General features: G+C 42.1%; 1 protein-coding gene across 2 annotated transcripts; it reads right to left on the minus strand.

The window, feature by feature from the left end:
• Positions 1-9,924: 9,924 nt before the first annotated feature.
• SLC1A1 (solute carrier family 1 member 1) lies at positions 9,925-105,667 on the minus strand. 2 transcript variants are annotated; one of them, XM_055294324.2, is made up of 12 exons: positions 105,115-105,667; positions 52,706-52,846; positions 35,596-35,688; positions 33,223-33,337; positions 31,589-31,631; positions 29,929-30,027; positions 25,289-25,473; positions 23,669-23,776; positions 21,566-21,688; positions 20,926-21,120; positions 14,250-14,384; positions 9,925-12,079 (listed from the first exon to the last, which is right to left on the minus strand). In XM_055294324.2, exons 1-12 carry the CDS (start codon positions 105,203-105,205, stop codon positions 11,833-11,835), a joined length of 1,575 nt encoding a protein of 524 aa, XP_055150299.1. In that variant the 5' UTR covers positions 105,206-105,667; the 3' UTR covers positions 9,925-11,832. The 2 variants fall into 2 exon arrangements, with proteins under 2 accessions (XP_055150299.1, XP_063465267.1); XM_063609197.1 differs by lacking the exon at positions 105,115-105,667 and adding an exon at positions 72,930-74,161.
• Positions 105,668-144,179: the final 38,512 nt, after the last annotated feature.

Below are 144,179 nucleotides of genomic sequence, written 5' to 3' on the forward strand. Positions count from 1 at the left end.
TTATGTATAATATGGAGGTAATAATAGTATCTATCTAATAATGTTATTGTTGGTAGATAATACATTTAAAGTACATTAAATCAGTACCTGGTACAAAATGAGCACTCAGTGAGCATTAGCTATTCTTATTCTCATCTCATTTAATTTTTTGAGGAAAGCATTCCTCCCTCCATTTCTTGCTAAGGACACTGAGGCTCAGAAAAGCAACTGTCGGAGCCAATTTGCAAACCCTGCTGTGTCTTGTTTCCAAATCTCAGGTTCTCTGTACCACTTCCTGTCACCCCTTGGTTGCCACCTGGTTGGCCCTGAGGCATCACAGATAATTCAACTTAAAGGCTTTGAAAAACATGAACTCAGAACATTTCAGAATAACAGAGCAACAAAGGTCTCTTGACAGAAGTTGGAACAATTAACCACTTCTTATTTAGGCCAACAAGAGAGGCTTTCTGCTCTTATTTCCTGTCATTGGAATGTTATGTTTGTAAACAGCATTTTTAGGATGTCCCCTCCTCCCCACCACCCCCAAATAAACTTTCCTGTTCCTTTTTCTTCAGGAACTGACACTCACTGAAATTGGAATTTTGAACTGAGGTAAACATCATATTTGTTTTATTGGGATGACTTCCAGGAACAGGCGGTAGGCAGTGGCAGTAGGTGTTATTGCTGGAAGTGTTGCATTCACGGTGGGAACTCTTCATTATGAAAGCTCGTTTGTTGTTGCTTAAGGGATAGGATGACGTCCTTTGTTCACTGGGTCTCCTCCCAGCCCCGCAGTTAACAAAATTGATCCCACAACCTTGCATGGACCCACTGAACTTGTGTTTGTTAAACTCCTTCTATGTGCTCAGTATTGCGCAGGACGCTGTGGGGTAGGGAGGGGTCACACTAAGGGGTGTAAAATTCAATGCGTGCCCTCTTGAAGTTTCCAGACTTACTGGGGCAATGAGACGTTAAATGAGGGATTTCAAGTGTGATTCCCAAAAGGCGTTGCAAACTCGGATGTCTTTAGGACCAGGCAGGATTTGTGACTGTCAGAAGCAGTTGAGTTTGAAATAATGGTGAGTCATGGGAGCTGGAGTGAAGTGGAGCATGTAACACCCCACCCTCCCCCAAGGTGTTCATCTTGAAATTCAAATCTAAACCAGCCAAAGGCTCTGTGGCCCACATAAAGCTGGTCTGAAGCTGGGTCTTGCCCAAAGCCACCAGTTTTGACTCCTGTTTAGTGGTATAAAATAATGATATTGATTTACAGCGAGGTTTGTGGAACTCAATTTCATTACTTTATAATCGTCTCATATTGATTAACTTAATAATAGAAGGCAGTATCTGATTATGTACCAAGATACTGTTGCTTCTGTATGTTTCAGGAGGTTAGAAACAGTGGGGTATTGGGATTGGAGGTCCAGAACTTATTTTCAGCATTTGAAAAATAGGCAGACCACGTAGAGAAGAGATTTGGGAGAGTGAGGCAATTGGGAAGAGTATAACGAAGCATATGTATATGGAGAAGGGGAAATGTCCTCTGGGGTATCTTCTGAAGTGCCCTAAATATTCAGGCGAGTATTTTCAACTTGTGCTGTAGACAATAAGAAGCCATTAGAGTTTTGGAGCCAGAAAGCAAAGTATTAATCTGATGATCTTGTGCAGGATGGTTTGGGAGTAGGTAGAGGCTGGCGGTGGGGAGACTCTGACAAAACCTTTGAAGAAGTCTGAAAATTAGGGCAATAGAACCTGAACTGAGTAGGAGAGTCACAGAAAAGAGAAGGGCTGATTAGACATCAGGGCTGGGAAGACATCATGAGGCAACTTATTTTAGGGGTGCTTAAAAACCTGTGGGTGTATGGGGGAGGTACCTGGCCCTTTTAAGGAAGAAGTGGTTAAGTCCAGTGGCCTGGGCTTGTTACAAAGTGAAGGTGAACTACTTAGTCAGCAGAATGAGGTATTGACGGGGAGAATAATTGCCCTGCAGAAATAAGGACACAGTGTCCTTCATTTTGTGGATTCGTGTTCTTCATGATGTGTGAGGCAAGATGAACTTAAGGACCAAGAGAACAAAATAGGAGCTCAAATGAAATCCTTTAGGGACTTTTGTTCTTGTGATCTCTTTTTGGCCAGGGAGATAGAATAGGGAACACTCAGAATTAGTAGGGGTCAGGGTGGGTGTTTCAGAAGTAATGGAGGCCTTGTCTGGGATTTTGTTTAGTATTTTTTTAATCCCTCTGAATCTTGTTCTTATCGTGAAGACCTTATGGTTGTAAATAGAATTTAGAGGATTATCAAAATACAAGTTGTTTATTCAAGAATTACGTGGGAAGAGAAAATGCAGCAGTACACCATGTTCAGTGATTCATGTCTGGACAGAGGCTAAATCTTGGGTCACTCGCTTCACAAAGAGGCACCACTGTTCACTCAGCGGCTCCCACCTGAATCCCAGAGCAGAGGGATTCAAATAAACAGACCAACCTCCATAGACCTGCCTTGCAACCTCAAACCTCCTGGGGTCAAAAGCAAGAAGAAATGTTTATGATCCTAGATTGTCGGGGAAATAATGGTGATTTTTAAAAACACAATTCCCCGCTGGGCGCAGTGGCTCACGCCTGTAATCCCAGCGCTTTGGGAGGCTGAGGCAGGCAGATCATGAGTTCAGGAGATCGAGACCATCCTGGCTAACACAGTGGAACCCCGTCTCTACTAAAAAATACAAAAAAAGTTAGCTAGGCGTGCTGGCGGGCGCCTGTAGTCCCAGCTACTCGGGAGGCTGAGGCAGGAGAATGGCGTGAACCCGGGAGGCAGAGCTTGCAGTGAGCCGAGTTCGCTCCACTGCACTCCAGCCCGGGTGACAGAGCGAGACTCCGTCTCAAAAAACAAAACAAAACCAAAACAAAAACCACAATTCCCAATCTGGGAAAGAGAGACTACAGAAAAGATTGATGAGCTTGATTTTGGATAAGTTCAGTTTAAAAAGCTGGTGGAAAGGCCAACAGGAAGTGGTCAGTAGAAGTTGGAGGTGGGGATCTGAGGTTTGGCTTGGAGATAAGGGCAGGAGGAACCAAGGGCAGCTGTAGGTTTTGTGGATACACATTTTTGTTAATCATCTGCATAGAGATGGTAGTTGAATCCATAATATTGGAGGAGTATCTGGTGGAGAGAGAAAGACCAGAAGGATGTGAGCTTGTTCATTTATTCCACAAATATTTGAGGGGACCCTGTGTGTGTGGCACAGCCAGAGATGAGACCCACAGTAAGGGAGCAGCAGGAGGAGGAGATTACAAAGGTGGTGGGAGAGTGGTAGAAAACGGTCAGGCGGGGCAGAACCTGGTAATGTCTTGGAAGCCAAGGAAAAATAACTTAGTGGAATATAAAGCTAATCAACAGTGACAAATGTTGCAGAAGAGTAAAAATTGACGACTGAGAAAGTGCCTTTTGGATTCCATGAGCAGGGCATTGATGACCTCGGAGTTTCAGGAGTGTTGTGGCAGCCCAACTGTAGGGGATTCGGTGTTTGTGAGTGGGGAGGAAATGGAGTCACAGCATAAAGAACAAAAAGCAGCCCCCAAAATTTGGCAAGAAAAGGAAAAGAGAAATAGTGTTCCAGTTTTTATTTTGACAACTCCCCATCCCTGGTTTTGGAAAAGAAGGATTTTGGGGAGAGTTAGGGTTTGAGTGAAAGATTTATAGGTGATATGAGGGAGGGATACACTGATGTTGTATACCATAAAGGAGGTGAGGCTGGGCAGCTAGATGAGGTGGGAGATAATCTAGACATATTTAAAATTAATTTTTGCTAGAATGGGAAAATAGCAATTTGAAGGAGCAAATTTGGTTGTATCAAATAAAATGTCATGATTAGAAAAGATAAACAGCTTATAAAGAGGTGACGATTGGATACTGTCATGCATTTCCTCTTACTTTTTAGGCATTTTGAAGCACTATATCTTAATAGTTAGGAAAAGACTTGGAATCATGGGAGTCCCAGCTCTGTCAACTTGGGCAAATTACTTAACCTCCCTAAGCCACAGTTTCCTCAACTTGGGAAACAGACGGTAATATGACCTGCCTAATAGAAGTGTTAAGAAGAATGCATGAGACTATGCATGTGAAATATTTAGTACAATCTCAGTACATAGTTGGCACTTGGTATTAGCAGTGATTCTTTTTTTCTTAAACCACTTTATTCAGGTATGGTTGGCATACTAAAGGTGTACGTATTTAGCATGTACAACTTGGTGAGCTGTGAAACCATCACCAAAGTATATGCCAGAAACCTATCCGTCATCTCCAAAAGTTTCCTCTCACCTTCTTTATTTATTAATTATTTTGGGGGATATGATAAGAGCACAACGTAAGAGCTGCTATATTAGCAAATTTGTAAGTATGCAATGCAGTATTAACTATAGCTACTGTGCTATGCAGTACATCTAGCCAATGATTCTCATCTGCTTTGAACATTTTGGACCACCCCAGACTTGAGTTATAATTAATATTCTAGCACTCCTGGCACTCTCTGCCTTTTAATGCCTGGTGAAGAACAGTGACACTGCAGCCAAATGCCTGAGCCATCTATTTGTTGTGTGGTCTTTGGGGAAGTTGCTTAATGTTTTGTGCTAGTTTCTTCATTGTGGAAAGGGGATAATAATAGTACCCACTTTGTGCTGCTGTTATGAAATTAAATGAGTTCATATTTAAGTGGTAAGAGCACTGCTTGCCACACAGTAATTGCAATGCCAACGTTTGCTGAGTAAATAAAAATGTTTTTCCTCTGTGATTTTTTTTTTTTTTTTTGAGATGGAGTCTCTCTCTGTCACCCAGGCTGGAGTGCAGTGGCATGATCTCAGCTCACTGCAAACTCCACCTCCAGGGTTCAAGCCATTCTCCTGCCTCAGCCTCCCGAGTAGCTGGGACTACAGGCGTGTGCCACTACACCTGGCTAATTTTTGTATTTTTAGTAGAGACGGGGTTTCATCATGTTGGCCAGGCTGGTCTCGAACTCCTGACCTCAGGTGATCCACCAGCCTCGGCCTCCCAAAGTGCTGGGATTATAGGTGTGAGCCACTGTGCTCGGCTTGTTGTTGCTGTTTTTCCTTCTGGGCTCAGGACATCCCACTTGCTTGGGCACTCATCCTGGCAGGGAGGCTCAGGGGATACCTGCAGCTGTTAGGTCAACACCTTAAAAGAAACTGGACCTTGATTTGCCTTGGAGTGTCATCTCTAGGAAAGGTAATGATGCCCAAGAATAGGGTAGGTGACTGTCTGCCTGGATTGATATAGAAGCAAACATTTTCATAGTGTCGAGAAAAGCAGACTAAATATCCTTGCAGGCTGAGTCGGCCTTGTTTGCGTGTCTCATTTTTTCATCAACTGCAATGGCGTGTTTTTCTAACTTAACTGGCCCCTTCTGATGGAGCAGAGAGCCTTGGGTTTGTGATTCATGTGAAGTTGACGCATTCTTTCTACCTTAACCTTTCTGGCTAAATTAGGAGATGGGAGAATTAGCTCCAAAGTACCTGAGAGGTAAAGCTAACTTGGCACGCTGGGAAGACAGAAGCAGGTGTTGAGGATGGATCAACCAGTGTCCCTCTATCGCCGACTGGTATTGCCTTCTTTTATCACATGAATTTTTACAGTAGCACTTCTCTGACCTCCATCAGACCTGCCTAGTTTCCTAAAGACCCGGACAGGATAACCTCAGATTCATTTTGGAGAACCTTTATAATTTTTTTTAATCCCTTGGCTCAGAAAAGCCTTTTGGCTGGCCCTTTGTTATTCTTGCCAAGCTAAGCTAATAACCTTGGAAACACAACACAAGGGCTCTTTAAATAAAAGTTATGTTTGAATGCTTGGAGGAGGATCAAAGTCATCTTTAAAATGTGCATGCCTTGGGCTCTTTGTGAAGGCATGCTCAGAAACTGCAAGGAGTAGTACCTTTTCTCCAGCAACTGCCCTTCCAGGATGACTGAAGTCATTTCAATCTGCCTTACCTTCACCTTGGAAAAGGTACCTTTCCGCGGGGCGCAGACAAAGGCAAAGCAAATCCTGGCCGGTGTTAGATCTCCAGACTCCTCACACCTTCCCCTGCAGCCAGACCCTTGACCCTGAAATGCTCAGATGATGCAACTCTGCATCGCATTCCCTCAAGTGCCCCGAAGCGAAAGAAGATGATGCGACATTGTGCTAACACTTGGTAATGGCTTTCCTGAGTTATGGAGGAACGGCAGCTACCAGAGCCTGCAGTCTGTCAGGAAAAGGCAGCTTCTTGGAGGGAAAATGGGGGACAGGCATCTAGACAGTACTGCTCAGTTTAGTTGATTCTGCATTTAGTTCCAGGGTTATTTGCTTCCCTCCATTTTTTGATAAACAGTACTTTTGGAGGCAAGTTTCTCTCTAGGTAATATCCTGGAGTTGTCCCCACGGGGCCAGAGCTTCCCAGCTGCAGGCTGCTGGGGCCTTCTAGAAACCAGTGGAACCTCCCTAGAAGAGGCAATGGCATTCCTTTCTCATTTTCTCCAACCAGAATAATCAAAGGAATGTAAATGTTTATCTTGTCTTTTGGGGGTTTGCTCATAACTGTTTTGAACTTGGTGATACCTTAGAAGTGGCAGGCCAAGCGGAGATTTGTAGATGAAACCATAAGTGTCACCCTAATTCTAGAGAGACACCTTCCAAATCACACATGACAGTGGTTTGCCCTAGTAAGGGAAGAAATGGGACATCAATTGTGTGGTTAGATCTCACTGCTTGCTTAGGAGTTTTGTGGCACTGTGCATGCAGCCTAGGCCATTGAGAAATGTCCCGATCATTTCCATCCCTGATGGATAACTTTATACACTTAGGTACACTCACCCAATTCCATATACAGGTCAATATTTTGTTCCCAGCCAGGCACGGTGGCTCACGCCTGTAATCCCAGCACTTTGGGAGGCCGAGGCTGGCAGATCACCTGAGGTCAGGAGTTTGAGACCAGCCAGGCCAACATGGTGAAACCTGTCTGTACCAAAAATAGAAAAATTAGCTGGGCATGGTGATGCACACCTGTAATCCCAGTTACTTGGGAGGCTGAGGTGGGAGAATCACTTGAACTAGGAGGCGGAGTTTGCGGTGAACCAAGATCGCGCCACTGCACTCCAGCCTCGGTGACAGAGTGAGACTCCTTCTCAAAATATATAGATATATAGTTCCCAAAGCTAGTTTAACAAGGCCTGCTTCTTCTTCTTTATATTATCTGACTTTCACTCTAAAAGTCTAGGATTGCAGAGAGGTACACTCCCTCCCACAGGGTATATTAAAAAGCCCCAGGTGGGGCCCTGTTTCCATCAGGTGGGGAGACAGTTTTTGAAGAGTCACACAAGATTTATAGGCTGATTGCAAAAGTGAACTTCATGCTGTACTCTCATTTTCAGGATGTTTGAAGGGGTGTTATGTGAAGGTACATCTCAGCTTCACACAGCCCCAGCATCTCAAACCCCTCTCTGTGTTTCAGGGCATAAGAAAGGACTGCAAACACTTATTTTTGTTTACCTCCTACTTGACACTTTATAGAAAAAATTGTTTGATATTCTTTAGATTAAAATGTCCCATTTCTGGAAGGGTTTCCCCTTTATAGAGTGGGGGCTGTTTACAAAGTCTCACTAGGTTGGATATACTGTTTGCTCTGATAACCCAGCCAGCACCAAGTGGTAGGAGCTTCATTCCTTCATCACATCAGGGACACAGATCCTAAAACACTGGAATGGCAATTGCATCCCTATGGATTACCCCATGTTAATAAATCAGTGAGGGAGAAGGGTATAGTTTTTTCCCAGAAGCAGGGGTGGGGAGCCGGGCGCGGTGGCTCACGCTTGTAATCCCAGCACTTTGGGAGGCCGAGGCGGGCGGATCACGAGGTCAGGAGATCGAGACCATGGTGAAACCCCGTCTCTACTAAAAATACAAAAAAATTAGCCGGGCGTGGTGGCGGGCGCCTGTAGTCCCAGCTACTCGGAGAGGCTGAGGCAGGAGAATGGCGTGAACCCGGGAGGCGGAGCTTGCAGTGAGCCGAGATTGCGCCACTGCACTCCAGCCTGGGCGACAGAACGAGACTCCGTCTCAAAAAAAAAAAAAAAAAAAACAAAGCAGGGGTGGGGAGAAGAGGCACTAGCATTCATTAGACATAGTCTGTAACAGAGTCTTTGCTACATACATCACATGCATTTTCTCACTGACCACTGAAAGCAGTCCCGTGAGGAAATAATTTTTATTCCTATTTCATGGAAGAGGAAACCAAGTCTTAGGTTGTTGGCAAGGGACACAAAGCTGGTAAGGAATCAGAGCTGTGTGCCCACTCATTGTGTTCCATAGTCCCTTGCTGGGCAGTTGGGGAATACAGAATATCAATCCTGTTGCATAGAAGCTTCTAGCAGCCTCCCAAGGCTGCTAGACCATTTCCTGTCTCCTGTTCCAGGAGGGAAGATTCTTGAGTCCCTGCAAAGCAAACACTGCAGCTGGCCTACTGCCCGAGTATAAGCCAAGCACACTTCCCGTGGCTCTTCTAAGAATCAGGGTGTGCTTTAATAAAGGGCCTTGTACCCACTGGACTAATAAAGATTTGCTGGAAGAATAAAGTCATTCGTCAGCTGATAACACCATTTCTCTATTCATGAGTAAACTTTAGGCAAAATCAAAGTCACATGGAGACCCAGAGGCACCAGCTCTTCCAAACAAATGTCTTTTTCTAAGGAGTTGTGTTGTTGAGTATTTTCTCCCATGTTGTACACAAAGGAAACTACCCAGTATTCCTTTGGCCAGGTAGTGATAGGCATTTTTATGAGGAGATAAGATCCTCTCCGTGGGAAACAGGGAGCTGTTCATTCCTTTGTTGTCTATCACAGCAAGTGAGTCCATCGCCCCCTGCAGAATCCCCTCATGACTGAGGTATTTCAGGCAGGACTGTACCATCCCATCAGAGATCACTCTGAACACAGCCATTTGTAGCTTGTAATCTTACTTTAGAGGGCAGGATTGTTCCTGTAGTGAAACCAAGCCACCACCATATTGAGAGGTAAGGCTTTTTTTTTTTTTTAATATAAGGTTTCTGTCACTCAGACTGGAGTGCAGTGGTGCTATCACAGCTCACTGCAGCCTCAACTTCCCCAGGGTCAGGTGATCCTCCCACCTAAGCCTGCTGAGTAGCTGGGACTACAGGCACACACCATCACTCCTGGCTAATTTTTGTATATTTTTGTAGAGACGGGGTCTTTCTGTGTTGTCCAGGCTGGTCTCGAATTCCTGGCTTCAAGTGATCTGCCTGCCTCGGTCTCCCAAAGTGCTGGGATTATAGGGGTGAGCCACTGCGTCTGGTCGACCATCTCTTACTAAAGTAACTTCTAACAAAATTCTACTTTCATGTCCGCCACAAAATATGCATGCAGCTGTTCATAATGGCACTGTATTTCTGCCTTGTAATCCCACTGGCTAACATGAACAATCAGATTATTTTTCCTCAAGCCTCGCTTTTTCATTCTTGGGGTGTAAAGTTTTGAAAACAATAATCCAGCTAGGCACAATGGCTCATGCCTGTAATTCCAGCACTTTGTGGGGGTGAGGCAGGGGAATCACGGAGTTCAAGACAAGTATGGGCAGCATACTGAGACCCTGTTTCTACAAAAAATAGAAAAATTAGCTAGAATGATGGTGTGTGCCTGTAGTTCCACCTACTCAGGAGGCTGAGCTGGGAGGATTGCTTGAGCCCGGTAGGAGGAGGCTACAGTGACCTGAGATCATGCCACTGCACTCCAACCTGGGTGACAGAGCGAGATTATGTCTCAAAAAAAAAAAAAAAGAAAGAAAAAGAAAACCGTGTAAAATCTGATTCAACTGACCACATCTCTGCCTTCCCACACCCATCCAAGTAAGATAAAACAACAGAAAACAAGAAGAAAAAGGCAGGGGGAAAGAATGAGGGAAGTGTTTATTGAGACTGAAATGGAACATTGTTCTCTTTTATGAGTTAACAGCAGTGTGTTAAGAGGCTGGTTACAAACTGACTCCAAAATGATAACTCGCAGCTCATGAGCAGTTCTGCCAACTAGTGCCACTAATTGGGGCAACCTAGTAAGGGGTAGAACCATTTAGCCCAAGAGAAATTACTGATTCAATTTCATTTATATTTAGGTTTATTTCCTATAAACAATAGCAATATTTGCATTTTAAAATTCACATTGAATCATTATTTACTATTTATGATGTTTACATAAGAGTTCAGTATCATTATGTTGTAGATTTCAGATGTAGTTGGTCAATACTGAGCACTTATTTACTCTTCTGCTATCTTTGGCACAATTTCTCATTTCTTAAACATGAAAGCACAGGTTTAAGTTGGCTACAGAATACTGCAGAAACATGACTATTTTGGATTTCAGTGTAAGTCCAAGTTTATGTTAAGCATTATTTACAAGACGAGAACTGAAGTACAGACTATAATAAACTATCTTCATAAATTAGCAGAATGACAAGCAGAGGATGTAATGAATAGGGCCAAGATTACTAGTTAGAACAGTCCTCCTGAAGGAGGAGACAAGAGTCATAGAATGGAACTATTTCCTCCGAACCGCTGATACCAGTTTATGTCGTGGGATTTACTCTGCAACAGCCCAGGTTAGGGGCAGCTCTTTCTCTGCAACGTGGCTTGTTCAACCCATGGAATCTTTATTAAAATACAACTTAGTTGGTAGCTTGCCACCGTTATTTGGGCCCTGATAACAGAAGTGCAAGGATGGCAAAGTACTGGCCTCTTTAAGTATGAATGAACTTGGAAGAATAAAGCCTTCCAGTTGGATGAAAGCACATCCAGCCTTTTGTGAGTGACAGCTTTGTATATAATCTTATGCAGAGCTGATAGGGATTCCCTCCAGGCAGCGCAAATCTGGAAGTTGTAAATGAATGGCTATGCCACCTTGGAGTATCACCATAATACATCTCTGCTTTAGAGCTGATATACAGATGTGAAACGATTGAACAACATGATTTCTCATTCTAGTGCTCCTGAGAAAGGAATTCTGATAAGCCCCAAAGCAGACCTGGGTTGGAACTGTGGTTATTATTCAAGTACAAGGAGAACTCTTTATTTCACATTGACGGTTCAATTCTGACCTCTGTCTGGCAAATTATATGAAAATAATAAATATATACATATATATATATACAGCGCTACGCTGAACACTGGGTTAACAGTTACCAGCGTCCCAATACAGTACATTGAAAAAAGAATCCTTCTCCCTTTCTTGCAAACCCTATGCCCATCTTTAAACTGTTATTGCAGAACTATGCTGGTCTGTTTTCTTTGAAATTGGCTGGAGATAAGTTAAAAATTGACATTTTGGCACATTAACTGGGGAAAGGTGGTTTAGATGCATTATAATTTATAAAAAAGTGACAGGTCAAAGGAAATCCATGCCAATAGAAAGCATGAGTAAAAATTTGTAACCAATGACAGAATATTTTTTTAAAAACCCAAAACACTTGTCTATGCATGAGAAAGCATTTTCTCTTTCATATCCATTACCTAATTCTAACAGTTATTACTTTATGTACTTCCAAACTTTGTCTCTTATAGAATTTCTAAAACCCAGATAATAGAACTTTCCTTTAAATTGATTTCCCTTCATCTTACCCCACACCCAAATCCCAAAACCCGGAGCACAAAGGCTGTGAATCCAAATATAGAAAATAATCTAGACGTCTGTATATCAAATCATATGTACACTTGACCATTAGTGTTTCTCTTTTCCTTAACCAGTGTTTGAGATGACTCTCATGGAAACGTCCTTCCTTGTTTCCAGTTATCTGCAGCCAGGGGCCCTAGAACTGTGAGGTCTGGGTGAATGAGATGGTGTCAGACTTGTCCACTGCAAAGCCTCCATTGACATAAGACTTCTTGGTGTCTGAGTCTTCATTGTCAAGGATTGTGGATTCCAAGGCAAAGGGATTCACAATGTTGACTTCAGATGAAACATCCATCTGCTCCAGCTCCTTCTTGGAGAGCTTTTCCACGATGCCCGTCCCAAAAGCATCGCCAAGGACGTTGACCATGGTCCTGAACCGGTCCCTGGTGAGAGACGGGAGGAGTCAGACAGGAGGCCCAGATTTCATTTTCCTTCATCATTGGAGAGATGCAAGGACCTGACATGTTCATTTTAGATTTAAATAAAAGCAGAAAGTGCTGTCCTCATGGCTGACTGACTGAAGGCTCCTCACAGGCCTGGGGTTGTTCATAAAGGCACAGCATGAGCTCCCCCAAAGTAGCAATGACTCCCCTAAGTCTCCCTAAATTCCCTCCTCTTCTCCCAAAGAAACATGAATAGAGTCGTTCCAGATATTTTTGGGGGGACTGAGGGAGGTTCAGAATTCAGTAAGTTTTTCAGCCCTAACCTCTGTCTTGTGGTTTTCTAGATTCAATGCAAATGCCATTGTGGGCTCTCTTTGGGCAAAGGTCAAACTTGGGTGACCTTTCGGCAAAGGTCAAACTTGGCAAAGAGAACTTGGGTGTTTTGTGGGTGGAGTATGTACCATGTGCATGTGGGCTATGTGTGTGTTTGTTCAGGTCCATGGTGTACTTGTTTATTTACCAATCTAGGTCACTCTACTTATGAGCAAACCAGGAGGCATGGCGCAGAGAATGGGGTCAGAAAACACAGGTCAGCCCAGGAATGGATTTCTCCGTGAGCCACCCTCATCCAGTCTTAACTTCCAGAGAGCCTGGGGAAGAGACCGGTGGCAGGAAGACAGGTAGAGAAGGTAGAGAAGGCACACTGCAGAGGAGAGGATCCATTTTGATACTGGCACTTTGTTGATAGGAACTGCATGCAGGGGGAATCTTGTGAAAACTACACCTGCAGAACAGAAAAGGCTGACAATGCTTACACATGGCCACCCTGGATGCCCTTCTGTTATTTAGAACAAGTCCAGCGATTGAACTGGCCCTAGTGTCTTTTTATCCCATACCTCCAATTTGACCTTTGACTCATCTGGGTGTCCTGGCAGGGAAGGTAACTGGTTCTAGGAAGACGCAGGGAAAGGAGAAAAATGCAAATCCACCAGCATCACTAGAAAAAACCAAATCTTGCCTCAATGATAGGATATCTTTGCAAGAAGGGTGCCACCTCATTTGGGCCTATAGCCCAGTTAGCTACTGAGGGGCCACCCCATGGCACAGCTTCCAAGCCAGGTGCAGGGGCTTTTGCCATCTGAAATGTGAATCTGTGTTTTCAAGCCCACATAGGATGTCTCTGCTTCCCTTTCCATCTCATCTGTCACCTGCAAACTACAGTACATAGCACTGGACTCCCCAGTGAGCCTGAGCTGGTTCTAAGCAAAGGCTCCATGTGGAGCAATACTTACCTGCAATGCCAGGGGACAGAGCCAGACCTAGATGCTGTAAGACCCATGCACAGAAGTGGGCATCAAGGGTAAAGCTAGGAGCCAGGCTGGTTCTAACTTTAACCTTGAGGGTCACTGAAGGTACTTTCTTACCCAGATGTTCTCCTGTATTCCGTGTGTGTGTGTGTGTGTGTGTGTGTGTGAGAGAGAGAGAGAGAGAAGTGTTGATTGGGGCCTGAATGGTCCAACTCATTCTAATCATAGCAATAAAACTTGCCATTTACTGAGCACGTATGGGCTGCCAGACACTGTTCTAGACACTCGACTCACATGAGCTCACTCAATCTTTAAAACAACCCATGAGACAGGCAGATTTTTTCCCATCTCACAGATTATGCAACTGGGCCTCAGGTTAACGAACTTGCTCGAGGTCAAGAAGCTGGTAAGACGCAGGATGGAAATTCAAACCCAAGTGCTTGTGCCACTGTCCCTGATGGTTCCGAAGATGCTTAGGAAGATGGACTGATTTTGAACTAGGCGGTTCTGAGCCTATGATGCTGAACCACAGCTGGGATAGGTCAGGACGGCCCAGGGGCCCTGCCTGGCTTCTCACCTTGTTGTTCTGTGTTTATCTGTGTCCCACACCCAGCTCCTAACCTTGAGCATTACCAGGTATAATGAGCTAATGGAGCTCACTGGCTTTTTAAAATCACTGCTCCACGTTATGAGGAGTTAATTTTTAAGCATGTTATCAGATGGCCTGGTCAGAGGAAAATTAAAGCAGCAACAGGTGGCTCATTAGGCAATCTGAGGAGAGAATGATGACAGACTGCAGTGCCCGCGAGGCTGGGAAGCCCGCCTGCACATCCAGCTAAGGCAGTGCATTTATTCCAACTCACAGGAGCCAGTCGACAGCGATGATCAGGGTGACATCCTCGGCGGGCAGGCCCACGGCACTCAGCACAATCACCATGGTCACCAGGCCAGCCTGGGGCACGCCGGCAGCTCCGATGCTGGCAGATGTGGCCGTGATACTGCAGAAACATACCAGCAGGAAAGGAGTTAGACACTTACCTCTCCCGTTAAAGCCCTGGCCTGAAATGGTTAGTCCCCCCTAGTTCCGATGGCTATTACTGCTGTGTCCCTAAATTGGGCAGTTAGAATCTGTGACTTGCTGAGCCCCAGCTCTGCCTCATTACAGGATTAGAGCTGTGGGGGAGGGGGACTGGGAGGGGTATGATGCCATCTCCTTGCAGAGGGAGATATGGCACATCACTCTAATGCAAGGAAGAACTGCATAAGTGGCACCAAAAAATGAGCAAGAGAGATATTCAAGAGGAAAGCAGGAGTTTACTAAATGCGGTGTTGATAAGAGGCTTTATGTACTCATCTATGTATACATACACTCATCCTAAATAAGTGCCAGGTACCTCTGCACCTGCCTTCCTACTCCCTTCTTCCCTCTACTCACCACCCAATAATTTACTGAGCACCTAATATATGGCAGGAATTTAAGTTGCCCTGAGAGATGGACAGAGGGATAGTTGTAGGGGCAGATGGGCAAGGGCATTTCAGGTGAAGGCAAAGGAATGGGACAGTGGTTAAGCAGGCTTTATGCACTCTCTTGACATCACAGGACTCTTTACCTCTGGGAACTGCTCTTTAGGGCACTGAATTGAGAAATAGCTGATCCTGTCCAAGGTACAAGCATTTACTCCTGACTGCTCCTTTTTGCCAGTAGATGCACTTTGTAGGAAAGAAAGCACTGAAATCCGGGAGAGGCAGCCAGGTGAACTTTATTACCAGGTATTTAAAAAGATCCCTCTTGGTAAGATCAGGTGAGCCAGTAGGGATTTTTTTCTTTGTAATGTGCAGTCTCTTTATCAGCAACATCTTCCTTATTTTAATTGGATCATTCTGAAGGAAACAAGGGTTCACCATGCCCTGAAAAATCCCTTGACTTGGATAAGCTTGAGGCCACACCCACGATGCTTTCTGAAGACAAGTCCTTGCCCTTGGGCCAAGGCCTGAACTGCTGCCCAGGTGCCACTGCGTTGAAAGGTGAAAATGTAAAAATTGCCAATTTAAACTGGAAGAATCCCTGATTCTATCCACACATTCATATTCTTTGGGGCCAAAAAAGCCAGAGTTCTTAGGAAGCTGATTCTACTGCCCATTCATCTGCCTACCGAGGTGTTGCAGAAAGCATTTGAGGGTACAGTCAAGCACAGGCCAGAGTTTTTTGACAAGTGTGTTTTTTTTTTTTTTTTTTTTTTTTTGAGACGGAGTCTTGCTCTGTCACCCAGGCTGGAGTGCAGTGGCGCAATCTCGGCTCACTGCAAGCTCCGCCTCCCGGGTTCACGCCATTCTCCTGCCTCAGCCTCTCCGAGTAGCTGGGACTACAGGCGCCCGCCACCACGCACGGCTAATTTTTTTTTTTGTATTTTTAGTAGAGACGGGGTTTCACCGTGGTCTTGATCTCCTGACCTCGTGATCCGCCCGCCTCGGCCTCCCAAAGTGCTGGGATTACAAGCGTGAGCCACCGCGCCCGGCCTGACAAGTGTATTTTCATTCAGTGGTTTTGACCACCAAATTATAGTAAATTAGAGATTTCCAGGGGCTGTACCAATTACTCTAAAGGTTTCTGGCCTCTATAACCCTTTGGATCTCTTCTGACCTAAGTACTCTTTGGAAAGCCCAAGTTTATTTTAATGCTGCTTGAAAAAAATTTAAATGGAATGTATCAACAGGTTTTCTTTGTCAGAAGTGATTTGTGTCCATGCTAGCTGATCCCTCTTGGAAACCCTGACGTGTCACAGTAATCCATGTCTCTATAGCCTGAAGCTGGGCTTGAAACTCAAAATTCATTTAGTCAAAGAAAACTCTGTCCTTGAGCCTTGACCTTGCTTGCTAGACTACGGCTGTTTGACTGGCATTGGTCTGGAACTCAGAACTATGAACCTTCAGATAGGAGAAAATAATATGAAAACCTATTCCTGCTGCTTGAACATATTCTACTTTGAGTTAGAGGATTTCCACAGAAGAAAACATAAATATCAGTGGTACAAAGTTCTTTCCTCACACTGAGGCCTAGTTTTAGGACCGGCCATTGGACTTGGCTCTCTAAACGGGTTGAAGGATGGGTTGTGACTTGGAGGGAACACAGGTTTTAGTGTCAGACACACCTGGGTGATGTACTTTGGGCTCTACTGTTTTACTGATGGCATTTCTTTAGGCAAGTTACTTCTCTGAATCTCAATTCCTTGCCTGTAAGATGGGGACAGTATGTCTACTGCAAGCTGCTGGGAAGATTAAATGAGGTTAATACACGTAAGGCATCTGGGATAGCACTTGCATAGTAGATGCTTAAAAACATGCCATTTCCACATGTAAACCTGCATGTTCTGCACATGTATCCCAGAGCTTAAACTAAAATAAAACAAAAACAAAGAAAAAGATTAAAAACGTGCCATTTCTGCTGCTACTTCGGCAACAACAGCAGTTACTGCTAATGCTTCCTCTATTGCTACTGTTGCTGCCGCCACTGGTATTATTACTACTGCTACTGCAGCACCAAAACAACAGCTATCACAACAACAACTACTACTACTATTACTACTGCTACTTTTTTTTCTCTCAGCTCTTTCTAGGCCCCAAATCCTATAATTATCTTTCTTCTTTATTTTACACACACACACACACACACACACGTTTTTTTTTTTCCAGAGACAAGGTCTCACCCTGTTGCCCAGGCTGGAGTACAGTGGCATGATCACAGCTCACTGCAGCCTCCACATATTGGGCTCAAGCGATCTTCTCGCCTCAGCCTCCTGAGCAGCTGGGACCACAGGTGCTCTCCACAACACCTGGCTAATTTTTGTATTTTTTGTAGAGACAGGGCTTCGTCTTGTTGCTCAGGCTGGTCTTGAACTGCTGGGCTAAAGTGATCTGCCCGCCTTGGTCTATTAAAGTGCTGGTATTACAGGTGTGAGCCTCTGTGCCCTGCTGTATAATTAGCTTTACTTTTCTGTCTTTTTCTTTTCTTTCTTTCTTTCTTTCTTTCTTTCTTTCTTTCTTTCTCTTTCTTTCTTCTTCTTTTTTGAGATGGGATCTCACTCTGTTGCATAGGCTAGAGTGCAGTGGCGTCATCTCAGTTCACTGCAACCTCTGCCTCCTGGGCTCAAGCAATCCGCCCACTTCAGCCTCCTGACTAGCTGGGACTACAGGCACATGCCACCATGCCTGCTAATTTTTCTTTTTTAGAATATTTTTGGTAAACATGGGTTTTTGCCATTCTGCCCAGGCTGGTCTCGAACTCCTAGACTCAAGTGATTCACCCGCTTAGGTCTCCCAAAGTGCTGGGATTACAGGTGTGAGCCACCGCTTCTGGCCCTAATTATTTTTACAAGACATTTTATCCTTTTTTCTTTTTTCCCATTTTGACACATTCTCACACCAATTTTCAATCGATTGTAATCTTTGAGTATTATGATAAAGCCACAGAAGGGTATGTTTTGGGTAGATGGTACCTATGTTTCTTTGACGTCCAGTCCACAGCAATATACTTTGGGCCTAAAAATCTCTTTAACCATTAGTCACATGAACTATAATGGTAACTGTCAAGTAAAACCAACTTTTATTATTTTCCATGTGGAGCCAGTGAGGATTTTTAATTTTAAGCCAATGATTACTTTGGGCCTCACAATTGTTATTGGTTCTGGGCCAGTAGTTATCAGCAAATCTGATTTAAGAATATACCAGAGAGTAGTGGGAGAGGCTTTAATATGAATTGACTATTTAGCCTCTAGGCCCAGAGTTCATTCCTCTGGCAGTGAGGTTAAAAAAAATGATTAGAAAGATCTAGAAAACTTATAACCAAAAAAGAGGGAGGGATTTCATCATAAAGTGACAAATACACGAAAGCATTGGCACCTCATAAACCACTCCTTGGAAATCAGTTCAGTGAAGACTGGGTTCCACAGGCCAGGGTGAGGGAAGTGGGAAAAAACTCTTGGAAATGTAAAAGTAACAACTGTTGGAAGCACAGGGGTGGTTGTGGAGCAGAAACTTTCTCAGGCATGATTCAAGGTTTCAATTTTGACATACTCTCTGCTGTTATAATTACAGGACTTTACTCAATCTCTTTGGCACAGGCTTCTTTAGCCGCTAACACTTTTTATAGATTACACGGCACTGGGATAGTTCCCCAGCTGGTGTGCCAAATGGTGTATTTTGCACTTGTCTTCAGCCAACAGAAATACTCTGCGATTTAGGGTTGGGGAGGATTTAAAAAATTGCATTGTATTAGAATATTGTTAGTTGACAAACTCTGATTTTATCCCTAGAATTTACGTTTAGGCTGGGACACAAGAATGAATTAACTCTAAAAAGTTCAGATTCAACCTTGAGCAGGCCTAGGGACCAGTTTAGTGTTAAACTTCCATTCTAATCTCAACAAAAGTCTTCAGTTTAACTCTAATCCCAGCCTATCACTCTAACATAGTGCTGTCCAAAAGAACTTTCTGCAATGATGAAACGATTCTCTGTCTGTAGTATCCAATTCAGTGGGCCACATGGCTAGCGGTTACCATATTGAATAGTGCTGTCCTAGAGAAACAAATCTGGCAAAATCCACTAATGACAGTTCTACCATCTACTTGGGCAGACAATTTCTATCCTCATTTCGTTAGAATTCTCTGCAGCTTCTGACTCTGTGGACCATTTCACCCTTGAAAATCTCTCTTTTCTGGGTTTCCATGATACCAAGGTTTACTGGCTTCCCTCCCATCTCTCTGTCCTCCTCCCTCTCCCTCTTGGGTTTTCCCTTCTCTACCTGCTTCTAGTATTAGGATTTTCCACGCCTCAGTCCTTAATCTCCTTCTCTTCTCTGCAAACTCTCCCTACGTCATGTCATCCATTTTTAACATTCACTGGGTGCTCACTTCATAGGCACAGTTATAAACATTTTATATGCATCTTACTTAATTGCCACTACTCGAATAAGTTGTAGGTACTATTATTCATTTTACAGATGAGAAAACAGAAGCTTAAAAATTCAAGTCACTTGCCCAAGATCACAGCTAATCATGATGTAGCTGCAATTTCAATATAAGCAATAACTTGTGACTTACACATTTGAAGACCATCATTAAGCCCATGTCCCTGATGTCTGTATCTGCTGCCAGACCTGTATTTCTCATTGCATATGTCCACCTGGAAGTCTTAAAGGCATTTCCAATTCAATCTGTCAAAAAGTATTAACTATTTATCTTTGCCACCTATATGTGCTTCTCTTACACTAGTTCGCGTTCTGGTAAGCCCCACCCACCAATTTAGAATCATCTCCCAATCCTGGGAGTCATCCTAGCATTCCCTTGCTTTTCACCCTGAATCCAGCTGATGCTTCTTCAATTCAGTAGCTCTTCTCCAACCTCAGTGTCAGTGCCTTCTAATACCCTGCCTGGACTTCTGCAATGGTCTCCTAACTGGTTTCCTAGATTTGGTCCATGCTCCCATCCAATACATCTGCCATATTGCCAGTTATCTTTGTAAAATGCAAATCTGCCAGGCGTGGTGGCTCACACCTATAATCCCAGCACTTTGGGAGTCTGAGGTGGGTGAATCACCTGAGGTCAGGAGTTCAAGACCAGCCTGGCCAGCATGGTGAAACCCTTCTCTACTAAAAACTCAAAAATTAGCCAGGTGTGGTGGTGCACGCCTGTAGTCCCAGCTACTCAGGAGGCTGAGGCAGGAGAATTGCTTGAACCCAGGAGGCGGAGGTTGCAGTGAGCCGAGATTGTGCCACTGCACTCCAGCCTGGGTGACAGAGCAAAACTCTATCTCAAAAATAAATAAATAAATAAATAAATAAAATGCAAATCTGTCCACAATATGACAAAGCATCTAAGAGCTTTCCTCAAGCTCTTCATACAAAACCTTTTATGACATGACCCCTGCGTCCTCATTCCTTTATGTTCTCCACATTGTATCCTTTATGCCAGCCATAGGAAGAAATCTGTATGCTGTAACTAGCCCGTGGCTGCATCACAAGCTATTGCTGCCACCCCAGATGCTCTTAGCTTCTTCCTTTGCCTGCTAAATTCCTATTCTTCTAAGATTCAGCTAAACGTTCCCCTTTTCTGGGAAGCCATTCTTCACCCTCCCAGCTAGAACCAGCCCTTCCCTCTCTGGAGTCCTCTATGAACACCATACAGAGTTCTCTTACATCCCTCATCACTGTCTTCAGCATTCATCTGGATGTGCATCTGTGTGCATCCCCATCTAGCAGGGATAGTTTGAAAGCAGGGACTGGCCCTTACTCAGCCTTGAGTCTTTGTGCTAGCCTGTGCCTAAGATCCTACTGGCTTCAGTAAACTGAGCACAGAGTGATGGCTTTGGCTACCCAGACCCCGACTTGCATACCAGGATATAGTTGTATTTAATCTTGGCAAGGGACTTTGTAGATCAAGAAAAGGAATCCATCACTGACACATTCTTGTTGTCCCTTCCTGGACAATTTTTACTGACGGTAATCCCTGTATCACTGATGACAATGAATGTGACACCACGCCCCACCTGATGGTGATGATCTGCCCAATGCCCAAGTCCAGGTCATTCAACTGTGCAATAAACACCGCTGCCACTGCTTCATAGAGCGCGGTCCCATCCATGTTGATTGTTGCACCAACAGGTAACACGAATCGAGTGATCCTCTTGTCCACCTGGTTATTTTCTTCAGCACAGCGGAAGGTGACAGGCAGTGTTGCTGAACTGTGTGATAAAAAGAGAAAGGAACTTACATCTAGAAATCCTGGACCTCAGTCCCTGCCTGAAGACATGCCTCTCTTCCAAAAAGTAAACAAAGGGTCCTTTCAGGTAATCTTGTCGAGAAAAGTAAAGAAAACAACAAAACAAAATGAAACAAAGGATCCAAATCCTGCTGGTCCTTTAGGCAGGTCCAGGAATCAGAAGGTGCTGTGCCCACTGCTGCTCCCAGTTATTCCATAACCCCTTCCTGAGCTGCAGGCCATGCCAAGAGGGCAGGAAATATGCAACAGCATGGAGCAATGTGTTCAGGGCCAGGGGCAAAGAATACGGAGGTCATTTCTCAAAGGCAGCTACAAAAACCACAAGCTGGAGTCTGTTTTGTAAAGTGAGGTGAGAGTGGATAACGTTGAACCTGGAGGCTTCTTCCAGAAACCCCTCTTCTGTTTACCTGGAAGAGATCATGAGAGCTGTCAGGAGAGCCTGGGCCATTCCCATGGCAAATCGGAAAGGGTTCTTTCGTACGACTATGAAATATATCAGCGGGAGAATTACAATGGAGTGGATTGCAAGCCTGTAAACAAGAGAAATTAAAGTTTCAAAGATAATACCACCTCCCCACACTCAATCCTTTTATCAAACATCTTTTTAATTTATAAAATTGTTTGACTTTCATAATGGCCCAATGAGAAATGGGAGTAGGGCAGCAATATACATCCCATTTCATGTATGAGGGTGTAGAGGCTCACTCAGCACATGAAGCATCTTGTCAGAGTTAATGACAAAGCCAGTAGCTGAATCCAAATTCAAGGCTTCACAGAACAGAATTATATCATACTGCCACACCCCTGTGTGTGCTATTCCTGCCACATGCATAAAAATGCCATTTTTTCCTTCTGTTACTGCTCAATTCTTCTCCTCTAAGACTCAGATAGGCATCCCCCTTCCTCCAGGAAGCCTTCCCTCACCTCCTTAGGTAGGGCTGAGCTTCCTTCCTTTGCACCCTCTATGTCACCACTACATTATACCTCATTATACCCCTTATCACAGGGCTCAGTCCTCACCCCCTCCATTCCCTGCACCAAGCTGCTGTCTTGCTGGTGGCGCCCACTGTCTAAGAGGGAAGTCAGAATTACAGTAAGGAAAAAAGTCTCAGCTCTTCCACAGCCATACTTTAGGATTCTTTCTTTCTTTATTATTCCTGCCTTCTCAAACTGTTCCTTGTTTCACGTGGAAATACACAGGTTACATGAACTAGGAGGCTTAAGAAATGAGACTCATTTGGCAGATAGATATATATGTAACTGGCAGCTTAGAGTTTACAGATCAGTTATGTGTGTTTGAAATAGGAAATGGCCTTCAAAAATATAGATCCTGGAGTTCTGGAGAAAGGATCTTCTTGATAGAGAGCTTGTAGCTAAAAACCATGAGGAACTGACTTTTAGTTTGCTGTTAGACACCTAGCTGGGGTAAGAGAATAGAAACCAGCAGAACTTGGTTATAAAATGGCTCAGCTCATACACCCTAGCCATATCCCTGCTGAGACGCAATCCCTGGCACTGCCTGTTTCAGCAGCCCTACAGGAGGGTGGCCTCCAGTGAGGTGGAGGTCCCACCTCCCTTGGCACCATGGTCCTCACACTGTAGGGACCAAATCTGCTTCTGTGTTGGCTGGCAGGGCTGTGTTTTTGGCAAACGCAGATTAAGAACCAAATGTGCTGTGTTGGAAATCTCCAATATGATCAAGTTGCAATAGGTGAGTTGATTGCTCAAGTTGGGTGTTTGTAGGTATTGACTTGTGGGAGTCAAATCAATGAGATTTACTTATTCCTTTAGTCTGTATTTCTTAGGATATGCGACACATTCTGCCCCTGGCTAGGTGTCCAGGGGCACCATTCGTAACTTATCCCACCTCATCTTTTCTCAAGGAAACAATAGCTAGGCTGTAATAAATATGCAAACTACCCAACTCCTGCTGCCTTCCTGTTTAATGGCTTCTAAAAAGGCCCACACGATTCCTCCCAGCCTCAAGATCCTCCTGGCACCCTCTTCGACACTCTGATGGTGCAGGCCATGGTGGTGGTGAACAGCCCTAGCAACAGTGTGTGAACCAACAGCCATCCTGCTCCTACTTGCTCAAGTCTGACTTCATTTAGGCCCTTGTTAATTTCTTTCAGGTTCAGGGGACATGGAGGCTATTCTTACTTGCTTGGCTAGTTTACATTCTTAAGGAAATGAAGGCCAGGAGAGAGCCAAGGGAGGCTACAAGTGGGTTTCTCTCTTGTTGTAAAAAATTATTTTAACATAACCAATAAAGGCAGTGACAAAGCCTGGTCCAGGCTGTTCTGCCAAGAGCTGACAATTAGCACAGCATGATCCACCTACAGTACAGCTGTTAAAGGGCAGCCCTCCTCCCCCTGCTGTCTTATCTCTGAACCCTATCTTTCCCAGCACATAGGGGAGAAGCCAGTTTTAACCAACTGAAACCCAACCTCTCAGTGGCCATCCTATTAGATCAAAGGAGCATTCTGTCTCTTCTCTTGAGTCTGACATACCCAGTCAGGACTGTGGCCATGTAAAGGCCCAGCTTGCGGAATATTTCCCAGTCTTCAACTTCTATGATCTTCCCGGCAATCAGGAACAAAATACCCAGTGGCATATAACTGGAAAGGAAGCACAACAGAGGCGTGATTCCGTCATCAAGTGTTTTCTCATGCTGGGTTGGTGGGGAAGGAACACTCCAGCGTGGGCACCCTCAGCTTGGCATGCACACTTGGTGGAGCACAGGATGGGAATTGAAGCTAAGAGTTGTTTCAAGTCCTGGGTGAACAATATTGACTCTAGTTTTTAGTACCTGTGTGCACCTTAAATTCTACCCATCCAAACTACCATAGGGTAGTTTGCAAACTTGGCAAGAACATGTGGTTAGATGGGCGCACACCTCATGCCATGTTCCTAGTGCATATGTATCCTGCTGCTTGTCATATCTGCAGATCTTACTTGAGCTTGACCCTCACTGCCAAATATGGCTCTTTCTAGCCACGGTCATCTGTTTCCCAGGTATCAGCAATAGAGGCAATAGTATTAGTACTGGAAGTGATCATAATAGCTCTATTTGTGGAGCTCTCATTACATGTTGCATTAGGGAAAGTATTTTACCTGCATCATTTCATTTAATGTACTTCTCCTATCCCTGGGGGTAGGTTTTATTATCCTTTTTAACAGATAATGAAGCTGAGGTTTCTGCAGTATTAAGTGACCTGCCTGGCCATTTTTACTGAACCCTTTACATCACCGTCAGTATCTACACTTTGGATTAAACTGAACCAATTAAATATGAGGTAAGTGAGACAGATGCCTCCTAAGAAAGGTGGACTTTTTGGCATTTTCAGGGACAGGGCAGACACTCAAGTGGTGTCACTGGTATGCTCACGGATGGTAGCTTTCATTCAGATGGGTTAGTACCCATGCAGTGCCAGCTATAAATATTTTGAAACTCACTTTTGCATGGGGCGCAATAGGGAAAGCACTTTATGTTCTCATTTACAATGAACTCCTTCAAATCATTTTTTAAAGAATTACTTCTTACACGAAGGCTGGTTGAGTTCAAGATGATCTCCCAAGGCTTTGAGGGAAAAGACAATGGTTGATAGCTAGACTTCTGTTCATGAACTAACTCCTGGGCAATATGTGGAATTACTTAATACTCTAGTGGTGGCTGGGTGTGGTGGCTAATGCCTGTAATTCCAGCATTTTGGGAGGATGAAGTGGGTAGATTGTTTGAGCCTAGGAGTTTGAGATCAGCCTGGGCAACATGGCAAAACCTGTCTCTACAAAAAATACAAAAAAATAGCTGGGCATGGTGGTACATGCCTGTAGTCCTAGCTACTCAGGTAGCTGAGATGGAAGGATTGCTTGAGCACAGGAAGTTGAGGCTGCAGTGAGCTGAGATTGCACCACTGCACTCCAGCCTGGGGTGACAGAGTGCGACTGTGTCTCAAAAACAAAAACAAAGAACAACAACAAAAGCCCCCACAAAATACTCTGGTGGCTCAATATTAAATGTCCAACTTCTCTAGCATGGTCAGTTGAGAAACATAAATCCTCTTCTTTCTAATTTTGAGGAGACAGAATTGTCAGGGGAAGCACAATGACATTAAACAGTGTCTGCTCACCACATGATGATCTGAACGATTTTCATGGTTGCATCACTCAAAGCATTGAAGAAATCCACCAGAATTTGTCCCTTTTCTCCCATTTTTCCAATGACAAGTCCAAAGACAAGGCAAAAGACAATCAAGCCCAGGACGTTTATGCCATCTGAATACATGCCAACAATTTTGTATTCCTTTGTTTTGTTCTGTGGATCAAAACCAAGAAAACAGATTGATGCATGATTATAATCTTGTTAGAAAGCACAGGTCCGGAAATGAGAAGATACGATGACCAAACATAATAAACTGGTGATCTCCCAGGCAGTCAACAAAACTATAGAAAATATAAAAACAATAATAAAAACACCTGTGCATGTAACAAACTTTACCCTTGCTCCCCGAAGTTAAAATGCTTTCTCTTCTTTCAACAAGTCCATACTTGAATATTTCTTATAAAGATTTCTTATTCTGGAATGGTTTATATTTTTATTATGAATTTTAGAATAAGGCACTTTTCAGGGTCATTTTAACTACTAGCTACGTTTGGAGTCTGCTTAAAAAAACACAGGAATTAATAATGCAGGAAGTACAAAATACTTACCAGTGTGAACACTTTTAGGACATTTTACCATCTGTTTTACCCTGATAGTGAAGCACAGTAACATTCTTTATGCCTGCAGTCTTGGATGACCAATAGGATTATTTATTTATTTGTTTATTTATTTATTATTTTATTTATTTATTTTTTCTGAGACGGACTCTCGCTCTGTCGCCCAGGCTGGAGTGCAGTGGTGGTATCTCAGTTCACTGCAACCTCCGCCTCCCGGGTTCAAGCAATTCTCCTGCCTCAGCCTCCCTAGTAGCTAGGATTACAGGCATCCGCCACCACACCCAATTAATTTTTTGTATTTTTAGTAGAGACAGGGTTTTGCTGTGTTGGCCAGGCTGGTCTTGAACTCCTGACCTCAGGTGATCCGCCCACCTCAGCCTCTCAAAGTGCTGGGATTACAGGTGTGAGCCACTGTGCCCAGCCAGGATTTTTTTTTTTAAACTTTTACATTCAGGGGTACATGTGGTGCAGGATGTACACGGTGTCATGGGCGTTTGTTGTACAGATTATTTCATCACCCAGGTATTAAGCCTAGTATCCATTAGTTATTTTTCCTGATCCTCTCCCTCCTCCCACCCTCCACCCTCTGATAGGCCCCAGTGTGTGTTGTTCCCCTATATGTGTCCATGTGTTCTCATCATTTAGCTCCTGCTTATAAGAAAGAACAGGCAGTATTTGGTTTTCTGTTCCTGTGTTAGTTGGCTAAGGATAATGGCCTCCAGCTCCATCCGTGTCCCTTACAAAGGACATGATCTTGTTCTTTTTAAGTGGCAGCATAGCATTCCATGGTGTATATGTACACATTTTCTTTATCCAGTCTATCATTGGTAGGATTTTAGACATATAAAAATTAGCCAAATACCTACTAGTGTGAATCATGTTTTTACCTTTTTTTTTTTTTTTTTAAACAGACAGGGTCTCATGTTGTCGTGGCTGGGGTGCAGTGGCATGATCATAGCTCACTGCAGCCCCAAACTCCTCAAAGGAGGGCTCAAGTGATCCTCTCACCTCAGCCTCCCAAGTAGCTGGGTCTACGGGTGCATGCCACCATGCCTGGCTTAATTTCTTCACTTTATCGTGGTTAAAAATAGCCTGAGATTTACAGAGAGATAACTGAGTGGTACCCACTAGGTTTATAAAGAATTATGTTAGCTGGGCACGGTGGCTTACACCTGTAATCCCAGCAGTTTGGGAGGCTGAGGCAGGTGGATCACCTGAGGTTAGGAGTTCAAGACCAGCCTGGCCAACATGGTGAAACCCCGTCTCTACTAAAAATACAAAAATTAGCTGGGCGTGGTGGGGCGTGCCTGTAATCCCAGCTACTTGGGAGGCTGAGGCAGAAGAATTGCTTGAACCCAGGAGGTGGAGGCTGCAGTGAGCCAACGTCACGCCACTGCACTCCAGCCTGGGCGATAGAGTGAGACTCCATCTCAAAAAAAAAAAAACAAAACATTATGTTGAGGAGCTACTGGGCTACCAGTCATTTCTTACTTATGATCAAACATATATTTAGGGAAAAGCTAGAGTATTACTGCACTGGCTATAGCATAAGGTCTTAAGATTCAGCTGGAGAGACAAGACTGTGAGAAGCATGAGCCAATAATAGCAGGAAGGTATGTAATTAATTGTGCACCCAAACTATGAGATACAAGCGTCATATGAAGAGTGGGACATGAATGTGGGTTTCAAGGTTAGGGAAGGCTAGGCCTGAGGAATCAGCAGCCAGGAGAAAAAGTATGTTTCAGAAAGATGGCAAGCAAAGGCAACAATGATCATGCACTGGGCCTTTCCACCCTGCTGGAATAATTCTTGCTCATTCATTATGGCCTCCAGACTAATTTAACATCCCTTGCTGAATGCCTCCCAAACATCCCATTCTTCCTGATTATAATACTCATTATTCTTTGTGTGAGGACAGAGGCCTGGCATCTGTCTTTTCACCATTATAATCCCAATGCCCAGCAGGACCTGGGGTATGGAGGGTGCTCAGAAAGTGTTTGTGGAACAACATCAGAAGGCAGGAATAAGGAGTGATGGAGGAGGTGGATCTGGAAAGAAGAGAGGTGCCCACTGGAAGTAAGCTGTGAAAACTAGTGAGAAGCCAGGTCATGCAGGGCCTCCGAACTCAGCCAGAGGAGTTAAGGCTTTCTGCAGTAGGAAACAGGGAGCCAACGGTGGTTTATTTAATTTGAATTCTTAAGTCTAATGAACACTCCTTTTCTCCTTATATCATTCCTTCCTGTGTGAAGTTGAGAGAACATTCAGGAGAAATCTACTACAGGCTTACAGAAGTACCACTGCAGGCCCACACATTCTGATCTCCAATTCTGAAATCCCAAAAGCTCTCAAAGCATGTTGATTTTATTGATAAGTTTATAGCAAACTCTTTTGGCAGCAAAACCCATCCTAAACTGAGATGAGGCTACTGGCTACTAAGTGTCCATTTCTCTCCTTGGCAGAATATTTATGAGATTGTTATAAAAACATTGATGTGGTTGATTCTGGCATGTTGTTGCCCATCCCACTTATAAAGGTTGCATAATATGCAGTACATACACCACACGGCTTTTCTAAAGTCTGAGAAACTCTGAACTCTGAATTACATCTGGGCAGAGAGATTCAGACTAGGAATTGTGGGCCTTCATCGCATGCTTATGTACCTGACAAATCTACAGCAGTTTCTAGAGATGGCCAGCTCTACTGTAAGCAGACCCAGAGAGGTAGAGGCAACAGGGCTCTTTTTTTGCTCTTTGTGATCGACTCTCTCTATTCCTGGTAGTTATGTCGTATAAAGTGCCCATGAACACTGAATTGGCAAATACTCAACCAGTGCTCCTGGGGGAAATGCAGGGTTCAGTTTCTGGGAACCGTGGATACATCCTTTTCAGCAAACAATCAATATATAACATTGTTGTATGTGTTTCTTTTAAAGACACCTTGTTTCATATAGATTGTTGATTTATTAATATTGACCTCACAGCCAACAGCACTATAACTCATGCCTGAATGAAGCTTATCTAAAGCACACATTTTCTCCCTAAGGCACATCACAGTCTTCTTGTGCTTAGGAACACTGGAGACCACTTCAATATGAAGCTTTGGTGTTTTGTTTTTTTTTTAAACAGGAGTCTTGCTCTGTCACCCAGGCTGAGTGCAGTAGTGCAATCATAGCTCAAACAATCCTCCTGCCTCAGCCTCTCAAGTATCAGACTATAGGCATGTGCCAACACACCTGGGTACTATAAAAATATTTTGTAGAGATGGGGGTCTCACTATATTTCCCAGGCCAGTCTCAAACTCCTGGCCTCAAGTGACCCACTTGTCTTGGCCTCCCAAAGTACTGGGATTATAAGTGTGAGCCACCGTGCCCAGCCTGGTCCTTTTTTTTTTTTTTTTTTTTGAGACAGGGTCTCACTCTGCTACCCAGGCTGAAGTGCAATGATTCAATCATGGCTCACTGCAGCCTTGACTTCCCCAGAACAAGCAATCCTCCCACTTCAGCCTCCCAAGTAGCTGGGACTGTAAGTGTGCACCATCACACCTGGCTATTTTTCATTTTTTGTAGAGGTGAGACGTCACTCTGTTGTGCAGACTGGTCTGGAACTCCTGGGCTCAAGTGATCCTCCCACCTCGGCATCCCAGCATGCTGGGATTACAGACATGAGTCACTGAACCCTGCCTTGGTCCATTTCAAACAGCGAAATCAGCAAGAAAAATCACAAAAATGCAAAAAATATGACACTAAACGCACTGCTAAATGGACACTTGTTTCCAGCATGAGAATCAAAGCGAGAAAGCAGAGCACAGCCTTGTTCACCTTAGCTGGGAATGTGCCTGTCGGGTGACTCAAATATTTTGCCACTCTTAGTGTGCGAAACGATGACCACGAAAGCCCGTTAAGTATGGATTTTGGGGTCACACATAAATTTTAGCAAGTAGGTGAATTCACAAATGCAGATTTTGTGAATGACGAGGATTGACTGTATTTCCTGCTCAGTCATGACTCAGTGCCTGTCTCCTGGGGAAGAGGAACAGGAAATAAGAATGGTACCTTGGAAACAGCAGTTGTCATGACAGCCGTGAAGGACTCTTCTGTCATGTTCGTCTCTGGATCGCTGGGTGGCTTCACTTCTTCACGCTTAGTTTTGTACTGTGTGTTGGAGAAAATCAAGGACAAGCAAACAAAAAAAGAATTTTTTTTAAGCTTTTGAGACTAAATCACAGGAACATGTTATTTTGGCCAAACAAGTGCCACTGAAGGGATCTACCTCCGATGGCTCTGTTGGCTCCAGTTGTCAATGGTACCTCCCATCAGGTTTTGGAACTAAAAGCAAGGCAGAAATTTAAATCCCTGACTCCCACAATCACCATTCAATTATGTCAAAATGTTCCTTCACTTTCACAATAAACGACAAGTTGATAGAGGAATAATACAAAAGAAAATACAAGCTTGATATGCAGGTGCTCTCAGAGACAGACTGTAAGGATTCCTGTCAATCATTTTTGTTTTTATTAATTAATAAATTATTTGTAATCTGAGCAAACATGCTTCATCACTTTGATAACATCACCACAACTTTAATAAGCATCACGAAAGGTTTAACGATATGGTTGTTCCAAAATCAACAGTCCCCTTGGGGCTATTCAGTGAGTGAGACTGCTGTATTCTCTTCTTTCAGCCCTGTTTGGTTCTGTGGAGCTTCCACATGGGGGTTTAAGAAAGAGTGAGTATATTATTACACCAGGCATAAATGTCCCCCACTACCAGGCTCTGCCAACACTGAGAACCTTACAAACAACCACTGTGACTGATCTGCAAAGGCCCCCCTGTAATAGAGGAGGTTCTGTCCCTCGTGGAGGCCGGCAGAGAGCAACAGAGTTGCCATTTTTGTTGGTATACACAGAAGTCTGTGTTCATGTAACTTATGTAAATGAATACAGCAGTTTGTGATGGACTCAGCTGTCTTAAAGCACATAGATAAATAGGAGGGAAAGGCTTGAAATAAATGGAGTGAAGAGATTGTTCAATTTTCCTACAGAAAAACAAATCATGGCTTTGTTACACTGCATTGTAGAGCTCTAGCAATGGGGAGGCGACGATTTTTTTTTTTTTCTTTTTAGAGACATGGTCTTGCCATGTTGCCCAGGCTAGTCTGGAACTCCAGAGCTCAAGGGATCTGCTCACCTTGGCCTCCCAAAGTGCTGGGATTACAGGTGTGAGCTTCCACGCCTGTCTGGGATACAATGATTAGGGAGAAGACTGAACCCAGATGTGGACCACGCCATGGGGGTTAGATCTTGGGTTCTAATACCAGAGGAAAAGCAAAGAGGAGCTAGAGAGCTACCTTTTTTCTGCAGAAAGTTTAAACTTCAGTACAAATATACCATGGTTCTGCAAAATAGGTACTAGAGGCCACATTTTAAAATACTCATTATCTGACAGATTTCTGACTTGTACCATTTGAGCCTTTTTGGGGGAAAAAGCATAAAGAAAAGGAAGCAGTGTAAATTGTGACATGCACCTTACTGTGAGCCAGAAAGGCTGCATACAAAACAGAGACATCACCTTAAACTCGGCCAGTCACAGGTGTACTTCCTGCTGCCATTTTCGCGGGGCTAATTCCATTTCTTCAGTCACAGCAGAAAAAAACATTTTTTAATTGATAATGGGAAGAGGGTAGCAACTTAAGGGCACAAGTAATTAATATTACCTGCTGAAAACAGGCCTGGACAAGATTCTCAGGGAACATATTCCTGTTGGAGACATGAAAGGCAGTATTATGTTAGGGCAAAAAGTATTGTTTTGTCATACCTAATATATTGGTAGAAATTAGTATAATATAAAACTAGTACTCTGGTTTCTCTTCTGGCCTCTCCTTTGTGTAATACTTCCTTGTATTGAGATTTCTTTTTTCCTGCTGAGCTTCACCCAAGTATAGAAAGCTCTCCTAATCAACCGTCACTTAACTGATTCACTGAGTAACTGACATGCTTGTTCTCCTTGGTGAAATGGTCACTCACAGTCAAGAGACTATTTATTCTTTAATATTCTGAACATTTCTGTTTTCATCAATGAGGTTGTATGCTTACGGATATGGTTTGGCTCTGTGTCCCCACACAAATCTCATGTCAAATTGTAATCCCCACATGTCAGGGAAGGGGCCTTGTGGGAGGTGATTGGATCATGGCAGGTGGTTTCTCCCATGCTATTCTCGTGATCATGAGTGAGTTCTCACAAGATCTGGCTGTTAGAAAGTGTGTGGCACTTCTCCCTTCACCCTTGCTCTCTCTCCTGCAGCCATGTAAGACGTGCCTTGCTTCCCCTTTGCCTTCTGCCATGATTGTAAGTTTCTTGAGGCCTCCCAGCCATGTGGAACTGTGAGTCAATTAAACCTCTTCCTGTTATAAATTACCCAGTCCCAGGTATTTCTTTATAGCAGTGTGAAAACAGACTAATACACTTACCAAGGGTTCATTTTATTTGTTCCCAAATTCTTTATACCAGTTGCAAATATCATCATAATTACTGAATTTCATATTATGTAAACCAGTGAAATATGATCATAAAAAGGAAGGTATGGTTTCTATAATATCCAAGCCACATGCCTGGAAACTCAATAAAGGCCAGTGACTAAAATTTTTATGGTTAGATTAGGTATGGGAAGATTATTGAAATTAAAAAGAAAAACTGGAAAGATTTGCACTCAGCTTTCTTTGCAATGTCTAAAAGTTTTGGTGCTCTGTTCTATAGAAACTATCTGGAAATTGCAGATGATATATTTATAAGGGCTGTATATGCAATAGAAACTGTAAGAAATTACCATGAGCTAACAAATTTGAAGATAAGACCTTGGCTTTATGTCAAACAATTGGTGAATAAATGCACTAAGTTTTAAGTGAAAACAAAATATGTAATGTGTATCTTATGTCTTTTTTTATGAGTCTCTGCTTTAATTGGTATTTTTTATTGACTGACCTATTTACAGCTCTGGTTGCTTTAGATATGAGAGTTTCTCCTGTACAATTAAAAAATGTATTTTTCTAAGTGCGCTTCAGAATTGACTACCAATCCATCCCAGCATCTCTCTGGAACATGTATCTGCTCTCTGTTCATCCTAAATCCTGACGCAGAAGCCTGTTTCTTCCCTTCCCTCTTGGAACCAAGACTTGGCAAGCAGTACTGGCTGCGTAATTTGTGGGTTCCTGGGCAAAATGAAAGTGCACAATAATTCAAAAGTTATTAAAAATTTCAATACAGTAACAGCAGAATATTAAACCACATACAAGGCCTTGTGCTACTATAGGGTCACATGTCCTTGAAGCCACCTTGTGGCAAAACACTCACCTGATGAGATCTAACATAGCATCCACTGTACTGACTTCAGGGGTGCTGCCTGTCCTCTCAATTTCAGCTGCTTTCTGGGTGACACCAGGCTTGATGCTCACCACCAGCACAATACCTGTGGCCGAGAACAGCATCCACAGAGCATTAAGAGCCTTCCAGGGCACCTGGTCAGCTAGCACCTTTAGAACAATGGACGTGGTTGCACCAGGCAATAGTGTGATGGGGAGGACGCTGAGGTCCAGCCAAAATGCTTAGCCTCCTCTGGAACCTCAGCAGCCACCTTAATTACTCTTCCATTTAAATGAATAAGCAGAAAGAACTCCATGTGCTTGCGTGTGTGCGTGTGTGTCTGTGTGTGTGTATGTGTGTTTTAAATGAAGGGGCTGCATCCCAGAAATGCTTCTGAAAAACACCTGCTGATGAGAATATTCTTTTTCTTGAACTTACGAGATCAGCCTAGGAAGGTGTTAGGGTAAGGACGATCCATTTTCTAGCCCAGAGAATGCATCTGATGTCTCTCTGCAACTTTTACCCACAGATGCTGGTTATTCTCCTGAGGAGAATACAAAACAAACCTTGCCTTCCTTCCATACCATAGGTCTTCAAGTATCTAGAAAGCAGTCATGTGGGAAAATGCTGTTCTGGGGGTGGAATGAGGATAAATAGATGGGATTTATAGGGAGAGAAGGCTCATCTCTCTGTAAGGAACTGTCTACATGGCAGAGCATCTGACAGCATCATTGTAGCCTTGGGAAGTAATGGGTTCCTGTCACTCGAGTGTCCAAGCCAAGATGGGAGGCTGTAGAAGAGACCAAGGCATCGGAGGGTGTTTGACTGGAGGGAAGTGAAGGAGAAAAAGGTCCTCATGCTCCTTATTGCTCCTCCCTCAAGAGGAGGCAATGGTAATCCAAGGGGTAGGGCTCTGGAATGCTGAATGGGTCCATTTTGCTAGAGGGAGGAGCTGTTGGGCAATAAGGGGCCATGAGTGGGCATGGCCCACTCTTTTCCTCTCTCAGGGTTGTAGAAGGGCTATACGCCTCCAGCTAATAAGAGAGCAGTATCTTGCTTCTCATTGCTATTTTTTCTCTGTGTCTGTCTTCCTCAGGAAACTCATGAGATGATGTGGTTTTGTTTTATGGCAGAGTTCCGGCCCTCCTGGGTCCCTTGGCCTAACACCACTAAAGCCTCACCACATCCCACCCCTTCTTATCAGCTCATTGAAGCAGGGTTACAAGGGCCGAGCTGCTGCCACATCTGAGTACATGCTCTTTCTGTCTTCCCCCTCTGGGCATTCTTCTTAAAATGTCACTCAGGGTTACAAAGACCAAGCATTCTTCAAAAAACCATGCCAAAGGTATAAGAGCAGCTATTCCCTTATTCGAATTTTCTCCCTCTTACAAGTGGGATTTATCCTTAACAAGGATCTATTAGCTGTTAGCTCTCGTTACTATGTGAAATGCCTAAAATGCTGTATTTCTGGAAATATTTTATAATTATGCTCAACTCCACTATTATAGACCAATCATCCACTTTAAGAATTATATAAGTGGCTGAGCACGGTGGCTCACACCTGTAATCCCAGCACTTTGGGAGGCCAAGGCAGGTGGATCACCTGAGGTCAGGAGTTCAAGACCAGCCTGGCCAACATGGCGAAACCCTGTCTCTACTAAAAAGATACAAAAATTAGCTGGGCATGGTGGTGTGCACCTGTAACCCCAGCTACTCAGGAGGCTGAGGCAGGAGAATCGTTTGAACCCAGGAGGCAGAGGTTGCAGTGAGCCAAGATCATGCCACTGCACTCAAGCCTGGGTGACAAGAGTGAGACTCCCTCTTGAAAAAAAAAAAAAAAGTAGTTAGGGCCAGGCACGGTGGCTCATGCCGGTAATCCCAGCACTTTTGGAGGCTGAGGCAGGCAGATCCCTTGAGCCCAAGAGGTCAAGATGAGCCTGGGCAACATAGAAGACTCCGCACGTCTCTTTTTAGTTAAAAAAATACATATTTTAAAAAGTAGTTGAGCTTTTCTTAACATACAACTTTTTAAAATCAGAAAGTAGTATTGTCAAAGTACCATAAAGTTTTTCCTTTGAAGTCTGTCTGCCAGGTTCAAATGATTCTCCGGCCTCAGCCTCCCGAGTAGCTGGGACTACAGGTGCATGTTACCATACCCGGCTAATATTTTTGTATTTGTAGTAGAAACGGGTTTTCATGCTGGCCAGGCTGGTCTCAAACCCCTGACCTCAAGGGATCTGCCCACATCAGCCTCCCAGAGTTCTGGGATTACAGGCCTGAGCCACTGCATCTGGCCACCAACTACTTTTTGAATGAAAAAATCACCATTATATAAAGTAATAAGGATTCAGAAATAAGTATTACCTAGAATAACAGCAATGAGAGTGGTACAGAAATAATATACGACAGCGCGTAGACCAATTTTTCCAGATACGTTGGAATCCAGTGCGGCAACACCTGAAGGGGAGACAGAAATCAAATTACATTAATTTTAAAAGACAGGTTTCCAGGACCCGTGATTTAATCCTCAAGGTGTGAAATAAAGAGCTGAGAGGCATTCTCATCTACAGACAATGGCCAATAACATGCAGTGGGCAAAAGCAACACTTCAAAATTCCAAACAGATTTAAGAGAGGGAAGCCCAGTCAGGTGCAAGTTCCCCTGCAGGCAGCTTCCCACAGCCTTCGCCTCCAGGAATGTCCTGCCTTCAGATCTTCCAGAGTCGGTCAGGAAATAATCATAAGGAGTCCCCGTCCCACATTTGCACTAAGAACTTTACCAAGATTTGTATTATATCATTCAACATCCCTTGTGATAAACCTCCTTTGGAATTCAGTTATCTAGGAAAAGTTTATCTCGAAGAACTGAGATTGTTTTTTGTTGCTGTAGTTGTTGTTTGTTTGTTTGTTTTGAGACAGAGTCTTACTCTGTCACCCAGGCTGGAGTGCAATGGTGTGATTTCGGCTCATTACAACCTCCACCTCCTGGGTTCAATCGATTCTCCTGCCTCAGCTTCCCGAGTAGCTGGGATTACAGGTGCACACCACCACACCCAGCTAATGTTTGTATTGTTAGTAGAGATGAGGTTTCACCATGTTGGCCAGGCTTGTCTCGAACTCCTGACCACAGGTGATCCTCCACCTTGGCCTCCCAAAGTGCTGGGATTACAGGTGTGAGTCATCATGCCCGGCCTGAGATTTTTTTTTTTTTAACACTTGAGAATCAAGTAACTCATAGTTTTCCTTTCTGCCTTTTCTGTCAGGAAGCTTAGGCGCAACTGGAAAAAATAATGTTTATATACAATTATAAAAGTCATATATATTCATTACAACTATCTGAGAAAGGAGAAAAGGTAAGATGACAACAAAAATCACATCATCTCATCAACCAAGTTAATATTCTGGTGAATGTTCTTCTAATATTTTTCTCAATTTTTTATAAACAGCTGAGAGAATTTTATAGTTTTTAACCCTGTCTCTTCTTAATACTGTAGTTGTAAGCATTTTCCCTCATTGTTAAAAACTCACCCTGAGGATAATTTTAATGGCTCAATAATCTGTCATGTGGCTGTACCAGAATGTATCTAATGATCCACTTATTGCTGGATCTTTAAATGGTCCCGGGGCCACATTCACAGTAATGTCATTATCCATTCTGGTTAGTGTGTTTCCTTCCTCTTTTCATGACTTTCAAATTGCTTCTGTGTAAACAACCTTACTGTGTATAGCTTTTATTGTGAGACATCTTAAAATTTCTATTTGAAAGAGGAAAGACATTAATAAATAATTTCCCAGGTAATGTCAGAGACTTACGATCATATTGTTAGATCTCACTTCAAATGGTCCTTGGCTACCAGTAAGATGACTAAGTGTTGCCCAGATTTGAAAGGGCTGTCTGGAGTGTCAAGGACAGCTGGATTAGAGGTGGAAGGCAGACATCCCTCCTTGCCAGAAACCCTTGCTGTCTATCAAAGATGCTCATATAAATGGAGTCAAAAGCCATTCTCCAGTTGGACTTGGACGTGGGAAATGGGCCAAGTTGAGAAACAACTGAATCATCTTTCGGCAAGCTGTCATTGGAGGTTTCAGACACTACCCAGCCTGATTTCCAAAATGAGGGTCATATTTTGAGTCAGAGGATCATTATAGAAAATGATTTTGCATATTCAACACACATGAGTTGTCCCATAACCATTTGCAAAGCCTAAGGTACAGGGTAGCAGGAAAAAGGAAGAGATTGTCACAAGGCAACCCCAAGGGAAAGGCAGGAAACCTGAATGGCTATCAGCATGCACAGGTAACTTTTATGTTCATTTCCCACACTAAAAGGCCTATCCATTTTTTTAAGTGACTGGGAGATTATGCTTCTCATATATAATCATACATATTTGATGTACAGGAAGAAAATCTGCAAGGAAGTGATCACCATTATGATGACAGAACAAGTCATTTCTCACTCTAAACACACCATTTCTCTGGCTGTTGATTGCTCCTTTGGAAGTTAATATTTTGAGAGAAGGTGCTCTGGCCTCTGTAGCAGCTACCCCAGGATGTTGTTAAGGAGCCATTCATCAAGCTCTGGGAAAAGATTGTGCAATTGCCATATAATGGGCATACTGCAATAGTCACATTCTAGAATAAGCTTGACGATAGATTCTATTGGATTTGAGAAAAATGCAGTTTGCTGTGTTGAAGAGTCTTTCTTTTCCTCACAGTTAGACAACGAAAGATAACAGGCAAGGGACAACAGCAACAACAAAAAAGTCGAGAGATTGAAGGCCAAAATTGAGAAACAAATTCACTATCTCATATTTAGTTTAGGTCTCTTAAAGAAAGAGCAAATCATGATACAGATATGTAAGTTTGCTAAGTATATTATATGATTATAAAATCTGTGCCTATTTCATTTTAGAGCTTGGTATATTGTTTTGATAACTGTAGTAATTATTTCTAAGACTCATAGGTTAAAAAGAAACAAAAAGAATCACCACCTTAACAGACTCCAAGTAACTCATCTGTAGCCCTAATGTGGGATCTATTTTCAGATATATCGTCCTTCTTTGGTAGATGCCCAATTTAAGCAGATTCCAGCTGCTGACAAGTGAGAGTCACAGAGTGGTTACAGAACTGTTCTCAGGGATGTGTTTGGAACTCTCTCAGGATTTTCCTCCAGCAGTGAAACAAATTAAATCTATGTGGATAATTGTTCCCAGCATATGTTAATATGTCTTAATTTGTCTTAATGATTTGGCCATGGGCTGGTGCCTCTGCTTGTACTCCAGGACTCAGCTGGCAATAAAAGGCTTGATAATAATGAGATCTTGTGAAAATATCTTAAACAAATACATCCCCAAGTAGTCATCCAATTTCCCCTCTGTCCTGGAGCACAGCAACTATCTTGTAGTAACTTTCAGCACTGGTCTTTGTTTCCCATTCCTCTAATCCACCTCCATCCTACCGATTTCCTGGATGTATCAGATATTTACTCAAATCAACAATTATACTTCTCTACACTGTATAGTTACCTCTACCTCTGTATAGTTACCACTGTATAGTTACCCTCTACCTCTCTGGTCGTCAATATGAGGGCGGAGCTGGCTCTCAAGTCCAGGCTCTTGGATGATTTATAATGCACTGTTGGGGATAAGGGTGGTGACCACCATAGAGGGAGAGAACAGATACAGGGAAACAGCCTAATCTTTGAAAGCCTCTATAAATAGGAACATTACAGAACTTAATGACCATAAAATATCTGTCTGGATTGTTGTAAACACCCCACCTGCGACTAATGTCAATAATGATGAGGAAGATAATTATAATACAAATAATAATGATGACAATAAACACTATATTGACTGCACGTTAATGCATCATCTTTAGTTCTCATTATAACCCAAGGAGGCGGGCATTATTACCCCCATTTTACAGAGGACAAAACTATAGCTCAGAAAGGCTGAGTACCATACGATCATAAAGCTGGTAAGGTGAGTGGTAGAGCTGGGATCCCAATCTACATTTTACCTCAAAGGCCATATTCTTAACCACTATTCCATATTGGCTCTATCCATGTGCTACAAAATTCTAGACTAGCGCTGCCCAGTAGAGCTTCCTGATGATAGAAATGTTCTGTTCTTCTGCTGTCCCCGGCAGTAGCCACAAAGTGCACATGGCTAGCAAGCACTTGGAAAGTGGCTAGTGTGACTGACAAACTGAGTTTTCATTTTATTTCATTTTAATTTATTTATTTTAATTTTTTTTAATTTTAGAGATGAGGTCTCACTATGTTGCCCAGGCTGGTCTTGAACTCCTGAGCTCAAGTGATCCTCCCACCTCAGCCTCCCAAATTGCTAGGATTATAGGTGTGAGCCACCACACCTGGCCAATTTTAATTCATCTCGACTTAAGTGGCTAATGGCTATCATCTTGGACAGCCCAATCTCTCTAGACTCTACCAGTGTTTCGCATTTAGTGGGTGCTCAACAATGTTGAATGAACAAACTATAGCTTAACTCCATTATCAAATTCAGGAAAAGCTCTTTGCCTTGCAGGCACGGGCAGGGGAAAGGAAGATGCTAAGCCCAAATCTCCTGGCACGTAGTTCATCACTGCACTGATCATGTTGCTCTAAGGCCTGAAGCTTATTCTTCACTGGGCCCCCAGTGCCTTAAATAAGGTGCTCTACGAATGTCTGTACTTGAAGCTTTCCACATGACAGAAAGAGCTGCAGTTTTTACAAGTAATCCTCTCCTTACAAATGACCCCATTTCAAAGATCCACTTGTGGGTCCGAAACTTGGAACTCAGCAGGTAGTCTCCTTAGAAACCACTTATACATAGTGGTTTAGTTTGGTTCCCAGGGCAGCCAGCAGGAACACTTTTCAGCCATAAAAGATTCCACAGGGGAACGTATGTGACATCTCAGTCTTTTTCAACCTTGTTTTGTTGTTGTTATTGTTGTGCAAACCCACCCCCCAAAGCCTTTTTCCTAATCACCACCCCTCTGAAATTCTAAAACCACAAACTGTATATCTGGTTATATAGTAAATGATACATTTGTTTTTTTTTACATAAAAAGAGTAAGATTTTCTCCCCCAACTCACCACCACCAAATAAAAACAGCTTTTGCTGCCTTGGGGACGATATTGTCTTGGTGAGAAATTGTGGTCCAGCTCAATGAGTGTTGACTGTGAGAATGAGAATCCAGGCATTAGACTCTTACTGGCGGGACATCAGAGATCAGGCTCAGCTTGGTCCCAAACAAGTAAAACCTCATTTGCCCTTTAGTTCTGAGTTTTTATTCTCAATGGACGCCTGGGTTTCTTGCTCTCAGGCCATCTTTGGTGCCTGGCAAGGTCTAAAGGACACTCTCTGTTTACAGTTCACTGTCAGAACTCATTTCTCCTGGGAGCTGAAAGCTGTCCTATAGGAGGTGATAAATGAGAGGGAACTAAGCAGGTGTGATGGCATCAGCACAGAAATCAACAGTATTTAAAATGTTTATAGTAATTGGACAGTAACTTTATTTCTGTTGAATGTAATAATAAAAGATAGGGGCAGGGCATAGTGGCTCAGGCCTGTAACCCCAGCGCTTTGGGAGGCCCAGGCAGAGGGATCACCTGAGGTCAGGAGTTTGAGACCAGCCTGGCCAACATGGTGAAACCCCATCTCTACTTAAAGACAAACAAACAAACAACCCCCCCCCACACACACACACAAATTTGCTGGGTGTGGTGGCACACACCTGCAATCCCTGCTACTCAGGAGGCTGAGGCAGGAGAATCTCTTGAACCTGGGAAGTGGAGGTTGCAGTGAGCCGATATCATGCCACTGCACTTCAGCCTGGGCAACAAGAGTGAAACTCCATCTCAAAAAAAAAAAAAAAAAAAATAGGGCTAGTATTTTGTATGTCTATTTTTAATATAACTTTTCTAGTAATTTGCTCTAACTATAGTTTACAAAGGTTATTGATCTGTAACAGATCAGAAATTTTAACAACTGGATTTGCTCCATCCAGTTTAAAAACTGTATGTTTTGTGAAGCCCTGGAGCAGAGACTAGTTACTGTGGGCTTTCAGAGGAGCCTGAGCTGTCACCAGATTGAGATGACCAGGAGAGCCTTGATGGAACTGGCGGCACCTGAATTGGGCAGAAAAAGAAGAGCACGATTCCAGTTCCCTGTGAACCCAGGGTTGTCCGTTAGAACCTGGGACAGTTTTGAGGCTGGGCTGTGGCCTAGAAACAGGGATAAAATGCCCGGTTGTCCTTGGAAGTCAGGGGCACCTGCTAGCTCTTTATTTTAGGTAAAGGCATTTATTTGGTTTTTTCACCCCAGGAGAAGGCTCTGATGAGCAAGAGTGTTGGCTCCCAGCCAAAGCAGTAATCATCTGAACTTTTTACAAAAACACTCCAGAGGAAGCAGTTGCCTGGCTAAACAATAGCATGTTTTAAAAATAAACATCCGAGGGCAAAAGACTCCTCCTAGAGCTCTCTGATTAAGCAACCACCCACTGAGAACAAAGCTTTCGTGACAATCTCTCCACATTGCTGTTAAGGTATCAAAATTCAACTCCTTATTGGAAGTTCTTTTAGGTCTGGCATTTGGTGGTGTTATGCCATTATAAGTGGACACCACATCCAAGAAACTCATTGTTGCACAGGAGTTAAAATTCGCCATGTGGATGACTCCTGTCTCTGTCACCGGCAGAGAGGCCACCTGTGCAGATAGAAGGCATGGGCTTTGGTGGGACAGACTGGGCTCAAATCCCAGCCTCCTCCCAGACTCAGCTTCTCCATCTATAAATTGGAGGATCTGAAATGCCTCTGTCGCCTTTAGGTTAATTGTGAGGAACAAAGTGAACAACCTCAGCTTGCATAGCTGTTGTGAGTATTAGAAATCATGTCTATAACAGGCCTAGTACAGTGCCCAGAACACAGTGTGTTCTTAGTAAATAGCCTCCGTGATTACTGAATAAGTGATGAAGATGATGTGCATCACTGGGCAAATGGAAGGCATTGGACAAGCACTAACTGATTCACTCCCTCGCTCGTTCATTCCTTCATTACACAGTCACTACAGAGATCTTTCAAAGACACAAATCAGGTGATATTATACATCAGGATGACCCTTCAATGGCACTGAAGATAAAAAGAGAAAATCCGTACCTTGGCCAACAGGCCTTGCAGGGGAGACACCTGCCTGCCTCTCCAGCCCCTCCTTGTGCCATCTTCCTGTCTCATCCCCTCCTCCAGCCTCTTCTGGAACAGACCAAGCTCCCTCCCACCCCAAGGCCTTTGCACAGGCTCTTCCCTCTGCCTGGAGTGCTGTTCCTCACTCTTCATTTGGCTTTTAAGTCCTTTCCTCAGAATCCTTCCCTGATTATCCAGCCTAAACCAGGGTGTCCTGATTTCCTTGCTTGACATCCTGTGCATATCATATCTCAACAATTTTTATCATTGACTCATTATTTTACGTCTCTTTCTTGCTAGGTTTTAAGCTCTGTGAAGGCAGGAGACCTAGATATCTGCTGGTTCACAAATGTATACTCAGTGCCCAGCACAAAGGAGATGCTCAATAAACATGCTGATTGAGTGAATAACAGTTATTTAAGTATGGCTGCCTGCCCTGGATCCCTCTCCCAGGCTCTGGCCCCTTGGCAGCAGAGTGTTGCCAGAATAAAACTTGCCAGTTCCAGCTGCTGTCCTTATGATCTGTGTGATCTTGAAAAAGTGGCTTAATCTGTCTTCAACCTCCTGTTTCCTTATCTCTAAAGATGGAGTTAAGGTCCCACCTACTTGACGACTTCATAGGGCTGCTATGAGGATTAAATAAACAGGTTCATGATTTTTAAATTCCAAAATGTTTCTTTTATTCCCCAGAGAAAACAAGGCAGGATATGATCTTACTTTGTTAATCCAGGGCATAGGGAAATCTCTGCAGCCTTGATTAGTACTCCCTGGATGTTCAAAGGGAAAGGAAGAGGCAAAGTGGAGTATGCAAAATCTTTCTGTGCATGCGTCACCTATGACATCTACTTTTCTTAGAGACATTAAGAACTCTCTTAAAATAGGTAATATCATCACTCTAGGCTATTTGGTGATGTTAACAAAATAAACTGGTCCTTGAGCGGAATCAGCTAAACGTCCCCTTGAAGCCTCTGTCAGCTGCTCCACATTTGAAGTTCAAAACGTGCATCAAGAAGCAGTGGGCTCTCCAGGCGCAGTGGTTCACACCTGTAATCCCAGCACTTTGGGAGGCTGAGGCAAGTGGATCACTTGAGGTCAAGAGTTCAAGACCAGCCTGGCCAACATGGTGAAACCTCGTCTCTACTAAAAATACAAAAATTAGCCAGTGGTGGTGGCACACACCTGTAGTCCCAGCTACTCGGGAGGCTGAGGCAGGAGAATCGCTTGAACCCAGGAGGTGGAGGTTGCAAGTGAGCTGAGATCACACCACTGCACTCCAGCCTGGGCAAAAGAGTGAGACTGTCAAAAAAAAAAAGAAGTGGTGGGCTGTGTCCTGGTTTCAGCAGTCCAGGAGCTGGTTTAACGTTTTTTTCATGACTATGGAACACGGTGGGATTTGTAGTTAGGACCAGTTTTTCGGAAGACGCCATGAACTTTTTGACTCCCTGAACTTACTGTCCAGAAAAAGCATTCAATACACCCCAAAGAATCTGAGGAACTCAACTGTTCTTTTCCAAAGTCCATACGAATGCTCTGACAGCAGCAGCCAGCTAATGGCTCAGTGAGACTTTTCTGGGTTTTTGCCACAACCTAAATATGACTGAGCTGTCTGCTTCTCTTTACCCATAAAATTAGTATCTCAGACTTCTAGGCAAAAGCTTCTTCCATGCTGGTGAACTTGACAGACTGATGGCAGAGCGAGTCTTTTTATACTGTTCTCATTTCCAGAATGAATGCATTCAGTGTGTTCATATCTGCATAGCTCAATTCTAATATTGGCCCTGTAGATTCTGCTACCAGTTCAGGTACTTTATAAGAACTTCTGAAGGTCTCAGACAAAAAAGAGTAAGAAAAAAATTGTATAGCATTCTAGATGTTCTGTGAAACATTATTATTATTATCCATATTTTAAAGCTGAGGACAAGTTAAGTAAAATCCAAGGTTTCACAGCTAATCCATGGTAGAACCAGGATTCAAACCCAGGCCGTGTGGCTCCTGTCTGTGCTCTTAACCACTGGCCTCTCCTGCCCCTCCAGGATGGATACTTGTTCAGGTGTCCCTCTGCAGAGAATGGCACAGGTGGGAGTCACTGCTAGAATTGCTTCCCTCGCCTGCAGGCTCAAGTCCAGTCCCCTTGGCAAGGCACACGAGGCCAATAAACCCTTGTGCTCACCCCTTCCATCCCATTCCTCTTGCTTACGTTTCCAGCATTCTGCTTCAAGTCTCACTGTCCTCCCAAGATGCTATTTTGGGAGGACAAAGATGCTATTTTCTTCTGCCTGGAATACCCACCCTCTTCCTTTCACTTGATTTCTATGCTTCCTTCAAAATGGCTCCTTCCAATGTCCCCTGCACTGACCTCATTCCCAGAAAGTGCTTATCACACAGCATTGTAATGTACTCTTTCTTGCTGAGATAAGACTTAATTTTACACCTTGTGTGTCTAGCAGAGCCTGGCTCATTAAAGAGGGAATGAATAAATAAATAAATGAATGAATGGTCTCCCAGGTCCATGCATCCAATATATAGAAGGTCCTTAGAATCCCTTTTTAAGTAATAAAATCAGGTTATCTTACAGCTGAACAGAGCTATGAACAAGTCTAGTACCTGTTTAGTCAGAAAGAAGGTTCATGCATGGTTGATTCTCTGGGCTTCACTGTCTCAGGGAAAGACTAAAGCAGGGCATATTTATCTCTTGCCACTATTCATTTTATTACTTGCAAATGACATATGATTATGGGAACTCTTCCTTATATGCTATGTGCTCATTTCATCTTTGGAGGCCAGGCATTGCAGAAATCAAATTGATACAGTAAGTCCTTTGGCTTCAACAGCTGTATTCTACCTCAACACAAATTTCTTGATAATCTTAGGGAAAGGAGCACTTAAAGTGCATGAAGAGCCCACTGGTTCCAGATGTTGCAAATGAGGCAAGAAGTTCACTCTCAGACTGTGCAGTCTTAGGCAACAACCTTGTCTTCCTGCCTGGAGTTTTAAGTTTATCAACCACCTTGAATGGCAATTTTCATAGAAACTAAACTGTATGACGGACCACCAATGTTTCAAGAAAAGAATGCGTACTCCTCCCCCATAGCTAAAATTGACATTAAATGCTCTTAGCCACCCATGTGTAGGAACAGTAGTTTCTATTTAATAGTAAGTTGTACAATAAAGTGATGTGCGTCTTCAAGTCTTACAATTCTTGCTAACGAGGGACTCCTGGACCTGACTATCCGATGACCTCAGCTCCATGACCATGTGAGTGGTAGGGCCTCACCCTCTTCTACGTGGCTTTCTGTTAGTCTGTTTTCATGCAGCTGGAGTTAACAAATGTTAGCTGAATAAAACTGAACCTTGTCGCGGGGAGGCACGTGGCATGGTTCTTTTCAGAGGAGGATGTGGGATTGTTTCCAGATACACAGCTGCCTCTGAGTAAATGAATACATAGCCTTTAAAAAAAAGCCTTCCTCAGCCCGAAAGATTTAAGTGTGTCATCTGCTGTAAAGCCTGAGTTTACAAATAAGGTGCTCTAAAACTATCACCAACTGCACTTTATTCTGCTCATCCTCTATTCTTCAGTCTCTTCAGTGCATTCATACTCATTGCCTGATGTGGTGGTTTATTTTGTTACCTGGATTCAACCTCAACTAGATTGTATCTGGAGTGTCAGAGTCTAGCTGGGCAGGGGTCAGCTCCTGGCTGGCCTCCTGTTTGTGTAAATGAATGTTTTATTGGCACACAGTCACCCTCAATCATTTACATACTGTCTGTGGCTTCTTTCCCATGACAAACAGAGTTGGGTAGTTGGGCAAAACACACAGGACCTGTAAAACCTAGAATATTTACTATTGGGCCCTTCATAGAGAAACCTTGCTCGAAAGGCAACCAATTCACATATGTATTCTACATCTGGCTGTTGTTTAATAAATACTGAATATACCTAAGCTTTTATAAGGCTTTAAACTTTTTTACTTGGTTAAAAAGTAGCGCAGGTGTGGTTGCTCATTCCTGTAATCACAGCAGTTTGGGAAGCCGAGGTGGGAGGATCACTTGAGGCCACGAGTTTGAGACCAGCCCTGGCAATATATCAAGACCCTATCGCTACAAAAGTAAGAATTAGCCAGGCATGGTGGTGTGCACCACCTGTAGTCCCAGCCACTAGGAAGGCTTAGGTAGGAGGATGGCTTGAGTCCAGGAGTTCAAGACTGCAGTGAGCTATACTGGTACCACTGCATTCTGGCTTGGGCCACAGAATGAGACCCTGTCTTCCCACCCTCTCCCAGCAAAAAGTAGCAGAAAACCTCCGATCTTATGGTTGAGGTCAAGCCCTAAAAATTTTGAAATCCTAACATGAAAGCTGGAGTAATAATCATCTAAAAGTCTGGAGCATTTTTTTTTAATCTTCCAAGGGTAGAGTGTTAAATTTATATTTGGAGAAGCTTCTCAACTGTAAATCCAATCACCCAACCAGTGTCTGGTGGAAACTGGAAGTCACTGATAAACAAAACACAAATATTTTCTCCTGACGTCCAGTGTTTAATAATGTGACTTGTCCAAGAAGCAGAATCAGTACTAGGACTCACACTCAGTGGCCTGGGGGAGAGAGGAGGGAAAGGAGGGAGTTTTCCTGGCTTGATATCTGCTTGACTTGACATCCACTGAGCCGCAAACTGGTGCTGTTTCTTGAGGAGCTGTGTGTGCCCTTGTTTGAGCAGGCATTTATAGGAAATCCAGAGCTGCGACATCACAGGAATGGTTACGGGAATGAGCTACTCCTTGCTCTGGAGGAAGAAATGTGCACAGGAACTGGCGTGGATTTGGCCCAGCCTGACCTGGACAGGCTCCCAGGTTCTACAAACAGGGTGGTTGCAATAACCCAGCAGGTACTATGGTATGGAATGTACGGAACCCTCCTGATGGGGTCCACGAGGAAAAGCTATCTCCCTGTGGCCGTGAGGGGGGTTTTCTCTGAAGTGGATATTCCACAATGGCAAGCATCCCACGAAAAGGTCACTCCAGGTCAGGACAGGATGGCCTGTGTGATAATGGAATTTTTCCTTCTTAGAACCTGGTGTCAGGTTCTGGGATCTGGGGTGCAGGAAAGCTTGGAACACCTTTAGAGATGAACTCCAGCCTCCTGGAGGCAAGCTGGCAGCTAAGCAGAGGGGCAACCCTGTTAAGGGACCCTGGGAGCCCCTTCAGGGAGCAGCTGGATGTCACCATTGGTGTTTCATCTGCTTTTGGTTACCTTTAGCAAAGATTATGTCCTGAGTAGAAGTGTGGTCTCAGCTGCACTTTGGAGAATTAAGCTTCTGCTCCTGTCTTAGGATGGAGGAGCAAAGAGGGGAACTCCTTAGGTCACCGGAGTAGTGGCAGCCACAGCAGACACCAGGAGGTGCAGCTGTGCCCACTGGAGTGCTTCTGGCCCAGGCGGGGGTGGCAGAGGCTAAAGTGGAAGAGCTGGAACCTCTTCCTGAGCAAAGTTATGAGCATCTGGGAAGGATGCTTAGGGGACCTCTGGGAGTGGGACTGGAGGTGCTGTTCTGTTCCTGTGCGGGTCATAGGAGGCTCCAATCATCATAATTTAATTTTGGGAAGAATTAAAGAAAATGTGACCTGAATTTAAACTCACTGGCTGGACCAGGATTTTTCCAGAGCCACAATTCTCAGGCATATTCATAAGCTATTTCCTGTTATTTCTCTGGCGCTTTGACATAAATACAGCTTACAAGCCTAAATGTTAGCAGACCCCAAACACAGATACTCCTCAGCATGGCAGGAGCGTGTTCTTCACAATCTAATTTATGGGTAGGATTCTATTAGTACCCACAATGACTGTCTCTGAAAATGTCTTGAGTTTATATCAACTGTGACATTTTTTTTTCCGTTTTAAAGTAAATTTGAGACATTATGTCATTTCATCACTCCACATGCATTTAAAAAGTAAGGACATTTTCTTATACAACCATATGCCATCATCATCTCTAGCAAAATCATTAACAATTTATGGATACCATCTAACAGCCAGTCTATATTCAAATTTCCCTGGTAAATACGACTTCTTAACTTTATCATCATGTAAAAAGGGGTTCTTCCTGTTTTTTTAAAAAAGCTATAAAGAGGCCGGGCGCGGTGGCTCACGCTTGTAATGCCAGCACTTTGGGAGGCCGAGGCGGGCGGATCACGAGGTCACGAGATCGAGACCACGGTGAAACCCCGTCTCTGCTAAAAAATACAAAAAATTAGGCGGGCGCGGTGGCGGGCGCCTGTAGTCCCAGCTACTCGGAGGCTGAGGCAGGAGAATGGCGTGAACCCGGGAGGCGGAGGTTGCAGTGAGCCGAGATTGCGCCACTGCACTCCAGCCCAGGCGACAGAGCGAGACTCTGTCTCAAAAAAAAAAAAAAAAAAAAAAAAAAAAGCTATAAAGTATTTTTTAAATCTCACCAGAGGCTTTGATGGCAGGATTTTTTTTTCTACCTGTTAATCTGGCAGGAGAGTTTCCTTTATGCAGGAGCACCGATTATTAATCTTGGGTCTGAATTCCAGCTGTGTTTCTGCTGCTAATTTACGTATCCTCAGGGGACTCATTCAACCCTCCCCAGCTTCCCACCTGCATCCTCCTTCGGCCTAATAACTGTATACATTAAGCTACCAGCCTCCTGGATTTCTGAGGCCATTTGCAACGTGAAATGGCCCTTCCTGTGTGTTTTCCATGGCCATCTTCTGGGTGGGGAGGCTGAGGACTACTTCAGGGTGTGGAGGAAGGAGCTGTGTACCAGGTAAAGGTGGCACTGAGCTGGCAGGGGAAGGGAGCAGAGATGGGACAGAGAAGCGACCAGAGGCAAAATTGGAGGATCTCAGGGCAGACTCCATCCCCATCTCTTTCATTACAAATACAAACCAAACAAAAACACATGTTCAGTTGAAAATGTAAAGAAAGCACAACAGATCATGTTTTCTTACTTTCCGGATGTTAACTTTTTGGTTTTGATCACAACTTTTAAAAATGTATACCCACATTTTAATAAAATTTGGAGTATATACACTCTCCTGTTGTGTAATTTTATTTTCCCACTTTACACTGTATGGGGAATGTTCCCACATGTAATTAAATATGATTCTAAAACAAGTTTTTAATAGTTGCTTAGTATGAAAACTTGTATACTATGTACACATAGTATAAAAGATAAATTTGTATACATATGTATACAATATAAATTTGTATACATTTAGGTTGCTTATAATTTATCACCATTACAAAAAAATGCTACCATGAATATCCTTGTACTTAGGAGTTTGAACATATCTCTGATTATTTCTTTATGATCAATTCTGAGAAACAGAATTACTGGGTGAAGAGATCAGAACATGCTCCAAACTGTTCTCCAGACAGTTTGTTCCAATTTATAAGGTAACTGAAAGTGTATGATAAACTTATTTTCCTATAACTGTGCCAACACTAGTCTTGTTGCTTTTCCCCTCTAATCTGACAATTTAAAACATGGATATGCCATCATTGTCCCCACTCTGCTTTGTTCATATCCCTTGAATCTTTGACTATTTCATTGCTCCAAATCAAAAGATGGAGTGGTGGTTTTGCTCGCTGCCTCTCGTTCTTGACTGGCTGCTAGGGGTTTGGTGGAGGAAAAGTGGAGAAACTACTTGACCCATGCTATAGCTTCAGAAGTAGCTGGGCTATGTCAGTGGAATGCTGAGTTGTAAATTATTTTCCTAGATTATTTGCAAGGCTGAGCTAACACACAAAACATCCAGACTGTAAAAATCTCACTAGAGGAATCTCACTTCTGGCTTCTGGCCAAAGGCTGTACTTCCCAGAAAAAAAACCAAACCAAAACAAAACTCACTTGTTATTGACTGCCAAGAGTGGCATGTATTTTCAAACATCTGATATTACAGAATTAGATATTCATACATGTATTTTTACCTTTTCTTCTAAAACCTGTTTTACCTCGAGTTTTGGGTTTGCTGCATAATTTGGATCAATCTTCTATACTTCCCCTCACAGACACATGAGTTAAATAGTATTGCTCATCAGGTGGTTTATGCAGCTTGTGCAGTTGCGTGCAAAATATAGTATATATGTACAATTGTGAAGATTTTTCTTGAAAGGAAGTCCAAAGCTTGCGTTGTATTCTCAAAGGAGCCCAAGAAAAGATTAGGAATCTTGGGCTGGGTGCGGTGGCTCGTGCCCATAATCCCAGCACTTTCGGAGGTTGAGGTGGGTGGATTTCTTGAGCCTAGAAATTCGAGACCAGCCTGGGCAACATAGCAAGATACCACGTTTAAAATTTTTTTTTTTTAAAGAATCTTTGATATGGAGAAGATTCTAAGGGGTTATAATTGCAGTCCTTACAACAGCCAGGCAGGTAACGTAAGAGTGAAGTGGACAAGGTATTGGGCAATCGGGAGTAGTGGAGACTGTGGCATTCTCAAATGCATTTGCTCCAACTAAATGGAGTAGTTGTCTCTTGGTTTCAGACCACTGTTGATAGGTGGAAATATTGGACCAGTGTTCCCAGATCTTCATTTTTTTTTTTTTTTTTTTTTTTCAGAAAAAGCCAGAAATTTGGATATTTACATGAAATCTTTCCAATTTTAAATGCTTATGACAATTTGAACAAATAAATATTATATGGGACAAATGATTGGTTTGCTGCTGTGTCAATCAGGCTGCTAGGGTTAAAAGGAACGAGGCATTTCCAAACATAATTAAATACATTCGTAAAAATAATTAAATGTTCTCTTTAGATTTCTCATAAGCCGAGAACATCAAGACCATTTAAGGACAAAGCTCCCAAGGGACTCTAGTCTGATTCGAGTTTGGCAGTTGGGAAATTCAAAGGCCAAATGTGACAGCTCTTCAAGCAATGCAGTCCCTGAATGCAGCAGATCCTGACCCCCACCCTCCCTTCCCCTGACCAATGTCCAGTACTCTACCAGGGCCAGTCCCAGGCCTTTACGGTGGCGGTGGAGAAAAATGTTCTGGAAGGGGACATGTCATGACTTCTAATTGCATGTTTACATAAAACCTTGATTTTCAAGCTAACAACACCAGCTATATCATGCCATGTTTTACTAATTGCCAGAGTTAAGAACAATAAACTGTGCAATGCAGAGAAACTTATCACACCCAGACAAATTACATTTTTTTAAACCAAATTCATCTCTATCTACCTAAGGAAGCTTCCTCTTCAAAGGAGCCCTGCAATATAATGATCAATAAGGGAAAGTCATTTCCAAATGCACCTGTATCACAAGTTTTAAAAATACTGGGCTTTTCAAATATGGTGCACGTCCATATTTAAACCTTTCTCACAGAACTTGACTGCTGGTCCCCACAGCAAATATGCCGGGCAGATACATAGCAAGTTCTGGGTTTGAGTAGAAAGTGGGTAAGGAGCAGAGAGACCCTGAAGGCAGCTGCTGAGAGGCTGGGGGCAGCACAGCTGCAGTTGGGAAATAAATGAGTGAATGACTGAAAACATGATCAAAATTGACAACCATATTTTTTCCTGGGGACACTAGCTAACATTTCAGTGACCAACTATGCTTTTTTTTTCCATGCCCCAGATAATGTTTTGTTTTTATGTTTGAAAATGACATTTTCCTCCCAAGACATCATATGCTGGTCAAATGAAGATCTGCGCAGTGGTGGACAGAGCTGTAGGCACAGTGTATGACAAAGCAATGCCATGTTGAGAACAGTGAAATGTTTCCACAGAAGCAAATATAGACATTCCAAGTGGAGAGAGGTGGAGAGAGAGAGAGAGAGACAGAGAGAGAGAGAAACGCATCTAATGTATTTCAATTTTTCCCGTAATTAGAAAAGAACAACTTAGGTGAAAGCTTTTCAAATAATCTTAGAGAATGACATGGTTAGGCTTTGTGTTCCCACCCAAATCTCATCTTGAATTGTAATCCCCATAATCCCCACGCGTCAAGAGAGAGACCAGGTGGAGGTAATTGAATCATAGTGGCAGTTTCTCCCATGCTGTTCTCGTGATAGTGAGTGAGTTCTCTCGAGATCTTATGGTTTTATAAGGGGCTGTTCCTGTTTCGCCCGGCCTTTCTCCTTCCTGCCACCTTGTGAAGAAGGTTGTCCTGCTTCTCCTTTGCCTTCCGCCCTGATTGTGAGTTTCCTGAGGCCTTCTGAGCCATGCTGAACTGTGAGTCAATTAAACCTCTTTCCTTTATAAATTACCTAGTCTCAGGAGGTTCTTTACAGCAGTATGAAAATGGACTAATACAGAGAACATCAGTTTTCTCAAGGTACCTGTAATCATGCTGGATATAATTAATGGCAAAATGATGAGTTTCAGCATCCGCATTAGAATTTCTCCAGGAAAAGCAAAGTAGAATTTCTCCAGAGTTGAGAGATTGCTGTGTTCTCGAACCAAGACTCCTGTGGTAATGCCTAAGGAAAACAAGAGTTGGAAAGAAGGAAGAGGAACATTATTGAGTTCTCCTGTATCTATGTCTATGGAAAAATACCCCCAAATGCACATTTTAATGGCAAGAAAAATAGTTTAGATCATTTCCCAGGAATCTGTAAAAATCTAGACTGAAATTATATTTTAAAAGATAGTGAACAGAAAGTACACATTCAGTAAATTTATAAAAAGGATTCTGTACGTGAAAGTTTGTTGTTATTTCTTCCCTATCAATTATGACAAAATATCAAAGAATACTGTGAGAAAAAAAATCATCTTGGTCAATCCAATGTAACTGTTTTGCTTTCACACACCACCTTTGTTTACCTGCAGAGATATTTTACATATTTTATTATTTTTTATTGAGACAGGGTCTCACTCTGTCACCCAGCCTAGAGTACAGTGGTACCATTTCGGCTCACTGCAGCTTTGACCTTCCAGGCTCAATCGATCCTCCCACCTCAGCCTCCCGAGTAGCTAGGACTATATGCACACCACCATGTCCAGCTAATTTTTGTATTTTTTTTTTTGGAGAGAGAGGATTTCATCAGGTTGCCCAGGCTGGTCTTGAACTCCTGGCCTCAAGCGATCTGCCCACCTCGACTTCCCAAAGTGCTGGGATTACAGATGTGAACCACCATGCTTAGCTATTTTACATATTTTATAGTTTACATATCAGTTTGTATTTTTCTCATATTTTTATTAGTACTTTTTATGGTATATTTGTATAATATTCTTTCCTGTTTATGCAACTTTTATAATTTTAATAGGAATATAACAGCCTATAGATTTATTTACCATATTATCATATGACTGTTCTCTAATGTTTTGCACTCTTTTCAGTTATTTCTAGATGATGATACATTCAGGTTTATCTGATTAAAAGGCTTTTTACAAAGTTTCTGATTTTGAGTACCTTGTACATGAAGGCTTATAATTATGTGAGTGTAGGGACATGTTCACTATTAAGAAATGTTACTATTCTCTGAAAGCTTTTCCTTAACAAGGTGTCCATATTGAAATCCTTCAGTTGTATGGATAACACAGTTTAGTGGTGACTTTGATAACTAAAAATCACAAATTTTTATTTCTTCTTTATTCTCTTCCAAGTATTTCTAATAACATCTAACTGCTTTACCCTTTCCTTCTCCCAATATACACACCCTTATTTTAAGGCAAAAAAATAAATGGGATGACTTTCGCATCCTTTTTCCTTTATCAGCCTCTGTTGGATGTCATGATACTTGGAAGTAAAATGACTAAGTGGCAGAAAGATTCAAGGAGGATATCACTGGATATGTAAACCGAAAAACTCAAGTAATTAGTTTGTGAATACTAAGACTTATTTGGGCACAATTAAAAACTCTAGGGCAATGAAAGAATATGTGAATTATAATCAGCACCAGAATTTTCATTTAAACTCAGGCATCCTTCCCATGCCCACTAGTAGACCAAATAGATGAGCCTCACAAGATGCATTTTGTGTACTAACCTTATCCTTAGCTTAATTTTATTTCCCTAAATATTCTACCTTTGCCTTGATCTCTATTTTGTGCATACACTACTGGATGCATTTCTGGTGATTGAGTAGTGTTTACACACCACTGCATCGTGAATATACAATTTTGAATCATTTTTGGAACAAACATATACACATAAACATTTCCCAAATTGTAGCTAAGACAAAGATGAAACAAAACTCGATTATCAATGCTGTTTGGTTTCTATTTTACAATCCTAGTGTTAGAGACTCTTGAATGGAAAAGAACACCAAGAATTCAAAATATTTTAAGCAAATTTAAAAAGCACGATGTGCTCACTTGGTGCTTTATAAACTGCCTGTGCTCAGCTGTTCTATACGAACATACCTATATTATGCCCTAAGGATACTCTGTAATTCCCAGGACTTTAAAAAACAAATATTCTCTCTCATACTATTCAGGTTGCTTCAAGTAAATTTTTGGCTTGTATGTCAAAGAAAGCTCAGTATGTAAAAAATAAAGATGTGTTTGTGCTCAAACACTAGCCACACAAGGACTCTGTTGAATAGCAAGAGAAGCCCATGTGCCCCATTCTCAGGGCTTATATTACTAATGATTAACTGTGCCTCTAATTATCTCTATGCTAAATTAATGTAGGGTCATTAGAAAGATACGTATTTGCTATTTTTCAGCCTTTAGCCAGATACAGGATTTTTTTAAAGGGAGAAATAAAAGAGTTACCAGGTACAGTAGCTTGAAAGCAATAAAAGTTGACGTGTACCCCAGGTAGGTTACTGTATTTGACAATTACAACTTTCTATCAAGCTTGTTCTTGAAATTGAGTGCCACAAATTGTACTCCAATATTCCTTCCTTCCTGCCTTCCTTCCTCCCTCCGTGTCTCTCACTTTCCTTTCCTTTCCCCCCTCCCCTCCCCTCCTCTCCTTTCCTTTCTAAAAAGAATAGAAATACCAATCTAGTGCTGGAAATGAAGTTGGAATATTCAGAGATGTCACCCTGAGACCCTCAAATACAAGAAATGGCTAGTGAATGACCTCACCTAGGAGTTATGCCTTGTAAATTGGTGTGCTTTATCTTGGTCTCAGGCAGTTTAGAAACAGCAGATTCGGGATGAGGAAAATCACCAGAAGATTTTCCAGGTCCCAAGAAGAGGTCAGAGTCTCATTGGGCATAACCTTTCTTTACCCATTAACGGAGTCAGAACCTTGGGCTGGATTAAGGATTATGGAGAGGTACCCAAAGCCACAGGCTGCTAGGAAGAACCGCCCTTCTGGGAGTATGCAGTCCAGGCCCACCTGGTAAGGCCACTCCCAGAACTAAGAAAGGTGAAGATTATGAAAATAAATAATTCAAAATCTCAGCTGTTGAAACTTTATTTTGAGCCTTCAGGGAATGTGATTATGGAAGCTGAGTCACATAAATAGGCAGCTGTAACCTTTGTTTCTCTGATTATAGATTAGCCTTTTCCTTACCTACATTGTTTGGTAAAGTGTAGTAAATTACTAAAGGATGACAGGGAAGATCCTTTCTCTCTAAGTGTGGATCTTCATTATAGACTAGCCGCCCTCTTTCCTCTTTCACACAAAGGCTTCATGGTTATCACACTATCTAGGATGGAATGTTAAATACTTGCTTTTAAATTGGAAAGGAAATGAAAACAAGCTGTATGGAAAAGAAAACGAACTAAATTGTCACTCATAAACCAGCCTTGTATAGAAAATGGTATGATCCTGCTAAACTTCTCTGTTTGCTGTATGGAAGCAAGTTACTTAACGTTTAACTTCGAAGCACTGACCCCATTTCTCCAGAATCCATGTTTCTTGGATGGCCATTCCCAGCTTTTTGCTTGAATAAACCTTTTGAAACTGGATTCTGATCCTTTTGATTGTTTGAGGTCGACAAGATCAACAATTTCCCAGAACAGTGTAGCAGGAAGGACTTCAGCGGGGCCAACAAGGAATTCCCAAAAGTAAACTAAGTACCTGGACCCCCAGAGCCCCAGCAATGGACACAAGACACCGTTCTTGGGCTTCCTTCCCACCACAGACAAGGTGATTTCAAGCAGATGCTTGGGAAGCTTGCGAAGGACACTGGTATTGGGCAAGCAGGCTCAAGCCTGGTTCCACCAGTTGTGAGGTGTGGAACCTGGGCCAGGACACTAACTTCTCCTGTTTTCAAGGGTTAGATTAGCTGTCTTCAGAAGTCTCTTCTAATGCCTCTAATCACCTCTGAGCCTTGAGGTCCTCAACTTTAAAATGAGATCACATTATCTCATTTCCAAGAAAGCTGCCTGCGCTTTTGAAGCAGGAAATTTCCCTGACACCCTTGCAGGTGGGAACTGCGGTGCACGGTGCTGGATCTAGCTGGCTGCTCTGGCACTGGCAGGGGCAAACTCCACTCACTTGGACCCATTGCACTTCACCCCTTGCAGAAGGGAGTCCGCAGGTGAGCAGGTACAGGAGCTGGGGTGAGTGTTTCTGGGCATCAGCCGGAGCGAACTCCGTGCGGAGTCCTGAGGCAGCGTCTAGTGGTTGCCCGCTACCCCTGAGGCCCCAGAGGGCATGTGTTTTAGCATTCTTAGCTTTTTCCATCCACGGACGGCTGAAGTGTTAACAGTTCAGTGGGCCCTCTGCCTTTTCACATGAGACGGTTGCTCTCTACTGAGAGCACAGGGTCAGTGTGGCAGCCTTTAGCATTCTCCCCCATGGCACCCAAGCTCTTGTTTGGTGTCCAGGAATAATCAGGTCACATGAATGGATTGAAGGGTGGTGAATGTGGAGGATTTTATTGCCGATGAACGTGGCTTTCAATGGAGGGGAGCTGAAAAGGGGATAGAGCGGGATAATCTTCCCCCAGAGTCTGGCCATCCCTGGCCAGACTCCTCCCTGAGGTAACACTGTCAAGCCATCCCTCTGAAGTCAGGCTGCTTCTCTCCAATGTCTAGCTGCTTCTCCTCTTCTCCTCTCTCTGCTGCTGGAGACTGGGGTTTTTATGGGCACAGGATGGGTGGCAGGAGGGCCATGGGTGGTTTTGGAAAAGGCAACATTTGAGCGGGAAAACAAGAATGTATGTTCTCACTTTGGGCCATGAGTCCAGGCTTCAGAGTGAGGCCCTTGCTGGAGACTGCCCTCTTCTGCCCAGAATTTCTCTGCCTCCTGTCCCTATCGCTTTCTCCAGCTTTTATGCTAAATATAAGTAAGTTGGTAAGGTTCGGTACAGTGGCTCATGGCTGTAATCCCAGCACTTTGGGAGGCCAAGGCAGGTGGATCACGAGGTCAGGAGTTCAAGACCATCCTGGCCAAGCTGGTGGAACCCCATCTCTACTAAAAATACAAAAATTAGCCACGCTTGGTGGTGTGTACCTGTAGTCCCAGCTACTCAGGAGGCTGAGGCAGGAGAATCGCTTGAACCTGGGAGGCAGAGGTTGCAGTGAGCTGAGATCGTGCCACTGCACTCCAGCCTAGATGACAGAGTGAGATTCCATCTCAAAAAAAAAAAAGCAAGTTGGTAAAACACGAAGGAAGAAACATCGGAGGAAAACACCCATGATCTCAGCTAGGGATTCTTTAAGTTCAAAGATGAAAGTTTAAAAGAGAAGATGCACAGAATATCATTTATTCCATGTTGTCTCAAAAAACAACTGCCAGTCCACAGCCTTGTCTCAGAGGTTCTGAGGTGATTTGTTTTTTGTTTCTAAGTTTATAAAAAAAGTATTGTTCAGGAAACAATACTGGGAATCAGAAAAGAACAAAAAAGTCGCATATCATTACATCAGTCTCTCTCTCCCTCTCTCCTTTTCTCCAGGTCCTAACCCGCCTTTGTTCTTATGCACACACACTTTTTACAGTGATAAAATTAACCTGGGGATAGTAGCTGAATTTCATTTGACTAAGATTTATGAAAACAGCATTGTTCTTCTCTTGGGGTATTTGCAGAAAAGAGATTGAAATCATCTGTGGTTTTTTTAAATGAAAGCCATAGAGTAGTTCTCCGGTACATAAATTAATTTTGGCTTGATTAAATAATTACTGGCAAAGGAAAAAATATTTTTAATTATTGCAGAAACATATCTCGCCATGTCATCATGCTAGGCACTACATTAAGCAAATTAATTATGTGTCTTTTTGCCCTTTGGGAGCTAATCTAAGATGAACGTTGATGAGTAAATAAGTGTAGAAGAACACTTATTGACAAATGACTACATGCATTCAGTGGATAAATAGACGGATAGCTTCTCCATCCTGCCCTTAGGCTGTAATGTCTGTATCCCTTTCTCATCTCTTCCTGCCTCCCTAAAGAGCTGAGTAGCTCCACCAATACAGGCTCTTCATGGGAATTCCAGCTCGAAGCACAGATGCTGGAGTCCATAGAGCTTTTATTTTTTATTTTCAAATCCTTTAAATAAAGTATTTACTATACTGGCAATATATTATAGCAGCTCTGCCTGAAATAAAAATAAATGCAAAAATTCATGCACAAACTCACCAACTCAAATATATCCAAGGTTGTATTGTTTCTGTTTTTCCTTATATATTGCAGCTGTGAAAGGAAAATAAATCTTGGAGCCCCCAAATCCCTAAGCTAAAGGGAAAAGTCATGCTGGCAACTGCTTAGGGAATCTTCCTCCCATTCTCTTCAGTTATCCCTCTGCTCACAGATAATTTTATATCTGATTGCCTCCTTTGGAAAGGCTAATCAGAAACTCAAAAGAATGCAACCATTTGTCTCTTACCTCACTGTGACCTGGAAGCCCCCGCCTGCTTCAAGTTGTCCCACCTTTTCTGGACTGAACCAATGTAAATCTTACATATACTGATTGATGTCTCATGTCTCCCTAAAATGTATAAAACCAAGCTGTGCCCCGACCACCTTGGGCACATGTCCTCAGGACCTCCTGAGCCTGTCACAGGTGAGTCCTTAACTTTGGCAAAATAAACTTTCTTAATTAACTGAGACCTGTCTCAGATATACTGAACACATACTGTATGTCAGGGCTTGCACTAAACATTTCAAGTGAATTGTCTTGTATATTATCTCTTATAATTTAAAAAATTATTTACAATCAGTATTCTGCTGAAATATCTCATAATTTTTGATGGCGATATATGGAGATTTTTGTAAATTTTTTGAGATAAAATTCATATAACATAAAATTTACCATTTTAAAGTATATAATTCCCTGGTTTTTAACATTCAATGTTGTACAACTGTCACCAATCTCTAGTTCCAGTATTTCCATTACCCCCCAAAAATTCCACACCTGTTAGTCACTCCCCCCTTCTCCCTACCCCCAAAGGCTCCTGCTAACCACTAATCTACTTTTCTGTCTCTATGGATTTGCCTAATCTGGCATTTCATGTAAATGTAATCATACAAGATGCAGCCTTTTGTATCTGGCCTATTTCACGTAGCAGGTTTTCAAGGTACATCCATGTTGTAGCATGTGATTTTTTTTTTAAAAGCACTTTTCATTTAACGTTATGTCATAAGCATTTCCCCCACATTAAACATCTTCATCTTTTTTTAATTGTTATTATACTTTAAGTTTTAGGGTACATGTGCACAATGTGCAGGTTTGTTACATATGTATACATGTGCCATGTCAGTGTGCCGCACCCATCAACTCGTCATTTAACATTAGGTGTATCTCCTAATGCTATCCCTCCCTCTTCCTCCCACTCCACAACAGGCCCCGGTGTGTGATATTCCCCTTCCTGTGTCCATGTGTTCTCGTTGTTCAATTCCCACCTATGAGTGAGAACATACAGTGTTTGGTTTTTTATCCTTGTGATAGTTTGCTGAGAACGATGGTTTCCAGCTTCATCCATGTCCCCACAAAGGACATGAACTCATCATTTGTTATGGCTGCATAGTATTCCATGGTGTATATGGGCCACATTTTCTTAATCCAGTCTGTCGTTTTTGGACATTTCGCTTGGTTCCAAGTCTTTGCTATTGTGAATAGTGCCACAATAAAGATACGTATGCATGTGTCTTTATAGCAGCATGATTTATAATCCTTTGGGTATATACCCAGTAATGGGATTGCTGGGTCAAATGGTATTTCTAGTTCAAGATCCCTGAGGAATCACCACACTGACTTCCACAATGGTTGAACTAGTTTACAGTCCCACCAACAATGTAAAAGTGTTCCTATTTCTCCACATCCTCTCCAGCACCTGTTGTTTCCTGACTTTTTGATGATGGCCATTCTAACTGGTGTGAGATGGTATCTCATTGTGGTTTTGATTTGCATTTGTCTGATGACCAGTGATGATGAGCTTTTTTTCATGTGTCTTTTGCCTGCATAAATGACTTCTTTTGAGAAGTGTCTGTTCATATCCTTCACCCACTTTTTGATGGGGCTGTTTGTTTTTTTCTTGTAGATTTGTTTGAGTTCATTGTAGATTCTGGGTATTAGCCCTTTGTCGGATGAGTAGATTGTAAAAGTTTTCTCCCATTCTGTAGGTTGCCTGTTCACTCTGATGGTAGTTTCTTTTGCTGTGCAGAAGCTCTTTAGTTTAATGAGATCCCATTTGTCAATTTTGGCTTTTGTTGCCATTGCTTTTGGTGTTTTAGACATGAAGTCCTTGCCCATGCCTATGTCCTGAATGGTATTGCCTAGGTTTTCTTCTAGTGTTTTTATGGTTTTAGGTCTAACATGTAAGTCTTTAATCCATCTTGAATTAGTTTTTGTATAAGGTGTAAGGAAGGGATCCAGTTTCAGCTTTCTACATATGGCTAGCCAGTTTTCCCAGCACCATTTATTAAATAGGGAATCCTTTCCCCATTGCTTGTTTTTGTCAGGTTTGTCAAAGATGAGATGGTTGTAGATACAAGACATTATTTCTGAGGGCTCTATGCTGTTCCATTGGTCTATATCTCTGTTTTGGTACCAGTACCATGCTGTTTTGGTTACTGTAGCCTTGTAGTATAGTTTGAAGTCAGGTAATGTGATGCCTCCAGCTTTGTTCTTTTGGCTTAGTATTGACTTGGCAATGTGGGCTCTTTTTTGGTTCCATATGAACTTTAAAGTAGTTTTTTCCAATTCTATAAAGAAAGTCATTGGTAGCTTGATGGGGATGGCATTGAATCTATAAATGACCTTGGGCAGTATGGTCATTTTCATGATATTGATTCTTCCTACCCATGAGCATGGAATGTTCTTCCATTTGTTTGTATCCTCTTTTATTTCATTGAGCAGTGGTTTGTAGTTCTCCTTGAAGAAGTCCTTCACATCCCTTGAAAGTTGGATTCTTAGGTATTTTATTCTCTTTGAAGCCATTGTGAATGGGAGTTCACTCATGATTTGGCTCTCTGTCTGTTATTGGTGTATAAAAATGCTTGTGAATTTTACACATTGATTTTGTATCCTGAGACTTTGCTGAAGTTGCCTATCAGCTTAAGGAGATTTTGGGCTGAGACAATGGGGTTTTCTAAATACACAATCACAACATCTGCAAACAGAGACAATTTGACTTCCTCTTTTCCTAATTGAATACCCTTTATTTCCTTCTCCTGCCTTACTGCCCTGACCAGAACTTCCAAGACTATGTTGAATAGGAGTGGTGAGAGAGGTCATCCCTGTCTTGTGCCAGTTTTCAAACGGAATGCTTCCAGTTTTTGCCCATTCAGTATGATATATTCAGTATGATATTGGCTGTGGGTTTGTCATAGATAGCTCTTATTATTTTGAGATATGTCCCATCAATACCTAATTTATTCAGAGTTTTTAGCATGAAGGGTTGTTGAATTTTGTCAAAGGCCTTTTCTGCATCTGTTAAGATAATCATATAGTTTTTGTCATTGGTTCTGTTTATATGCTGGATTATGTTTATTGATTTGCATATGTTGAACCAGCCTTGCATCTCAGGGATGAATCCCACTAGATCATGGTGGATAAGCTTCTTTATGTGCTGCTGGATTCGGTTTGCCAGTATTTTATTGAGGATTTTTGCATCAATGTTCATCAGGGATATTGGTCTAAAATCCTCTTTCTTTGCTGTGTCTCTGCCAGGCTTTGGTATCAGGATGATCCTGGCCTCATGAGTTAGGGAGGATTCCCTCTTTTTCTATTGATTGGAATAGTTTCAGAAGCAGTGGTACCAGCTCCTCCTTGTACCTCTGGTAGAATTCGGCTGTGAATCCATCTGGTCCTAGACGTTTTTTGGTTGGTAAGCTATTAATTATTGCCTCAATTTCAGAGCCCTTTATTGGTCTATTCAGAGATTCAACTTCTTCCTAGTTTAGTCTTGGGAGGGTGTATGTGTTCAGGAATTTATCCATTTCTTCTAGATTTTCTGGTTTATTTGCATAGAGGTGTTTATAGTATTTTCTGATGGTAGTCTGTATTTCTGTGGGATCGGTGGTTATATCCCCTTTATCATTTTTTATTGCATCTATTTGATTCTTCTCTCTTATTAGTCTTGCTAGCAGTCTATCAATTTTGTTGATCTTTTCAAAAAACCCGTTCCTGAATTCATTGATGTTTTTGAAGGGTTTTTATGTCTCTATTTCCTTCAGTTCTGCTCTGATCTTAGTTATTTCTTGCCTTCTGCTAGCTTTTGAATGTGTTTGCTCTTGCTTCTCTAGTTCTTATAATTGTGATGTTAGGGTGTCAATTATGGATCTTTCTTGCTTTCTCTTGTGGGCATTTAGGGCTATAAATTTCCTTCTACACACTGCTTTCAATGTGTCCCAGAGATTCTGGTATGTTGTGTCTTTGTTCTCATTGGTTTCAAAGAACATCTTTATTTCTGCCTCCATTTTGTTATGTACCCAGTAGTCACTCAGGAGCAGGTTGTTCAGTTTCCATGTAGTTGAGCGGTTTTGAGTGAGTTTCTTAATCCTGAGTTCTAGTTTGATTGCACTGTGGTCTGAGAGACAGTTTGTTATAATTTCTGCCCTTTTACATTTGCTGAGGAGTGCTTTACTTCCAACTAAGTGGTCAATTTTGGAATAGGTGTGGTGTGGTGCTGAGAAGAATGTATATTCTGTTGATTTGGGGTGGAGAGTTCTGTAGATGTCTATTAGGTCTGCTTGGTGCAGAGCCAAGTTGAATTACTGGATATCCTTGTTAACTTTCTGGCTCATTGATCTGTCTAATCTTGACAGTGGGGTGTTAAAGTCTCCCATTATTATTGTGTGGGAGTCTAAGTCTGTTTCTAGGTCTCTAAGGACTTGCTTTATGAATCTGGGTGCTCCTGTATTGGATGCATATATATTTAGGATAGTTAGCTCTTCTTGTTGAATTGATCCCTTTACCATTATGTAGTGGCCTTCTTTGTCTCTTTTGATCTTTTTTGGTTTAAAGTCTGTTTTATCAGAGACTAGGATTGCAACCCCTGCCTTTTTTTGTTTTCCATTTGCTTGGTAGATCTTCCTCCATCCCTTTATTTTGAGCCTATGTGTGTCTCTGCACGTGACATGGGTTTCCTCAATACAGCACACTGATGGGTCTTGACTCCTTATCCAATTTGCCAGTCTGTGTCTTTTAATTGGAGCATTTAGCCCATTTACATTTAAAGTTAATATTGTTATGTGTGAATTTGATCCTGTCATTATGATGTTAGTTGGTTATTTTGCTCATTAGTTGATGCAGTTTCTTCCTAGCCTTGATGGTCTTTACAATTTGGCATGTTTTTGCAGTGGCTGGTACCGGTTGTTCCTTTCCATGTTTAGTGCTTCCTTCAGGAGCTCTTTTAGGGCAGTCCTGGTGGTGACAAAACCACTCAGCATTTGCTTGTGTAAACTATTTTATTTCTCCTTCACTTATGAAGCTTAGTTTGGCTGGATATGAAATTCTGGCTTGAAAATTCTTTTCTTTAAGAATGTTGAATATCGGCCCCCACTCTCTTCTGGCTTGTAGAGTTTCTGCCGAGAGATCAGCTGTTAGTCTTATGGGCTTCCCTTTGTGGGTAACCCGACCTTTCTCTCTGGCTGCTCTTCACATTTTTTCCTTCATTTCAACTTTGGTGAATCTGACAATTATGTGTCTTGGAGTTGCTCTTCTCGAGGAGTATCTTTGTGGTGTTCTATTTCCTGAATTTGAATGTTGGCCTGCCTTGCTAGATTGGGGAGGTTCTCCTGGATAATATCCTGCAGAGTGTTTTCCAACTTGGTTCCATTCTCCGCATCACTTTCCGGTCCACCAGTCAGACGTAGATTTGGTCTTTTCACGTAGTCCCATATTTCTTGGAGGCTTTGTTTCTTTTTTTTCTTTTTTCTCTAAACTTCTCTTCTCTCTTCATTTCATTCATTTCATCTTCCATCACTGACACCCTTTCTTCCAGTTGATCGCATTGGCTACTGAGGCTTGTGCATTCGTCACATAGTTCTCGTGCCTTGGTTTTCAGCTTCATCAGGTCCTTTAAGGACTTCTCTGCATTGGTTATTCTACTTAGCCATTCGTCTAATTTTTTTTTCAAGGTTTTTAACTTCTTTGCCATGGATTTGAACTTCCTCCTTTAGCTCAGAGTAGTTTGATCATCTGAAGCCTTCTTCTCTCAACTCGTCAAAGTCATTCTCTGTCCAGCTTTGTTCCGTTGCTGGTGAGGAGCTGCGTCCCTTTGGAGGAGGAGAGGTGCTCTGATTTTTAGAGTTTCCAGTTTTTCTGCTTTGTTTTTTCCCCATCTTTGTGGTTTTTATCTACCTTTGGTCTTTGATGATGGTGATGTACAGATGGGGTTTTGGTGTGGATGTCCTTTCTGCTTGTTAGTTTTCCTTCTGACAGTCAGGACCCTCAGCTGCAGGTCTGTTGGAGTTTGCTGGAGGTCCACTCCAGACGCTCTTTGCCTCTGTATCAGCAGCGGAGGTTGCGGAACAGCCGATATTGGTGAACAGCAGATGTTGCTGCCTGATCGTTCCTCTGGAAGTTTTGTCTCAGAGGGGTACCTGGCCGTGTGAGGTGTCAGTCTGCCCCTACTGGGGGGTGCCTCCCAGTTAGGCTACTTGGGGGTCAGGGACCCACTTGAGGAGGCTGTCTGCCTGTTCTCAGATGTCCAGTTGCATGCTGGGAGAACTACTACTCTCTTCAAGGCTGTCAGACAGGGACATTTAAGTCTGCAGAGGATTCTGCTGCCTTTTGTTTGGTAGTGCCCTGTCTGTAGAGGTGGAGTCTACAGAGGCAGGCAGGCCTCCTTGAGCTGCAGTGGGCTCCACCCAGTTCGAGCTTCCAGGTTGCTTTGTTTACCTACTCAAGCCTTGGCAGTGGCGGGCGCCCCTTCCCCAGTCTCGCTGCCGCCTTGCAGTTTGATCTCAGACTGCTGTGCTAGCAATAAGCAAGGCTCCATGGGCATAGGACCATCTGAGCCAGGCGAGGGATATAATCTCCTGGTGTGCTGTTTGCTCAGACCATTGGAAAAGTGCAGTATTAGGGTGGGAGTGACCCGATTTTCCAGGTGCTGTCTGTCACCCCTTTCTTTGACTAGGAAAGGGAATTCCCTGACCCCTTGTGCTTCCCGGGTGAGGCAATGCCTCGCCCTGCCTCGGCTCATGCACGGTGCGCTGCACCCACTGTCCTGCACCCACTTTCCGACACTCCCCAGTGAGGTGAACCTGGTAACTCAGTTGGAAATGTGGAAATCACCTGTCTTCTGAGTCGCTCACACTGGGAGCTGTAGACTGGAGCTCTTCCTATTCGGCCGTCTTGGCTCCACCCCACATCTTCATCTTTTAAAAACACTGAGTCACTTTGGCTGTTTGGATGGACTTGCCTGTTGACCATCAGCCAACTATTAAATGCTCCAATCCTTGACAATTTTGCTGACTGTTGCTGACTTTTCCTAGTGACCAAAGAGGCAAGCATGCAATATCAAGCAAAGGTTCATATTAGCATACATTTTTAGGTTTAAGTTTTAAGGTAAGAAAGTACAGTAAACCCATTCTTTGTAGTATGTTAATTCAAAGAGAGGCAATAACAGATTTGCGTTTATTAATATCCAAATATATCCCAAGCACTATATTGAGTGCTAGAGGATTTGAAGGGGAAGAGTTAAAAAAAATATATAATTGTGTTATTAAAGCAATAAAAATGTTTTCCGTCTTCGGTGACTCCACCATCAACAGGAAATGTGGTTTGCACTGTTTTGTCAATAGCAACGATTGTTTACATTGAGTCATCTTTCCCTCTTGGTCTACCACCTACAATTAAGAATTCAGTCTGACTCAGAAGAAAAGTTGATTTGGGTAAAGGTCTAATGGATTTCTCTAGGGTAGGATTTGGGCCTGCAGGAAGAACTGGTTTTCTCTGACACATGACTGTGTTAAACCAGCATCTCTGCACCCAGGAAGAGGGATTGCTGCTTCTCCCAGGACCTTGGATCTTGAAGCTTCTCCTGAATCAAAGGTTACATTGTATTCTGCATCATTAACATACTGAGTACACTTAATTGTGCTTTCAGTGCTTTAATTAGTGGTCCATATTGGAGGGTTTTGACAATTCAATTATCCAGACTTTATCCACAATATTCCATTGCCCACCATGAGAGATCAGAGTTAGTTATGTCATGGAAATTGAGAGAAAGGGAAGAATTGGGCCCTCTTTTTGCATGCTCCACTGTTTCATATTTTCTTCCTCTCCACAAACCTCCTACTTCCTGTCAAGCCAAATAAAAATAAGAGCAAAAAAGGAAAGTAATCAAGTCATTCACTTTCCATTATTTATGGTGCATTTTAAGGAAGCTCTTCATTATTCAAGTTACTCTCTCAGCCTATTTGGTCTAAATAAATAAGAAAATATATGCACAATATTTGCTTCATTGTCCAGCTCAACTTTATCACCTGGTAGCATTCAAGGCATGTATCTTACAGGTGACTGAGAACTCTAAAAGAGACTAGGCCCATGGACCATGAGCAAAATGACACTATTGTGGTGAAGTAATCAAGTAAATATATATTTTTAAAATGAGACCAGGTATGGTGGCTCACACCTATAATTCCAGTACTTTGGAAAGCCAAGGTGGGAGCCTAGGACTTTGAGATCAGCCTGGGCAACATAATGAGACACCATCTCTACAACACATAAAAAAAGTTTCATTTTGACTCATGGCAGAGGCTATCTATTATCTAATTCATCCTTCATTCCTCATTACACTTATTCATCCATTCAGCTGCATATTCATTTGTTCACTCATACATAGGTATACTATCCTAATATATACACATCAAACACTTATTGAGCACCTACACAAATAGGCATCACGGCACACTGTGTGACTACAAAGACATCTGGATGCATGGCCCCTGCCCTCAAGGATGGAAGACAGTACAGTTTCATCAAGAGAGTAGAGACATTTGTCTGGGAAAGGAAGAGTACGAATTCGTAAGACTACTGCAAAGGCTTAAAGGTCAGAAATCTGGGATATCTTGGCACATTTAAACAGCTTCCAGCAATTCAGTATGGCCTGTAATTAGGTAGATGTACGTAACTGCACAAGTAAAAAGAGGCAGATGGTGAAGGATCCCATACGCCAAGGATTTAAAGCTGATCCTGAAGGCAGTGGGAAGTCTCTGGAGGATTTACTCCTTCATTGGAAGGAGTTTTGCATTAGAAAGCAGTGTGTGAATCCTGTAAGTCGCTGCTGTGATCCAAGGTGAGCAGTGTTAAAAAGTGGAGAAGGGGAACAAATTTAGGAGGTGGAAGAGTTAGTATTTGGTGATAAATTATATGGCTGAAGGTGGAAGGCAGTAGAGATGAGGAAGAAAGTGAAGTTCTGGGGTTCTTGTTTTCTAGCTTGGGTAACAGGATGGGTGGTGATACCTACCACAATGGGGAATATGGATAGTTCTAAAGATGATGAGTTCATTTTTGGATGGGACATTGAGGGGAAGATGCTTAATGAAGACACGGATATGTGTGTACAGAGCATAAGAAAGTGATGTGGATGAGGTGTGTTGATAAGGGTATGAGTGTCACAAACAAAGAAGTAAGGGTAGATGAGGCCGCATGTATTACAGCCAACTCGGAATGTGGACTGAGAAGCATGTACTGTTAAGTTTAGGGCTCAATTTATCAAAGCTCTGGTATCATCTCTGTATACCTTAGATCCTCAACCAATTTTACTTCTTCCCACCTTCTTGAACCAGAATACTCTCAAACTATAAGAAAATCTAACTTGCATTTTTTTGTTTGTTTGTTTGTTTTTTGAGACAGAGTCTTGCTCTGTCTCCCAGGCTGGAGTGCAGTGGTGTGATCTCGGCTCACTGCAACTGCCGCCTCCCCAGCTCACGCCATTCTCCTGCCTCAGCCTCCCGAGTAGCTGGGACTACAGGCACCGGCCACCATGCCCAGCTAATTTTGTTTTTGTATTTTTAGTAGAGACGGAGTTTCACCATGTTAGCCAGGATGGTCCCGATCTCCTGACCCTGTGATATTTTTTTCCAAATAAAACATTATGGTTGAGGGTCCATTGTATCTTCCCCTATTCCATCCTCTCTTAGATAGATTAGATAATCACTGATTTGAGCCTACTTTTTGTCCATGCCTTTATACATCTACTACTCATGTCAGTTTGTGCTTGAAAAATCTAACTCACATGGTATCAGTCTGGATGTATTCTCTTGCCTTGCATTTTTGAAATTCTTTTGTGTTTTTGAGATAATATTAATACAAGTAGATCCAGTTAATTCAAAGTGCTGTTCAGTATTCCATATCACATTCCCTATTTTGTTTTCTATATGACTAAATTCTGCTCTTATATAATAAATTCTTTCCATCTAATTTTTAAAGGTTTACTATGTTATTTTTCTCACTTTTGGAGTTGATCGCTTAGCTCATTATCATTATCTTTGTGAGTTTTTTGTTGTTGTTGTTTTGTTTTGTTGTAGAGACAGGGTCTCACTGTGTTGCCTAGGCTGGTCTCAAACTGTTGGCCTCAACTGACCCTCCTGCTTCGGCCTCCCAAAGTGCTGGGATTATAGCTTTGTTTTTGTTTTTCAGTATATGCATATAAGACATTTCCTTCTAAATTCTGTGTTGGTGTCCTGTGAATTATTATACGGTATTTTTACTTTTGTTTAGTTCTAAATATCTTATAAATCTCTGTTGTGATTTTTTTCTTTGAACTGTAAATTCCTTGAAAAAATATGATTTTCAGTTTCCAAATGCAGGGGTCCTTGGAGGGTTTTTATATATTCCTCATTTTTTATCTCTCTGTGACGCATTGACTGATTTTTCTCACACCTATCTTGCAGTTTCCAATCCTTACATCAGTTGCATTTACTGGATGCTTAATTCATTCACTGAATTTTTAATTCCACTCTCTCTAAGTTTCATTTCTAGAAGTTACAGTATCCTTTTCACACTATCATTTTTCTATTACCTAGTTTCTATTCCACCTGTTTTTCTTTAGTTATTCTAAACATATTTAGTATATATTATTTCAGACTGTCCTATCATCTCCAGTTTGGGGGATACCTATTCTCCTACTGGGTCTTTTCCTGCGTAGTTTGTAATTTTTGATCATAGGCTTGTCTTTTGAGGAGGGGGTTGGCTTTTTTCTGAGTTGTGAAAGTCTACCTACAGACTACTTGCTTTTTCTGGGGACTTAGAAGTTTCAAGTCCTCCAGAACAGTTTTCATATTAATTTTTCAGCTTGATAAATCAGCATTACACAGTGGTGTAAATTTAGATGATGCGCTGAGGGAAATATAAATCTGGATTTTAATCTTCTTATGGGTGCCCTCTTTACCTCTTATTTTAGCCATGGGCAAATGGCAAACTTTCTTAAGGTTTTCCTTAGTCACTAGGTAGAATTTCTCTGCTCTTATTTCCAAGGGCAGGGCCAAATTTTGTGGTTCCAGACTTTATGTCAAGGTTTGGTTTAAACTCCTTCACTCACATGGGCCAAGATCATATCTCTTTTCCCCATGTGGATATTAAGACCCCTGTCTCCCATTATTAAAGCTTGTAAGTGGGTCTTGCTATGGTTGGTTTGTCCTCACCAAAACTCATGCTGAAATTTTATCCCCACTGTGGCAGTACTGGAAGGCAGGGCCCAGTGGGAGGCACTTGGGGTCATGGGGCTGGATCCCTCATGAATAGTTTGGTGCTATTCTTGCAATAGTGAGTTATCACTCTGGCAGGACTGGATTAGTTCTCATGGGAATGGATTAGTATACTCAGGAGTGGGTTGTTATAAAGCCAGGATACCCCTCAGGTTTTTCCTCTTTGTACAGATCTGCTTCCCCTTTGACCTTCTCTACCATATTTTAAAAATAATTTTATATTAGTTATTAAATTATATACACATGGCCCAAGATGAGATGACTTTCTCTACCATATTTTGATGCAGCTCGAAAGTCTTCACCACAAGCCAGGGCCATGCCCTTGAACTTCCCAGCTTACAGAGTTGTGACCTAAATAAACATCTTTTCTTTATAAGTTACCCAGTCTCAGGTCTTCTATTATAGCCACACAAAACAGATTAATACAGGTCTAGACCTTAGCATCAGATCTTGTTTATACTTCTAGCTTTGAGTTCCCTTTTTATTTCTGGTACAAGGGGATTTCCTTTATTGCTTTTGAGTTTGGGTTTGGCTCTGGCTCTGCAGTGATCTGGAAGGGACTTTTAGATTTCTATGTGTTTGAGATGGTGGGAGAACCCATTCATATTAGCTCAACTACCATATTACTAGATGTGTGACACCACCATCAATTATTTATTCCTTACCCTTTACAATATGCCCATTTTAAGATGGATAATGGAGTCAGTAAATATTAAAATTGAGAGTTCCACAATGTATAGGAACAATCTTTCTACATCAAGAACTCGTTATATTAAAACAATCATTGCTTTTCCAAGTATTCCCATGTATGCACGTAGGATCAATTAGCCAACAATCATTTATAGATCACCTAATTTATACTATGCATTGGCCAAATGGGGAAATATAGATGACAGTAATGTATAAACAAAGGGCCTTTAATATACACAATGGAATAAGGCATGTTAAATCACATGAGGCATTTTGAAGGAAGAAAGGAATTCAGCAGTAACCCTTCAGTAGGCAGGCTGTTTAAGAATAGACTGTTCAAATCTTGGCATCACCACTTTATTAGCTGTATTATCTTGGACAAAATACCCTGTAGCCTGTGCCTCTGTTTCCTCACCTATAACAGTGGGAATAACAAAATATCAACCTCATAGAGTCATTAGGAGATTTTAAAATGAGACTATATGTAAAGTACTTGGAATAAAAAGTACCTGGCTTGCACTGTAAGCACAGCTAATACATGTTGGCTATTATTGTAGGCTATATACTCTTTATAGATTTTCTCATGAAATGCTCAGAAGAGTTTTGGCTTTGACAGGTAAGTCATGGTTACAGAGCTAAAGAGCAGCAGAGTCAGAAGTTGAGAGAAATTAATGTTAAATATTTTTGGTATGACCAAATTAACAAAATTCTTTCCTCAGTCTATGACATTTATTTTGGTAGAGAAATATAAACTTTTCTTCTATAAATTAAAAACTTGAGTTAAAATTATGATATATAATGTTTAATATTTATACCACTTGATATCAACAAAATAAAAGTCTTAGGGTCTTAGTCGTACTAGAACAAATGGCATGTGGAAAAAAAGAAAAGGCATTTGGTGTCTTCTGAAATAATTTCCAATGTGACTCAATAACTTAATTAAATTCTGCAGATATTTACTATGTCCAAGGACCTGTGTTAGGTCCAGGGGTGGGAATCAAGGTATAAAAATGGATGATGTAAGACCCTTCCCTCAAGGAGCTCACATCTAATGAGAGTCAATCATAGATGTAACTCAGCACAGGCAGGAGTCACAGCGGGGTACTGAACAATGGAAGGTGGAAGTATTGAGCTGTGGGAAGACAGGGAGGGGGAGGAAGAGGAAGGGGAGAAGGCTGGGGAAGATTCAAGAGTAAACACAAATAGGTACCTATCTCAGGATTTTTATGGAATTGTTTACAAGTGCTTCAGGGAAATGCTAGTTGATCAAAAGATTGTGTTTCTTCGTCCAGTAATTAAAGGAAGCTGCAGTCAGTACTAGGATGGTAATATGGTTTGGCAGTGTCCCCACCCAAATCTCATCTTGAATTGTAATCTCCATAATCTCCATGTGTCAAGGGAGGTGACCTGATGGAAGGCGATTGGATCATGGAGGTGGGGGTCTCCCACATGCTGTTCTCATGATAGTGAATGCATTCTCATGAGATCTGATGGTTTTATAAGTGTTTGACAGTTCCTCCTTCACACGCTCACACTCTCTCTCCTGCTGCCTTGTGAAGAAGGTGCCTGCTTCCCATTTTGCCATGATTGTGAGTTTCCTGAGGACTCCCCAGCCACACAGAACTTCGAGTTAATTAAACCTCTTTCCTTTATAAATTACCTAGTCTCCGGTATTTCTTTATAGCATTGTGAGAACAGGCTAATATAGATGGCATCAAGAGTATACCAGGTGAAATCCATGGAAGCCATGAAAAGAAAGAGGAAGACTGACTCACGTGGACATTAGGCTGAATAGCCATGTGAGATGTGCAGGGATAGAGAGAATATAATGTAAATCTATGCTTCTTAAACTTTGATGTGCCTTGAATCACCTTGGGGTCTTGTTAAAAGGCAGGTTCAGGCCGGGCGCGGTGTCTCACACCTGTAATCCCAGGACTTTGGGAGGCCGAGGCTTGCAGATCACGAGGTCAGGAGATCGAGACCATCCTGGCTAACTCAGTGAAACCCCGTCTCTACAGAAAATACAAAAAATTAGCCAGGCGTGGCAGTGGGCACCTGTAGTCCCAGCTACTTGGGAGGCAGAGGCAGGAGAATGGCATGAACCCAGGAGGCTGAGCTTGCAGTGAGCCGAGATTGTGTCACTGCACTCCAGCCTGGGCGACAGAGTAAGACTCCATCTCAAAAAAAAAAAAAAAAAAAATGGCAGGTTCAGATTCATTAGAACTCTACTTGGAATAACAAAGAAGGAAATGGGCCTAGCAAGGGCATCCATAAGACCTTGCTACCAATGGCAGCACTCGCTTTGAAGAGCCTAAAGATGCTGCTGCAAGCCTCAAGCAAGTGGACACTAAGGTACGGTTCAATCAACATGCAAACAAGTGGGGCCGCTCCCTTTGTGAAGGTCCTGAATAAATAATTGTCTTTGCTGACTTTTTCTCCCACTGAGCTGCCACCATCAACAGCACTTGCCCCTTCGCTCTTCTGCCTCAGTGTGAGCCTCCAGGCCTTCCATAAGGTAGACAGATATAAAGTCACAGTTGAGCCTAAATGAGGGAAAATGACACTAGCCAGCCATTGTGAAGCTTCTACCCATACCGTCTCAAACAGCAAACTCATCATGACAAGAAAAAATGTGCTGCAAATATTCTTCCTGGATGATGATGGGGTTCATCTGCCCCAGAATTTTTCTTTAAGAGCAATTCTGAAGCAAAAACAAGGTATCCATGCCACCATGGATAAATATGTGATAAACCCACAAGCTTCCTCAGCCACCATGGCACTTTCTACTATACCAGATGTGACCACAGCTTTCCTTGAGGTGGCAGAGAGGATTAATGCAGGGCCTCAACAGTAAACCCTCTCCAAACAAAGTGCTTCCTTCTCACCCCCAGACTCCATTTTTGAGCGTAAATCCTGATGACCTTCTAAATACTTACAGGTAAATAGGAGGTAGGACCTGGTAGAGACAACCAAGCTTCACAATATGGCAGAAAAAAAATTAAAAATTTTCTTGAAAAATGTTGCTTTGCAATATATTCAAAAAAGAGAAATGTGCAAATTATGTATCTGGTAAGGGTCTAGAATACATAAAGAATTCTTACAACTCAACAATAAAAGGACAACCAAATTGTTAAAAATAGACAAAAGATTTCAATAGACATTTCTCCAAAGAAGATATACAAAAGGACAATAAGCATATAAAAAGATGTCCAATATTATTAGTCATTATGGAAGTATAAGTCAAAACCACAATAAGGTGTTACTTTGTACTCATTAGAATGGCTTTTTAAAAAAACACAAAAAAGAGAAAATGATATATGTTGGTGAGGATGTGGAGAAATTGGAATCTTTTTGCCTTTGTGGTGAGAATGTAAAATGGTGCAGCCTCTGTGGAAGACTGTTTGGCAGTTCCTCAAAAATTAAACATAGAGTTACCATGTGAACCAGCAATTGCGTGCCTAGATATATACCCTCTGGAATTGAAAACATGTCCTTACACAAAAACTGTACAAGAAATGTTCACAACAACATTATTCCTAATAGCCAAATGTGAAAACAATCTAAATGCCCAACTTATAATTGGATAAACATAATATTGTATGAGCCATAAATAGGAATAAAGCACTGCTGCATGCTATGGTATGGATGAGCCTTGAAAACATTATACTAAGTGAAACAAGCCAAAGAAGCCAGTCACAAAAGTCCATGTATTATATGATTCCATTTGTATGAAATGTCCAGAACAGGCAAATCCAGAAGCAGAAAGCAAATGAACCAAATTCATTTTTACAATGGGGAAAAAAGAAAAGTAGATAATAATAAAATTAAATGGGATTCATTTAATTTTGATTGGTTGATAATTTGATGGCTTTTTCATGAGGTGGGAAAGCTGATGACATCACAGTGAAACTTTTTCCTTTAATCATACTAATAGCACAAATATTGCCAGAGATGTGACATTTTGCTCAAACTTCCACTTGGCAGGATGTGTGTGAGCCTATCAGATCTGAAAGTCTCACCATCTGGAAATAACAATTTGAAAACCCAAATGAAGGCAGACATGTTTATTAACAGCTCAAAAGATGATGATCAATTTAAAGAAAAGTTGTGATTACAGATTGTGGAACATAGCCTGTAAAGGGAGATGCTTAAGAGCTTAATTTTCAATTACAGTGTCTAAAGATAAATCAAAACAGCCAACAGAAAACCAGGATTATTTTGAGAACAGTGTGATCTGAAAATCCCTATAGAAAAAGTAAAATAAAAGCTAATGGCCTAAAAAAATCAACTGTCATTAATGAATTACTTGCATACCTGTGCATACAACCACTTTGCTAAGCTCTGTGGAGGATACGTGGTCTGGGTCCCCATGTGGTTTACAATCTAGGTGAAGATGTAAGACACAGCAGAAATTTCCATGAGTCACCTATCTGGAGTTGAGTATGTCCTACCAGTTACTAGCAGTGTGACCTTACATAAGTTACTGAATCCCTCTAAGCCTCTGTATCCTCATCAGTTAAAGAGAAATGAGAAGAGTACCTATGTCATATGGCTGTCCTGAGCATTAAGTGAAATAATGAATGCACATGACTTAGCCCTGCCCTTGGCCTGCAGGAAGGCTCAATAAATATCTATGATTGAATAACAACAACAGATAATAATAGCACAAGTAGAGAGAGCAGAACTTTCAAAATTATTGCCTGGTGTAAGTAAAAACCAAGCAGGATCAGATAATGAAAAGAGGAGCTAAGAATCTGGATTCTAATTCCATTTCTATCACATACATACTTACCTATGTCATTTAAATTCTCTTGCTTTTTGATTGCTTTATCTAAAAACTTCAGTGAGGGTATCTCAAGAATGTTGGGTGAACCCAAAGAGAAAATGTACATAGGAAACACTGTGTGATCTAAACCAGTGTCATGCATTATTCTTATTTTAGAATGTATTTCTCTATTATTATTTGTTTCCATTTCATTGAAGATCATTCAAATTATACAAATAGTTATGGTATAAAATTTAGAGGCCTAAAGACACACTCCCAGTGGAGGATTGAACAGAAACTTCTCTTTAGAGCAAACAGAAACCAAAGTTTTATTTCAGCTCAGTTTGTAGTTGTCTAATAAACAGTCCTGCAAACTAATAAACAGTTCTTCAAACATCAGTCTTATAAATACAGCTGAAAGGGGTTGGAGACCCTAAGGCAGACAGAATAGTGGAAAAACATGACACAATTAGACACAACTGGGCCCAAACCACTCATCATTTATTTTCTAGCTTTGGGACGGAGCGTAAAGGACAGCCTCTAGGTGCCTTGATTTTGCTATAAGTCAAGAAGGAATGATACCCGACTCAGACTCAGGGTGAGTATTAAATGCAATAAATCATAAAGTGAGAAAATTCTTCTTCTTCTTTCTTCCTTCCCTGTCACTTCTGCCTCTCCCCTCAGGGAGTGGAGCCATCAGTGCTGAAAGGTGGTAGAGGCAGCAGAGTGACCTGATATTTTTCACTCTACCTTGATGGACAGAATGGGACTGATGGCTTCTCCATGTGAAAGAAGCTACAGACACTACATTGACAGGCAGCTGGAGTTGAATAGGGCATGAGGCCTCCATCACCACAGATTCTAAACAAATGAAAGATGTCTACAGAGGGAGAGCACAAAGATACTTAAAAACCATGCTGTAGGCCAGGTGCAGTGGCTCACGTGTGTAATCCCAGCTGTTAGGGAAGCTGAAGTGGGATGATCGCTTGAGCTCAGGCTGCTGAGGCTTCAGTGAGCTGAGATCATGCCACTGCACTCCAGCCTGGATGACAGAGTGAGACCCTGTCTCAAAAAAAAAAAAAAAAATACTAACAAAAAAACCATGCAGTAGAAGAAGAACCTTTTCACCATTGAAGGAAATAACCCCTCCTTGGTCATCTGTCCTAAAATCAAAAAAAGTAAGGACTTCATTCTTTTTTTTTTTTTTTGAGATGGAGTATTGCTCTGTCACCCAGGCTGGAGTGCAATGGTGAGATCTCGGCTCACTGCAACCTCCGCCTCCCAGGTTCAGCAATTCTCCTGCCTCAAACTCCTGAGTAGCTGGGATTATAGGCACCCACCACCATGCTTGGCTAATTTTTTAATTTTTTTTTACTTTTAGTAGAGATGGAGTTTCCCCATGTTGGCCAGGCTGGTCTTGAACTCCTGACCTCAAGTGATCCACCTGTCTCAGCCTCCCAAAGTGCTGGGATTACAGGCGTGAGCCACCGTGCTCGGCTACAACTTCATTCTTAAAGATAGAGTTGAAATACATTTCAACAATTTTCAGTTGACATCAAAGACTGCAAATGTACAAGGCTACAGGGGTCAGGGCAGAAGTGAGGGAAGCAGGCCCATGGGTCTGTGGTGGTCCCGATGTCTCTGCCCAAGCCCCATCACGTGAAAGTGAGGGTCCATGGTGGCCTTGTTTCCTGAACTTTTAAAGAGAAACTAAAAATCTAGGTCTTTGTGTGAGACCACCCCATTTTTAAAATGTTAACAAAAGCTAAAAACAATTGTTAAATTCGTCAGCTCACCCCAAATACCTCTGCAAGCCAACTTCCTCCTGGCTGTCATCTTTCATCCTGGTACACAATCACAGAAGAGGGAAGGTGACCAGTGTTCAGCCGAAAGCAAATATCACAGCAATCAGGAAGTGAGCACGTGGAACACAAGAAGCCTCCCATGGTCTTGAGTCAATCTTACAAATGTTTTCTGGGTGACTTCTTTGTGCCAGCACCACAGGAGGTTCTATGTCGTGAGGTCAAAGAGAGGGTGCTGCTCCTGCCACTGAGAAATTGTATTCTAGTAGGCAGGACAAGACAGAAGACAAGAGAACAAGCTAGTCTATAGGAACGGCCACCCCAAAGTTGTAGGTGTTCAGAGCTACCCTTGAAATTCACATTAGGTGAGATTAAGGAAGAGTTTTAGATGAACCTTGGATGTGAGAGTGAGAAGGAATTCACTAGGCGGGGACTATTGAGGACGGTGGAGAGAACACCTAAAGACAGAGGGGCAGGAGAAGAAGAAACTAACGTGTCAGGTGCCTATCGCTCAAACGCTTTTATAATACCTTATTTAATCATCTAATCTAATAAGCCCGTTATTTACAGATAAAGACAATAATGTAACGCAGGTTAGGAAACTTGTCTGAAGTCGCATGGCCAGCTTCGATATCCAGTTCTGTTGGACACCAAAGTTCTGTTTCTTCCATAAAGAGGTGATAAGAGTGTGTTCAGTCAGTAGTTTGGCTGGTGCTTGAGGGGTGGTTTAGAGAACCAAGACTAGGAAATCACTTGGGGCACACCATGAAAGGCCTTGAATGCCAGGAAGGAGAATTTATACTTCTCTGACCCTAAGTTCCCTTCCATATAACGGGTTCATTGTGAGAATAAAATGAGATAAACCGTGTGTTAAACTATAATATACAAAGATTAGCTATTAAGGATAATGAATAGCCATTGAACATGGTTGTGTAAAAGCCAGCCTAGATTGGAGAAAAGCCTGGCTAAAATGTGTAGAATGGATTAGCATAGGGAGATCAGGCAGTTGACAGCTGTTTATAGGCAGGAAAGTGAAGCCCATGGGATTGGAAGATAGGAAGGAACTTCATCAGGAGTGGGACAGATTGAAGGCAAGAGAAGAATAAGAATCCCACATCCATAGTTTGGGTCGGGTAAAGGTTTGATGAGATGATAAGGGTGGTTTATTTCAGACTTCGGGTAAAAGGGAGCATGAATCAGTTCATTAATTCATCTTGTTTCTCAGAAAGAAAAAAAAGATCAAGAGAAGCCATTCTGGCTCTACCACATCCCCACAGCCAGCCCTGTTTTACTTCAACTGCTTGCTCAAATTAAACCCACCACACTGGAGTACAATCTGCCAGGAGCCAGCTGGGGTGTATTGTGTTCAGTTGTTAAAATGTTCAGGCCCGTTCTGGGTAAGTTCATACTGGTGTCTCTTGGACCGATGCCTAGGGTGAAGGGCTGAGCTCTGAATTCAGACTGATCTGTTTTAGAACCTGGCTCTTTCATAGATTATAGGTCACTTCCTCTTTCTTTATGGCAACTCACAAAAGAGGAACCAGGGAAACTCCTGTACCAGTGTGGCTCTCTAACAGGATCTGGAACTGAAGACTAATTATTTGGACGTGGCTTACACTCAAAAGGACATTTTGAAGTGGTTGAAGAGGAGAAACTTTCCTAACAACTTGTTCAAAGACTCTTTTACTCCAGGGAACATATCTAACTGTGAAGAGGGTGGAGGATCTAGTGCCTTGTCCCATACTGGAAACACACAGGACAGAAGGCTCCACAACACAGCCTGGCCTTGGGAGGAAGGTAGGAGGTTCTGACTCAGCAGCCAGCTGTGAGAGGTGGAAGAGGACCCTTGACCTGGGCAAGCAAGGGTTCAGTCCTGCTGGAAAGAAGACTCTCTTACTAAGAGAATACTGAATCCCAGAGAAAGAAGTCTCAGACTGCAGTACACTAGGAGTGAAACCAGTTGGATGTCTAGAGGAACTCAGCCAGCTGGATAAGTTCTCATCCACCTCCACCTTTGTGCTTCACACTGATGTTGATGTTCATCAAGGGTTTGTCTTCCACCCTCTTCTTGGGCAGCACACTCTCCCACAGGGATCCCATCTGCTTTTAGAGCTTCCATTTCCATCTCTATCTGTTGCCTCATGCTGTTTCCCCAGTGACAAACTCAATATACAATTACCTGCTGGAACTCTATCTGGATACCTGCGCATGAGACCCAACAAAGGAAAATTAAACTTATCTATCCTCCCTTTAGAAAACCTCAGACTTTTCATCCTGGGTCCCCTGGTAGTTTAAAAATAGGCCTATAGAATATTTGATACTCTTCCCATCAGAAAATGGAAGCTCTGTCCCTGTCTCTTGAAGCTGGATTGGCCTTCGTGATCACCTTGATAGACAAAATGCAGCAGTAGTGAGGCTATGTGAAATCCGAGTTAGGTTAGAAGAGGCCAGCATCTGATTAGTTTTCTTCTTGGGACACTCACTTTGAAGCCCTGAAGCATCATGTAAGAAGTCCAGCTGCCTTGAAGCTGCCATGCTGGAGAGACAACATGGGAAAACCAGAGCAAGAGGGAGGATAGTGGGGGTGGGGGTTGGGGGGCAGAGAGAGAGAGAGAGAGAGAAGGGAAGAGAGACAGAGAGAGTCAGCGAGAAAAGGGATACAGGAGCCTCAGCTGCTTGAATCCTGCCAGCCCCGTCAGAAGACAAGTGAGTGATGGCCTTTACATGATCCCCGCCCTAGCCACCAGCTCCCTGTAATCACAAAAGAGAACTGTGAGCAATAATGATATGGTCATTATTATTTTAAGCCGCTAAATTTGGGGGTGATTTGTTACCTAGAAATAGATATCCCTAAATTGTGTTTTTATTTGCAAACATTTTTGGAGGGCTTACCATGTACCAGACCCTGTGCTAAATATAATTAACTCTGATCTCCACAACAACTCTATGAGGTAACTTCATTTTCAGGTGAGAAACTGAGGCACAAGCAAATGAAATAACTTGTCTAAGACCCCACAGCAAATAACTGATACAGCAGATATGTTGAAGCAGTTTGGGTCTGAAGTGGTACACTTTTGGAACATTCCAACTGACTCTGTGTCCCATGCCCCATACCAAGTTCTGCTGATGTTATTGGCCAAATAACTCAAATTCATCTATTTCCCTTCTACCCTCTGACACTGCCTTGGTTCAGGTCTGCTGCATTTCTCACCAAGGCTACTTCATCAACTTCCTATAACCCTTTCTGCATATAATCTTGTCTCTGCTAATTCATTCTGCAAACTAAGTCAGAGCTATCTTTCCAGGATGCAAATCTGGTGGAGTCACTCTCCAGCTTAAAGCCCCTTCAGTGGTTCCCTAACATAGGGTGGCAGCAAGCTCCCTCACCCACCCTAGCCCCAACCCTAACCATGCCCACTGTGTCAGTTCTGCCCTGCGCTCATGTCTTTGAGCCTTTATTTATTGCTCCCTCTGCTCTCTCATTTATCTGATTACCATTTCAGCGACTTCAAAACTCAGCCCAAGTGTGTTTGGAAAGCCTTCCCAGCCTCCTCCATGATCCGTGTGACATGTGCGTCCCCGAGCCAGATAACAAGGGAGGCTCTGGCTGGCCCTGTGGATGTTATCTTAAGATGTTAGTGAACCTTGCATACCCAACAATACCCAAAACAGTTAGGTCAGATATCCTCAGTGGGAATTACGGCAGCATCAGGCCACTCAAGGTTTTGCTCTTTGCAGGGATAAGAACTCAGTAGAAAACAGGAATTCCCCACCAGTAAACACAGACCGCCTCTTGCAAATACCGGACACATATGCACCAACTGACTCTTAAGGGGATGTTTGTGTGTGTACGTGTGTTGATCATACGATAAAATTGACTATTTTAGTGTACAGTTCTATGGTTAACATGTTAAAATTCTTATAGCCACCATCAAAATTAGAATATAGAACAGCTCCATCACGCCAAAGAGCTCTCTCATGCCGTATCTTTGTAGTCACACCCTTTCTCCATTCCTAACCTCTAGCAACCACTAGTCTGTTTTCCATCACTATGGTTTTGTCTTTTTGAGGCTATCATGCAGATGGAATCATATTCTATGTAAGTTTTGAGACTGGTTTTTTCACTGACTATAATGCCTCTAAGATTCATCTGAGTTTTGTACGTATCCATGGTATGTTCCTTTCTCTTGCTGATTGGATCACTTTTTATGGATAGGCTGTAGTTTATTTACTTACTGAAGAATATTTGAGTTGTCTCCCATTTTGATTGATTATGCAGAGTGCTGCTATAAACATTCACATACAGATTTTTGTGTGTACATGTTTTCCTTTCTCTAGCACTTATACACAGGAGTGGGACTACTGTGCCATATCATAAAGCTGTATTTAAGGTGATAAGTGCCAAATTGTTTCTTAGAGTGGCTGTACCATTTTATATTCCCACATCAGCAATGTTTAATAGTACCAGTTGCTCCACATCCTCATCAGCACTTGGTGTTGTATTTTTTTTTTTAGCCAATCTAATAGGTATTTACTGGCATCTTATTGTGGTTTTAATTCACTTTTCCGTAACGGCTAACGATGCTGAACATCTTTTCATGTGTTTATATGCCATCAGTATACCCTCTTCGGTGAAGTGTCTGTTCAGGTTTTGCCTATTTTTAAAGTTTGATCATTTGTTTTCTTATTACTTAGTTTTGAGAGTTTCTTTATATATTCTGGATACAAATTTAGACAAGTTGGATATGTGATCTACAATTCTTTTCTCCCAGTCTGTAGCTTGTTTGTTCATTCCCTTAAGTGCCTTTTGGAGAGAAAGAGATTTATTTTTTAAAGTCCAACTTAACCAATTTTTTTCTTTTATGAGTTGTGCTTTGGCATCTAAGATCTCTTTGCCTAACTCCGGCTCATGTAGATTTTACCCCTATGTTTTCTTCTAAAAGTCTTATATCTTACTCTTTTCCTTTTGGAGTTAATTTTTGAATGTAATGTGATTTTAGGTTGAGGTTCATTTTTTTTTTCTGCATATGATGTCTAATTGTTCCAATACCATTTGTTGGAAAGACTATCCTTTCCTCTTTGAATAGCTTTTGCACCTTTGTCAAAAATCAATTGGAGGGCCAGGTACAGTGGCTCACACCTGGGTACAAGCACTTTGAGAGCCTGAAGCAGGAGGACTGCTTGTACCCAGGAGTTCAAGGCTGCAGTGAGCTATGATCATGCTGCTGCACTCCAGCCTGGGAGACAGAGTGAGACCCTGTCTCAATTTAAAAAAAAAAAAAAAGACCAACTGGGCATATTTCCGTGGGTCTATTTCTGGAATCTTTGTTCTGCTTCACTGCTGTATTAGGTTGGTGCAAAAGTAATTGCCGTTTTTGCCATGACTACCTTTTCACCAATATTACACTTGATATCTTGATAACCATATTGAAATAAGATAGGATGATTCCTCCAACTGTCTTCTTTTTCAAAATTATTTTAGCTCTTCTAATGCCTTTGTCTTTCTGTATGAATTTTATTTTTTGTTTGTTTTTTTTTTGGAGACAGGATCTCATTCTGTCATCCAGGCTTGAGTGCAGTGGCATGATCGTGGCTCACTGCATCTTCGATCTCCCGGGCTCAAGCAATCCTCCCACGTCAGCCTACCAAGTAGCGGGGACTACAGGCGCATGCCACCATGCCTGGCTAAGTTTTGTATTTTTTTGTAGAGACGGAGTTTTGCCATGTTGCCCAAGATGGTGTTCAATTCCTGAGCTCAAGCAATCTGCCCGCCTCAGCCACCTGAAGTGCTGGGATTACAGGTGCGAGCCACCGCACTCTGCCTCCACATGAATTTTAGAATCAGCTTGTCTAATATGTCTACAAAAATCCCTGCTGGGATTTAGATCAGAATTACATTAAATCTATACATCAATTATGGGAGAACTGACATCATTACTGTGTTGAGTCATCCAATCCATGAACAACTTATGTCTCTCCATTTACTTTGGCATTCATTGATTTCTTTCATCAGTGTTTTATAGTTGTCAGAGTATAGCTCCTATATATGTTTTGTAGCATACCTAATCCTTACTTTTTGGAGCTATGACACACAATGTATTTAAATTTCCATTTTCAGTTGTACATTGTTAGCATATAGAAATAGCAAGTCATTTTTGTGTGTTAAGCTTGTATCTTGCAGCCCTGCTAAAACCACTTATTAGTCTTAAAATTTATTTTGTAATTTCTTGGGATTTCCTATGTAGAAAATCATGCCATCTGTGAACAGGGACAGTTTTATTTCTTTCTTTTCAATGTGCCTTTTATTTCTTTTTCTTGCCCTGTTGTACTGGCTCAGGCTTCCAGTGAGATATTCAAAAGAAATTGTGAGAATGGACAGCTTTGCCTTATTCCTGCTCTTAGGGGGAAAACATTCAGACTTTCAGCATTAAATATAAGCTGTAGTGTAGTTGTGTGTGTGTGTGTGTGTGTGTGTGTGTGTGTAGAAGTCTTAAGAGTTTAAGGCAAAACATGCTTAATTTTTATCCTCCTCTGCTATGGTATGAATGTGTATGTCCTCCTTCAAATTCATATTTTGAAACCTAATCATCAGTGTGATGGTGTTAGAAGGTGGGGCCCTTGAGAGGTGATTAGGTCATGAGGGCAGAGCCCTCCTGAATGGGATTAGTGCCTTTATGAAAGAGTGCCAGAGAGCTGCCTTGCCACTTCCACTGTGTGAGGAAACACCTAGAAGGCATCATTCAGGAGCCAGGAAGTGGGCCCTCAGCAGACACAGAATCTAATGGCACCTTGATCTTGGACATCCTGGCCTCCAGAACTGTAAGAAAAAAATGTCTGTTGTTTATAAGCTATGTAGTCTGTGGGATGTTGTTATAGCAGCCAGAACAGACTATGACACCCTCTCTCAGCTTTTAAAGTGATTTCTGTCTCAATTCCATCAATTTCAAACCATGTGGTTAATAACTAAACGACTTCACTGGCTTTTGTAACTATGAATTCAATAACATTTAACTTATGAGTGTTGTATTGATTGCTTTCAGGAAATAGCTCAGGAACATAACAGATAAAAGGCAGGTTTGTTGCTCTTGTTAAGGGACAGTATCCCTTGTCCCTGCAGTGAACAGCACACCTTCTAACTCTCAATTTGTTTACAGTGGAGCTGAAGCCCTAAGTAGTCCAGAAGCTTGGGGGAACATGGTAGGATGAGGGAGTGACCCCGGTCTAGCCAATCAGATCACCATATTCCTTTGGTCCCAAGACTATATTGAGGAATGGAGCTCTGACTCAGGGCTGAGTTAGCCTAAGGTTAAGGCCATGGAGTCTTGTTTGAACTAATAGGGATCAGAAACTTTATCTCTCCTGCTGGGTGTGGAACTGGGAAAAAGAAACCTTGACCTGTGCTGGCAGCTGTATCACCACCAGGGAAGAGCCTTGCTTGGGAGTGAAAATGACACAGGTGTAAAGAGACTCTATGTAAAGAGAGAATAGGTCCAGATGATATTAAACCCCTGTACTGGAAGCCAGGTACGGTTTCTAGACTCTTATGGTATCTGAGCCGTAAATTTTATATGTCACCCCCGCCTCCTTCCACCTTTCTGGATTAAGCCTGTTTAAACTGGATTTTCTGTTGCTTACAGTTAGAAGAGTCCTAAATTATAGTGGGGAGACAGAGAAGCTGCCACTGGTATTCTAGGTGACTTCTCCACCAGCCACATTTGCCCTCCTTGTATGGAAGAAGGACTGGTAGATGCAGGGCCAATGCTCTCTAGATGTGGAGGCCTAGGGCTAGGCTTGTGTGAACAGCAGAAGATGGTCCTGCTGGTATATAGCTGGAGGCTGTGGGAGCCATTCTTACCTCTCATTTCCCATAATGCTCTTAAGCAGCAGCCACCAGTATCACCAGATGTCATCAAAATAGACTGGGCACAGTGGCTCACGCCTGTAATCCCAGCACTTTGGGAGGCCGAGGTGGGTGCATCACTTGAGGTCAAGAGTTTGAGACCAGCCTGGCCAACATAGCAAAACCCCATTTCTACTAAAAATGAAAAAATTAGCCAGGCATGGTGGCACATGCCTGTAATCCCAGCTACTCGGAAGGCTGAGGCAAGAGAATTGCTTGAACCCGGGAGGCAGAGGTTGCAGTGAGCCGAGATCATACCACTGCACTCCAACCTGGGGGACAGAGCAAGATTCCATCTCAGTAAATAAATAAATAAATAATAATTTCCCTGCCATCATTCCTAGACTTTGTATCTTTTCAACACTTCTTGATGTCCCTAGAAAACCTTTCAGCATGGCACTTCATGCCATATGGCTCTGTGCTGGTCACTCTCCATCTGCCCTCAGATTCACCCTCTGTCTTTCTTTGTCCTGCTCTGTGCACTGGGAGGGCTGATCCAGGGTTCCTTGCCTCTGGTTTTGGCTGGGTTTAGCAAATGAGAGGCAGTAGCTGTAGGTCTTAATGGTAGAAAGAGACAGAGGTTGAGTTTTTTTTTATTTTCTCCCGCCCTCCTCCTGTGTTCCTCTGCAGGCACATAGGCCCTGCCTTTTGGTCCCTGCCACAACTCAGCCCTCACTGTACTGTGGAAACCTCATCACCCTCCCTTGCCTGTTCAGGCCTAGATGAGCTAATAGCTTCCCAGTTATTCATCCCTGGGTGCCTCACCATCCCTTGCTGATTCCTTTTACCCTGCTGAACTCTATAAATAGTCCCTTGATTCAATTCTGCTCAGTGAAACCCTTTTGAGTCTGCTTCCTGCCAGGTCCCTAACCAATACAGGCCTGCACATGCTTCTCACCCCCAAACCCAGCAGATGCAGTCACAGCAAACTCCTTGCTATTTCTTAAAGATGCTCCATGCCTTTTTTGCTTACATGCTTTTTTGCTTTCACACTCTTGTTCACACAGATCGCCCTCCCTTGAAAGCCCTTTGCCGCTATCTCTGCCTGATAAACTCCTACCCTCGTTAAAAAGCCACCTCGTTAAAAGCCTCGTTATAAAGCCACCTCCTCCAGAAAGCCTTTCCTAGGCTCTCTTATCAGGTGGAAGGAATCTCTCCTCTGGACCCTGCTCAGTTTTATCTGAATTTCTATTACCCCCTCAAACAGGTCTAATTCATGCTCTCCTTCCCTTTCATCTCAAGCTCCCAAGGCAGAAGCATTTGTCTGCTCATTCCTGTACTCCACCGCCCCTGGCATCAAGCTTGACACACTGTAGGTGTTTGATTGACACCTGCTGCATTGAGCCGAACCAGGACTGCATTTTAATTGCTATTTAATGCACATGCCCAGGAAGCCACTGCACTTTCTACCCTTTGCTCATCAAACCTGATTATGAAAGGCAGGAGAAAATCACTGAGGGAGGATGTCATGAGCAAAGCATGAAAACTGGGCCACAGAGGCCGGGCGTGGTGGCTCACGCTTGTAATCCCAGCACTTTGGGAGGCCGAGGCGGGCAGATCACGAGGTCAGGAGATCGAGACCACGGTGAAACCCGTCTCTACTAAAAATACAAAAAAAATTAGCCGGGCGTGGTGGCGGGCGCCTGTAGTCCCAGCTACTCGGAGAGGCTGAGGCAGGAGAATGGTGTGAACCTGGGAGGCAGAGCTTGCAGTGAGCCGAGATTGCGCCACTGCACTCCAGCCTGGGCGACAGAGCAAGACTCCGTCTCAAAAAAAAAAAAAAAAAGAAAACTGGGCCACAGGAATGTGGATGAATTTATTGTCTCAGGGCCATCCAACCCAGAAGTGTGTCATAAACAGTCTCTCCAGTAACTCCTGACTTGTGAGACGTTCTCCTTTTACAATGGCTATGGTGCTGTATACATGACAATTCAAGTGCCCAGCTCCTCAACTGGGGATGCCTCCTGGGGATGGAGTCTTAGGAGTCCTTTGGGCTCAAGTGAGGGTGAGGTTAGTTGGGAAAGTTAGGACCAGCCCACAGGAATCTAGTCTCTCAAGCAAACATCCAACTGGCTTAGAGCCCAGCAGGTTGGTGAATCTACCAGTCTTGGAACAACCAGACTCTCACTCTCCCACAGGTGTATCAGTCCCATGCGTGTGTGCTTGGATTATTTCCCGAGATACATATCTATGACTTGACTTGTGGATTCCAAAGTCTTGCATTTTCTACCTGTGGTTGACTCTCTTTATTCTACTTTTTTCCTCTTAAAGTGATTTGTTTGCTAATCTCATGGGTGATTCTACCTATCATCTTGTTTGCATTCCTGTGAAAACCCTTTATCTATTCCCACGGTCACGTTCCACTCTTTCCCTTCCTCGGTATCCGGGCAAATATTTGGCTTCCAAGCCACTAATGGAATCTCTGTCCCTTGGCTCAGACTTGTACGGTTTGGAGAGGCCCTGGAATCCTCTGCTTGAAGGGTACACCTTTTCCTCCAGTTTAACTAACATCGCGTGTCCCAGATCACTGCCTCTTTACAATAGCCAGTTTCACATGCCTGTAAACACCTTCTTGGTTCACTACACAATCTTAGGAAGCCATCTCCCTGTGTGTAAATAAAATCTGACCATCTCTCCTGCAGCAGGTTTTAGTCAGGTGCAACTTAAGATCAGATTGACCTCTGGGAGAAAGAAGGTGGCCCATCATCCTGGATTTTCTAAACCTGCCACAAGCCTGGAACTCCTGGATGAACCCTGAACCCAGAATGCTAAGTTTAAGTACCTGGGTCTTCAAGACATTCTTCAGCCCGTCCCTTAGGTCTGCCTACAAAACTTCTGTCATCTTGAATGCTCTTCCTGCTAACTGTTCACCCTTCTCTCTTCACATTTGTGGAGGTGTAACTTTCCCCATTCCCGGAAGGACCACAGAAACATTTACTTTTATCTTTAAGTGAGTTAAGACATGCTTTAAGAATTTAAAGAATTTAAGACACAATAACAAACATTCATAAGGCACTTTATGATTTCAAAAAGTAACTCCATGTGGATCAGCTCATTTAATAACAATAGTGGATTAGATTAAAGGTCCAGAAATGACTGTGAATGCATCTGGGATGACCACCAGAGACCAAAAAAATCAAACATGGTGAGTATAATGTTTGCACAGTAACACTTGAAGATTTTCTTTACTCTTGGAATCTGTTTTTTTTTTTTTTTTTTTTTTTTTTTTGAGACAGACTCTTGCTGTGTCGCCCAGGCTGCAGTGCAGTGGCACCACCTTGTCTCACTGCAAGGTCCGCCTCCAGGGTTCACGTCATTCTCCTGCCTCAAGCTCCCGAGTGGCTGGGACTACAGGTGCCCACCACCACGCTCAGATAATTTTTTTTTTTTGTATTTTTAATAGAAAGGGGGTTTCACCGTGTCAGCCAGGATGGTCTCCATCTCCTGACCTCGTGATTCACCCACGTCGGCCTCCCAAAGTGCTGGGATTACAGGTGTGAGCCACCACGCCCGGCTTTCTTTTGTAATCTTTTATTATAAGTTTGTGGGAATCTTTACCCCCTTAGTACTGCCCTCATGGAAAACAGATGTTCCCTGGGAAATGAGGGGAGGTTCTAAGAGTGGAGAGAGAATCTAAGAAAGAATTACTGGCTGCATACTCCACACACTGCGATCTGCCAACCCTTTTCCCTGGTACACAGGGCCCTGAATAGGCTTCAGGAAGCCTACACAAGCTCAGTGACGAGCACCGATTAGATAACTTCAGGGTTCTAGATCTCAGGTGCAGTAAGTCCAGTCTTTTGCAGTTATTGACTTGAGGTTAAAAAAGCAACCAAGCATTACTCAATTATTTCCACTTAAGCAAAAGTAGATGTAGATTTCTATCTTTTTTCAAAATAAATAAGCTAGTTGGAGATTATTGGAAAATACCAATATTCAGTGCAGATGTTAAACCACATATAGAGGAGACCCAGGCATGCTATTTAAGGTTATGGTTTCTGAATTGGCAACAAGATCTTTTCTTAGGTTATATCAATTTACTTAACATAGAACAGCATATTTCAGGCCTTTTCCACTTAATAACAAAAGCCATCTATACACAAAACCCAAACACAACCATATAGCATTATATGTAAAATGTGCAAATGTACTTTAAAATGCAAGTTATTCTAAAGCACTTGCAGGATAGAATTTCATAGTAATTTGGCTGGGCATGATGGCTCATGCCTATAATCCCAGCACTTTGGGAGGCTGAGGTGGGTGGATCTTAAGGTCATGAGTTCTAGACCAGCCTGGCTAACATGGCGAAACCCCATCTCTACTAAAAGTACAAAAATTAAGTCAGACGGCGGGTGCCTGTAATCCCAGCAATTTGGGAGGCAGAGGTGAAGTGGATCACTTGAGGTCAGGAGTTCAAGACCAGCCTGGCCAACATGGAGAAACCCCCCTCTACTAAAAACATACAAAAATTAGCGAGGCATGGTGGTGGGCACCTGTAATCCCAGCTACTTGGGAGGCTGAGGCAGGAGAATTGCTTGAACTCAGAAGGCGGAGGTTGCAGTGAGCTGAGTTGGTGCCACTGCACTCCATTCTGGGTGACAGAGACTCTCCATCTCAAAAAAATAAAAGTACAAAACTCAGCTGGGCGTGGTGGCACATGCCTATAATCCCAGCTACTTGGGAGGCTGAGGCAGGAGAATTGCTTGAACCTAGGAGGCGAAGGTTGAAGTGAGCCGAGATCATGCCGCTGCCCTCCAGCCTGGGTAACAGTGTGAGACACCTTCCCAAAACAGAAAAACAACCACCAAAAAAACCCAAAAAGAATTTCATAGTAATTAAAAATATCTTCCTCATTCTAACTAACTTAATCTTTTGCATGTAGAGCCAATGGAAATCTACAAGGCACAACTTAGCATTGATGCTAAAATGAGACACATCCTCAAATTATTTGTAGATATTAAAATATTTTTCTGGGAGCTCATTTCTAAACCTTCATAAAACGTTATACTGGTAACATATGTATGGTCAGGACAAACTGTTCTCTGAACTTAAAAGGTGAAAGACAAGACCCTATATTGCTACCCAGTATAAAAAAGGAAATATAGGCCGGGTGCGGTGGCTCACCCCTGTAATCCCAGCACTTTGGGAGGCCAAGGCGGGTGGATCACCTGACGTCAGAAGTTTGAGACCAGCCTGGCCAACATGGTGAAACCCCATCTTTACTAAAAATACAAAAAAATTAGCCAGGCGTGGTGTTGCACATCTGTAATCCCAGCTACTTGGGAGGCTGAGGCAGGAGAATCGCTTGAACCTGGGAGGCAGAGGTTGCAGTGAGCCAAGATCATGCCACTGCACGCCAGCCTGGGTGACATAGTGAGGCTCTATCTCAAAAAAAAAAAAAAAAAAAAATATATATATATATATATACACATATATGTAAACATACACCCCCACATCACACACACGAAACTCCACATAATCCAAACCGAGGCCATTTCCTTATTAGCAAAGGTATTTCATGACAGTTAAATATTACAGACTTATTTACCACTTGTTTTGGTCAATCTTGCTACAAAAAGACACTGAAACAGACAATTTTCTTCTTCAAGGTAAAGATGTCTAATTTAGAAAATCTTCCTGTTGTGATTGCACAGTGAAAGGTATATTAAATATAAAAGCTTACTGCCTTTAAAGAAATTATTTAAATTTACACAGAAGAAAACATCAACTTTTTAAAAACCAGTAAGAGCACTGTCCATAACATAATCAAAAATATTTCAAACCCAATCACAGTGCTCTTTGCTGTTTTATGACAACAAGATCTTTATCTCCATCACTTCATAGAACTCAGAATCTCTTCAGTCTGGTGAAACCTCAGGAAATTCTCCACATGCAAGAAAGAAATCCATGAAGCGGCAGCAGAAATGGAGCAAGCCTGTTACATCTCCTGGTTGACAATTAACTTTTGCTAATAAAAAAGTAAAAACTTACTTTCACTCTGGTGACCACATCTAGTGTTTACCCACACAGAAAGTCTCCTGGAACAGGTAGCACAGACAGGCTAATTAATTTCTTATCATAGAAATAATCTCCAGACAGGGAGAGAAATGGGCAGAATTTGGATAAGGATGTGAAAGGATACTTGGAGGGGGAAAATCCAGAAATAAGTTCACTGAATGGTGTAAGAGTTGCTAAATACCTCAGCTGAAAAGGCATCTTCAACCATCCAGGGTCGATTCAGTGCCAAGCTGTAGCCCAATTATGGAAAAAGAGATGGATCTTCCGTTTTCTCTAATTAGCCCAAAGAATTATCTGGAGATCAGGCGGGTTCTGGTGCTGGTTTGTTGAGAAGATCAGATCTTCCTTAGGGTGGAGAGATGCTCTCCAGTCTGGGAGCTTCAGGGCCATGCTGTGCTTACGATAAAATGGCTTCAAAACTGTTAGTAACCAGACTTGCTCTTCTTCTGGGTCTTGTGGGGTCCCCAATCCAGGAGTTAAGTATGTTTGGGATGACTTAGCGTAACATAAGAGCTCCTCATGGTCTTCACTCAAAAACCCACACAACTGAGTGGGCTTCTAGGGGATCAATGGGATTGGTTCATCAAAGATTTACTTGTTTTAATGCTTCGGTGAAGAAGGTTGTAATCAGCCAAAAATATCTGGGGGCTCCTCCTGTGAAGTAAGTACAATGCTGGATGCTATGATGTGACAGACCTGTGTAGTAGTGCATTCTTGTCCTTAGGAAACAGGTAAGAAAAAGTGCCAAAGCACAGCAACACATATATTAAATTATAGTTCCATGTAACACTGAAATTGAACCTAAGAGATGATAAGCCCTCCTTACTCGTATCATCACCTTTATGCAGACTTGCTCTTTCCAATCTTCAAGCCCAGAAATCCTACCACACCTGCTCAAGGCCACTCCAATTATGGCCTCCTCCAGGAACTTTCCCAGTTGCACCTTTCTTCTTTGAAGGCCGACAGCATGCTGCAGCCTCCTTGCAGCATTTACCACACTCAGGATCATGTTAGTGATTGTGCATGTATTGCCACCAATGGACTGACAGGACAAAACACAGACTTTGACTCTGCCTCTCTTATCAGTAACATCAGTACTTGCTCAATTTAAACTCAGTTCCTAATTGATTGCCAAATGAATAAACTTTTTCCAGCAACAAACAATACTTTTCATCTTACGCGCCAATTCTGTTTGATTAACAGTGGTTGCCTGGAGCAAAGTTTCAAGGATTCTGAGGCCATGACAGAGCTCAGTAGTGAAGAGTACTGTAATCAATTAGTGATGTCTGCCACAGAACAGATGTGGGAATGGTGGTGCTCATGGTGATAATTTATGCATATAAATCAAGGGTTAAGAATGCAGAGAAGGGAGATTATCTCCAACTGCAGTCAGAGAAGTCTACAACATAAAAGTGGTAATTAGATCCATCTTCAAGGATAGGCAGGATAACAATGAATGAAACATTTGAGCAAAAGGATTAGGGCATGAAAGTACAACAGTTCTGGGAAAGCAACTAGATGAGTTCCACTAGAATTCAAGCTCAAACAGAGGGTTTACGTAGGAGAAGTGTAGGGGAAAAGACTAACCACACGCAATAAAGGAGCTACAAGACTGACAAAGGATGAAGCAAGAAGGAGGAGAATAGGCTTTATTTGGCTACTTTGCAAGAAAGAAGCCTGTCTGCAAGCATGGTTCTAAATACCAATTAGGTGTAGGTGTATCAAGGTTTACTAGGAAGGAAGAAGACTTGCTTAATGATTAATAATTAGTAACCTAAGCTTTGGAATCAGACAGTCCTGGGTGCTAATCCTTGCTCTGTGTGCTCAGCTACATGACCTAAGCCTTGTAAATTTCAGTTTCCTCATCTAGTAAAATGGAAACCCCCTAACTCAATGTACTGAGGGTCAAATAGGAGGTAAATGTACATAAAACTTGTGGTAAACTCTCAATAAGTATTGATATTAGGGTTGGTTAGCCAAAGAGAACTTTTCAAGGGAGAAAATATGTCACTCTCACTTTCTCTCAATGTCTCATACTTCAGGGAGTCTTTTTTTTTTTTTCCTCTGGAGACAGGGTCTCATTCTATCACCCAGGCAGGAGTGCTGTGGTGTGATCTTGGCTCACTGCAGACTCAACCTCCCGGGCTCAAGTGATCCTCTCACCTCAGCCCCCTCAGTAGCTGGGACTACAGGTGTGAGCCACCACACCTGGTTAATTTTTGTATTATTTGTAGAGATGAGGTGTCACCGTGTTGCCCAGGCTGGTCTCGGACTCCTGGGCTCAAGCAATCTGTATGCCTTGGCCTCCCAAAGTGCTAGAATTACAGGTGTGAGCCACTGTGCCTGGCCCATAATTTGGGGAAATCGTAAATGAAACCTGCAAAGTGGCTAAGTGGCTCAGAAAACAAGTCTTTGAGATACCCACAGAAGTTGAGCAGTATCAGTTTATTTTCCAGTAATGGGGAGAGGCTCAGAGATTAGGCTCTTTGTAGTTTAGGCATTTCTGGTGATTGTGCATTTTTTGTTGTTGACTTAATTCCTTACTGAATTATAAGTAACTAGGTAACTCTTAAGCAATAGAACAGTGGTAGAAAAATAATTGTACAATCTCATCTAAGCTGTCTCCTATAAGGATTTCCCCCTTGGTTGAGTAAGTGCTGTAGTTTTTTTTTTGTTTGTTTTGTTTTGGAGATGGAGTTTCGCTCTTGTTGCCCAGGCTGGAGTGCAATGGCGTGATCTCGGCTCACTACAACCTCTACCTCCCGGGTTCAAGCAATTCTCCTGCCTCAGCCTCCCCAGTAGCTGGGATTACAGGCATACACCACCATACCTGGCTAATTTTGTATTTTTAGTAGAAACGGGGTTTCTCCATGTTGGTCAGGCTGGTCTTGAACTCATGACCTCAGGTGATCTGCTGCCTCGGCCTCACAAAGTGCTAGGATTACAGGCGTGAGCCACTGCGCCTGGCCAAAGTGCTGTAGTTTTAACCATCTGGAAGTGTTATACCCAAATAGTTGTCTCAGAGAGATTATAAGAATAAACACACCATGTGGCCATGTGGACCCTCTCTGAGGGTGTTTCTGAAGCCAAGTTCCAGTCCCAAAGGCCACTATTGCTTCAACATACAGACCAAGCAGAGAGTCACATGATGATAGCAGGAAAATTGTTTGAACCTGGGAGGTGGAGTTTGCAGTTGCCGAGATCACACTACGACACTCCAGCCTGGGTGACAGAGTGAGACTCTGTCTCAAAACAAAACAAAATAGAAAAGGCCATTTAAAACACTTTCTACTATCAAGAGCCTTCCTAGACATGCGGAGATCTGCTGTGACAATTGTCCCGTGTTAGACACAGAGACTCTGAGACTAAGAAAGGGCTCAGGAGTGGTGACCTCAGCATGAGTGCAGGAATGGTGGGACATCTTATCTTCTCAGAGCTGGGTCTGGGGATTAGTGGTAGAGAACAAGGCACTGTATCCCTCCCTGTCTTGGCTGAGTGGGGAAGGCTGCCCGGAGCTCACATAGCTGAGGCTGGGCCTGGGAGAGGAACGTGAAGCACCTGTGACCTGGGATGAGATCTGTCCATCCCAGAAAGTATAGGACTATTTATTGGAAAGGAAATATTCTACCTTTGGTAATGGAACAGGCAGTCAGCAGATAATTTTCAAAGTGAAGTAGTAACATTTCTGAAAAAGAGTGAGTCACTGAAACACTTCCTTTCCATTAACAGAGGTGTTACTGTGGGGTGTACTAATTATAACAGAGTACTCTTTGTTGCAGTTTGGGGCTGTTCCTCAGCAAGTATAATGTATTCACTCTTTCTAAATGAATCTCTTGGGCACAGCGTGGTGGCTCACACCGGTAATCCCAGCACTTTGGGAGGCCGAGGCGGGCAGACTACTTGCGGTTAGGAGTTCAAGAGCAGCTTGGCCAGCATGGCGAAACTCCGTCTCTAGTAAACATATAGAAAATACCAGCCAGCTGTCGTGGCAGGCACCTGTACTGTCAGCTACCCGGGAGGCTGAGGCAGGAGAATTGTTTGAACCTGGGAGGTGAGGTTGCAGTAGCCGAGATTGCACTACTGCACTCCAGCCTGGGTGACACAGTGAGACTCTGTCTCAAAATGAAACAAACAAAATAGAAAAGGCCATTTAAAACACTTTCTACTTTAATAGACACTGCTACGGGGATTTTAAATGGGCCACTCAATGTCATCTAAAATGAGTTCATTTTCTTCAAGAGTGCTTGAGTTGTCACAGCATCTGTGACCCCAAATCTCCAGCGACACAGGAAATTTGCAATACCTCAGGTGAACACAGCTTCCCTGGCAATAGGCCAGTGTGTCACGGACTCCCTAGGACAGTTATTTTCAGTCTCGGCTCTGTGAAAGGTAATCACAATTTCTCACAAGTAATTAATGTGGAAAGCTTTCTCTCTTTATAAGCAAGTGCTCTCACATGCATGCATGCTCTCAACAACTGATTCCTAATCCTACCTTATCTGACATAACCCAGGCTTTACCCACCTGAGCTCCACCACATCCTGAATTTGCACACGAAAATTTTCTACACAGCATGTTTTCATTTGAAGCTTTCTTTATTTCTTACGCCAAGTGCTCAAATTTTTAACAGGTGAGCAACTTCAATTTTGTAGTTTTACTGTACTAAATAAAACACCATATTTTAAATTAAGCAACATCTAACAAGATATTCAATATTTGCCAACCGTTAGCAATTTATATTCAGTCTTCTTCATAGGAGGCATTAAGATTGTATATACCAACCTGCATGTGCACAGTCTAATATGTAAAATCATTTTAAAGATTCATTTTATTATTTTGTGTTTAGATCATTTTGTTTGGGGTTTTGATAGACTTGATACCTTGCATAGAACAACCAAAAATCAGAATGATTTCAGTGATGCTTCAAATCTGATTCTGACTTGCTTGCAAAAATGAAAACACCAGGCATAAGCATTCAAAGCCCAGTTTCTTTTCCTAATTCTTTAATATGTAGAACTTTGGCGAGGCCAGAAGGATCTCTTCTCTAAGGTACTTAACTAAGGAGATAAGATAGAGAGAGATACATAATATATGGCCGGTCCCGGTGACTCATGCCTGTAATCCCAGCACTTTGGGAGGCCAAGGTGGGTGGATCACCTGAGGTCAGGAGTTCGAGACCAGCCTGGCCAACATGGTGAAACCTTGTCTCTACTAAAAATACAAAAATTCGCTGGGTGTGGTGGTGGGCACCTGTAATCCCAGCTACTCGGGAGGCTGAGGCAGAAGAATCGCTTGAACCTGGGAGGCAGGGGTTGCAGTGAGCTGAGATCACGCCACTGCACTCCAGCCTAGGTGACAGAGTGAGACTTGGTCTCAAAAAAAAAAAAAGATACACTATATATATATATATATATATATATGTATATATTGTGTATATAATACATACATATGTATATGTATGTATACATGTAATATGTATAGAGACAGAGACCACATATCTCTCAGTATTTTAGAGAAAGTATAAGCAATATCATATATATACACACACACACATCACATATATATATATATTTTTTCAAATGAACTTAACTCACTAGCAACTCCCAAATTTCTGGAAAATATTATGGAAACCAATTAGTAGTGCTCATTATTTTGCTAATATTGTCATGTCTGTGGCATGCTATGGAATAAATATATTAATACAAATTAAATATATATGACTAAACTAGCAAACTTGTCTGTTTTCATCAGTTTTCAGAAATATATAAACATAAAGCTATATTCCTCATTAAAAGCAAAAGTCCCCATTATATATGAATAACTATGCTTTTTTTTGTTTTCCCTATGTCAAACTGATTGTTTGTTGTTGTGGAAATCACTGGTTTTGAGGATATAGGAACTAGGCTATTCCTGTCATTTTAAAGAAACTATTATTTTATTTAGTGTTTTTGGAGTATTGCGTACTTTGCAAATATTTTAAATTAGAGACATATAAAGTCCAAAAATATACATATATTAGACCTTCTATTATTGTTGTAATAAAGAATCTAATAATACTGACATAGAACATATTACCATGGTAATAGCCCCATATACAATTTACATTATTATCCCTATGTCACTGATCAGCAGTTCAAACACAGAACAGTTGACTCAATGTCTAGGTCATTTTATCATCCTGTAATGCCCTTTAAACCCCCCTTAGCTCCTTACAGAAGAGTTCCTCTGGCTCCTAGCAATGAACTGAGGAATGAATACACAGTCATAAAGCTAAAGGTTCTTAAAGCTAGAAGGCCTCTCAGAGGTTTTATAACCCAAGTCAACAATTACTCAGCACACATACCACTAGTTCCCTGATCCTAAGCCAGTGGCAGACAGCAGTAATCAATTTCAGACTTTTGTTTTCAACTCTTTTTCAACAAAGATCCTACCAGATAGTCCACTACCTATAAATGTTAGTAGATGCATGAATAGAATCTTCTTTGCTCTCCCAGCTAATCTAAATCCCTTTCTTGTTAATAAGAAACAAACACTCAGAGAGTATAGGTATCAGATATACTTTTTTAAAAATTAAAAAAATAGTTAAGAGTCAGTCTCATTACTTTATGGTCTCATTTTATTTTTTAGTGTCTGTGAAATGTAATAAGAGGGACCTCAAGGGGTCTGTAATCTGGTTTTGAGAAAGAAAAGATTAACATGCTTGATATTTACATAGATTCATTAAGTGTTAATCTATGTTGCTGACACAGATCAGAGGGGGCTGAAACAGGCAGAGGAGAATTTATGGAGATAATAGAGTTTGATGTAAGCTTTAGGCTCATTTGTTCCCTTGACAAACAAGGACAACCTTTTACTAACTCTCTGGGTCATAAATGGCTCAGCAATTCAACAAATGTATTCACCCTACTGTGCAATGTGATAGGTACTGTGGGCACAGAGAAGAGCAACACAACATTCCTTCCCTCAGGGTTCATGAATTGGTGAGGCAGGCAGAAAAATCAGAATATAGGGTAATAAATATCACACAGCAGCAGGAGAGGATAGTGGTTAGAAGCAGAGTCTCTAGAGCCAGACTTCCAGGGTTTGAATCCCAGCTCTGCCCTTGACCTTGGGCAAGTTTCTTAACTGTCTGTGCCTCAGTTTCCTGAAAATATGCTTGATGGAAAGATTAAATGGTTTAATACCTATATAGCACTCAGAACAGTACTTGGCACAGAGTAATGGATACATAAGTTTCAAAAAAAATTTCTGTTTTTTTAAACCACCCAGTCTGTGGTAATTTGTTAGGGCAGCCACAGGAAAGGAATACAGTGCTTCACCCTTAACTCCTCCCTTCCATCTCAGGAGTAAAAAGTCCTGCTCTCTGGCCAGTCCCCAACCAGGTCCCTCCACTTCACGCTGTCTTCTACTGTCCCAGGCCTCACTCCACCCAACAGCATTCATTGTTTTCTCTTTCTTCTGCATTTATTATTATTTTTCAGAGACAGGATCTTGCTGTGTCACCTCGGCTGGAGTGTACAATGATGTGATCATGCTCACTGCAGCCTGGAACTCCTGACCTCGTGTGATCTTCCCACATCAGTCTCTTGAGTAGTTGGGGCTACAGGCACGCACCATCATGCCTGGCTAATTTAATTTTTATTTTGCAGAGACAGAGGTCCTGCTGTGTTGCCTAGGCTGGTCTTGAACTCCTAGCCTCAAGCAATCCTCCCATCTTCGCCTCCGAAAGTGCTGGGATTACAGACATGAGTCACCACGCTCAGCTGCATTTTTATTTTTAATGATCACTTCTCTTCAGGTTCAGTCAGATTCAAGTCTCCTTAAAAAACAAAAAACAAAAACAAAACAAAACAAGGCTGAGTGCTGTGGCTTGCACTTGTAATCCTAGCACTTTGAGAGGCTGAGGCAGGAGGATAGCTTGAAGCGAGGCATTCAAGACCAGCCTGGGCAACAAAACGAGACCCTGTCTCTTAAAAAAAGAAAGAAAAGAAAATACTCTCTTGATCTTAAACGTGACTTCCACTTTCTCTGAATTATTTCACATCCCAGAAGGTCACATCCCTGTCCTTTGTATCCCCAATGCTGTTGAATGTCCTCCTCAGAGCCCCTCACTCCTGCCCCTGAGCCTGTCACCCATCACTGTTCTTGTTCTTAATTTCTATCACACCACGTCTGGTTTCTCCTGTGGGCCCCTTCTCTTCCCAGACCCCCAATGTTGAGGTTGTCCAGAACTCTGTCTTTGGTCTTCTCTTCTCCCTTTTCTCCCAGGATAGGTTCATTCATTCCCAAAGCCTTAACCAGGTCCCTGACATGCTCTCTTAAGTCGACACTCCACTCCACATTTGTCTCCTGAGCACCAGACTCACTTAGCCCGGTGTTTGCTGCCTACCTTTACCCAAACACCCCTCTGGCTCCTCGAACTCAATATGGCCACCGTGGACCATGCCATGTTCTTTTCCAAGTCGGTGCCCCTTCCAGGACTCTCTATTTTGCTAGAGACAGCCACCGCCTTCTCCCTTGGACCACATCCAGCCAAGCCCTGCAGGTTAACCTCATGCAGCTGTCTTTTCATTCTGTTCCACTCCTGGCTGCTCAGCTGAGGCACCCATCTCCCCTTTCCTGGACCTTGGACCTGAACCATCCTGTTGCTCTGCCCCCAGCCTCACCGCCACTCCATCTCCTCCTACTCTCTCCCTCCCTCATTCTACTCGATGTTTCTCACGCAAACTAGAATGCTCCCCAGACACCTGTGCAACTTGTTCCTTCACCTCTCCTCAATCTTGATTCAACTGTCACCTTCTCAGTATGGCCTCCCCAGTCACCCTGTTTAAAATTGCAACCCCCCACCTTGCCAGCCCACTCCCTGCTCTATACTACTCCAGAACACTATTCTCATCGAACATGCTCTATACAGTAGGTTACCTATGTATTCTATTTATGGTCTACCTCTCTCTACTTGAACATTAAGTCCCATGAGGACATGCTGTGTGACCCGGCTCTAGAACAATCCCTGGTGCACAGTGAGTGTCTGATACATATCTGTTAAATGAATGAATGGCTTAAGTGTTGCTTATGACAGGGATATTCCCAAACACTGCTGAAACAAGGTTCTATGCAGGTGAGGGGCTGGGCCTGGAACCAGCGTGAACTGCCGCTGGGCCCTGTCCTCAGGGGCTTCAGACAAAGCAGGAAAGCCTATGCCGCGTCTCAAATTAGCACTGCCAGATGCACGCTACATGAGCTCCAGGGTGGAGACACGAGGCTGGGCAAGGGTATTACTAAGACCATGAAGGAGCTGTTTCTGATTTTAGATAATGGAATCGGAATCTATGCATGATTGCTTCCTTAGTGCTCCAAAGAAAACAATTTTGAATGAATAAGCTTGCCAGCCATGTCATGTAAATGCCAATACCTATTGCTTTTTCTGAATAGCTCTAAGTTGAAATCACAGATTTTTCAAATGACTGAAGTAATGACATAACTGGTCTGGAGAGAAAGATTAGGTATTATATTGTGAATAGGGTGAGGATATAAGAAGTGCCTTAACAATGTCATATACTATATAATCATCATTGGATGACCCGAGTCAGAAGGCTGGCAGAATTCTCACTCAGTAATTCTGCTTGGACAGAATTCCCACTTAGAGCATAAAACCTTCCTTCAGAATTTACATACTTAAATTATATTTATATAAATTATATATTTAAATATTATATTTAAATGAATTGAGGATTAGCCTGTGGAGCACAAAACAAAATGATTCATTCTTTCCATTTCCCCTTTAAAGAAATGAATAATACTACAGAGACAGTTATTAGCTCAGACAGAGCAGGTCATCAAAACACTTGAATCACCCTAAATTATAGGCGGGACACTAAGCAGGACATAAAGAGACATGAGAGAACTTATTTCATAAGAAAATGTTAATTTTCTCATAATCAAATTATTCAGATTTACCTTAAAATAACAACTATTGAGTGCTGAATATATGCCAGCCACACAACTGAGTATTTTTCACACTTCTAATAACAAATGATGTAATAACAAATATCTCTAGTTTCCAGATGAGGAAACTGAGGCTTGTAGGGAATACACAATTTGCCTACGTGATAGAGCTTGATACTACCAGAATTCCCATCCCAAGGACTCTTCACTGCAGGCTCTGTGCTCATTCTACCATTCTATGGAAGCAGAGAATAAGCCTGTAAGAACTGTAATGAAAGCCATGAAAGTGTTCCTAGTGTTATTTCAGCACAGGATTTTCCTGTGAAAATCCAAGATATTATTTTCAGGACCATATAGGGTGTCACAGAAATTAACAAAGATGGTCACCTAACTATTCAATCCCTCTATCTTGTGAACAAGAATTTGAGAAATGTTTAGTTCTTAGCATTTCCTTGTCCATGAAAAGAGTGAACTTCCACACCTAATAAAGATGACCCTTATTACATTTCCCCTCATGTGCTGTATCTTGAAAAATCAGGCTTTAAGCTGGCTCATAAAAATCTTTGCCCCTTATTTCTATACTCAAATATTTTAAAGTATTAGGGCTACTGAATTATAGTAGTGACTGAACATTTTATTGCATTATTATTTCTTTAAATGATTTTTTTAGAAATAGAGATGAGATCAGGCTGGTCGCAAACTCCTGGACTCACTCATTCCTCCTACCTTGCTTGGCCTTCCAAAGTCCTAGGATTACAGGTGTGAGCCACTGCACCTGGTCAGGGACCAAACATTTGAACGGCTATAATCAGAAGAAGATGTTTTGTCATGATAGTTAATAAATTTCACAGTTTTTTTCTTCTTTAAGCTCCACATGCTGAAAAGTCCAAAAGGGAGGCTGCATCAGAGCTCTTGCGATTTTTCTGCATCAGTTAAGGCAGTTATAAAATAAACTCTTACTATCATGATCTAGCAAGGGTTTATGAATAGACTCAGTGCCACTGTTATAAGTCACTGGAATTTCACTGTCAGTTAAACAAATCAGCCCTTACAGACTAAACAAACAAGTATGATTTTCCACTCGGGCCGGGTACTCTGAAGAAAAAGGAAAAGAAAAGGACCCCTGTTAATGGGCATATTGGGGGTGGTCTAGGTTTGAGACTTCTCGGACCAGAAGCAGGACTGCCCTTTGTTGCCATCTGAAGGAAGAAATATCTAGGAAGATTTCAGCTGGACACTTGATTTTTAAGTGGCGACTATCCTTTCTGGAGAAAAGTACTCAAACCAAGCTCTTGGGGCTCACACACACTAAAATTGGAGGAAAGTGCCCATCTGAGACCAAAGGCCATGTCTGCAAAATGGGCATGTACTTCTTATTCATGCAACTGATTCCAAAGGCCAGGGAACAATTGCTTAAAACCTTTTCCAAATCAGTGTCTAGTGAATCACATGCTGACCAGTGGTGTGCAACACTTGGGTAGCAAGTGAGTATCTCTGGAGAGCCCCATGCTGAAAAGGCAGGATAACTCCACTTCCACAGGGAATCAGGAGGGAGACACAAGCCAATGTTTATCCTGCAAAGTCTTTTTTTTTTTTTTTCTTTTTTGACAGGGTCTCACTCTTGTTGCCCAGGCTGGAGTGCAGTGTCACGATCACAGCTCACTACAGCCTCGACCTCCCTGGGCTCAGGTGATCCTCCCACCTCAGCCTCCCAAGTAGCTAGGACTACAGATGTGCACCACCACGCTAATTTTTGTACTTTTTTGTAGAGATGGCGTTTCACCATGTTGCCCAGCCTGGTCTCCAACTCCTGGGCTCAAGCAATCCTCCTTCCTTGGCCTCCCAAAATATTGGGATTATAGGTGTGAGTCACTGTGCCTGGCCCTCTAAAAGTCCTTTTTCTTTTTTTGGTGGATTCTCAGTCTGTCACCCAGGCGGGAGTGCAGTGGCACAATCTTGGCTGACTTCAACCTCTGCCTTCTGGGTTCAAGGAATTCTCCTGCCTCAGCCTCCCGAGTAACTGGTATTATAGGCGTCAGCCACCTCTCCCTGGCCTCTCTCAAAGTCTTCAAAAAGAGATTTAACAATTAATCCTCAACTCTTATCACTAGGAAAACAAACAAAGCCATCTCTTCTCTTTGGCCTAAAGGAAATCAAGTCGTTCTTTGTAGCATATGCTATTTAAATATGGTGGAGTAGGATAAACTTTCCCTTAAAAATGTCCAAAACCGAAAAAAAAAAAAAAGTTCCAAAACCACTTGGCACTTCTTGGGGGAAATAGTCAAGATTTGCTTCTCTCCTTCTCTCCTTTCCTCATACAAATAGCCTGTGTTAGGGCCATTCCGGGATGTTATTTATTTACTAGAAACCTGACTTTCCTTTGCCCAAGGTTCTGGAGAATCCAATCTGAACCCAAGAATCCCATTAACTTCCAAAGGCCATTTCCCTGCCCTATCCCCACCCTGAGGGGAGGGGGCGGTTCGGAGGGGAAGCAGGCAACACCATATATTCTGAGATTTAGGAGCAGCAGTTGGAGAGGAAGGTACCTGAGGTTGGGAGGAAACAAGCTGTCCCCACTTGCCTTTTCAGCAAACACAGCTGCAGTTTCCAAGGGGAAGGTGGAGCCTGCCGAGGAATCCACATTCCTCAGAGGGTACAACAGCCCTCACCTGCTGAGGAGCTATCACGGGAAAGGCGACAGATATGGCCCTAATCCCAAAGAAGTGCATCCCCGGGCCGGAGCTAGAAACACACAACCTTGGCAAAAAATCAGAATCTAAATAGGAATAACTCATACCTCTGAGGAATGGCTCAGACATCCACCTGGTCCAGTGATCTGTGAGGGGTGGATCACTTAAATACACCCTTGTTTAAAAACAGGCAAGGATGGCTTAAACATTATTTTAAATACAAAAACAACGTGGAGAGCAAGGAAGGCAGGAGGGGAGACTGCTGAGTTCTCTTAGCTCTCTTCCCCTATGACCTCCCGCGGGCTACAATGGCACATCCCAGAATTCAGGCACGAATCTGGCAGCTTTTCAGAGCCCGGGTGCAGGCAGTCGGCGCTCGCCGCGTGGGAAGGCACCTTTCCACGCACGGCCCAGGATGAGCGGCGACAGCGTTCTCAGCCTCCCTCCCCCAAGGGTCCGGCCCATCCCGGAGGCCAAGGTGCCTCTTCCAATTCGACTGAGAACTGTAATCCACACTCAATCTCTGTCCGGGCAGGGAGGCTGGGGGTGTGGGGTGAGGAAGGTGGCGGTGATAGGGGGAGATACGGTGCGGGATTAACAAAGAAAAAAATCGAACCCTGTTTTCAAACGAGCAGAACCAAGAGCTACTTGCTTCCCTTTCTACCCCCAAGCCTCTTTGATCATTTTGGGTAGAGCAGGAACCAGCAGCTCAAGGAGCACTCACATGGGAGTCCCAGAGGAGCTTTGTTCTTGGTGTGCAGTAATTAGAGCTCTTGGGGGAAAAGCCCCCGCGGGAGGCCCGAGGCTAAGGCCGAGGGGGCATCGAGGGACCCTGCATGGAGTGCGCTAGCGCCAAGCCCACCCTCAAGCCGCACGCGGCCTGGGCGCAGAGAGCGCGTGAGGGTGAGCGCATCGCCCACCCGCCGCGCCGCTCACCTAGCACCACCGCGGCCACGGTGGACAGCAGCAGCCAGTTATTCTTCAGGAAGCGCTTCCACTCGCATCCCTTCCTCGCCGGTTTCCCCATGGCTGTCGCCGTTATCGTGCGCTGGGCTCGGCCGTGCGCGCGTGGGCTGGGCGACCCGGGGACTGCTGGCTGCTTGGCGGCGCGGCGAGATGCGGGTGCACAGGGGAGAGGTGAGAGCTGACCGCTGCAGTCGCCGCCCGTCACCACCGCCGTTGCCGCCGCCACCCGGGATCGCGCACCGCGCCTGCCGCCCTGCCAGCCCGGTGGTTTTGCGTGGCAGGCGCGCCCGGCTCCTCCTGCTGCCGCCGCGCTCTGCGGCACCCGGGCCAACCAGCGAGGAAGGAGGGAGGAGCGGCGGGCCAGGGAAGGAGGGTGGGGGCGCGCGTGGGACGCCCGGGGTCCCTAGGGAGCAGGCGTGGTAGGGTGCCCAGCGCTGCGGCAGGAGCTGGGGCGGCCTCTCCGGGAACCCTGAGTCCCGCCCCACAGCCTTCCACTGGAGTCTGTCCCGCTTTCCACGCCCCACTCATGCTAGGTCTTTGGGTTAAGGGTTTTCTTTTGTCCCTAACCCAGAGAGGCGGAGTCACTGCCCTCCTTGGCGCGGACTTCATCCTGCACGTCTCCCTCTCCATTCTCCACACCAGCTATTTCCAGTGCCGGCACCTGGAGAACGGGTGCCCTTTCGAGTTGGGGGAAGCTGATCCTGCCTTGGGTCCCTCTTGCTCCGCTACGCAGGCTGGGATGTGCCCGCAGCCGCGAAAGCCCGAAGCCTCTGGGAGGAGAGAAAGGAGTCCTGGGCAGAACAGGGCTTTGGAAACTTTCACGCGGAGCCTCCAGTGCCCCCATAGGGATTATTAATTCTCCTCTTCGAGTCGCTGGAGGTGATTTGTCTGTGGACACTGGGCTTGGGAGTGTTCCCTGCACAAGGAGATGGTGATTTCTCTTAGAATTTTACTTCCGCTCCTTGGGACTTGCTCTGTGACCACAGGCCCTGGAGCATGGAGGCTTGGTGCAGTAATTAGGACTGAGAACCGGACCCGGGAGCCGTTCTGGGGAGCAAGTGGGCGGTCCATCCCCTAAAGTCCAGCGGATTGGAAAGGCAAACATAGAAGGAACTAGGTTAGTGGTGCCAAATATATTTGGTGTTGCTAAGTGAATTTCTGATTCTCTTCCATTTTTCTACCCAATTTTTTCACTCTCACGTATACAAACTCTTTCCCTCCCTTGACCAAATCAGTACCTCCGCAGCTGTAAGCGGTCTTCTTATCAGCTTGCCTAAAATTAAGTGAGCCTGGAACCCTTTTTGCTGTTGTAGAATCTACTCTGATTGTGGGTAGGGAGAATTTCCCCTACTGGAGTTTCTGATCACTAAATCCCTACAATTAGAGCTTCAGTCCTTTAGTGTAAATTGATACAAGTATCTTTTAAGCGGTAATAGATTAAGATTTACAACCCTGTAGACTTTAGTATGAATGAGTTTATCAGCTCTTTCTAGAAAGTAAGCTTTGAGAGAAAGAAGGTTAGAGGGGTTTTAAGGTCGTTGGGTGTCTGAGGAAGATCTGAAGAAATGTCAGAAGGGGAGCCAGGCGCGGTGGCTCACGCCTGTAATCTCAGCACTTTGGGAGTCCGAGGCGGGCGGATCACGAGATCAGGAGATTGAGACCATCCTGGCTAACACAGTGAAACCCCGTCTCTGCTAAAAATACAAAAAATTCAGCCGGGCGTGGTGGCACGTGCCTGTAGTCCCAGCTACTTGGTAGGCTGAGGGAAGAGAATCGCTTGAACCTGGGAGGCGGAGAGTCCAGTGAGCTGAGATCAAGCCACTGCACTCCAGCCTAGGCGACAGAGCGAGACTCTGTCAAAAAAAAAAAAAAAAAGAAAAAAAAAAAAGAAAAAGGAAAGAAAGAAAGAAGGAAAGAAATGTCAGAAGGGAAACTATCAAGAAAAAGAGAATAGCCCCGGGCGCGGTGGCTCACACCTGTAATCCCAGCACTTTGGGAAGCCAAGGCAGGCGGATCACTTGAGGTCAAGAGTTTGAGACCAGCCTGGCCAATATGGGGAAATCCCGTCTACCAAAAATACAAAAATTAGCCGGGTTTAGAGCCACGCACCTGTAATCCCAGTTATTCGGGAGGCTGAGACAGGAGAATCACTTGAACCCAGCAGGTGGAGGTTGCAGTGAGCCAAGATCGCTCCACTGCACTCCAGCCTGGTCGGTGGGGGTGAAACCCTGTCCCCCCGCCACCCCACCCCCCCAAAAAAAGGAAAAAGAAAACCAATCTTAGGTTCTACAATAGTGAGAATGTTATCTATAGGAGTAAATTGGAGAAGTTACAAATCTTGTGTCCTCTGGAACAATGGTTGGTTATAATTTACGCCTACATCTTAGCGAATTCAGGCCCCCTTCATAATCCTAATCTTGTGTCTTTTCATTGGTTCTACAAGAGGATTCCTGTCCTCCAATGAGGAAGGGATAGTTTTGGGAAGGGCTGTTACTATCTTTACTTTAAGGTTAAACTATAACTTCCTCCTAAAGTTAGTTTGGCCTACGCTGGGCACAGTGGCTCATGCCTGTAATCCCAGCACTTTGGGAGGCCAAGGTGGGTGGATCACCTGAGGTCGGGAGTTCGAGCCTAGCCTGGCCAACATGGTGAAACCTGTCCCTACTAAAAATACAAAAATTAGCCAGGTGTGGTGGCAGAGGCCTGTAATCCCAGCTACTCGGGAGGCTGAGGCAGGATAATTACTTGAACTCGAGAGGCAGAGGTTAAGGTAAGCTGAGATTGTACCACTGCACTCCAGCCTAGGCAACAGAGCAAGACTCTGTCTCAAAAAAAAAAAAAAGTTAGTTTGGCTTATGCCCAGGAATGAACAAGGATAGCTTAGACGTTAGAAGCAAAGTAGTCAGCTATGTCAGATTTCTCTTACTGTTATAATTTTGCAAAGGCAATTTCAGTGGGCCAAGTGGATTTTAAACTGTATTTATACTATTGCTAGGTAGAAGTTCCATTTTAGCTGGTAATAACAACAACAACAAAAAAAGCAAACACTTACAAAGCACTTATAACTTATATACCAGGCACTCTTCTAAGCACTTGGCCCAAGTTAATTCACTTGGTCCTCTCAATATCTCAGTGAGGTAAGGATTATTGTTTCTTCATGAGGCTGTTGGAAGAATCATATGAGATATTATGGCTTATCATCATTATCTTAAAGCTGAGGAAACTGAGGCACAAAAAGATTCAGCTCCTTGTCTAAGTTTCCCCTGTTAGTAACAGGAGGAGAAAGGGTTGAGCCAGATGGTCTGGCTCTGGAATTTGTGTATTTAACCAACACCTCTTTTTTTTTTTTTTCTCTTCTGAGACGAAGTCTCACTCTGTTGCCTAGGCTGCAGTGCAATGGCGTGATCTCGGCTCACTGCATCCTCCGCCTCCCAGGTTCAAGTGATTCTCCTGCCTCAGCCTCTTGAGTAGCTGGTTTCATGCGCGTCCGTGTGAAGAGACCACCAAACAGGCTCTGTGTGAGCAACATGGCTGTTTATTTCACCTGGGTGCAGGCGGGCTGAGTCCGAAAAGAGAGTCAGCAAAGGGTGGTGGATTATCATTAGTTCTTATAGGTTTTGGGATAGGCGGTGGAGTTAGGAGCAATGTTTTGGGGGGCAGGGGGTGGATCTCTCAAAATACATTCTCAAGGGTAGGGAGAATTACAAAGAACCTTCTTACGGGTGGGGGAGATTACAAAGTACCTTCTTAAGGGTGGGGGAGATTACAAAGTGCCTTCTTAAGGGTGGGGGAGATTACAAACTACATTGATCAGTTAGGGTGGGGCAGGAACAAATCACAATGGTGGAATGTCATCAGTTAAGGCTATTTTTACTTCTTTTGTGGATCTTCAGTTACTTCAGGCCATCTGGATGTATACGTGCAAGTCACAGGGGATGCGATGGCTTGACTTGGGCTCAGGGGCCTGACAGCTGGGATTACAGGCGTGCACCACCACACCCGGCTAATTTTTTTGAATTTTTAGTAGAGATGGGGTTTCACCATGTTGGTCAGGCTGGTCTCAAACTCCTGACCTTGTGATCCGCCTGCCTTGGCCTCCCAAAGTGCTGGGATTACAGGCGTGAGCCACCGCACCCAGCCACCAACACCTCTTATGGAAGGAACAAATATAGAGTTGCTACAAAAAAAACTAGCCGAGTTACATGTTGTATTTTGTGCAAGGTCTTTAAGAGTCCATTCACCTGTGTCCAACAGACACTTTGGTCTCTAATGTGCTGTGCTCACTTGGGCACTAAATACATTTTATGGGGCAGTGGTTGAGCTGAATCCTCTGTAACTGCTGCTTGCACCCAATTCTACGGCATTTCTCTGCCTAAAGCAAGATATAGTATATGAAGTATCACTGTGGGGAGATGTCTAGTGAGACTAGTCTTTAACTTAGATTTTTTTTTACTTTATTGTCCTCTAATAGTCATGGACACAAATGATCTCAAACTGAACAAAAGTTGAGAGGGATTTCCCTTGCAAGTTCTACTTAGAAGAACTTGGCCACTCAGCTCCTGGAAGAAAAAGTTCTTTCTCCAAGCCAAATTGAAAGAATTGTTAGAATGTTTTTTTCCTTCCAATAAATGTTAGTATCTCTCTTTTTTTCCCTAAGTCTTTCAAATTCCACTGTCCAAATAAACCTTTGGCTAGTTTTTATTAATTACATTTTGCTAGTATGCTGCTGCTGCTTTTTAAAGACTTAAGTGATTCTGGTATTTCCTTTGTTGTTATTTTTTTCCCTTTTTAAAAAATAGTTGACTCATGGCCTCTCCTGTTAGTTATTAAAGGAAGGAGAATTTGACTTTGCCACACAAATTTACATCAGCAGACCTTATATATTAATTAGGATACAAATGAAAAAGGCATTCAGAAACAAAAAGTAAGACATCAGCTTCTGAGTATCTCTAGAAATAGTTTCCTGGTTGTATTCTTTTTTTTTTTTTTTTTTTTTTGAGACGGAGTCTCGCCCTGTCGCCCAGGCTGGAGTGCAGTGGCGCAATCTCGGCTCACTGCAAGCTCCGCTTCCCGGGTTCACGCCATTCTCCTGCCTCAGCCTCTCCGAGTAGCTGGGACTACAGGCGCCCGCCACCACGCCCGGCTAATTTTTTTGTATTTTTAGTAGAGACGGGGTTTCACTGTGGTCTCGATCTCCTGACCTCATGATCCGCCCGCCTCGGCCTCCCAAAGTGCTGGGATTACAAGCGTGAGCTACCGCGCCCGGCCTTCCTGGTTGTATTCTATCATCATAAAACATTTATGGTTGGCTGCTTTGTCCTCATGCGGTGGCAAGGGAGGAGGAGGTAATGGAGTACCAGAGTCTCCTTCAGCATCTCAGCTGCACAGATTTTCATGACCCGTGGGCGGGGAGAAAGATGGTGTCAGCACAGCGAGACACCCTTTTTAACAGTCTCTTCATCTTCCAATCTCAGTCTAGATAGAACTTATCTTGGAACTATAAATTGAAGAAGAAAAGAACTGTAACTCATTAAACTTTCATGACAATTCTCCAAGTAATATTTTACAAAGATAATATGGCTGGAAAGAACTTAGTTATATGACCTTGAACTCTTGGCTTCAATAGAACTTTACCCCACGGGTTTTATTGCTCACTCTGACAAATTGAAGAAAAATTCCATTTCATTTTAGGATATGAAAAAAAAGTTCTCTGTGTGCCTCACACAAGCTGTATGTCCTTGACCAAGTAATTTAAACTTTCTGAAACTCAATTTTCTTATCTGAAGATACCATTTAAATTAATAAATGCAAATAGTCAATACATATTTAAAACATGAAAAAGTCTTCAGTCTCACTAGAAATAAATACAAATTTAAACCCATATTTACCAGCTAGGTAAAGATATTTTGACATAAATTTTTTAAAATTTACAATCGCAAAATTTATACTTTTAACATAAATTGTAAACTAAGGAAGGTATAGAGAAATGGGCAGTGTCACACCCTGCTGGTAGACCCAGAAAATGCTGTGACTTTTCTGAGGACAGTTAGGCAATTGGTAACATCAGTCATAAGTGCTTGTATTCTCTAACTCAAACACCCTACCTCTAGAAACTTATAACGAAAAAAATACCCAAAGATGTGCACAAGGGCTGTTCACCCCAGCTCAGCTGGAAGCAGCTTAACTGTCTAGTAAAGTGAACTGGCTAAAGATTAAGTGTGTAAAAGTACACTAGATAATGAGACATCACTTAGAGATTGAAAAGCATATTTTAGCTTTGACCTGAATTACATGGGAATTACATGGGGAAATGAATTACACTGGAAAATGGTACACACACACACACACACACACTTATGTTTTTAATTAATTAATTAATTTATTTTGAGACAGAGTCTTGCTGTGTTGCCCAGGCTGGAGTGTAATGGTGCGAGGCTCACTGCAACATACGCCTCCCAGGTTCAAGTGATTCCCCTGACTCAGCTTCCTGAGTATCTGAGATTACAGGCACGTGCCACCATACCCGGCTAATTTTTATATTTTTAGTAGAGACAGGGTTTCACCATGTTGGTCAGGCTGGTCTTGAACTCCTGACCCCAGGTGATCCGCCTGCCTCGGCCTCCCAAAGTACTGGGATTACTGGCGTGAGCCACCACATCTGGCCTAATTATGTTTTTAAATGCAAAAGTAAGTTATAAAACAGTAGATGGGGCTGGGTGAGGTGGCTCATGCCTGTAATCCCAGCACTTTGGGAGGCCCACTTGGGAGGATCACTTGAGCCCAGGAGTTTGAGACCAGACTGAGAAACATGGAAAAACCCTGTCTCTACAAAAAATACAAAAATTTAGCCAGGTGTGATGGTGGTTGCCCATGGCCCCAGCTACTCTGGAGGCTGAGGTGGGAGGATCGCTGGAGCCCCAGAGGTCCAGACCTCCAGTAAGCTGAGATCAAGATACTGCACTCTAGCCTCAGCAACAGAGCAATATGCTGTCTCGGAAAAAAAAAAAAAAACAGTAGGTGGGTTTTTTTTTTCAATGAAGGTGTAGTAATTTATTACTTGTATACTTGAAAATATAAAACTTACAATATGCATTCTACAATTCCAATTAAATGTATGTGTGTGTAAGATTAATACTAAAATTATTAATGTGCTTTTTTTTCTTTTTGCCTTTCTGAGCACATGCTTTTTGCCCTGGTAGGCCAAGGCGTTCATATGCTCGGGATATTATGATTTGTTACAGAGGAATTTTGAAAATGTGGTAACATTCCACTTCTATATGATATGTAGCATTAGGTAGCAGGAAAGAGGATTATTGAGAAAGAATATTCCATATTCCTTCATTTCTTCATTAGAATATCTAAAGCTTGGCTGGGCATGGTGGCCCATGCCTATAATCCTAGCACTTTGTGAGGCTGTAAAGGGAGGATCACTTGAACCTGGACTTCAAGACCAGCCTGAAAAACATAATGAGACACTGAGTCTACAAAAAATAAAGTTAGACAGGTGTGATGGCACATGCCTGTAGGCCCAGCTGCTTGGGAGGCTAAGGTGGGAGGGTTATTTGAACTTGGGTAATCTAGACTGCAGTGAGCTGTGATTATGCCACTGCAGTCCAGCCTGGGCAACACAGTGAGACTTCATCTCCAAAACAAACAAACAAAAAAAAGCCCAGAAAACCCGTCTCACAGAATTCTTCTGTAGTGTAAGAAAGACACCTCTCCCCCTATGACATCTGTCACTCTATCACAGCAGGAGGTGAAAACATAGGGAATCAGAAGAAAAAATTTTCTGGTCAAGGCCAGGCACTGTGGCTGACAGCTATAATCCCAGCACTCAGCAGTTTGGGAGGCCAAGGTGGGCGGATCACCTGAGGTCGGGAGTTCAAGACCAGCCTGGCTAACATGGCGAAAACCCGTCTCTACTAAAAATACAAAAAAAAAAAAAAAAAAAAAAAGAAGAAGAAAATATTTTCTGGTCAAGAGAATGATGGGAAGAAGGAAGGGAGAGAGGAGAAGCGATGGTGGTCCTGTTTTCTCTCTCTAAGCTTCATCCAGGAAGGAGTGTATGTTAGAAAAAGGAAGGTAGAAGCTCTGTCTGCCACTCCCCAGATAGGGGTCTGCCTCCCAGGTTGCCCCTTCCTAACCTGGGTTGCAGCCACAACCACAGCAACACCAACATGGCAAGGCAGTGTGGCCAGGTGGAGAGATACTCTGAGATTTCATTTCCTAACCACCCTTGGTAACTGGAGGTGGGGTGCTGACTTGAGAGCCACAGTACTGTCATGGCTGCGTGAGGCGACCCTCCTGAGAGTCTAGGGAACCTCTGTGAACTGGCCCAATGTAGAGACTTGCATATTTGTTACTAGTAGTAGCTGAAGTGAGGTGTTTTCCTTGAAGTGAGGTATAGGTAAATGCCCTGAGCCCTAATTGAGCCAAAAGACGGGAAAGAATACGTCTTCACAGCTGTAGATTTTATCCACAAAGGCCCACAGGGAACACTGCAAGCAGGGACGTGAAGGACAATGCTCTGGACACCAGGATCTAAGTAAGTCCACACATGACATTTGATTAAGTTGTAAAGTATCTTTTATTCTACGATCTCTCTTATTTATTTGTTAAAGGGACTAGGTTGAGGCCTGGTGCAGTGGCTCATGCCTATAATCCCAGCACTCTAGGAGGCTGAGGCAGGTGGATTGCTCAAGCCCGGAAGTTTGACACCAGTCTAGACAAAATGGTGAAATCCTGTCTCTACAAAAAATACTAAAAAATTCTGCAGGAACATTGAAAAATATATATATTTTTAAAAATAAAGGTACTTGGTCATTTGTCTTACAAAATTCCCCACATTCTGGATTTGGCTAATTCCTTCTTCATAGTAGAAATTAATTTGTTTCTCTATCCCCAATATTTCATGTAAGTTGGTAGTTAGATGTAGAGGTTTGCTATTTCGTAATGCTAAGATTGAACTGTGGATTCTGATGTCAGCCTGACTCAACTATGAGAAATTCACCATCAACCCTTCACATATGGTTTTAGCATCTATTGGTGATGGTGAAGACCATTAAAAAATTCATTCTAATTCTAACATTTCTTCTGCATATATTTTCTGGAATCAACTATTTGGTTACCCTAAATAGATTTTATACAGAAAAGGCAGGATAAATGCTTAATTTCTTTCCCTTGGTTGGTTTTCTCAATAATGAATTAGTGCACTAGCAACTTTCAGTGGTGACTACTGAGGTTTTTTTTTTTTTTTTTTTTGATGGAATCTCTCTCTGTCGCCCAGGCTGGGGTGCGGTGGCACACTTTAAGCTCACCGCAGCCTCCACCTCCTGGGTTCAAGCAATTCCCATGTCTCAGCCTCTGGAGTAGCTGGGATTATAGGCTCCCGCCACCATGCCGCACTAATTTTTGTATTTTTAGTAGAGAGGGGGTTTCACCATGTTGGCCAGACTGGTTTCAAACTCCTGACCTCAAGTGATCCTCCCACCTTGGCCTCCCAAAGTGCTGGGATTACAGGTGTGAGCCACTGTGCCGGGGCTTTTGTTTTATTTTTAAAGTATTAGTACGAACACGGATTTATATGTGTTTTGGATAGATTTATATGTTCCAATCAGTTACAATCATGATCCTTTCCCATGCTCAAATCATCCCATCTTTGGGCAATGGGAGCCCCTTCATTTTGGCAACCGTGTTTTTTAAACAACCACTTGTCTTCAATAGCGTCTTTGTTTTCTGGCTTAGCAAGATGTCTCAAGACCATCTTGTATATTTTTTGCCCTGAAACTGGAATCAGTTATTCCTCTAAAGGGTTCAGTTTCCGGTTCATGGGAAATAGTATTCAGAAGCTACAGTCTTGGTAATGGTGGCTCATTGGTACATTGTTTCCGGGCCTTTTCAGTGGACAAGGCTTAGAAATATATATTTCATAGCAAGAGACAAATGATAAGTTCGTATTGTTGTTTCCAATTTCATTTTTTATTATGGTATAATATACATAATGAATTTTACCATGTTTTTAAGTGTACAGTTTAGTGGCATTAAGTACATTCATATTGTTCTGCAGCCATCACCGCTATCCATCTCCAGAACACTTTTATATTCCTAGGCTGAAACTCTGAACTCATTAAACCCTAACCTCTAGCCAGAGTCGTGGCTCATGCCTGTAATCCCAGCACTTTGGGAGGCCCAGGCAGGAGGATCGCTTGAGCTCAGGAGTTCAAAACCAGTCTGGGCAACATAGGGAGGCCTTATCTCTACAAAAAATACAAAAATTAGCTGGGCGTGGTGATGCATATCTGCAGTCCCAGCTACTCCAGAGGCCGAGGTGGGAGGATCACTTGAGCCTGGGAGGTTGAGGCTGAGCCGTGATCACGCCATTGCATTACAACCTGGGTGACAAAGAGAGACCCCTATCTCAGAAAAAACCCAGCCCCCACAAAACCCACTAATGTCCTATTCCCCACCTCCCACCCCCACCCCACTCTAACTCCCAGCAAACACCATCCTACTTCTGTATCTATGAATATTTGTTCTTTTGTGAGTGGCTTATTTCACTTAGCATGATGTCCTTTAGGTTCACACATGTTGAAACTCGTGTCAGAATTTCCATCCTTTGTAAGGCTGAATAAGATTGCATTGTATGTATTTACCACATTTTTGTTTATCCACCCGTTGGTCGATGGACACTTGGGTTGCTTCCGCCTTTTGGTTATTGTGAATAACAATGCTGTGAATATGGACGTACAAATATTTGTTTGAGTCCCTGCTTTAAATTATTTTGGGCATATACCCAGAAGCATAATTGCTGGAGCATATGGTAATTCTATATTTAATTTTTTGAGGAACTGCCATACTGTTTTCCATAGCAGGTGTACCATCTTACATCCCACCAGCAATGAACAAGGGTTCCAGTTTCTCCACATCCTCACCAATATTTGTTATTATATTTTCTAGTTTTAAAAATTCTGTCTAAAAACGGCTATTCTAACAGAGATGAATCAATTCAAATTTAAGCTTATAGGATTGTGGATACACTTTAAAAATTTTTATTTTTATTTCTTTTCTCTTTACCTTGAAAATCTTGGTTCTTAAAAACATTAATTCAAGTACTTATTGCCTAATACTATAATGTACACATAATAGTTAAAAAAAACAAGACCCATATTATTTCTAATAATAAGACCACTGGGCCGGGCATGGTGTCTCACGCCTGTAATCCCAACAATTTGGGAGGCTGAGGTGAGTGGATCAACTGAGGTCAGGAGTTCGAGACCAGCCTGGCTAACATGGTGAAACCCCATCCTTACTAAAAATAGAAAAATTAGCTGGGCATGGTGGCAGGCACCTGTAATCCTGGCTACTTGAGAGGCTGAGGCAGGAGGATCGCTTGAACCCAGGAGGCAGAGGTTGCGGTGAGCTGAGATCCTGCCATTGCACTCCAGCCTGGGTGACAAGAGGGAAACTCTGTCTCAAAACAAAAACAAAAACAAAAAAATCCCACTGAATTCAGTTTAAGATTTCTCTGTGGTTCTCGTGGTCCCCAGAGATACACCAGTAGAGATATATAATCAAATTACTATATTTAAAAGACACTGTAAATAATTATTTTCCCTGTGTTATTCCATCAATTTGATGTACAGTTACGATTATATTCATTGTATAAATATGACTTTATTCATCCCTTTGTTTTCAAATGTCAGAAACTGGTTTTTAAGAATTTAACAATTTTTAAATTATTTAAAACATTTACATAGTTCACTCAAAACTGTAAAACGATACAATCAGGCCAGGCATGGTGGCTCACATCTGTAATTCCCACAGTTTGGGAGGCTGAGGAGAGAGTGTCACTTGAGCCCAGGAGTTTGAGACCAGCCTGGTTAACATAGCAAGACCCCATCTCTATTTTAAAAAAATAAAACAAACAAAAAACTGGCACAATCAGAGAATTCTCACATTAATATCCAACGACTCTCTTCTACTACCCTCCCTCCCACTGTAGGTAGCGACTGATTATCTATTAGTGTTTGGTTTATTCTTCAGTTGCCTCTTTTTAGAAAATATAAACACATACTTATATTCATATTCCCCTCCCTTGTACAGAAAATGGCAGCTTACAAGCCCTGTTCTGTGCCTCTTTTATTCACTGAACAATATATCCTTGTGCTTACTCACTATCATAATACTGAAATCTTCCTCATTCTTTTTTCTACTTAATATTCGTCTGTGTAGGTTTATTATAAAGAAATCTTCATTCATTCCTTTGCACTGCTGCAGAATACTACACTGTGTGGGTGCATCCATAGTTTATTTAACAAGTTCACGAGTGATAGAAATCTGGTTTGTTTCCAGTATTTTGCTGTTACAAGTAATACCACAAAGAATAGCATAGGCCTCACTCAAGAATGCTCTGGTAAACGTTTGCCGACAAGCTCTCTGGAAAAATTAAATGAAATGAAAAAACAACCCTGATTGAGCACCTTTTCATAATAGTTAATGGGCATTTGGATAGCTCCTCTTCTGTGAAGCATCTGTTCAGTCTCTTCTTACTTTACTATAAGGTTATCCATCTTATTCTTTCCTCTATATGAGCCCTTTGCTGGACATGTGTATTTCAAATACCCTTTCTCTTTATTCACTGTCTTAGTGATTTCTTCTGAATTTAAAAATTTTGGCCAGGCGCGGTGGCTGACGCCTGTAATCCCAGCTACTCAGGAGGCTGAGGCAGGAGAATCGCTTGAAACCACGAGGCAGAGGTTGCAGTGAGCCGAGATCATGCCACTGCACTTTAGCCTGGTCGACAGAGCAAGACTCTGTCTCAAAAAAAAAAAAAAAAAAAAAATTAACATAGTCCAATTTATGAAAAGTTTCCTTTAAGTTTGGAGCAGAGTTCTGTTTAAGAAATATTTGCAAGCCTGGGCAACATAGGGAGCCCCCGTCTCTGTAAAAATTTTTTTTAAAAAATCAGCTGGGTGTGGTGGCAGGTGCGTGTAGTCCCAGCTACTCCAGAGGCTGAGGTGGGAGGATCACTTGAGACTGGGAGGTTGAGGCTGCAGTGAGCCATGTTCACGCCACTGCACTCCAGCCTGGGTGACAGAACAAGACCCCATTTCAAAAAAAAAAAATTGCTTTGGACTTCACATTAAAAGTAAAAAAAGAAAAAATAAAGAAAAAAATAAATATTTGCTTACTCCAAAGGTACGAAGATATTATATATTTTATTCTAGGAGCTTTATTATTTTGCTTCTTTCGTTTCAATCTAAAATCTATCTGGAATTCATTATTTTGTATGATATGGGTGAAGATTCATTTTTTTCCCTATGGATATCCAATTAATCCAGGAACATTTATTGAAAAGATCATCCTGTCTCCTCTGCATTGCAACGTGACTTTGGTATATGTATATGTGTGCATCTGTTTCTAAACTTCCTATTTATGTGTGTGCATCTAGGGTTTTTGTTGTTGTTTTGTTTGTTTGTTTTTGTAGAGATGGGGTTTCACCGTATTGCCCAGGCTAGTCTTGAACTGCTGAGCTCAAGCAATCTGCCCACCTTGAACTTTCTATTTTGTTTTATTGATCTATTTGTCTATCTTTCCACTAATTCTCTCTGCCTTGATTATCATAGCTTTACATGTTGCTTTGATATTGTAAATCCTCTAACATTTTTTAAAGATTGTCTTGCTTATTAATCATCCTTTGAATTTCCATATAAAATTTAGATAGCTTACGAATGTACACAGAAACACTTTCTGAAATTTTGTTTGGGAGTAACTTGAATCTATAGATAGCTTTAGGGGGGAACTGATATCTTTACAATATACCAGGTTCGTGAATTTTGAGCCTTTTAATACATGAAGCTGGTCTATTTTTGCATTTATTTAGGTCTTTTTTAGTTTTTTTGAAATAATATGTTGCAGTTTTCTGCACAGAGGTCTTGTGCGTCTTCATTAGGTTTTTCTCTCAGTATCTAAGGTGTTTTGATGTTATTGTAAATAGCATCTTTAAAAATTTTTATTTATTTTTATTTAACTTTTAAGTTTAGGAGTGCATGTGCAGGTTTGTTATGTAGGTAAACTCATGTCACAGGGGTTTGTTGTACAGATTATTTTGTCACCCTCGTATTAAGCTTAGTTGTTTTTCCTGATCCTCTCCCCCCTCCCACCCTTCAGTCTCTGATAAGCCCCACTGTGTGCTGTTCCCTTCTGTGTGTCCGTGTGTTCTCACCATTTAGCTCCCACTTGTAAGTGAGAACATGTGGTATTTGGTTTCCTGTTCCTGCAGTAGTTTGCTAAGGATAATGGCCTCCAGCTCCATCTATGTTCCTGCAAAGGAGGACATGATCTCTTTTTTTTTTTTTTTTTTGAGATGGAGTCTCACCCTGCTGCCCAGGCTGGAGTGCAGTGGCATGATCTTGGCTCACTGCAACCTCCGCCTCCCAGGTTCAAACGATTCTCCTGCCTCAGCCTCCTGAGTAGCTGGGATTCCAGGGGCCCACCATCACTCTCAGCTATTTTTTGTATTTTTAGTAGAGACGAGGTTTCACCACATTGGCCAGGCTGATCTCGTTCTTTCTATGGCTGCATAGTATTCCATTCCATAGTGTATGTGTATCACATTTTCTTTATTCAGTCTATCATTGATGGCCATTTAGGTTGATTCCATGTCTTTGCTATTGTGACTAGTGCTGCAATAACTGGCAAGGTTACAGAGAAAAAGAAATGCGTATACACTGTTGTTGGGAGGGTGAATTAGTTCAACCATTGTGGAAAGCAGTGTGGTGATTCCTGAAAGATCTAAAAACAGAACTATCATTAGACTCAGCAATCCCATTACTGGATATATACCCAAAGGCATGTAAACAGTATTTTTTAAAAATATCTTTCAATTGTTTGTTAATGATCTCTAGAAATATAGTTGATTTTTAAAATAATTATCTTCATATCTGCAATCTTGCTAAGTTCATTTAATATCAATAATTATATATAATTTCTGATTTTGTATATATATAACATTTGTCTGTAAATAACAACAATTTTATTTCTTTTTTTATTATACTTTAAGTCCTAAGGGTACATGTGCAAAAGGTGCAGGTTTGTTACATATGTATACATGTGCCATGTTGGTGTGCTGCACCCATTAACTCATCATTTACATTAGGTATATCTCCTAATGCTATCCCTCCCCGCTTCCCCCACCCCACGACAGGCCCCTGTGTGTGATATTCCCCACCGTGTGTCCAAGAGTTCTCATTATTCAATTCCCACCTATGAGTGAGAATATGCAGTGTTTGGTTTTCTGTCCTTGTGACAGTTTGCTCAGAATGATGGTTTTCAGCTTTATCCATGTCCCTACAAAGGATGTGAACTTATCCTCTTTTATGGCTGTATAGTATTCCATGATGTATATGTGCCACATTTTCTTAATCCAGTCTATCATTGATAGACATTTGGGTTGGTTCCAAGTCTTTGCTATTGTGAATAGTGCCACAATAAACATACGTGTGCGTGTGTCTTTATAGCAGCATGATTTATAATCCTTTGTGTATATACCCAGTAATGGGATGGCTGGGTCAAATGGTATTTCTAGTTCTAGATCCTTGAGGAATCACCACACTGTCTTCCACAATGGATGAACTAGTTTAGTCCCACCAACAGTGTAAAAGTGTTCCTATTTCTCCAGATCCTCTCCAGTACCTGTTGTTTCCTGGCTTTTTAATGATCGCCATTCTAACTGGTGTGAGATGGTATCTCACTGTGGTTTTGATTTGCATTTCTTTGATGGCCAGTGATGATGAGCATTTTTTCATGTGTCTGTTGGCTGCATAAATGTCTTCTTTTGAGAAGTGTCTGTTCATATCCTTTGCCCACTTTTTGATGGGGTTGTTTGTTTTTTCTTGTAAATTTGTTTAAGTTCTTTGTAGATTCTGGATATTAGCCCTCTGTCAGATGAGTAGATTGCAAAAATTTTCTCCCATTCTGTAGGTTGCCTGTTCACTCTGATGGTAGTTTCTTTTGCTGTGCAGAAGCTCTTTAGTTTAATGAGATCCCATTTGTCAATTTTGGCTTTTGTTGCCATTCCTTTTGGTGTTTTAGTCATGAAGTCCTTGCCCATGCCGATGGCATGAATGGTATTGCCTAGGTTTTCTTCTAGGGTTTTTATGGCTTTAGATCTAACTTTAAGTCTTTAATCCATCTTGAATTAATTTTCTCTAAGGTGTAAGGAAGGGATCCAGTTTCAGCTTTCTACATATGGCTAGCCAGTTTTCCCAGCACCATTTATTAAATAGGGAGTCCTTTTCCCATTTCTTGTTTTGTCAAAGATCAGATGGTTGTAGATGTGTGGTATTATTTCTGAGGGCTCTGTTCTGTTCCATTGGTCTATATCTCTGTTTTGGTACCAGTACCATGCTGTTTTGGTTATTGTAGCCTCGTGGTATAGTTTGAAGTCAGGTAGCATGATGCCTCCAGCTTTGTTCTTTTGGCTTAGGATTGTCTTGGCAATGAGGGCTCTTTTTTGGTTCCATATGAACTTTAAAGTAGTTTTTTCCAATTCTGTGAAGAAAGTTGTTGGTAGCTTGATGGGGATGGCATTGAATCTATAAGTTACCTTGGGCAGTATGGCCATTTTCACAATATTGATTCTTCCTATCCATGAGCATGGAATGTTCTTCCATTTGTTTGTGTCCTCTTTTATTTCATTGAGCAGTGGTTTGTAGTTCTCCTTGAAGAGGTCCTTCACATCCCTTGTAAGTTGTATTCCTAGGTATTTTATTCTCTTTGAAGCAATTGTGAATGGGAGTTCACTCATGATTTCGCTCTCTATTTGTCTGTTACTGGTGTATAGGAATGCTTGTAATTTTTGCACATTGATTTTTGTATCCTGAGACTTTGCTGAAGTTGCTTATCAGCTTAAGGAGATTTTGGGCTGAGATGATGGGGTTTTCCCAATATACGATCACAACATCTGCAAACAGGGACAATTTGACTTCCTCTTTTCCTAATTGAATACCCTTTATTTCCTTCTCCTGCCTGATTGCCCTGGCCAGAACACTATGTTGAATAGGAGTGGTGACAGAGGGCATCCCTGTCTTGTGCCCGTTTTCAAAGGGAATGCTTCCAGTTTTTGCCCATTCAGTATGATATTGGCTGTGGGTTTGTCATAGGTAGCTCTTATTATTTTGAGATATGTCCCATCAATACCTAGTTTATTGAGAGTTCTTAGCATGAAGGGTTGTTGAATTTTGTCAAAGGCCTTTTCTGCATCTATTGAGATAATCATGTGGTTTTTGTCTTTGGTTCTGTTAATATGCTGGATTACGTTTATTGATTTGCATATGTTGAACCAGCCTTGCATCCTAGGGATGAAGCCAACTTGATCGTGGTGGATAAGCTTTTTGAAATGCTGCTGGTTTCGGTTTGCCAGTATTTTATTGAAAATTTTTGCATCGATGTTCATCAGGGATATTGGTCTAAAATTCACTTTCTTTGTTGTGTCTCTGCCAGGCTTTGCAATCAGGATGATGCTGGCCTCATAAAATGAGTTAGGGAGGATTCCATCTTTTTCTATTGATTGGAATAGTTTCAGAAGGAATGGTACCAGCTCCTCTTTGTAGCTCTGGTAGAATTTGGCTGTGAATCCATCTGGTCCGGGACGGTTTTTGGTAGGCTATTAATTATTGCCTCAATTTCAGAGCCTGTTATTGGTCTATTCAGAGATTCAACTTCTTCCTGGTGTAGTCTTCGGAGGGTGTATGTGTCCAGGAATTTATCCATTTCTTCTAGATTTTCTGTTCTCTGATGGTAGTTTGTATTTCTGTGGGACCGGTGGTGATACCCCCTTTGTCATTTTCTATTGCCTCTATTTGATTCTTCTCTCTTTTCTTTATTAGTCTTGCTAGTGTTCTATCAATTTTGTTGATCTTTTCAAAAAAACGGCTCCTAGATTCATTGATTTTTTGAAGGGATTTTGTGTCTCTATCTCCTTCAGTTGTGCTCTGATCTTAGTTATTTCTTGCCTTCTGCTAGCTTTTGAACATCTTTGGTCTTGCCTCTCTAGTTCTTTTAATTGTGATGTTAGGTTGTCGATTTTAGATCTTTCCTGCTTACTCTTCTGGGCATTTAGTGCTATACATTTCCCTCTAACACTGCTTTAAATGTGTCTCAGAGATTCTGGTATGTTGTGTCTTTGTTATCATTGGTTTCAAAGAACATCTTTATTTCTGCCTTCATTTGGTTTTGTACCCAGTAGTCATTCAGTAGCATGTTGTTCAGTTTCCATGTAGTTGAGTGGTTTTGAGTGAGTTTCTTAATCCTGAGTTCTAGTTTGATTGCACTGTGGTCTGAGAGACAGTTTGGTATAATTTCTGTTCTTTCACATTTGCTGAGGAGTGCTTTACTTCCAACTATGTGGTCAATTTTGGAATAAGTGTGATGTGGTGCTGAGAAGAATATGTATTCTGTTGATTTGGGGTGGAGAGTTCTGTAGATGTCTATTAGGTCTGCTTGATGCAGAGCTGAGTTCAATTCCTGGATATCCTTGTTAACCTCTGTCTCGTTGATCTGTCTCATGTTGACAGTGGGGTGTTAAAGTCTCCCATTATTATTGTGTGGGAGTCTAAGTCTCCTTGTAGGTCTCTAAGGACTTGCTTTATGAATCTGGGTGCTCCCATATTGGGTGCCTATATATTTAGGATAGTTAGCTCTTCTTGTTGAATTGACCCGTTTACCATTATGTAGTGGCCTTTTTTGTCTCTTTTGATCTTTGTTGGTTTACAGTCTATTTTATCAGAGACTAGGATTGCAACCCCTGCCTTTTTTTTTTTTCCATTTGCTTGGTAGATCTTCCTCCATCCCTTTATTTTGAGCCTATGTGTGTCTCTGCCCGTGAGATGGGTTTCCTGAATACAGCACACTGATGGGTCTCGACTCTTTATCCAATTTACCAGTCTGTGTCTTTTCATTGGAGCATTTAGCCCATTCACATTTTAGGTTAATATTGTTATGTTTGAATTTGATCCTGTCATTGTGATGTTAACTGGTTATTTTGCTAATTATTTGATGCAGTTTCTTCCTAGCATAGGTGGTCTTTACAAATTGGCATGTTTTTGCAGTGGCTAGTACTGGTTGTTCCTTTCCGTGTTTGGTGCTTCCTTCAAGAGTTCTTGTAAGGCAGGCCTGGTGGTGACAAAATCTCTCAGCATTTGCTTGTCTGTAAGGTATTTTATTTCTCCTTCACTTATGAAGCTTAGTTTGGCTGGATATGAAATTCTGGGTTAAAAATTCTTTTCTTTAAGAATGTTGAATATTGGCCCTCACTCTCTTCTGGCTTGTAGAGTTTCTGCCGAGAGATCTGCTGTTAGTCTGATGGACTTCCCTTTTTGGGTGACCCGACGTTTCTCTCTGGCTGCCCTTAACATTTTTTCCTTCATTTTAACCTTGGTGAATCTGACAATTATGTGTCTTGGGGTTGTTCTTCTCAAGGAGTATCTTTGTGGTGTTCTCCGTATTTCCTGAATTTGAATGTTGGCCTGCCTTGCTAGGTTGAGGAAGTTCTCCTGGGTAATATCCTGCAGAGTGTTTTCCAGCTTGGTTCCATTCTCCCCATCACTTTCAGGTACACCAATGAGACATTTGGTATTTTCACATAGTCTCGTATTTCTTGGAGGCTTTGTTCATTTCTTTTTACTCTTTTTTCTCTAAACTTCTCTTCTGACTTCCTTTCATTAATTTGATCTTCAATCACTGATACCCTTTCTTCCACTTGATCGAATCAACTACTGAAGCTTGTGCATGCGTCACGTAGTTCTCAAGCCATGGTTTTCAGCTCCATGAGGTCATTTAAGGTCTTCTGTATGCTGTTTATTCTAGTTAGCCATTCATCTAACCTTTTTTCAAGGTTTTTAGCTTGTTTGTGTTGGGTTCGAACCTCCTCCTTTATCTCGGAGAAGTTTGTTATTACCGATCGTCTGAAACCTTCGCCTCTCAACTCTTCAAAGTCATTCTCCGTCCAGCTTTGTTCCATTGCTGGCGAGGAGCTGTGTTCCTTTGAGGGTGAAGAGGCGCTCTGATTTTTGGAATTTTCAGCTTTTCTGCTCTGATTTCTCCCCATCTTTGTGGTTTTATCTACCTTTGGTCTTTGATGATGGTGACGTACAGATGGGGTTTTGGTGTGGATGTCCTTTCTGTTTGTTAGTTTTCCTTCTAACAGTCAGGTCCCTCAGCTGCAGGTCCTTTGGAGTTTGCTGGAGGTCTACTCCAGACCCTGTTTGCCTGGGTATCACCAGTGGAGGCTGCAGAACAGCAAATATTGCAGAATGGCAAATGTTGTTGCCTGATCCTTCCTCTGGAAGCTTCATCTCCGAGGGGCACGTGGCTGTATGAGGTATCAGTCACCACCTACTGGGAGGTGTCTCCGAGTTATACTACTCGGGGGTCAGGGACCCACTTGAGGAGGCAGTCTGTCCGTTCTCAGATCTCAAACTCTGTGCTGGGAGAACTACCACGCTCTTCAAAGCTGTCAGACAGGGATGTTTAAGTCTGCAGAAGTTTTTGCTACCTTTTGTTCAGCTATTCCCTGCCCCCAGAGGTGGAGTCCACAGAGGCAGGCGGGCATCCTTGAGCTGTGGTGGGCTCCACCCATTTTGAGCTTCCTGGCCACTTTGTTTACCTACTCAAGCCTCAGCAATGGCAGATGCCCCTCCCCCAGCCTTGGTGCCACCTTGCAGTTCAATCTCAAACTGCTATGCTAGCAGTGAGCGAGGCTCCGTGGGCATGGGACCCTCCCAGCCAGGTGTGGGATATCATCTTCTGGTGTGCCATTTGCTAAGACTGTTGGAAAAACGCAGTATTAAGATGGGAGTGTTCCAATTTTCCAGGTACCATCTCTCACGGCTTCCCTTGTCTAGGAAAGGGAATACCCCAACCCCTTGTACTTCCTGGGTGAGGCGATGCCCTGCCCTGCATCAGCTCACACTCCGTGGGCTGCACCCACTGTCTGACAAGCCCCAGTGAGATGAACCCGGTACCTCAGTTGGAAATGCAGAAATCACCTGTCTTCTGTGTCGCTCACGCTGGGAGCTGTATTCTGGAGCTGTTCCTATTCAGCCATCTTGGAACCTCCCCCTAGTTTTCTCTATTAATTGGGTTTTGCCTGATACACCAACCTGCATTCCCAGGATAAACCCCATTGGTTATGATGTATCGTCCTTTGTATATATTGTTAGATTAAATTTGCTAACATTAAAAAAAATTTTACATCTATGTGATGAGGGCTAATGTTCTGTTATCCTAGTTTCTTGTGATGTCTTTGTCTGGTTTTGGATTAAGAGTAATACTGGCCTCGTAAAATGATTTGATGTTTCTTCCCTCTCTATTTTTTGAAAAAATGTGTGTAGAATTATAACCTTAAAATGTTGGGTAGAATTCATCAGTGAAGCCATCTGGGCCTGGAGTTTCTTTGTGGGAAGCTGTTAACTATGAATTTAATGCCTGTTATTAGTATCGGGCAGTTCAAGTTTTCTATTTCTTCTCAGGTCAATTTCAGTAATTTGTGTCTTACAATGAATTGTCTATTTCATCTAAGTTGTCAAATTTATTGGCATAAAGTTGTTCATAATATACTTTTGTATCTTTTTAAAGTCCTTTAGATCTGCAGTGATGTTTTTTCTTTCACTTTTGATATTGGTAATTTGTGTCTTCTCTTCATGTTTTTCTGGATCAATATGGTAGAAGTTTGTGAATTTTACCATTTCCTCCATCAAAGAACCAGCTCTTGGATTCGTTGATTTTCTGTATTGTTTTTCTGTTTCGTGGGCCACTTTTTTAAAGTACTCTCATCTCTGTGATCTTTTACTCTCAAATCTTGGCAATTTTCTATCAACTTCAAATGCATTTAATGCTTTCAAATAGATGTTTAAATTATGTTTTCTGGCTTTTCAAGTTGTTCTGAGCAGGAGCACTAATCTGCCACATGTTACTTTATTAGAGCCAGAGGCAGAAATCCAAGAGGTATAATTTTTTTGAAAATTTTTTTGAATTTTTAAAATTTTTCTAGGTACATAGTAGGTGTATATATTTGTGGAATACACGAGATGTTTTGATACAGGCATGCAAGATGAAATAAGCACATCATGGGGAATGGGGTATCCATACCCTCAAGCATTTATTCTTGGATTTACAAATAAACCCAGTCACAAGAATTGTTATTTATTATCCTTTTTTTTTTTTTTTTTTGAGACGGAGTCTCGCTCTGTTGCCCAGACCAGAGTGCAATGGCATGATCTTGGCTCATTACAGCTTCTGTCTTCTGGGTTCAAGAGATTCTCATGCCTCAGCCTCCCTAGTAGCTGGGACTACAGTTGCATGTCACCATGCACGGCTAATTTTTTATATTTTTAATAGAGATGTGGTTTCACCACTTTGGCCAGGCTGGTCTCAAACTCCTGACCTCTGGTGATCCCCTTGCCTCGGCCTCCCAAAGTGCCAGGATTACAGGCATAAGCCACCATGCCCGGCCTATTATCATTATTTAGACTAAGAGTGTATGCAATGTTATATGTAAATTTCCTGCATTCTTACAGGGTTATCCTTTCTCTGGTCATGAACTGAAAAATGTGCTGAAACATATGTAATTGATGGGCAATCCCCAAGGACTATTTTATAAGAGGAAGAGAGAGGGAAATGTTGATTCCGGTAATGCTGTAGGTTAAGTACGCAAATATAAAGCAGAGTTTCTGAAGAAATGTGTTACTGAAGTTTGTTATTGCTAACCCCTTGGCCACATCCATTTATAGCTTGTGCAAATATGTCTGTTTAGAGGAATACACTATACTAGCTACCAGTGACAGGTTTGTGTTTTATCTTAATACCATTTTGGGGGGTTTCTTCTCATATTCACATGTGTCTTTCCCATCAGGTTTAAACTCAAATGTGAAGTCTATTCAGATCAGCATTTCCTGGCTTCAATATTCTGCATACAACCTTTATAACTTTTCTCTTCTTCTATGTACCACTTATATTATTTGCCTAAGGTTTCCTTTGAACTTATTTTCTTTTTATTCAATTAATACCTTTTAAAAGAAAATATCAGGCCAGGCATGGTGGCTCATGCCTGTAATTGCAGCACTTTGGGAGGCCAAAGGAGGTGGATCACCTGAGGTCAGGAGTTCAAAACCAGCCTGGCCAACATAGTGAAACCCCGTCTCTACTAAAAGTACAAAAATTATCCTGGTGTTTTGGTGGGCACTTGTAATCCCAGCTACTCGGGAGGCTGAGGCAGGAGAATCGCTTGAGCCCAGGAGGTGGAAGTTGCAGTGAACTGAGATCGCGCCACTGCACTTCAGCCTGGGTGACAGAGCAAGACTCTGTCTCAAAAAAATAAATAAATAAAATTCTACAAATATATAAAATTAAAAAAAGTAAATAAATAAAAGAAAATATTACTATCACAAATTGAAAATCGATACTGCTTGTCAAAATCATGGTAAAAATTAAAACAGTGAAACTAAAACAATTTCATTAAATGCTTCAAAGAGACCATTGCCTGTTGAAGACTGTGACCCCCAGGCCTGCTCTCTTTATTAAAATAAGCAACATTAGAGAGGTTTTAAAGCCTACATAAGCTGGGCTGTTCTCCTTAATATAATAAAAAAACCTGACACAGAAATGAAAAGGGAGTGATTTTTTCCTATGTGATTCTACTTTGTTCAGTGATTTGCCAGTGTACCACATAAAGGCTTCTCGTGTTCTACACTTTAGGACACACCAGATTGGATCATCTCCAAGATTTCTTTCAACTTGCATCTATGACATTCAAAATTTTTTTTCTTCGAAGTATTTTTGCATTTCCTCCCTCAGTTCTCACTCATGGAAACTGTCCTTGACCTATACCACAGGTACAAATGACTCCTTTCTAGCAATGACTGCCTGCACTCCTGCACTCTTAGTGCTGAACGTCACTATGAAAAAACTTGGGAATTTTATATAAGAAACAGAAAAATGGAGAAAACTGTGTAAAGTAGGAAGTAATTAGGAGACAATAGCTAAGACAAAAGGCATCCTGCATCTTTGACCTGGAACATTTTTATCTGTTTTCCCCAATATTTTTTTTCACTTTCTTGTACTTCCCATTTGAGGTTTATTTGGGTTAAAATAAGTGTATTCTCCTAAAACAGCAGCTATCTCTAGGAGGATTAAGATGCCATCAGCTACCCACACCTTAGTATAAATTAGTCTAATCGGCTTGGTTCTTTCCTTGATTCCTGAGATTGCCAACAGTAAAAGAAACAGAAAGAAATGATTTTGATGAGTAGTATATTTTCAGGGCCTGGGGGAGCATAAGAGGAGAGAGGGTTGGATGAGACAGCATGAAGAGATAGAAGAGAAACAATAAAGGAAGGTGAGAGGGTCCCAAATAAAAGTTTAAGAATAGTTTAATGCTTTCTCTCTTTCCCCCTTTTCTTACTCTATCAGCTTAATTCCTTTCTTACAGACCCAGAAGTCAGGTGAGTATAGAAAATGACAGTTAAGTTACTTCTTAAAGTCAACTTTTATAGGCTAGGACTTTCCCCACCATTAGTAAAACTGCTTCTAAGGAAAAATGTATTCTGTGTTTATGACAACCAACATATTCACTGCGTTCTGTGACACAGTATTTGGTAACCTGAGAACTATTTGTATTGATTCTGCATACAGTCAGTAACTAAGAAATGCTACTTATCTCTCTGCCTTTGTAAATCTCCAGTGGGACAGAAAAATGCCAGGAAGATTATTGGTACAGACATGGATTCCCCCCAGAGAATGGTTCAATTTTACACAAAGTGTTCCTTTGTCCTTTAGGTCCCATATTGGGTTTCCCCTCACATTAAGTTCAATAGTTCTATTGATGACTTTCAAGCAGGTTCTAGGCCAGTGCTTTTCAAACTATTTGGGATGAAGGACCAGACTTTTTCTTCTTCTTCTTTTTTTTTTGAGACAGGGTCTTGCTGTGTTGCTCAGATTGGAGCACAGGTGCACAGCCATAGTTCACTGCAGCCTCAAACTTCTGGGTTGAAGCAATCTTCCTTCCTCAGCCTCCTATGTAGCTGGAACTACAGACATACACCACACCCAGCTAATTTGTGTGTGTGTGTGTGTGTGTGTGTTATAGAGATGGAATCTCGCTATGTTGCCCAGGCTGATCTTGAACTCCTGGCTTCAAGCAATGCTCCTGCCTCTGCCTCCCAAAGTGCTGGGTTTACAGGCATGAGCTACTGCTCCCGGCCATCTCCTTCTTTTTAACTCTCTGATCTGTGGTAGAATCCTAGAATGCAGTTTGTGCCACATGTGACTCAGTATACAAGTCTGAAAACACCCCCACTGGTCTCTTACCTCATTCAACAAGACAATTTCACCAGTCTGGAGCTTGGATGTTCTGGCAATGTCAAGTTACTATAAGAGTTTCTACATACTTATTCCTAATTTCTGGGCTTATCTTATTGCAGAATGGTGAAAAAGTTTACAGATCATATATTGAATAGTGATCTTGTAGGTGTGCTCTGAGAGTCCCTCTTACAAAATGACAAGACTCCTGCAGCCTTGGGGAGTCCTTTTATTGACCTAGAGTAGATGTAATCTAATGGTGTGGCCCATGGACAAAAATAATCTGAGAATTATTGGTCTGTAACACAGACTTGCCAACTCACTTGGCATACTCTTCTTGCTATTCCCATTCCTTTTAACTGTACCAGAAAATTTGTAGATCTTATAGTTTTTACCAATTATTATAGTATTTATATTACATAAACATAGTATATAAAACAATCTACAAAGCACTTTCTCACTGTCAGATTAAGTTTTGCTGCAGTAACAAAGGATCTTTGAAATCTCAGAGCTTGACGACAACAAACTTTTATTTCTTGTTCATGCTATATGTCCATCAAGGGTCAGTCTGAGCCAGCTCCACTTGATCTTCTTTTTAGGACCTATGCTGAGGTGTAGTGCTAGTTGGGACATGGCTGCTGGTATTGGGTGAGGGAAAAGAGAAGATGGTAGCCGTGTGGTAGTTCTTAAGGCTTACCCCAAAATGTACGTATTATTTTCTCTCATATCTCATTGGCCAGAGCAAGTCACATGACCAAGCCTGAAGTCAAGGAGGCAAGGATGAACAAGCTCCCAGAGGAAGGATCTTGGAGGGAGTAGTAGCAAAGAATCCAAACCCTAGTAACACCTATTGCAATCGTTTTGAAAATTTGAGTGAGAGTTGAGGAAAGAGTAGAGGCATTTCAGAATGTGAGAAATCTATCCCATAAACAGGGAAGATAAAATTACTTTTACTAATTTTAATACCAATATGAGAACATTTTACTCTGATTTTAAGTCTCTGTGAGAAGAATTGGTTCTTTAAGTGCATAATTGAAAAATGTATTCCCTGAGTAAGAATTACAGATGATTCATATTAAAAAGAAAACCATCATGGGCATTGATCCATCTTTCTGGAGTATATAAGGCTGACATACAAATACCCATGAAGTAAACACAAATGAGAATGTAGTCCCACCTGATACAAACTTAATTTGTGCCTGAGGTTTCAAAACTTTAACATCTTTTCTCTTGATTTGCATGGTTCATTTAAAAGGTGAGAGTATCACAGAAAAAGAATGACATATTCATGCTCTGAGACTTGTTAGAGAATTCCTCATTTGGTAAAATAAGAGAACATCTCCAACTCCCAGAGAAGAAGTAAGACTGGTCTTAGTAGTCTTTAAAAATTCTTAATTCTCTATGGATGAGAACAAAATTTTCTCCCATCTTTCTTCAAATAGGACTCATTTTACTATCAAAGAATTAATAAGCCTCCTTAAGTACCAGACATACAGCCAAGGAGTAATTGGGCTCATTTGGAGTTAGAGCTCTTCAAAGTCTCTTTTTATATTAAAAACACTCCAGATTTGAAATACTTTGTCAGAACTAGAAAGAAAGAACAAGGGCAAATCCCCACAGCACACAGACATATAGAAGAAAAAAGGAAAGAGAACTCCTTTATTTGCTTCTTTTCTGTCCCTCTTTGCCAATGATTTCTTATTTTTCTTTGGAGCCTTACATTGCTACTCTTTTAAGCTCCTCTTGGGATGGCTTCTGCTTTTGTTCAGTGAGATGTCAACAGCACATTTTCCTAAGAGCTCCTCATATTTAAAATCAGGGGGTGGTGGGGGGAATTGTGTTTTTCCTGCTCTAGCCAGGACATCAAGCTAAACTTGGAGTGTGTATACCTACATCATCTTCATGGCGCACAGGAATGTGGCTGGAGAAGCGCCATATGGTGTGGACTTCCATTATGGCAACCTAATGGTAACCCATTATGCTTGTATAGAAGTTACAGTATGTGCAGAGTTCATTCACCACATTTTCTTGTTCGATCTGATTTTGACATCAGTTCTGTGAAACTGGAACTTTCAACCCCATTTTATAATTAAAGATTAAGTGATAGAACCAATGGAGGGGATCCATGCAGACGTCATCTTTCTTTTCCTAGGAATTGTCCCCTTTCTCCATCCACATTTATATTTCAAGAATGCCCATGATCTTCCATGACAGCATGAGATTCCCCACTGTTGACAGGTCCACCACTGAGCCACCAAATTGCCTTTCCTCATGGCCATAATTGCTTGATCCACAGATGGGTACCTGACCTGAACCAAGTTAATCAAGATCTGTCTTTAGGATTTTAAAGATTGGAATGGACAATTCAGCATCGCTTTAGTGGCACAAACTTTTAGAGTGTGTCTCTATCATTCTACTGAAACAGCTCTTACTAAAGTCGTCTGTGTCATTCCCTCTCCCCCACCATGGTGATATCTAGGGATCAGTTCTCAGGCTTCGTTTTTCTCCATCATTCAGCAGCATTTAGCATGGTTAATCACTTCCCCCTCCACTTTCTGTTTCTCCCCGTTTTTCTTTTTTGAGATGGGGTCTTGCTCTGTTGCCCATTCTAGAGTGCAGTGGTGTGAACATGGCTCTACCACCAAAAATTTACAACTTTCTGAGGGCTCACGTGATCATTAACATTTTTAAGCAATATTTTAAAATTAAAGTATGTGCATTGCTTTTTAAGACATAATGCTATTGCACGCACAATAGACTACAGTATAGTGTAAACTTTTTTTATTTTTATTTTTTAGACGGAGTCTCACTCTGTCGCCCAGGCTGGAGTGCGGTGGTGTGATCTCGGCTCACTGCAACCTCTCCCTCCCAGGTTTGAGCCATTCTCCTGCCTCAGCCCCCTGAGTAGCTAGGAGTGTGCACCACCACACCTGGCTAATTTTTTGGATTTTTAGTAGAGACAGGGCTTCACCATGTTGGCCAGGCTGGTCTTGAACTCCTAATTTCAAGCAATTCGCATGCCTTGGTCTTCCAAAGTGTTAGGATTACAGGTGTGAGCCACCACACCCGGCTTAAACATAACTTTTATATGTTCTAGGAAACGAAAAAAAACATGTGAATCACTTTATTGCAATATTCTTTTTATTCTGGGACTGAACCTGCAATATCTCCGCAGTATGCCTTTCAAGATCTGGAAAGAAACAACCAACACATTATCTTTCAATGTCCCATTATTGATCACTTCATGAAGATATTAAAAATAGAGTGTTTTTGAAAAATTACTTGCATAAGCGACTGGAGGAATGCTACAATGTTAGGTTTGGAAAGAATGTTAGAGGCAACTTCATCCGCCCAAACAAATGATAGGATCCACCCAGGGTAACTTGTTTAGTGACAGGGCTGGAACTAGAACCTAAGCTCCTATGTCTGTTTGATCCTCAGTACAGGCTCTTTTTACTATACAAGATGCCTAATTTTTTCTTGTCCTTCCACTTCCATCCTGTTCTTGGAGGTTGCAGTCACATAAACTCTATTAATAATCTCTCCATTAATAACTCGTGGATAATGCTATTTAGTTGTCTACAAAGAGTGTGGTGACACATTTTAAATGAACTGAGAATAACTGAAGACCGTAAGATGGAAGGCAATCTCATGCTAGCCATGAATTAAATATAAATCAGTCCAAAGTCAGCAATTTATGGACTCACCCATGTGAAAGAATAATAACTTTAGAATATGCCACAAAGGCAGGCTTAAGGCTCTTCATGAGTTCTCTTTTTATATTGCTATTTTAGAATGAGAAATTGATTATTATCTTGGAGCTAAATTCTACTTTGCCCTATCCTCCCAGGACTCTGGAAGAAGGTATAAATTACCTAGTGAAGTGGAAAAACACTAAGCACTTCTTAATTCTTAATAGTTTTGAGGAGATAAATGGTATAAGAATTAAAAAGTTATTAAGAAAAATTAAGGAAAAATGTAGAATTAAAGGCATGTTGAGTGTGTGTAAAATTCTAGATTATATGAAATAAAAATTTCTTCAAATTTGTGAGATCCCCTACTTCAGGGTGCCAGTAAAGAAATGTATCATCTCCAACTGTATGTTCTTTCTTGAATAACCCCCCTCATTGTGAAATTATGAGAGAGAGAACCTAACTGTCCCAGTCTGGAACACATCAAACCCATAGACCAGAGGAGGGCAAAATATATTCCCTGCAGTAGAGGAGAGCAGCTCCTGAAAACAGAAATGGAGATGCATTTACTAAAATAAGAGGAGATACATGCTGGAAAGGGTGAAATAGCAGGTGTCCACTAGTATCTCCTAGATTTTCCCTTTCATCCTCCCTCCCATACTATCATAATGTGTTGGGAAACAGCAAGATGTGGGGCAAAGGGACCTGGACTTGGATTTGACCTTCAGCTCTCCATAACTTTACATAAGACATATATAACCTTTATGAGCTTTATTTTTCTCATCTGTAAAATTAGAGGTCTTTAGCATATTATTGCAAAGATATTCTTCTGCAGATGATGAGTTTATCATGCACACTTAGGTGCTGTCCATGATTCTGCCAACTTACAGTGAAATTTGGTAAATGTACTTCAAAGACTAGAATTTATCAGGGTTAAACAGTAAGATTCTGGTGCAGGGCAGATCAAACAAACAACAACAACAGAAACAAACAGCAAGATTCTGAAGGCAGGGAGTCAAATAGCCACCCATTTTGAGGTGACTGAAAGCTGTGGAACTATGTTCTAGTTCCAGACCTGTCACTAAACAAGTTATCACGGGTGGATCATATCGTAGCAGTGTTGGTCCAGGAATTAGGAGGTGTAGTGCAATGCTCATCCGTGCTTTTGTCTTTGTGGAATTCATTTGCCCTTCCTCAATTAATAGCGCCACAATTTTCCTTTGATCTGTCATCTCCTGTTAGTCCATGTGATACAGGTAGGGTTGATCTCCTTCCCACCTCTCCCACCCACCCTTTATCCCTCATTGTTGCATTGCGGGATTGTAGTTGTGTACACAGTTCCAACCCTGGCTGACTGAAGCTAAAGACAGTCCTGGGATTTCAACTGAAATGATTTTAAATTCTATTTCAACTGAGGTTGATAAACTAGTAGCATGTTATCTTGGGCCTACTTGGGAAGAAATTTCATGAGAATAAACACAACACAGAAAAAAATCAAACATGAGAAATGGGAAGAAATAACATTCTTTAAGCATCTGGATCAAGTTAGCCTGGAACCCATAACTCATACATGACTATTTCAGTTTTATGAACCAATAATAATAACAATTTTTCTTCTCCTTCTTCTTCTCCTCCTCCTCCTTTTTACTCTTTTTTTTTGTTGTTGTTAAGGCAGTATAAATTTGGTTTTAATCACTGAAGCTAACAGAATTATGCCAAAGTACATCTAGAATAGTGGCTAGATCATTTACCTTCTCTGAACTTCCACCCTCTCACCTGGAAAATAACAGAATAATCATTCTGCAATTCTTTAGTTCTTCATTGAACCAGTATGCTTTCTCAAAAGTCCTCTTTCAATAAATACGATTTTTTCAGTATACTCTTTGGGGAGATTCCATTGATAGATGCAGGTAATTACCCTTAGAGATCAAGGTGCAGGTGCCAACACTGAGGTAAAATTTGAATCCCAGGATAATTCCAGTTTCTGCTAACGGTTAAAGAGCTTGAATGAAGTGAAATTAGGGATTCTGGCCTGTCAGAAATTTGTGACCTTCTACTGCCTTGATCAAGTAGTTATTAATTTAGATTGGTATAAATTCGTGTTAACCCAGAATCCCATATTCCCTGTTATGGTGTAGCCCCCTACTTTTTCTCTGAGGAAAAATTTGTTTCCCAATTCATGTGGTCTTGCTAATACCATCAGTCAAGACATCCAACCACCCTCCTCCAACTGGTCAAGACTTTGTGGGGAATGTGAGTCTTGAGTGATACAAGGTTGCAAAAACAGCTGTAGCTGAATCCTTCTTTATTTATAGTGTATTGTGAACACATTTTAAAACTTTATTTTGAAATAATTATAGACTTACAGAAGATTTACAAGAATAGGGTAAAAATTCTCAAATAACTTTTACCCAGATTTCTCAAATGAAAACATTTTGCCACTTTTCTTTTGATCTGTTTCTCTTTCTCTCTCTTGTCTCTCTGTATCTATCTACTTATCAATTATCTATGTATCTATTTATCTACATCTATCATCTATTTACATATACATCTATCTATCTAGTTTTTTGAATCATTTGATAGTAAGATATAGACAAAATGTCTTTTTTTTTTTTTTTTTTGGGGGGGGACAGGGTCTCACTCTGGCACCCTAGGCTGGAGTGCAATGGCATGATCCTGGCTCACTGCAACTTCCACCTCCTGGGTTCAAGCAATTCTCTTGCCTCAGCCTCCCAAGTAGCTTGTATTATAGGTGCCCACCACCACGCCTGGCTAATTTTTGTATATTTAGTAGAGATGGGGTTTCACCATGTTGTCTAGGCTGGTCTCGAACTCCTGACCTCAAATGATCCACCTGCCTCAGTCTCCCAAAGTGCTGGGATTACAGGCATGAGGCTGGAGTGCAGTGGTGCGATCTTGGCTCACTGCAACATGTGCCTCCTGGATTCAAGCGATTCTCCTGCCTCAGCCTCCCAAGTAGCTGGGACTACAGGTGCACACCACCATGCCCAGCCAATTTTTGTATTTTTAGTGGAGACGGGGTTTCACCATGTTGGTCAGGATGGTCTCAATCTCTTGACCTCGTGATCCACCCACCTCGGCCTCCCAAAGTGCTGGGATGACAGGCATGAGCCACCATGCCTGGCCTAAAATAAACTTTTTACCTCTAAATATGTTAGTATGTACTTCCTAAAAACAAGGGCATTCTATTATATAACCACAGAAAAATTACCAAAATTAGAAAATAATATTTATACAATATTCTTCTGTAATCTACAGATTATATTCAAATGTTACCTATTGTCTCAATAATACCCTTTACATAGCTGCGTCATTCTGTTAATGGTTCTCTAAAGAGACAGATCATCATTAATTCTTTCTCCCAAGACCCCTGGAGTTGCACTGATTTCTGCCCTTATATGGATTGATGGCTTAACATTTCTTTTGAATCTCTGGGCCACACCCTGTAGAAGAGATAGTTGTGTTTATAAAATATGCTTATGAGCTCCTACATTTCTCAGCCTCCTTGTGTTTAGGTGGGGCCGTGTTGTTAGATTTGGCCAAGATCTGTAAATGAAAGTGATACGACACACTTAAGAGTGGGCATGGATTCTCTGGCTTACGCTACTTTGATAAGACTTTCAAGTTTCCAAATGCAGGATAGTTGTTCTAAAGGGTTATCATCATGATCGCAGACATTGCAGAAATGAAAATATAAATACTTGTGGTCTTAAACTATGAGATTATGGAGTTGATTTGTTACCACAATGTAGTTTATACAAAGCAGATACCCACTATCCTTCCAACATTCTTCCTTGGTATAAGTTAGCTAGGGTGGTCTTCCTGGTTCATGCAATTAAAGAACCCTAAGTGCATACACCATGGTTACTGTAACAGCCTCCCAAATGGTTTTATTGCTATCTCTCTGGTTTCTGCTCACCCCGATACAACCTTCAAACTTCTGCCAGTGTAATCTTTGTACACCTGGGGATGGATCACTCACCTGCTCTCCACTATTTACTGCACGGAGTGAACTCAAGATTCTTCCTTACCAGGTTGGCCCTATCTTTTCTACCGCCTTTTCTCTAGATGTATGTTGCTACTCTTCATTTCTCCAGCATTAAGCTTTTAGAGGTAAGGAACAAAGTTGTGTTAATCTCTGTACCTGTCAGCCTTTGACATTACTAGCACAGGGCATTGCCTATTGGCTATTGTTTCTATCTAAAATCATGGTCACAAAGTTTCCATTACTCCTCCTGTTGCCTTGACGGAGGCTCTGGCCAGTGGGCAGGAGCAGATGAGATAAAATGCAAGGAGAGAGTCTGGGCAGAACTTCCGCTCTGGGCTAACACCCCAGTTCTACCACTTACCACCCAGACAATTACTTAACTATGGAGAGCCTCATTTTCTTCCCAGAGGTTGAGAATGACCATATTTAACTTGCAGGGCTTCTGGCACAGGATGATGGATATAGCAAGGAAAAAACGATCACATTCCTCTTCCTCACCAACAAACCAGAGATCAGGCAAAGGAACTGAACTCTTGGCTTGAGTTATTTGAAGATTAGCCTCTCACTAAACATGGAATTTAAACTGTACTGCAAACTACTCTGCAAACTTTGTGAATTATGAACTAATTGAGGTATTTCTAGTTCCAGATGTTTTTCAGAATTGTCGAAATTTCCTTTCAGACAGAATACATACCTCATGTAGAAATTGTATGATCTCCTGATTCTGAACTTTTGCACATTATGACAAAGAAAGGAAGAATTTTACAATTAAAAATGAAGCATGTACTTCTTGATTAAAGCAGATTTGTTAGGAGGCAGTTCTTACAAAAGTTGGAAAGTTATACTGATATAAGCATAGATGCTGCTAATGAGACATGTCTTCCACTGTATGAGCATTTATAAAATTGATTAAGCATTATGTCAAAAAGAAAAACTTACTAAAATCTCAAATATAGAAACCTTCAGGCTACATTTCCTAAATTGCAAATTATGATAAAAAGATACTTTAAAAAAAAAACCTAACCACGTGAGATTTAAAAAATACAATAAAACCAAAAATTTTCCAAATAATTCTTTTATACATTTTTTAAAAATATTTTAAATAAAACACAATAGGGATGGGGTCTCACCATGTTGCCCAGACTTGTCTCAAACTCCCGTGCTCATGTGATCCTCCTGCCTTGACCTCCCAAGTGTAGGATTACAGGCATGAGCCACTGCACCAGGCCAATAATTCTTGAATGACTGTGGAAAAAATGAACTCTTGTGGTGAGGTCCCATATAGAAGCTATAAGACTTTATAATCATTTATGTGTGTATAACCAAGATAGGCTAGACTCAATCATAAACAATTCCAAAATATTTGTTTCTTATGGAACAAGAGATTACTTCTACATCAAGGCATATATCCAAAGTAGTGTGGTGGCCAGTTGTGGTGGCTCATGCCTGTAATCCTAGTACTTTGGAAGTCCAAGGCAGGAGGATCCCTTGAGCCTAGGCATTTGAGACCAGCCTGGGCAACAAAGGGATACCCTGTCTCTAGTTTTTTTCTTTTTTCTTCTTTTTTTTTTTTTTTATCATCGTATACATTTGTCAAAACTCATCAAACTGAACATTTTAAACTGGTAGCTTTCATTAGATGTGGAATATACCTCAATAAAGCTGATTTTTAAAAGAAAAAGTAAAGATGTTTTCTTTCTTTTCTTTTTTTAAAATTTATTTTCTTTTATTTTTATTATACTTTAAGTTCTAGGGTATATGTGCACAACGTGCAGGTTTATTACATAGGTATACGTGTGCCATGTTGGTTTGCTGCATCCATTAACTCGTCATTTACATTAGGTATTTCTCCTAATGCTATCCCTCCCCTTGTCCCCACCCCATGACAAGCCCCAGTGTGTGATGTTCCCCACCCTGTGTCCAAGTGTTCTCATTGTTCAATTCCCACCTATGAGTGAGAAAATGCAGTGTTTGGTTTTCTGTCCTTGTGATAGTTTGCTGAGAATGATGGTTTCCAGCTTCATCCATGTCCCACAAAGGACATGAACTCATCCTTTTTTATGGCTGCATAGTATTCCATGATGTATATGTGCCACATTTTCTTAATCCAGTTGATCATTGATGGATATTTGGGTTAGTTCCAATGATGAGCATTTTTTCATGTGTCTGTTGGCTGCATAAATGTCTTCTTCTGAGAAGTGTCTGTTCATATCCTTTGCCCACTTTTTGATGGGGTTGTTTTTTTCTTGTAAATTTGTTTAAGTTCTTTGTAGATTCTGGATATTAGGCCTCTGTCAGATGGGTAGGTTGCAAAAATTTCATCCCATTCTGTCGGTTGCCTGTTCACTCTGATGGTAGTTTCTTTTGCTGTGCAGAAGCTCTTTAGTTTAATGAGGTCCCATTTGTCAATTTTGGCTTTCATTGCCATTGCTTTTGGTGTTTTAGACATGAAGTCCTTGCCCATGCCTATGTCCTGAATGGTACTGCCTAGGTTTCCTTCTAGAGTTTTTACGGTTTTAGGTCTAACATTTGAGTCTTTAATCCATCTTGAATTAATTTTTGTATAAGGTGTAAGGAAGGGATCCAGTTTCAGCTTTCTACATATGGCTAGTCAGTTTTCCTAGCACCATTATTAAGGAGGGAATCCTTTTCCTATTTCTTGTTTTTGTCAAGTTTGTCAAATATCAGATTGTGGTAGATGTGTGGTATTATTTCTGAGGGCTCTGTTCTGTTCCATTGGTCTATATCTCTGTTTTGGTACCAGTACCATGCTGTTTTGGTTACTGTAGCCTTGTAGTATAGTTTGAAGTCAGGTAGCTTGATGCCTCCAGCTTTGTTCTTTTTGCTTAGGATTGTCTTGGCAATTCGGGCTCTTTTTTGGTTCTATGTGAACTTTAATTTTTTCCAATTCTGTGAAGAAAGTCATTGGTAGCTTGATGGGGATGGCATTGAATCTAAAAATGACCTTGGGCAGTATGGCCATTTTCACGATATTGATTCTTCCTACCCATTAGCATGGAATGTTCTTGCATTTGTTTGTATCCTCTTTTATTTCATTGAGCAGTGGTTTGTAGTTCTCCTTGAAGAGGTCCTTCATGTCCCTTGTAAGTTTGATTCCTAGGTATTCTCTTTGAAGCAATTGTGAATGGGAGTTCACTCATGACTTGGCTCTCTGTTTGTCTGTTATTGGTGTATAGGAATGCTTGTGATTTTTCCACATTGATTTTGTATCCTGAGACTTTGCTGAAGTTGCTTATTAGCTTAAGGAGATTTTGGGCTGAGACAATGGGGTTTTCTAGATATACAATCATGTCATCTGCAAACAGGGACAATTTGACTTCCTCTTTTCCTGATTGAATACCCTTTATTTCTTTCTCTTGCCTGATTGCCCTGGCCAGAACTTCCAACACAGTATTGAATAGGAGTGGTGAGAGAGGGCATCCCTGTCTTAAGAGTGCCAGTTTTCAAAGGGAATGCTTCCAGTTTTTGCCCATTCAGTATGACATTGGCTGTGGATTTCTCATAAATAGCTCTTATTATTTTGAGATACGTTCCATCAATACCTACTTTATTGAGAGTTTTTAGCATGAAGGGGTGTTGAATTTTGTCAAAGGCCTTCTTTGCATCTATTGAGATAATCATGTCGTTTTTGTCATTGGTTCTGTTTATATGATGGATTACGTTTATTGATTTACAAATGTCAAAACAGACTTGCATCCCAGGGATGAAGCCAACTTGATCGTGGTGGATAAGCTTTTTGATGTGCTGCTGGATTCGGTTTGCCAGTATTTTATTGAGGATTTTTGCATGTATGTTCATCGGGAATATTGGTCTAAAATTCTCTTTTGTTGTATCTCTGCCAGGCTTTGGTATCAGGATGACGCTGGCCTCATAAAATGAGTTAGGGAGGATTCCCTCTTTTTCCATTGATTGGAATAGTTTCAGAAGAAATGGTAACAGCTCCTCTTTGTATCTCTCATAGAATTTGACTGTGAATCCATCTGGTTCTGGACTTTTTTTTGGTTGGTAGGCTATTAATTATTGCCTCAATTTCAGAGCCTGTTATTGGTCTATTCAGAGATTTAATTTCTTCCTGGTTTAGTCTTGGGAGGGTGTACGTGTCCAGGAATTTATCCATTTCTTCTAGATTTTCTAGTTTATTTGCACAGAGGTGTTTATAGTATTCTCTGATGGTAGCTTGTATTTCTGTGGGATCAGTGGTGATATCCCCTTTATCATTTTTTATTGCCTATATTTGATTCTTCTCTCTTTTCTTCTTTATTAGTCTTGCTAGTGGTCTATCACTTTTGCTGATCTTTTCAACAAACCAGCTCCTGGATTCATTGATTTTTTGAAGGGTTTTTTTGTGTCTCTATGTCCTTCAGTTCTGCTCTGATCTTAGTTATTTCTTGCCTTCTGCTCACCTTGGAATGTGTTTGCTCCTGCTTCTCTAGTTCTTTTAATTGTGATGTTAGGGTGTCAATTTTAGATCATTCCTGCTTTCTCTTGTGGGCATTTAGTGCTATACATTTCCCTGTATACACACTGCTTTAAATGTGTCCCAGAGATTCTGGTATGTAATGTCTTTGTGCTCATTGGTTTCAAAGAACATCTTTATTTCTGCCTTCATTTCTTTATGTACCCAGTATTCATTCAGGAGCAGGTTGTTCAGTTCCATGTAGTTGTGCAATTTTGAGTGAGTTTCTTTATCCTGAGTTCTAATTTGATTGCACTGTGGTCTGAGAGACAGTTTGTTGTGATTTTGTTCTTTTACCTTTGCTGAGGAGTGCTTTATTTCCAACTATGTGGTCAATTTTGGAGTAAGTGTGATGTAGTGCTGAGAAGAACGTATATTCTGTTGATTTGGGGTGGAGAGTTCTGTAGAAGTCTATTAGGTCACTTGGTACAGAGCTGAGTTCAATTCCTGGATATCCTTGTTAACCTTCTGTCTTGTTGATCTGTCTAATACTGACAGTGGGGTGTTAAAGTCTCCCATTATTATTGTGTGGGAGACTAAGTCTCTTTGTAGCTCTCTAAGGACTGGCTTTATGAATCTGAGTGCTCCCCTACTGGGTGCATTTATGTTTAGGGTAGTTAGCTCTTCTTGTTGAATTGATCCCTTTACCATTATGTAGTGGCCTTTTTTGTCTCTTTTGATCTTTGTTGGTTTAGAGTCTATTTTATCAGAGACTAGGATCGCAACCCCTGCCTTTATTTTGCTTTCCATTTGCTTGATAGATCTTCCTCCATCCCTTTATTTTGAGCCCATGTGTGTCTCTGCACGTGAGATGGGTTTCCTGAATACAGCACACTGATGGGTCTTGACTCTTTATCCAATTTACCAGTCTGTGTCTTTTGATTGGAGCATTTAGCCCATTCACATTTAAGGTTAATATTGTTATGTGTGAATTTGATCCCATCATTATGATGTTAGCTGGTTATTTTGCTCATTATTTGATGCAGTTTCTTCCTAGCATCGGTGGTCTTTACAAATTGGCATGTTTTTGCAGTGGCTGGTACCGGTTGTTCCTTTCCATGTTTAGTGCTTCCTTCAGGAGCTCTTGTAAGGCAGGCCTGGTGGTGACAAAATCTCTCAGCATTTGCTTGTCTGTAAAGGATTTTATTTCTCCTTCACTTATGAAGCTTAGTTTGGCTGGATATGAAATTCTGGGTTAAAAATTCTTTTCTTTAAGAATGTTGAATATTGGCCCTCACTCTCTTCTGGCTTGTAGAGTTTCTGCCGAGAGATCTGCTGTTAGTCTGATGGACTTCCCTTTTTGGGTGACCCGACCTTTCTCTCTGACTGCCCTTAACATTTTTTCCTTCATTTTAACCTTGGTGAATCTGACAATTATGTGTCTTGGGGTTGTTCTTCTCAAGGAGTATCTTTGTGGTGTTCTCTGTATTTCCTGAATTTGAATGTTGACCTGCCTTGCTAGGTTGGGGAAGTTCTCCTCGATAATATCCTGCAGAGTGTT

The sequence above is a fragment of the Symphalangus syndactylus genome, chromosome 9 (assembly GCF_028878055.3).
Source record: "Symphalangus syndactylus isolate Jambi chromosome 9, NHGRI_mSymSyn1-v2.1_pri, whole genome shotgun sequence".
Classification (NCBI taxonomy): Eukaryota; Metazoa; Chordata; class Mammalia; order Primates; family Hylobatidae; genus Symphalangus; species Symphalangus syndactylus.

What these genes read in the sequence shown, in the direction of transcription:
- SLC1A1 (XM_055294324.2), bottom strand. Translation starts at nt 105,205, where the DNA reads ATGGGGAAACCGGCGAGGAAGGGATGCGAGTGGAAGCGCTTCCTGAAG. An exon ending in TATATCCAGCATGATTACAG is followed by an intron (nt 35,689 to 52,705) that starts GTACCTTGAGAA and finishes TCTCCCCTTCAG; the next exon opens with GTGTTGCCGCACTGGATTCC. An exon ending in GCTATGTTAGATCTCATCAG is followed by an intron (nt 31,632 to 33,222) that starts GTGAGTGTTTTG and finishes TGTCTCCAACAG; the next exon opens with GAATATGTTCCCTGAGAATC.